The 121,896-nt window shown below is 40.5% G+C and overlaps 1 protein-coding gene across 1 annotated transcript; it reads right to left on the minus strand.

Annotated features, from left to right (window-relative positions):
• Positions 1-36,564: 36,564 nt before the first annotated feature.
• LOC143716012 (carboxypeptidase Q-like) lies at positions 36,565-110,572 on the minus strand. The gene is made up of 8 exons (XM_077208070.1): positions 110,513-110,572; positions 109,532-109,985; positions 109,244-109,451; positions 108,283-108,490; positions 63,785-63,896; positions 55,617-55,708; positions 45,575-45,776; positions 36,565-37,087 (listed from the first exon to the last, which is right to left on the minus strand). The coding sequence occupies exons 1-8, from the start codon at positions 110,516-110,518 to the stop codon at positions 36,927-36,929; spliced, it is 1,443 nt and encodes a 480-aa protein (XP_077064185.1). The 5' UTR covers positions 110,519-110,572; the 3' UTR covers positions 36,565-36,926.
• Positions 110,573-121,896: the final 11,324 nt, after the last annotated feature.

The following is a 121,896-nucleotide window of genomic DNA, read 5'->3' on the forward strand; positions in this document are numbered from 1 at the left end:
ACACATCTCCGGCAAACGGCTTCTTCCCGCAAAAGGAAAAAAAATGTCATGAAGCACAGTGAAATGCAGCGACCTATGTGGCGTTTCCTGATGGATCGAGGTTGTTCCTTAACTTCATTTTATACGTGCAATTCACACGAGCTCTAAGCGCGTGCGAGACTGCTGCAAGTATGCGCTTATAGCTAGTAATGTCGTGAAAAATACATAGAGGACACTGACAACGAGCTGACAGACAGGACCAAGAAGGTAACATTTAATAAAGTCTTAACTTTCAAATTTGGTCAGTCAAGAAAATTAAACCATAAACAGGCCTACTATTCTGTGGCTCTTTAATGTGTCGTGACAGGTTGCACTTTTTTCAGTAAGCTAGGCCTGTGTGTTTTCAAGGCTTCAAGGTTTTATTGAATGCTACCTCTGACTAAGAATGTATTACTTTGCACTTGTATAGTCTTTTATTTTGGAATTTTAAGAGCAATAAACATACACTCACCTAAAGGATTATTAGGAACAGCTGTTCAATTTATCATTAATGCAATTATCTAATCAACCAATCACATGGCAGTTGCTTCAATGCATTTAGGGGTGTGGTCCTGGTTAAGACAATCTCCTGAACTCCAAACTGAATGTCAGAATGGGAAAGAAATTAGATTTAAGCAATTTTGAGCGTGGCATGGTTGTTGGTGCCAGATGGGTCGGTCTGAGTATTTCACAATCTGCTCAGTTACTGGGATTTTCACGCACAACCATTTCTAGGGCTTACAAAGAGTGAAAAGGGAAAAACATCCAGTATGCGACAGTCCTGTGGGTGAAAATGCCTTGTTGATGCTAGAGGTCAGAGGAGAATGGGCAGACTGATTCAAGCTGATAGAAGAGCAACTTTGACTGAAATAACCACTCGTTACAACCGAGGTATGCAGCAAAGCCTTTGTGAAGCCACAATACGCACAACCTTGAGGCGGATGGGCTACAACAGCAGAAGACCCCACCGGATACCACTCATCTCCACTACAAATAGGAAAAAGAGGCTACAATTTGCAAGAGCTCACCAAAATTGGACAGTTGAAGACTGGAAAAATGTTGCCTGGTCTGATGAGTCTCGATTTCTGTTGAGACATTCAGATGGTAGAGTCAGAATTTGGCATAAACAGAATGAGAACATGGATCCATCATGCCTTGTTACCACTGTGCAAGCTGGTGGTGGTGGTGTAATGGTGTGGGGGATGTTTTCTTGGCACACTTTAGGCCCCTTAGTGCCAATTGGGCATTTTTTAAATGCCACGGCCTACCTGAGCATTGTTTCTGACCATGTCCATCCCTTTATGGCCACCGTGTACCCATCCTCTGATGGCTACTTCCAGCAGGATAATGCACCATGTCACAAAGCTTGAATCATTTCAAATTGGTTTCGAAAGGCGAAAGAGGCCCAAACACAGTATTAGTATGGGGTTCCTAATAATCCTTTAGGTGAGTGTATATTGCAATGTTAAGGAATTCATGTTTTTTTTTCATTCAGATTTGTAAATCAACATGTATTGTATAAATTGCTATTAGTCAATTAATGGGGAGATAATCGATTTGAAATCGAATCGGACTGAAAAAAAGGAATCGTTAGATTAATCGATGCATCGAAAAAAATAATTGCTAGATTAATCATTTAAAAAATAATCGTTTATCCCAGCCCTAGTGGGCAGGCGTGTAGTCTTTCTTGACCTCAACAAATTACTTGTCTGGCCTCAAAAATGTATAATACAGAATTATTTATCACTTCCGCGTAGCCATGTGAACTGAAATTATTTTGACAATGTTTTATCTGCACAGAGGTAAAGGGAAGGGAAGGAGGTCTTCACAGGGGAGAGACTAGTTGACACTTCAGGACTGCGTTGTCATTGTGTCCAGGCGCAGGTCCTTTATCAGATCTGGATACAGCCTGGATCCGGCAGACTGCGGTAAACCTCTGGAAAAACATAGAGACTAATATTAGCATAGATGGCATTCACTGCCATTTCTGTCAGGACCACTATTGTCAAATATGATTGATAATTAGTATACAGTTAGGATTGGTGGTATGGTTCTGTTCTGGGCAAGACCTCCCTGCACATTCATGCAGCCTAGCATGGATAAGAGCAGGGAGAGCAGCAATAATCCCCCTTAGGGCAAACAGAACAGAACCAACATTAATGTATTGCAGATATCATTAATTCAAGATTTTAATGTACAACATAATTTGAGAATTTTTTTCTGATTCAAGGGGAATCAGAATGCCATACTAACTGGACAAGAGGAGGAGCTGGGGATGGAGGAGGGTAATTAGCTCCTGAGAACGCGATAGCTGCTGATAATACTGAAGAAGCTTATATATGTATACAGTGATAGGCGTCGTATTCCTACAGGTAGACGACGTGTATCAGCTGAGAGTCAGCTGATGCGAGCTTGACTATTGTGACCTTCCAGAACTGACACTACGCTTAATTATTAAACTTGGAAGAGGCATGACATTTTTTAATATAACTCCGATTGTATTCGTCTGAAAGAAGAATTTCATATACACTTAGGATGGCTTGAGGGTGATTAAATCTGTGTGTTAAATTTAAGTGTGTGAGCCATAAATATAATAAAAACAAGGTTTCACAATCGAACCTAATTCCATTCCGGTGTGTTGGCGTGAGAGGAGCAGGAGGATATTGAGAAAGTGCGACAGGAGGATAGGATCCTTCACATATCATTTTCTTATATAAAGTGCAGGAGACTCACCCTTCTGAAAAAAGGGGCTACTGAGCTATTTTTCTGCTTTCTTTTCATTCAATCCCCTGAATTCTCAGGGTCAGATGGAGTTTTCTGGGTCAGCTGTCAAAGTAGCTTAATGCGGAGAGATTCGCTTTTTTTAACAATTTTTTTCTATACTTCATCCTGATGGTCACAGAGGACAGTCTGTGGTCTGCACTTCATCCTGTCGCAGAGGCTATTTTACAGGCCCTACATCTTCTATCTGTGCACTATTAACTTTCAGAACAATATGATCCAGTTTCCTGGAAAAAACAGAAAGTCTAAAAGACTAAAGAATTTTAATAGTCATTCTGTTTCGTAACATTACAGATGTTTCCTCATAAACTCAGCAAAAAAAGAAATGTCCCTTTTTCAGGACTGTGTATTTCAACAATAATGTTGTAAAAATCCAAATAACTTTACAGATCTTCATTGTAAAGGGTTTAAACAATGTTTTCCATGCATGTTCAAATAACCATAATCAATTAATTAACATGCACCTGTGGAATGGTCGTTAAGACCTTAACAGCTTACAGAGAGTAGGCATTTAAGGTCACAGTTCTAAAAACGCAGGACACTAAAGAGACTTGTCTACCGACTGTGAAAAACACCCAAAGAAAGATGCCCAGGGTCCCTGCTCATCTGTGTGAACGTGCATTAGGCATGCTGCAGGGAGGCATGAGGACTGCTGATGTGACTAGGGCAATAAATTGCCATGTCCGCACTGTGAGACGCCTAAGACAGGGCTACAGGGAGACAGGAAGGACAGCTGATCATCCTCGCTGTGGAAGACCACGTGTAACAACACCTGCACAGGATGGGTACATCCGAATATCACACCTGCGTGACAGGTACAGGATGGCCACAACAACTGCCCGAGTTACACCAGGAACACACAATCCCTCCATCAGTGCTCAGACTGTCCGCAATAGGCTGAGAGAGGCTGGACTGAGGGCTTGTAGGCCTGTTGTAAGGCTGGTCCTTACCAGACATCACCAGAAACAACACCGCCTATGGGCACAAACCCAGCAAAAAGTGCTCTTCACTGATGAGTCACGGTTTTGTCTCACCAGGGGTGATGGACGGATTCCTGTTTATCGTTGAAGGAATGAGCGTTACACCGAGGCCTGTACCCTGGAGCGGGATTGATTTGGATGTGGGGGGTCCGTCATGGTCTGGGGCGGTATATCACATCACCATCGGACTGAGCTTGTTGTCATTGCAGGCAATCTCAATGCCTTGCGATACAGGGAAGACATCCTTCTCCCTCATGTGGTACCCTTTATGAATGCTCATCCGGACATGATCCTCCAGCAGGACAATGCCACCAGCCATACTGCTCGTTCTGTGCGTGAGTTTCTGCATGACAGCAATGTCACTGTTCTGCCATGGCCAGCGAAGAGCCCGAATCTCAATCCCATTGAGCACGTGAGGGACCTGTTGGATCGCATTGTGAGGGCTAGGGCCATTCCTCCCAGAAATGTCCAGGAACTTGCAAGTCCCTTGGTGGAAGAGTGGGGTAACATCTCATGGACTGGACCAGATTTGTCAGTTCTTGCTGTGAGGAGGAGATGCACTGCAGTACTTCAAGCAGCTGGTGGCCACACCAGATACTGACTGGTAATTTTGATTTTGAGCCTCCCTTCATTCAGGGACACATTATTCTATTTCTGTTAGTCACATGTCTGTGAAACATTTTTAGTTTATGTCTTATTGTGTTGACTCTTTTAGTGTTCATACAAATATTTACACACATTAAGTTTACTGAAAGTAAAAACAGTTGAAAGTCAGAGGACATTTCTTTTTTTTGCTGAGTTTAGGAAATGTCCCTATACTTTTTTAGCATTAAGAAAGTATAGACTTGAGATTAAACTAAAATGACAGATGCCATAAAATCAAGAAGATAATCTCCAACGACATCTAACACAATAATAATGTAAATTTACAAAGTCTGAAAAGTAGACATCTACCTTAAGATTAGACATGACATGTAACTTGAATGACATTAAGTGTTTTTTTTTTTTTTTTGTAAGGCAAATGAATCAAGATTAAGCAATATTTGTCAGGGTTGAAGGTGAAGGGATGAGGCGAGGACTCAATATGCAAGAAGCAATGGGCTTTATTATTCATAAATTAAGAAAAAAAAGAATAATACAAAACTACCCAGAGGGGGGTAACATAACTGGACTGGACTTGATTTGAGGACGCATACAGCAATGATCTGGAACAATACTTCAAACACAAGGAGAATAATTAGGGCGCAAACAAGGCACGTAACGAAGGAGAGCAGGTGCGGCAACTGAACCAATAATCAGGTAACAAGATGTGGGGTTAGACAATGGACAGCAGAGCACATGGCGAGCAAACACAATCATAAGGCATGTGTTCACACAAAACATGACAACATGAAAGCACGCAGCAAGTGAAAAACCCAAGGAGACAAGACAAAACATACCATGAAAGAGCATGCGGACAGCATGCGGCTGATGTAACGTGAACCGAGTGCTATACAGAACACAACACAGGTGGACGGAAGAGCGTAAGGCTCGAGTGAACTCTTTGCAGACCGCTTCTTCGGACTTGTCTCTCAGCCGCCTGCTCTTAGAGATATTATAAGGCTTGTTTTGAGGAAAATAAGGTTGTAGCTTGTTGTCTACGTTACAATATTGTAAATAGGTGTCATTTGTGTTTTAACAATATTTAGCTCACAAGCAATTGATCCGTGAAGTTGGAATCTGTGAATTTAGGCTATTGCCAACTTTACTGAACTCCTTGAACTAAACACTGTTCGTATTTCATATAATTAAGTCCAAATTCAAAATAAAATTCTATGAACCAATCCATTCTTATCATACGGAGCTGTCTGAAACACTGGCAGCGGGACATTAAACAGGAAGTGTTTGTCCGAACTCACAAGAGAGAACGCAAAAGTTTGCGAGAGAAAGCAAAAGTTTGGCGAGAGAACGCAAAGTTTCTCAGGGGAACGCAAACGTTTTGAAAGAGAACGCAAAGGTTTGAAAAATATTTTTTCTTCCCATCCTATATTTTTCCCATAATGTCGCTTTAGGGGCTCCGTAGGTTTGCTGTGTTTTGATAGCGTTGGTATGTAGAACAATTTGTTTAGCATTTTGAAATGTAGAGTTTTATATTTATTAAACAAAATGTGGTTTTGGCCAGAAAATAACTATTTGGCCAATTGTCTGATGTAGGTGTGTTGCTGTGTTTAGAGTTTAGAGAAATTAATTTAAGTAAATGCTTGTTAGCCATTGTAATAAATAAATAAATAAAAATCTGTTACAGCTCCTGGCCCACTGTTAAGTCTCTCTAGAATTTCAGATTGTGAATCAATATCTCTATATTTAAACAAATATGCCGTATAAACGTTTAAAAAATATATTCCACTGAAACAGCAGGCAGAGAAACATCAGTAGCTACGCAGAGAAACATCATGCACGTGTTGATGTCAGCTGTCAAGCATGTAATCTACACTGCCCTCTACCGGAGAGATCCAGAAGAACACTACTGCTTTGCTCGCAAGTCATCATGATTAATAGCGAAATTCGTGAGCGTTTTAATTCGTACCCAAGTCAAGTCAAGTCTAATCTAGTCTTTACATTGTAGCTTATATACATTTCAAGGGGGAGGGATTACATTGTGATGAACAAAGCATGTAAATGAGCTGAGACATGAGAACAGGAAAGGCATAGACTTCTCGTACTGAGATGAGACAAATGGTCTCAGTAATAAAATAACAGGTGTTCAAACTTGCTCAGCATGACTCTTCACCCGGTAACAGGAAAAGCCTTCTCATACTGAGATGGGACAGTCAGGAATATCCTGCTGGGAACCCCTACCGTTTGCAGAGATTACCTGGTCTCATCATTTCTAAACTTTCTCAATATAAAATACTATTGTATTGGAAATCTAAATTAAACATTTAAATAAATTTGTAATCCTACATTTGCATTATTGTATAGGCTATTATCTTATGTTTTCTTGTTTTAGGCTACTGTACATCATTATACAGCCTTAAAATCTCAATCATTTTACAGTATCATGATTTTGTAACAATATAATAAAATAAAAAGTGAGTATTTGTAGAAATGTCAGCATTAAGTTCTGTTCAAAACAATTTGAAGAAGAAACTGTAAAACCAAAAAATATCTCAATGTATATTAAAATGTATTCATTTTTTAACACTTAAACATATACTATTATTAAAAATACAGATATTGACATTATCATCATTGTGTGAACTTTTCAAGTTATTTTTTCTGCATCATTTTACAATAGACCTATCTTATGTTTTCTTGCTTTATATTTGGAACAGTTTTGGTTTTCGTGTTTACTTGTCTGCCTTCCTTTCCATAGTTCCTAATTACGCACCTGTTTCTGTTGGTGCTGGTTCTGCTGGTTTCACCCAGATCCAAGTCTCCTGTGTCTCCACTGGTCCCGCCCATCTCCAAGTCACTTATGTCTCAACTGTTGGAAAGAAGATCCCCTGGCTCCGCCTTCAGTCCGTCACTCCACTTCGGCTTGTTGACCAGTCGGCTGCGCCTTGGCTCCTCCCTCCCTCGTCTCCACCTGGGACCATCATCCTAACTGCTCCATTGGGTTCCCTCGTCCCTCTGGCTCCGCTTTGATCAGTCGTTGCTCCGCATGTGCCACGGACTCCCAGGCCTTCAGCAGTGATTCATTCCTCCATCCCTTCAGCTCTGCCCGACTCCATCTTGGTCCTCAGTCTGACTGGCTCCACCTCAGTCCTCTGACACCATGGCTCGACCTGTCGATGCTTGTCTCTGCGGATTTACCTCAGTCTCCTGATCCATTGTTGTTGCCAGGTTTTGTCGGCCCTTCAGCTCCGTCTCTACAGTATCTTTTGTTCCCCTGGTTAAACATGCCAAATCTTCACCATGGCTTCTCAATCTTTCAACTCCACCATGGGCTTTAGTCCTGGCAGTGGTATGGGTCCCCGCTTAGCTCCTCCTGCTCTCCTCTCTTCCCTAGCTCCTCCCACCACCATCTCCTCTTGTCTCCTGCCCTTCGCCAGCCTCTCGTCCTCATCCAGAGCCCCTGCCCCCCCTCCCTCATCATTTTTGACTATCATCGATGCGAGCCGGCACCTTCTGGGACAGGGGAGTTACTGTAACCAGGGCCGTTTCAAGATATTTGGGGGCCCTAGGGAAAAGAGTGAAGTGAGGTCCCAAGTCCTCCCTCAGGAAAATTTTTTAAATTCAGATGGGATTTCTTGTATTCTGGTGCATTTTAAGAGTCATGAATTACTCTGTAGTACGCTACACAAAGTGACCACTAGAGTCTCTCTACACCACAGCAACCACCCAGAACACACTAGCAACCGCCTAGCAACACCCTAGCAACCACCCAGAATACCCTAGCAGCCACCTAGCAACCAGTCAGAACACCATAGCAACCGCATTTTAATGCCCTAGCAACCACCCAGAATACTCTAGCAACTGCCAAGAACACCCTAGCAACCACCTGAACAACATGAATAAGCCATATCTCAGCACCAGAACATCGTACAGACATGTTTGTTGGCTCGTATACAATCATGTACCACACCCTAGCAACCGAGTGGTGAGTTTTGCCACCTCAAGCAGCACTTCACATTTTCTTCTGGAAATGTACATTCTAGAACCAAATCAAAGGACCAGCTAATTTTGTATGGAATTGACAAGGTTTTTAGCGTGACCGCAGCCGCGGGCAGCCAGCTGTCAAGAGTAGCCTAAGTGACAACACTCTCTAGCTTTTGGCTTTATAACGTTACATGGCAAAAAATCTCATGCGATCGTAATCTGGGCTCGTGCATCAAGAGGATTTAGCTCAAAGGAAGTTTTCGAACGCTGTAGCTACTACAACAGTGAAGGGGCGAGAAGTTGTCTAGTGTGTATTTTATGTTTAAATTCTGCAATCAGAACAAAGTTCTGTATGACTATTAATTAGTTGAACTTTTTCACCCTCTAACAACGCTCACATCTACCGTTGTGTTTGGTCACTGATGTCCAGGTTTAACGTTATGTTCGCAGAGATGTGAAAACACGTCAGACAGTTGTATTTGGAGATAATAATGGTTTACTAACCGCTGTGTCTTTGGCGTTTTTCCGTCTCACTCACAAAGCAGTACTGAGTGATAGCCCTGTCTCACTGTGGTGGTTTGTTTACAGTGGTTGATACTGTTTGACGAGGGCAGATACACAACCTAAACGACCGTGCGGCCATCAGGGGCCCCCTTCAGCTGGGGGCCCTAGACAGCTGCCTACCTTGCCTACCCCATTGCGACGGCTATGACTAGGCTATAACCAGGGGCGTCAGTTTGTGTTGAAAAGTGGTGGGGACAAAAGATCAGACGAAAAAAACATTACAGCAGGACGGGAAAAATATTGAGTACGACGCATCATAAATGGAAATAGCGTAGGCCAGTCAACAACACGAAAATACTCACCATAAAACACAGTTCAACAGTTCAATAAACAGTTAAAATTAAGTCACTTACATCTTAGATGCAATATTGCCTGTTTTTGTTCTGTTTCAGCAGCGAAAATAGTTCCAAACAAAAATCACAGCAGAACCACGGCGCATCTCACAGGAACACTCAACCTGTTTTCATTACTGAATGATTCAGCATTTTGAACGAATCGGTTGAGTCAAAGATTCAATGACCCATTCATAATCATCTTGCTGCGTCCCAATTCGCATGCTGTCCGTCCTAAATAGTATTCGAAAATAGAATTAGTACGTCCCAAATGGTAGTATTTTGAAATGAGTGTTCCAAAGAGACCCGGATGGTCTACTATATCCGGTCAGAATCCGAAGTGCAGATCGATGCATACTCTAACGGCTGATATTGCCCATAACCCATCGCGCGTTGGACGAGGATTCGGTTAGAACTACAAACACGAGTGAAAAGTGTTAAAAAAACTACAGACATGGAGGACGCGCGAGTCCGGCGATTATGTAGAGGTTTAGTAAAGGGGTTTGAGTGATTAATTGTCAGTATCTGACGAAAATGTATTTATTCAATGTTGTCTACATTTTATTGCATCTGCAGCAGCATTGTGAACTTTTGTAAAGATACGTTTAGCCATTAACTTTTAAATGCATCATTACTATCAAATTGCAAACACATGAGGAGAGTGAGAGTCTCCGCATGAAAGACCCGCGACTGGCAGGTGAATCTGCAACAACATTTCTCTCCGAAACGGTAAGAAATTATATTAGATTGAATGGAGGATTATAACTGTGACAAGATGATTGACAGGGCAGTTTACGGTGACAGGATGCACATGATAGAGCTGTCCGTAAAGATGACGACGTAGTATGTCCCAAAGCTTGCCTACTATTTTGCTACACACTCAAAAGTATATACTTTTTCTTCACAAAAAGAGTACATACTTTTAGGGCGTAGTATAAGTAGGCGAATTGGGACGCAGCAACTGTCTCATTCTTGAATGAATCAGCCGTTTGAATGAATCAATGACTCACTCATTAAGACGGTCGCCTGCCACCACCTACTGGCGGTTTAGTGTTATGTTTAAAAGTAGTATCATTCTTTCCAACGTTTCTTATTTGTATATTTAAATCAATTTCATAACATTATTTTATGCAATTGTAATTTTTCAGTATAAATGATTTCATTTGATCAGCCCTACAGTGACAGCCCTATAGTGTCTTATTATTCTAAATAATTGAATTTATTGATCAAATTAAGGAATTTAAAATGAAAGATGAAGCATACATTTAATAAGATTGGGGGAGGAGATGCCCTTTAAAGGTGAAGATCAGTGGTGTAGTCTACGTGATACGCAGGTATACGCCGTATACCCACTAGAAAATGTCAAGGATTTCCGTATGCCCACTAAGATGTCAAAGATCTCCGTATACCCACTTTAAAAAGCGCGAGGATTCGTAAACGTAATAACATCGTTTTGTGAAAGAACTTTCATTCATAAATTCACCCCGCCGTGACTTCTGTGTTTGCGCAGCTACACGGATCGAATCGCGGAATCCAGCAACAAATGTAACTAAGCCTAAAGCGGAACGTCACGCAATTTGGCCATTTTTGAATGAATAAATCAAAAGTAATGATACAATGATCAAATCTCGATATGTACTAAGTGTCTATGAATATTATAGCTCAAAAAGACTGCTATTGAAATAAACTCTGAATGTGTTGCGTGTTTCTGTGAATGAGCGCTCAATGTGTGCTCTACTACCCACTGACGCGCGCGTGACACTAGTGGTGTTTTCAGCGTCTATGAGGAGGACATGCACACATTTAAACTTCATTGCAGAGCTTTTATGAGAGTCACTTCACAAGAATTTTACCATTTCATTTGATAAAACTATCATCATTCATTCGTATCATATACACACTCACAAACTTTAAAGTCTTCATGACAACCTGTCAAAATCAAAGTTTTGTATAACTTGAAGAAAATATAACAGAAATATATTACTACTGCACAGTAGAGTATACTTCAAGTAGGCATAATAATAATGATAATAGTTTATTAAAACACACAGAAGCTCAAATGTCTTTAATTTACAACCCACCAAAATAAAAGTTTGTAGAGATAAATAAAGTAACTCGAGGGAATTTAAAATAATAATAATCAAATCTATTAAAACAGAATTTTAAAGGAATATCACACAAGTTTTTAAAAAGTAAATTTTTATTTGTGCTTACAATGTTTAAGTCTTTTATTTGTCAGCTGATAAAACCTGTGCTTCAGGGGGGGCGAGGGGGATGGAGGGGGGGCGAGGGGGTACGGGGGGCTTGGGCTGGTATATCACAGTATACAAAAAACTAGACTACACCACTGGTGCAGATATTACAATATGCCGATTTAAATATCAAAGCTGATTGAACACTGATGAGAAAATTGCTTCAGAATAAATTAACCGGACAAGCAACTTTTTTACTTGGACAAGTGAATGACAGATTTACGATTCAGAAGGACAAGCACTTGAAAAGGCTTAATGTCTAATGTAGAAAACAGCAGCACGTTAAGTCAATGATTACAATGAAATTCATTACATATGTAAAAGTAAACACACCATAAGCATACAACGCAACAAATCTGCATCAAATAACACCAGATAAAATTAAAACAATGTGGGATTTGAAACCCACATAGAATGCAATGCCTGTTTGTCATGAGAGAGAATGGATAACTTGGACGAGAAGAAACTGTTTATTTTGTTTAAGTTACTTTTTTTGGACAATGTACATTATTTCTTTCTGTATCTAAACTGCATTGCATGTTTTATTTTGTGCAAATAAACCTTTAACATTTCTTGGTTCGCTTGATTTTTCAGAAGATTTTAACCAAATACTTTCAAAAAGTGGTGGGGACAAAATCAGCCATTTCAAAAAGTGGTGTGGACATGTCCCCAGCGTAAATGACACCTATGGCTATAACAGTTATGTTCTGTTTAATTATCATAGTGTTTTGCCTGTCAGTGTTCCCTATTGTTTCCATTGTTCCAAATTAATCTGTCCCTGTTCAGTTCATTACCACTCCTTGTGAATTTAAGTCCTTAGTTTGCTCAGTTCTTTGTTCTGTGTTGTCTTGTATAATGCGGTTATGTTATTCTGTTCTCCTGCGTGTTCTCTCTTAAAGAGTATTATAAAAAGACTGTTTATAATGTACTTGTCTTTGCACCTAACCTGATAATATCATTATAACAGTAGGCTACCATGTTTTTTTTTAACAATATAAAGTATATTAAGTGTGTGTTCGAACATCTAGTGGGTTTATAACCTTGAGCAAGAAATTGTAAAACGAATAAAATGTCTCCACATATATTATGTATTGATATATCACACTTAAGTGTTTTTAAACACATAATGTAATCCATTTACACTTAAACACATTATTTCTCTGAATGTTTATAATCTTACAAACATTGCTCTCTTTTTCATGTAAAAATGACCTGTTGTTTATTGACTCATTCACTAGATGTCGCCATACGCTGCATTAAAATCAAATGATGTTCTTATTTACTCCGTCACGGAAATCAGTTCCCTCAAAAGTCTATTGCAGCATATCTGAATAACCACAATGTTTCACACTTCCGCATAACGAGACGATCCTATACAGGGATCTTTAAACTGATGAACTAACAAATAAAACGTGTTTACAGAGAAAAAGGCAGATGATCCAGAGTAAATTTACATATAAAAAGCCTTCCGTGAAAGGTCTGAGAGATTATTTGCATGAAGCTGACAGGCGGTTGAAGGGAATGGAGGGTAAAACGAGAAGATGTATCCGAAAAACGAAAGTTACATGCTGACAGGACCATTATTCACCTGCCTCCAGCTTGATTTGGCTGTACAATTCAGCCGTGCTTTAAATAGCCCTTTTTACATTGAAGGAAACATTCAGGACAGATGCTACATTCAAGTCAATCAAACGCAAACCTCATCCAATGCATGAAATGTTCTGAAATGAAAAGAGAATCCAAATTCTCTGAGTGGTTTGAGAAGAGCCCAGTTGTGTGGATGTGACAGTGTATAAGCACAGATAAACAGCATGCACTGTAATAAAAACATCTCCAGTCTTTCCATGGGATGTTAAAGGCAGGGTAGGCAATTTGTTGCAGAATTTCTTTTTTTATTATTGGTTGAAAGTCTTATTTTATGTCTTATTTATATGTATATATACCTGACTGCCAACGCATTTTCATACCTTTGCACACTCTGCTTGCACAGACGTCATCAGCGTGTTTCATAGGCTACTATGCAGAGTTTGACAGACGTAAGTCAGACATCAAACATTGTCTCTCCTGACACTTCTTTTTGCTCCTTGCTGGATGCGTTCTTGTGCTTTGAAGAAGGCGTGGTTTGGAGACCTCTGAAGGGAGGGTGGGATCTCATGCTTTCATCTAGCTCACTATTGCTAGCATCTCAGAAAACGACGTAGCTACCCTGCCTTCAATAAATCTGTCATTGATGGATCACTAAACTTTAATATATTGAATCAATTTATAGGCCTATATATGCTGGTTTCGACCCTGACTGCACAGGGCAGCATATTTTTAATATCAATATCATCTATAATATTCAAATACTTTATTCTAAGGCTATTAACATTTCTACACCATTTCACACAATGACATTTCTCTCTTTAATTGTGGGGTCCCGAAGCGTGTCTACAGAGAAAGGAAATAACCCTGCGGGGAAATCAGTTACTGTTTGGCACACAAACCTTTTTAGTCATACAGAAGTGATGATGCGATACGAAACTATGATGAATATGTGATTTGCCATATTTGGATATTAAGGGATTTGCAAGAAACAAACCATAAATATTTATGCATTTTTGGTCAATGAAACACTGGAATATTGTTTCCTGTTCCAGAGACTGATAGGATCTGCAGTATCAACAACAGAAGCAGAAAATCCACAGCATGCCGCCCACTCATCAGCCCAGAAGGAGACTGCCTGAATGAAACAGACAGTCTGTGCAAGGCAGCTTCAGCTTTACATTCTACAGGGTGAAATACAGGTAACGTAGACGTTTCATACCATCAGAAACATCTGACTGTTCTCGTTTATCCCTTTTTACCCGTGCCGAGAGAAGGACATAATTGCACATGAAAGATGTTTGATTCAAATGACAGGGGCATGCACATTGAGAATGGTACAATGTGAATCCTTCACTCCTGGAAGTGTTTTGAAATAAATACTAAACATCTGCGTTCAGAAAAATACAGCTTGTCTCAGCAAAGCCAGGCTGGGAGGTAAACATAACATGAATTCATAAAAGCATAGCGTATATTTCAATATTCGCAAAAGTTTTTATATGTCTGAGGTGCCCAGGCCATGTTTCTGCATGCTGTGGAAATTATGCATTGCTGTAATGCAATCATCAAACCCCCAGAAACACTGAGCTATCCATCACTTACGGCCATTCCTAAAGTGTTCATTTGTATTCATAGTTTGGTGCAATTCTCTCTTTTGGCCTTTTCTTTCCCCCCATATTTCCTTTCATTTGTTGTTCACACAGAGAGCTGATCTCGCATGCAGCTTCTGGCATAGCTCGGTTGTAAAGGATCCATCAGACGTTTTTTTTATTTTTATGCCAGCATTACATAATGGACTGAAACACCAGGCCTCTTAACATATACGCCAAGTCTGATCATTAATCAAAATCCTCAAAACACTAGTGTTTACATCAAACAAACACATTTCCTTCAAACACACTGCATATTATACACGGATAATACTGTGCAGAGCTGATATACAGACAAAACTTGAGAGTAAAAAAAAAAGTAAAAGATGTGTTGACTGACATACTAAAGCAGAAAGTAAACTGCTTGATTATAAGTTTAACTCTAGTGTGCTATTTGATATTACAGTTAAAGTTAATATATTTTAAATGTACTAAATTGCAACATTGCAAATGTGTAATTGAAAATATACTTACATACGGCATACAATTTTATATAGAAATTACTTGTTTCATAGGCAATAGAAGTTATAAAATATAAAATTTCTCGTAATAATGACTTAGTATCTCTTAATAATGAGAAACTTTCACATAATGATGACTTAAGTATCTCAAAATAATGACAGCAAATCACAGCAAACATGGCACGCTCTGCAGTGAATAACATTAATGATAAATTATCAGTATATAAGACGGGCTTCCATACTAGATAGTCTTTAATACATTTGTAATATTCATTTGTATTTTGTGTATGAACAAGCAGCGACACAGAAGGGTTCAGCGTTCTAAAAACACGGCACTCAATTGAAAAGAAGTTCAGCTTTTAAAAACACGTCTCAAGACCTTGCGTTTTCCCCATTCCACTGCCCACAGCCCACTTATGTGTAAATGTCTCCAAAGTCATAAACATCTCAATTGATATCGTATTGATATCTTCCAGATGAACCTGCACATCAAATATCCTAGACGCATACGCAAAATACGTGATATATTAACACATATACCCATATATTTTATGAAGATGTTACACTTAAACTTAACGAATAAATGTAATATTCCAACTTTAATCTGATAGTTTTGTAAGTTCACGTAACACCATCGGTGCAAGCAGGCGTCCTTCGTTGCCATGGTAACGTCCTGCTTCTGCTTTCCACTTTCACACCTTTTCGTGGGCATGGAAAAGTATGGAAGATACTGATGATTTTTAATTGATGTTATTTAATGATAATATAGATTGCACTTAGTTCACACCGACTTTAAGGAAAACAACTGGTTTGCAGATCGTGCCATGTTTGCTGTGATGCATTTACACGGCTTTGGCCAGCGAATGTCTAGCGTGGCACTCCCTTCAGCTCCACTGCTTTGCGCATGCGTAGAATTGCGAGAAAATAAGTCATTATTACGAGAAGGTTTCTCATTGTTACGAGATGAAGTCATTATTACGAGAAAGTTTCTCATTATTATGAGATGTTAAGTCATTATTACGAGAAAGTTTCTCATTATTACGAGATGCTAAGTCATTATTACGAGAAAGTTTCTCATTATTATGAGATGTTAAAGGATTAGTTCACCTCAAAATGAAAATTTCCTAATAATTTACTCACCCCAATGCCATCCAAGATAGCCATGTCTTTCTTTCCTCAGTGGAAGAGAAATTAAGTGTTTTGAGGAAAACATTTCTGGATTTTTCTTTGAATAATGGACTTTAATGACAACCAGCGTTTTGAAGTCCAAATCAATGCAGTTTCAAAGGTCTTTGAAGTGCTTTAACGGACTGTGCACGATTGCAGCTGAGGAGGGGGGTCTTATCTCACGAAACGATAGGTCATTTTCAAAAAAAAAAATTTACTTTTTAACTACAATTGTTCGGATTGAGCTGATCTGCAAAACGCCAGGAACTACGTCATCACGTTGAAAGGTCAGGCTCGATATCGCCCGCGTCGGCGGAAGTACCGCCCCATTGTTTACAAAGCGACCAATACAATTTGAACTATCCTCCTTCGCACGGTCGAGTAGGGCGGTACTTCCGCCGATGCGGGCGATATCGAGCCTGACCTTTATTCGATGAAAAATCCAGAAATGTTTTCCTCAAAAAACTTTATTTCTCTTCCACTGAGGAAAGAAAGACATGGATATCTTGGATGGCATTGGGGTGAGTAAATTATTAGGAAATTTTCATTTTGAGGTGAACTAATCCTTTAAGTCATTAATATGAGAAAATTTCTCATTATTATGAGATACTTAAGTCATCATTATGTGGAAGTTTCTCATTATTAAGAGATACTAATTTATAACCACGAGAAACTTTCACATTATAATGAGATACTAAGTCATTATTATGAGAAAGTTCCTCAATATAATGAGATACTAAGTCATTATTATGAGAAAGTTTCTCAATATAATGAGATACTTAGTCATAATTATGAGAAAGTTTCTCATTCTTATGACTTATATAATCTTTTTTTTTTTTACTCAACTATGGGGGAAACGGGCTTCCATATGCATATAAAAAGTGTCCAAAAACATTACATTCAGTTTATTCTTAAGTATATCTTTTAATATATACTTACATCAATAAGAACTCTTTTTAAAGAATGCTAAAGTGTACTTTTTTTACGCATGAAGAGGCAGGTTTGGCATGAAAGATGACATTGGCTGTTGTGTATCCTGTAACCAGTCGAGTTTGAATATGTGGACTTGAGACTTGTAAATGTGTAAATGAGACTTGAGAGCTGTTGTTGTTTTTAATGGATAACAACTTACATTTCAGTCTCTTCTTGATACAAAGGTATTATATTGCTTTTTAGAACATGTTGAATATAGGACTCATTTGGAGAACTGTTTTTTTTTCTTCTCATTTTTGGAGCTTGACAGCTCATCAAGAAATTGTATGGAAAAAAAGCAGCTTCAGCATTCTAATAAACGTCATTTTCTGTTTCATGGAAGAAGAAAAATGAAGGGGTTCTGACCACAAAATTATTATTTTTTTTTTTGGTTGAACTTTCCTCTTCATGTTGTATTTTATATTATCTCTAAAGGTTTTTAAACATGAGCAGTTTGGGTCATGGATGAATACATGGAAACTCCATCACACACTCCATCATTCCAGCTGCATCACTTACCACAATCATTTACATGACGGTACTGTAATCATTTACACCACCGCAAATGGTCAATCAAGACAAGAAGTCTGTAAGCTAATGCTGGAATTAACCGTGAAGAGGAGGGAGACTGCAATTATAACCACATCCCCCTGCTTCCTTAACCACTGTTTAAATGGCACATATATGTACCACATAGTGATACGAGCAGCTAAGACACAGAACTTTTCTCCCCTCGGTTTTCAGAAGATATTTAGACCGCCTGTAGTAGAAGTAAAAACCCCAGAAATGCAAAAGAAATAGGGTTAATTTAAATTGGTGGAAATTAAAAAAAACACACTAGGAAAATTAGTTCAGAAAAGGTCATAACTGTGGGACTGCAGGGTGTGTGGGAGTGGGAAAAGAGAAGACGTTTGTGACAGCGGCATGTGATCTTGCTATTCTCATTACTAGTGACTCACTCAACGCACATGGTTATGTGTCTTATGTTAACTTTCACATTGACATACCACCTCTGACCTTTGACCATTTCACTATGACATATCCAGCTAACTATGTGGCAGACTGTGTGACAAGGTAGACCAGCATTTTTAATAAGCAGAATGTGAAGATTAGTTGATCGGGAGTTATTAGGCATCTGAAAGAGTTTTGTGCTCAACGTGATATATTTCCACATTTATCTGATACAAATTAAAGTAGTTTAAAAAACCTACTAATTAAAGAGAAACTGGGTAAATTAATGTCAATGTCATAGAGGCTATTGTTACAACCTGCTCCACAACTGACTTGAGTTGTAAGCAGGGCTTGACATTAACTTTTTTGCTCACCATGCCACTGTGCATTGTGGTTTTCCAAAGTTACTAGCAACTTATTCTCAGCCTCAGGCGTCACGCCCACGGACCATTGGCTGAACGTCTGATGCATTTGGCACACACACTTTTCTGGAGTCATCGCTTCGAAGTCACGATCTGATTGGCTGAATTCTGCAGGATGCACCCCCCAAAACATGACGCGGAACAAAACAAACTGTGATTGGTTGCATGTCAATCATATGGCCTCTGGCAGTCCTTGGCCAAGAAAAGCTGCGATAAGAGTCCAGACCTTCCGCCGTCAGTCTAATACCATGTACCAGTCTAATACCCCAATACCATGGGGAAAACTATAGATATTAGCTATATTAGCTACACTATAGCCATATAGATATTTATAATATTATCTTATAATTTGGCAGTATATTAGGCTGTTGTCACTTTAAGACCTGACGCACGGATCCATGATACTGTTACACGTGTTTTCTTTCTCAACTGTTAATGTTCTCTTAAAACATAACTGACTGTGTTTACATGAATAGTAAAAGTGCAAAATTGACAGCTTCTACTGTCATTAGTAGGGTGGTGATCATGTATCATAGTGATTTCCCCCCTATTGCTAATTTCTAACTGGTTAAAGTGAAGGTGGTACAACCAATCCCACGTTACAACACTCCCTGATCTCCCCTACAAGAGTTTGCCTATAACTGTTTTTCAACAAAGCAACTTAAGAACATTGTACACCTGTAATACAACCCCAAATCAGAAAAAGTTGGGACATTTTGTAAAATGCAATAAAATCAAGAATCTGTGATTTGTTCATTCTATTTAAACTTTAATTAACTGACAAAAGTACAAAGAAACGTTTTCCAATGTTTTCACTGACCAACATAATTGTATTTTGTAAATATGAACAAATTTTGATTTTGATAGCTGCAACACACCCCAAAAAAGTTGGGACAGAGACATGTTTACCACTGTGTCACTTCACCTTTCCTTTTAATTACACTTTTTAATCATTTGGGAGTTGAGGATACTTATTGTTGTAGTTTTGCTAGTGGAATATTTGCCCAATCTTGTCTGATACAAGACAGCCGCTCAACAGTCTGTGGTCATCGTTGCCTTATTCTCCTTTTCATTATGGGTCATACATTTTTCATAAGAGACATATCTGGACTGCAGTAAACAGGCAGCCACATCCCTTCTATGGTGCAGAGTGTCTAGAAACCACTCAGTTTTAGCATGTACAGAATGAGGCCTGGCATTGTCTTGCTTCCCAGGAAAGATGTCATCTTGATGGCAGTTTATGTCTCTGTACAATCCAAATATATGCCTCCATGTCAATGGTACCTTCACAATAATGCAAGTTACCCATACCGTTTGCAATGATGCACCTCAGTACAAGGACAGATGTTTGCTTTTGCACCTGTCACTGGTGAAAGTCTGGTTGATGTCCACGATGTCTCAATGTCCATTTTCTCCCAAAAACAAGCTGAAACATTGACTCATCTGACCACAGCACACATTTCCACTTTCTTCTAGACCATCTGAGATGAGCTCAGGCCCAGAGAACTCGCCGGCATCTCCACATAGAACTGATGTAAAGCTTTCTCTTTGCGTAACAGAGATTAAAGTGGCATTTCTTAATGCAGAGTCCCAACTTTTTTGGGGTGTGTTGCAGCCTTCGAAATCAAAATTTGTTCATATTTACAAAATACAATTATGTTAGTCAGTGAAAACATTTCAGAACTTTTCTTTGTACTTTTGTCAGTTAATAAAAGGTTAAATAGAATGAACAAATCACAGATTCTTGATTTTATTGCATTTTACAAAATGTCCCAACTTTTTCTGATTTGGGGTTGTAGATAAATCCTACAAAACAATTTATCTTGCATCCTTTTTATTGCTCAGTATGAAATAAACGTAAATATTTAGCAGCCCGACATTACTTTGTGTATGTTGCCAGCTGTGAGACGATGATGAAACTGCACAGAGCTGAGAGCTGTTAATGATAGTCAGATATAAACTTCCACAAAGATTGTATCGTTTGTGCAGAAGACACAAACAATAGTGTTTTCCGTGCATTGCTATAATGAAAAATAGACTCTACAGCTTTGTGCAATTTGGATGATTGACTACTATAAGTGAAATTGAGGAAAAAATACAGTGAAGAAAAAATCATTACAGACAATAGGCAGCAGAACAGGCTGTTTTACTATTGTACCACTCTATTGCAGTAAATTGCATCAGCTCAGACTCCGTTTCAATAGTCTAGTCGCTCCTTCCTAAATCTCAAGAATAACACGGTCTTGAAATTGATTTCAATAAGAAAAAAAGTGACATGTGCCTCATAAAATCAGCCATATAAATTTAAGTGGATGTGCACTTCAACCTGTCAGCGAAGTCAAAACCATGTCAGGACCAATGAACCTTCTGAAGACTGATGGAGCAGACCTGATCTCCAAGAGGGTAGAATCTAAAAACTGTGTCTGCTCATTTTCACAAATTCTGATATTATCCGTGGTCATGGTCAAAAACGTGTTACTTGATTTGGTGGGCTCAACCTGTTAGATATCTGATAGCCATCCATGAACGGTCATCAGGGCATAAGCTGCAACCTTGACGTTCAAGGCAAAATTTTATTTAAGGAGAGAATCAAGCTTCAAGTTTAATTTATTTCTCGAGCACATTTAAAAACAACAGTAGTTGACCAAAGTGCTGTACATAAAGGGTCATTAAACAAACAACAATTTGAGGATTTGAGCTTTCTTTATTTGTCTTTCTCAGGGACACATTTCGTTCTGAATAGGCTGCAAAACTGGCCACGTTCTTTTGCTTAAGCTTCATAGAATTCTAGGAATTCATGGATTATGATCTGTAGCATCTGTTGCACATTTTATTGAAAAGACTGGATTGCCGTGGCCTTATCTTCCATTGTACCGTGTGAAAATATAAGGCTGACGAAAACTCATCTAAAGAGCAGTTACACATAAAAGTTTCAGAGGTAGAAAAGAGAAAACTGTCCAATTAAGCCACTCAGTGGTTAGTCAAGCAATTCATTTTTTTCTTACTTCCTTAAGTAGCCTACTTATATTGTATTCAAAAAAGACAAAATGAAGATAAGGATTACTGTCTAGAAAAAAGAGAACTTTTTATCCAAAGCATATTTGTGATGAACTACAACATGCCAAATGTACTTTAAAATCAACACAATTTAAGTCATTTTTTAATTATTCCATCCTTTTTACAAGGTCTGAATCAATTTCTAAAGCAGATACTAACAATTTACACCAAATCGTGTAAAACTAAAGTCTGACAAGACCTAATGCAGTAAAAAAATTCTTAATGAAGGCAGAAAATTCTTGAGGACACCTATACAAAAGCAGGGAATTAGCATTAGCATTAGCATTAATAGGAACTGGTCCTCTCTTACAGCAAACACACCAGAATTAGCTCACTTGAACGTGTCAATCAAAATGCAGGGTTGAGCACACACCGAATGTTTGGAAACCAAATGAAAGCTGAAAAATGAGACAAGCTGAGTTTCACTGGCAGCCACAGCTGAACTTAACCTCTGGCTACAACAAATCTCAGGGAACAGAGACAATAAATCTGCTGATTTCAGCTGCACTGACAACACACAAACATTTGTTAAACCTTACATTTAGTGCCATCCTACTGAAATATGTTATCAAAATGGGATGAGCTAACTTGGAAAAGTAGTCATAGATTGCTCAAATTGGATACATAAGAGATGATGGATTTCATTTAATCCTGTCTGAGATATATTGCATGAAATATTCATTCAGTTGATTCAGTAAAATTGAATTGAATGCTGCATTTGGAATATCCTCTCTTTATTCCCCAGGGACATAGCTTGGCTGTTTTTGGTTGCAAATAAAACCTATTATCTAAGAAGATAAAACCTTCAATGGACTGTACATTGGAATTTGAAGCCACTTTTCACAATAACAAAATAGCATTTTCTTTCTTTCTACAACAAATGATGATGAAAGCAGGTGCTTAACCTTCAGAAAATGTTGATAGTCAACCTCAGGAGGTAAGCCGTTGACTTCTATTCTCATTGATTTTCTATGAATGTTCCATTTTTCCAACCCTGTTACCAAATTTTAGCATGTCTAAGTATTTTGAATCTTAATTTTTGTGTTTGTTTAATTTTCTAGCTATTAGTATTAAACATAACCAAATTAAATACATACAAAAAAATCAAACCATAAAAAGGCCACAACTAAATTAGAAGCAAGGTTGCAAACTCTCTAATGGATTGCTAACAGAGTTACTAACCAATTTGAAACAGCATGTATTATATTTTTTGACTTGCATTTCCCACGGTACCACAGTTTTTTGATAAATAGTTTTAAATAGTTTTTCACTACATGGATATAAATATCAAAATTAGCTGGATACTGTTGAAACGGTCAAGACCTCTAAGATGATACTCACCCTGCAGCCAATGTCATGTCAATCACATTACTGATATACTATATACTACACTACTATATAATGCTGAAAGAAATAGGAAGCCTTAATCCCAACCTTAACCCCAGTGTAGCATTAGTAACACATACTGATAGATAGCATTACTGTTTTTCACTATCAAATCCATCCATAACATTTCTGAAGAGTCTGAACTCTTCTTGACAGCTGACTGCGTGATTGAGTTGACCAATGAAATTCGTTTTTAAGGAAAGATTGGCGCTTAACTGATTTGGGAGTGGGGGTGGGGGGGCGGGGTTGTCTATGTCTATGCTATAAAAAAGGTTATTTAACATACACGAAAAAGAGATTCAAAGATAATATGACGAAATGTCTTAAATGATTGCATAATAGTTTTGGAAAGAAGATTGCAACATTTTTAGTGATAAAGTATATTTACGAGATGTGTAATTCATAAAATGTATTTAAAATTAAAAAATTAAATAAACTAAACTAATTAAAACTAAATCCATACAATTATACCATGATGGAAACTACTAAAAGGTTATATAAATTAAGTGCCCGACAGAACCCTTTACAGTTCTTTATAAAACCCTTTCTTCTTGTGTACCCTCTTTATTATAATTCTCACTTTAACATTTGTGCATCTAATGTTTAAAAAAAAAAACTAAAGAAACACCATAGTGTAAAATGTAAATATAGTGTGTGAAAGTGCCTCTAACAAAGTGTTTATAGTTGTTCATTTTAATTTACCACCTATATTTCTGTTCCCTCGACTTGATCACTAATATATTGTGCTGAGCCCCAGAACAAGGCTTTCCATAACGTGTTTCTTACACCAGCAATAATGTGTTCATATTCACATTGACAGGATGATCAAAAGCTGGCAGCTTCAGGAGAAGCTCTCCGATTTGAGCTAGCTGACTAGAGATCTACATTTGGCCATAAGGCATGTAGCCCCACAGAGATGCTTCGTTCCAAAAGCCGCTAGTCAACTATCTGTCAATTAATGACAGTAAAGCAATCTTGTGGTGACTTCATTTCCTGTAGGGAAACAAATCTGTAAAAACGTACTTACAGATTAACCATTTCTTAATCCTAAATGCAGCAGTGAACATCTGATAAATCTAATTAAATTATTTTTAGTCAGTTTATTTTTTATTTTTTTATTCCAAGAACAGTTGTTACACAGACGGTTTTAGTTAGCTTTTTTGTGAGAGAAATATTCTGGGTTCAATCTACAGCACTGAAGCCACAATGGTGATTGTCACAAAATAGTTTGACCTGTCCCTCATGTTTTGCTTTAAAGGACAACTATTATGCTTTTTTTAATTTTACCTTTCCTTTAGTGTGTAATATAGTTGTTTGTGCATGTAAACCAGGGTTTTTCAAACTAGGGTCCGGGGACCTCCAGGGGCCAGTAGTGAGTGCTAAGGGGTCAGTAGAAAAGTTTGGAGAAAAACAGTGTAAAAATTTAAAAATAAATGAATAATAAAATAAATAAAACAATTAATTCAAATAAATGAAATGGGAACAAAATAAATAATAAAAATTAGATTACTAAATTAGATAAGAAAACAATATAATTTAATTAAAATAAAAAAATATTTTAAAATTAGATTAAAATAAACAAGTAAACAATACAGCTGCTCATGAAGCCTCAGGAGCTGAAACCTGATGTTGGTATGCGGGCGTTATATTATGAAGATGAATTAGTAGCAAAACTCGAGAGCACGTAGATGTGAATTTGAGAACTTGTACAATAAATATTCGTATTTGTACGCGAACATTTACACTCACAGCTCCGATGTGAAAACCTGTAAAATAAAAATCTGAACTTGAACACTGAGATTTGCACTCGCAGACAATAGTCACAAACCTGTATTCTGAATTTGAAGCTGCAGACAAGCAGTCACAAATGTGTAAAATGCCATTCACAAAGATACAATGACAGACACAAACTTGCAGGGGTGGTAAAAGTACTCAAAAATTATACTCGAGTAAAAGTATATATACCTAAATAAAAAATGACTCCAGTAAAAGTAGAAAGTCCTCCATTCAAACATCACTTGAGTAAAAGTACAAAAGTATCCGATTTAAAACGTACTTAAGTACCGAAAGTAAAAAGTTATTATTCAAACTGTAAATATTAATAATTAAACAGATCAATTGTTTTGGGAGTGAAATGCAATGTTTTAATTGAACAAATTATTAGATACTGCAATTAAGAATTTGTTAGATTTGCAATCATAAGAGACAATGAAGCACGTGGCATCAATTCTAAACAATTTCATTAAGTTTAGTGACAGCATATTATGGTGCAATGACTGGTAGGCCATTCTTTGATACAAATTTTACAATTTCAATTCAATTATTGTGGTTTGATTCCGATCTTGATTCAATATTGATTCATTTTGATAAATATTTGGTACAGTAGATGCATGTTAATTTTTAAATTAAGAAAATCTCACCTAATTCTGTAAACATAGGCTACAGAGAGCCCTGTCAGCTGGTATTATTACATGCTAAAAATACATGTGATTTTTATTATAATAACAACTTTATAATATTTTAATGATATAAGTAAAAAATATAATAAATATATAGTGCACATATTTACCAAAATACTAATTTATACTAATATTAAATATATTATAAAATACTAATTTTTCTAGCAAACTAACATGCTATGGTCATGAATTTTTTTTTCTGAGGTAGCCTAAATGTAACGTTATCTGACATATTGTTCTCCAGCTGTTTTATTGACCTCTTTCTGCGGTTGAAAAACACTGATTTATTGATATTATGTATAAGGTATATACATTTCGAGAAAGTTGTACTGTATCTTTCAACATAGGCTACCTATTATTGTTCATTTGTGTTTATTTACAATTAACTAGAGTAGTAAAGAGATTAACGGCACCTCATATAGCAGGCGCTAGCTATCGGTCACGTCAAAAGCTCCAAAACAGTATTTATTGTTTCAATTTCAATTTCGTAATAAATGGACAGAATCTGAGAGCTGAGAATTTATTTCATATCAAAAGTAACCAACTCTGTCCTGTCTGTCGGTGTCAATGTCCTCTTTGCTTCGCTATTTTTCTCTGCGTGAGAAAATGGATGTGTGTTGTGAGAGCGTGTGGAAAGTGTCAATTGCGTGAGTCTCACACTGAATGAGTGAGAGTTGGCAGCTCTGCAATAGACATGTTCCATAACATTAGCTGCATCAAACAGAAGATGTGAAAGATACAGTGTAAGCGGGAATCTTTGGGTCATTGCTGGCCAGAGCTCCACCTTCACCTGTTTGTGCGGTCATCTTCCACAATGGCGAACTGACTGCTATGTGAGCGTATGCTGGCAAAGAGCTCGTGCGTTCTTTTTTTCAAAATAAAACCAAGTTTTTCATTGGTTTGGAAAGCCAGTGTAATAAATACTTGGAGCAGGCATGGGGAAATGTAACGGAGTAAAAAGTAAACTTTGTCTTTAATATTGTAGTGGAGTAAGAGTAAAAGTAGATGCAAATAAAACATACTCAAGTAAAGTACAGATCCCCGAAAAAAATACTTAAGTAAAGTAACGAAGTATTTTTACTTCGTTACTTACCACCACTGCAAACTTGTAATACAAATGGGCACTTCTTCTAACATTCAAATTCGCAGTACAGCCTCAAATTGGCACTTGCAACTTCTCAAATCTGTTACTGCAATCTCAAATTTCACGCCTTGACTTTTGCTACTCTTTTCGCGATATATTAGGTGCAAAACTGACTTGTGCACTTGCAACTCAGTGGTGGCGAGAGAGGAAGGGGGGCGGGAGCGGGGGTTTTCAACGGAGCCGTTTTATTGGTTGGAGCCTAGCCAATGAAATGGGACTTCTGTTATTCGTGAAGATGTCACGAAACCCGTTTGTGATGGACTGATATTAAAAGTAATCAATTATATTATCAAACTCAGTTAACAACACCATACTAATTAAGCATTAAGCAAATATGTGATTAGTGCAAATAAACCTGCTGCCTGCAGTTTTATTAATAATAACAAATTGTGTGTTTTTTATTTTTATAACTGTTGGTCCATTAAGCCTCATGAAGCGTTTTATTGGTTTTCTATGGGAGGGGCATTGTAAATAGATTTAATATACAACATATAAAAAAACAAGATATTCTTCAGACAAAGGAAATGGATATAGCAAATACATTAGCAGAATCTTTTGAAAAGAATTTGTCAATAGAAAACTGCCTCCCTGAATTCCAGTTAATACGAACACAGCAAGAAAGGAAAAAATTGAACTTCTGCTCTGATAACAAAGAAGTATATAATCAACCTTTCAAGATGGAAGAATTAATACACTCTTTAAAATGTTCACATGACACTGCTGTTGGTCCAGACAAAATTCACTATCAATTCTTTAAGCACTTACCCCAAAGCATATTATCTCTTCTTTTGGATAACTTCAACTTTGTCTGGTCTTCTGGACAAATACCAACCTCCTGGAAAGAAGCAACTGTAATCCCAATACCTAAACCAGGAAAAGACCAGACAGATCCAAACAACTATCGACCAATCGCTCTTACCAGTTGCCTCTGTAAAACAATGGAGAGAATGGTAAATAATCGACTTGTTTGGACACTAGAATGGAAGAAACAAATTAGTGACTAACAATGTGGCTTTAGACGTGGAAAGTGCACTTTGGACCAATTAATCCGACTGGAAACTTATATTAGAGATGGTTTCATTAGAAAAGAACATGTTGTCGCTGTCTTTTTTGATTTGGAAAAAGCATATGATACAACATGGAGATATGGAATCTTGAAAGATCTTTTCCACATGGGTTTTAGAGGACGATTACCCATCTTCATGTCAAATTTTTTGGCTAGCAGATATTTCAAAGTCCAAGTAGGAAACACCTTGTTGGATATTCACAAACAAGAAATTGGAGTACCTCAGGGAAGTATTCTCTCTGTTACTCTTTTCAGTATTAAAATAAACTGTATTGAGAAGATCATCGGATCTAATATATTCTGCACCCTATATGTGGATGATCTCTGCATCTGTTATAGAGGGAAGAACATGAGTACAATTGAAAGGCAACTGGAGTTATGTATTCACAAAATATATCAGTGGTCAGTTGAAAATGGATTCAAATTCTCTAAATCAAAAACAGTCTGTACCCACTTCTGTATCCAGCGATCTCTTCGTCATGATCCGGAACTCTTCATTAATGGAGAACCGATTAATGTTGTTAAGGAAATCAAGTACTTAGGTCTTCTATTTGACAACAAAATGACTTTCATTCCTCATTTGAAATCTCTAAAAAACTGGTGTCTTAAAGCTATGAATATAATGAAAGTATTGGCAAAAACAAAATCGGGAGCAGATTACATTGTTCTTTTGAGACTCTATAGAACACTAATTCGTTCCCGGCTGGATTATGGAAGCATAATATATGACTCTGCCAGAGAATCATATAAGCAGATGCTGGACCCAGTACATCATCAGGGCTTACGGCTTGCCTTGGGAGCATTTAGAACTTCACCAGTGCAAAGTTTGTACATTGAAGCCAATGAACCTTTACTTCAAAATAGACGATTGAAGCTCTCACTCCAATATGCTGTCAAAATAAAGGCAAATAAAACCAATCCAGCCTATTCTACTGTCTTCAACCCACAATTTACTCCTTTGTATGAGAGCAAACCTAAAAGCATCAGATCCTTTGCCATTCGTATTAAATCACATTTGGAGAACTTAAATATAAATTTGAACATTTTAAATCAAATACAATTCCATGGTATATCTCCCTGGAAATTAAAGAAGCCTAATATCAATTTGGATTTGGCTCATCAGAGGAAAGGAGTGACTCATCCAAATGTATATAGACATCAATATTTGGACATAAGAAACAAATTCCCTTTTCATGTACATATATTCACAGATGGTTCGAAGGTGGAAAATAGTGTAACGGCAGCAATGGTGACTGGACATCAACGCTATGGAATCCGTATCCCAAAACAGTGCTCAATTTTCTCTGCTGAAGCACATGCTTTACTTTTAGCTTTGGAGCATATTTGAAAATACACTACAAAAAAATTATATAATTTTTACAGACTCTAAATCTTGCCTTCAAGCAATGGACAATTTAAAAATTGATCATCCTTTAGTGAACTGCATTTTAACCAAAGTGGATTATGTACTAAATCAGTTCTTCAGTATTATCTTTTGCTGGGTTCCAGGCCATGTTGGATTGTCAGGGAATGAACGAGCTGATGCAGCTGCTAAGGAAGCTCTTAATCAGGAAGTTAATGAATGTCAAATTCCTCCCTCAGATATCAGACTGATTATTAACCGATATATTTTAAATAAGTGGCAAGAAGAGTGGGATATGTGCAAGAATAATAAGTTGTATGAAACTCATCCGGAAATAACAAACAGACTTTTTATCAATTTTAAAACTAGACTTGATCAAGTGGTCTACACCAGATGCCGTATGGGTCACACAAGTTTGACCCATGCTTTTCTGCTTAAAGGTTAAGACCCAACTTTATGTATGTTTTGTAAAATTCCCTTATCTGTCAAACATATTTTATTAGATTGTCCTGGACTTAACACAAGCAGAATGCTCTTTTATGAAGTTACTTCACTGAAGGAGATATTTAATGAGATTATGCCTGAAAAGGTTTTGGATTTTTTATCATATGTTAATTTAAAAAATATATATTGTATAATATGACTTGTTGTTTATATTTGTTTTGTTTTTTTGTATTTATATGATATTTTTATTTTTGTAATTGAATTTTTGCCATGAAAATAGCTTTGAATGCTGACATGGCATTAAATAAAATAATCTGAATCTGAATCTATGGGAGGGAAATGCTTAACGTACAATTAAACGCTAAGCTTCATATTATGCTGTTCATATTATGTGCAAATTACTTTTCTGTGCTTTATTAGTAGGCATGGTGTTTCCTGAGTTTGGCCTTTTCATACCACCGTCTTAAATGCGTTGTATTCATATTCTGTTTTGATCTGCTTTTCTGTACATAGTAGCCTATGCATTATTAGTATGGTGTTGTTTACTGAGTTTGATAATATCATTTATTTATTTTAATATCAGTCTAATACATTAAGCCATGTTAGCATTTCAGATCTTTATTTTTTTAATGCAACAATAAATATACAAAGATTTGTACATGCACCTCACAACAACACCTTTAACGTTTCAGATCAGATTCAGATCGTCCCCGAGAAGCGGGTTTCGTGACATCATCACATATAACAGAAGTCCCATTTCATTGGCTAGGCGCCAACCAATAAAACGGCTCCTTTGAACACCCCCTCCCGCCCCCCTTCCTCTCTCGCCACCACTGAGTTGCAAGTGCACAAGTCAGTTTTGCACCTAATATATCGCGAAAAGAGTAGCAAAAGTCAAGGCGCGAAATTTGAAATTGCAGTGACAGATTTGAGAAGTTGCAAGTGCCTACTTGAGGTTGTACTCCGAGTGTGAATGTAAGAATACGTGCAAATATATGTTACAAGTTTGTGTCTGTCATTGTATCTTTGTGAATGGCATTTTACACATTTGTGACTGCTTGTCTGCAGCTTCAAATTCAGAATACAGGTTTGTGACTATTGTCTGCGAGTTCAAATCTCAGTGTTCAAGTTCAGATTTTTATTTTACAAGTTTTCACATTGAAGCTGTGAGTAGTACATTTTAGCGTACAAGTACGAATATTTATTGTACAAGTTCTCAAAGTCACATCAACGTGTTCTCGAGTTTTGCTACCAATTTACCTTCATATTATATTTCAAACACACACTCTAAGCAGTTGACCAATAACAACAAACTGAACCGGTTAACCTTTTCCATGTTATATCCAATTATCAGTTATATACACCTTCACTTCCTAAAACAACCACAAAAATTACGGAAACAACTTTGCAGCTCAAACAATACACAGGTTTTAACGGAAGAATTAAAGGAGCAGTAAGCGATTTCTGAGAAACACTGTTGAAAGTGGATCGGGCCGAGCGCCAAAACACACTTGTAGCCAACCAGCAGTAAGGGGCGTATACATTGATTAGGGGGCAGGTGCCTGTGTTGCACAGCGTATTTGTGAATTTGGGGGCGGAGCTATAAAGAAAGTGGTGTGATCCTTTTGGGTAGTGTGAGTTTATTTTGGTGATTTCAAATATCAACAGCATTTTTCAGAAATTGCTTACTGCAACTTTAATGTAAATGTTTTTATAAAATTATAAGCTAAATATTTTAGCTTTTAAATCCTCCAAAAATTGGTTCCATTAATGTAACCTCCACATTTGCTTCTATTTTTTTTAAAGAAAGAAAAGCAGGGATGATTTGATATTATTTTAGTAGTAACAAAATGCTACAAACCTTGTTGATTCCTTTAAAAAAATAACTTTCTTCACCAACTGCTCCTCAACCACCTTTGGCTTTGTTTTAGGTCTCCTTTATAACTCTGACATACATATTTTGTGTGCTTGCATAAAGACGTCCCAACGCCCAGCCTGGTGAAAAGGGATGAGTTGATTCTATAAATAAAGCATGATGGATGGACATCACGCTCCGTAACCCAATGTAAAGAAGGTGACTCTGTGGAACTTTAAATTGATTTGTGTTGTGTTTAGTGGTGGGCTGTCTTCAGTGTAGGTAAATGGAGGAAATAGTAGCCTTTCCCACTCACAAAATTTTCCAACTCATTATACTCAACAATCTCTGCATAACCTCATTAAACTCAATGGCCCTATTTGGAAGTCTGTTAGTAAGCAGATGAAACTTTTAAGGCACATAAAATGGGTTTAGTATGATCAACAGTACCCACGTTACAATGAATGCTTTTACTTTCCGCGATCTGTGCTTCCACAACCTGTAATTAAATTACTGACCGCTTCCATATGCATCTATCCCAGGCATGCTTTAAGACCAAAGCCAAGTCTAGCATTCCAAACAACTCTTATACACACTTCTGTACCCAGGATTTCTGGGAAAGTTAACATATTGCGCCTCCTATGTCTAGATTGAGCTCTAAGTTTTGTTTTCATAGGCCGAGCGGTGCCCTCAAAAATCCTGACATCATTTGCAATAACATACACAAATGCGGCTAAAAGCTACCAGCTGTTTTCTACTCTAAGCAATTCTATTCTTTCCTCTCTTTGAGCTGGAAAATAACTGTGAAGGTGCGATGCTGCTAAACTTTTACCACCACACCCCAACGTCTGCACTTTGGAACTCAAAAACAAGAGCTCGAATGACTACATTAAAACAATAAAGTGAACATTCCACAGAAGAAAGGTTAAAGTGGTGTTACAGGTTCAGTACAAGTTAAAGGGATAGTTCAGCCGAAAATTAAAAATCTGTCTTAAACGTGAATTCTTTCCAAACCATAAGACAAAGGTAATTTGTAATAGTCTTTCATAGTTTTTGTCCATCCATTGAAAGTCTATGCAAACAACATCTTCATGCATCAAAAAGTAATCCATATAAATCAAATGGTTTAATCCAGGTCATCAGAGGAGACACGATCGCTTTATACGATGAACAGATTTAATGTAGATAAACACACATACTGTACAGGGAGCACATTCAATATGGTAAATGACATAAGATCAAAATGTGATTGGTTTATGATTAAGAACAATCCTCATTGGTTCTCTCACAACAAGCATTAAAGTTTGAGCTTCCATTAAAATGTTGATTGCATAGACTTTCAATGGAAGGAGAAAAAATGATGGGAGATTATTAAAAATATCTTCATTTGCGTTCCAAAGATGTTGAACAAAAGTGTTGGGTTTGGAACAACTAAGCTCGGTCAACAGGATTATAACAAAATAAATACACAAATAAATCATTTTTTTGCATACCGCAAAAAAAGCGAAACACTGATTTTAAAGAAAAGGTAATCGTGGGTAAAAAAGAAAAGGTAATTTTTTCGTGGTAATCAATATTATGCCATAAACACCTTATTGAGCATCGATTAAGCATAACTTGTACTGAATCTGGAATATTCCTTTAAGAAATGTTGTGGCTGGACCTTGTTAATATAGTACATCGAGGCCAAATAAATAGTTTTGGCAGCTTTTGATAAAGTTAAGTCTGAAAATCCCAGGAAAATGCTTTTATGATGTGGTCTCCAATCTGAGGCCCAAGGCAATATAAAAGCAGCCTTGGGTCAATGTCTGCAAACTTTTGTTACCCGATCAAAGCAGAGAGAAAAAACTCTTGTGGAGTAATTTTTCTTTAGGACAGATGAAAATTTTTTTATTTCTATGAGACAGTGAAAGTCAGGCACCACTTAAATACAACCAGGTCTTCATTTTGAGCAAACACTAACCTATTAGCCAGCTAACCAAACTTATCTGAGTAATTTTCTCTATAAAAAGTTAATGTCAGCATGTAATTGCTGCAAAAAAAAAAAAAAAAGCACAGATCCCATGAAACTGACACATAACCTCCCAAGTCTGTTGCATTTCTCTTTGTGAAACATGTGCATTCAAGATGCTTTTATGATTCAGATTTAGTCAGCGCGAGTAGAAACGTTGTGGGAAACCGATTTTCTTGCATAATGCTTATCTTAATCCAAGTTGTCATAGAAACAAGAACTTACTTGTTTGTTTGAAATTGAAAACCAGACATTAAGTGCAGGCACACATGAGCACACGCACGTACACATACAACAAAATGAGGATGCGAGACTACCAATACATTTTCTTTCGCCTGATAAACAACACTATATGCTTTTATTGTCAATCCAAAGTACACAAAACTTTCATCACAACAATGTAAGAAATTTTCACAAATCTGAAGTCATTTTTTAATGTTCAAATATTTAATTTCAGCATAAGATTATCTAATAAATAATGCTAATTCTAAATACCACCCCACAAAGAAAGGTTTAGGAAATGATATTTTTTCGTAAGTATTTTTTAAACCAGTTATTCAGAAAAAATTACCCTAAATGAGGATTTATCTCATTCTCAAGCAGATTTAATATGATGGAGCTCTACAACTTTACTACAATATCTGAAAAATTCTAGCCTGGTGCTTTCAATTCTGAGTGCTTAGTTCTAGGGTTAGTTCACCCAAAAATGTCACCATTTACTCATGAACCCTCAAGTTATTTCAAACAAGAAGCATCAAAGTTTTTGCTGGAATGTATGGAAGCTTGTTTCCGCCACTGAATACAAAATAAAAACGGTAATTGTGACTTCTTATCTCACAAATTTTTCCCCCAACTGCGAGTTTACATCTCGCAAGACTTTTTTTCCTCGCAATTCTTACTTTATAACATGCAATTGCGAGTCAGTCTTTTTTTCCTCAGAATTTGACTTTATAACTCGAGTTTGTATCTGGCCATTCTGAATTTATTTCTCACAATTGTGACTTTATATAACTCACAATTGCAAGTTTATATCTCACAATTACAATCTTTCTTTCTCAGAATTGTGAGATAAAAAGTCGCAATTATCTTTTAAATTGTTTCATTCCGTGGCGGAAACATGATTCCACAGGAATGAACTTTCAATGAAAGAACAGAAATCTCTCAGATTTAATTAAAAATATCTTCATTTGTCTTTTAGTGATAAATCAAAGTCATTTGAGTTCGGAAGACCTTTTAACACCTTCTCAAAAAAAAACAAAAAAAAAAGGTCACAGTCATGGTCAGAATTAATGTCACCCCTGGTAAATATGATCAAAACTGGCTGTAAAAAATAAATCTGCATCGTTTATCCTTTTGATCTTTCATTCAAAAAATTGCCAAAAATCTAACCTTTCATTGAAGTAAAAGAATTGAAAGTGGGGGGGGGGGGGGGGGGGGGGGAATCACATTATGAAATAAATGTTTTTCTCCAAAACACGTCGGCCACAATTATTGGTACCCCTAGAATTTTTTACGAGTAAAATATCTTTGAAGTATATTCTCATTAATGTTTACCTTTTTTTAGCACACCAGGGTGACTAGGAACATGAAACTGTCTAGCTATGACTTCTTGTTTCACATGAGTTTAAATATGAGGAAACACAAGGCCAAATTCCCTTATTCATCCATCACAATGAGTAAAACCAAAGAATATAGTTCTGATATGCATCAAAAGATTGTTGAGCATCACAAAATAGAAAGTGGCTGTAAGAAAATAGCTAAAGAATTGAAAATCCCAATTTTGACCATCAGGGCAATAATTAAGAAGTTCCAATCAACTAAAGATGTTATGAATCTGCCAGGAAGAGGACGTGTGTCTATATTGCCTTAATGCACAGTGAGGAGGAAAGTTTGAGTGGCCAGAGACTCTTCAAGGATCACAGATGGAGAATTGCAGAGATTACTTGAGTCTTGGGATCAGAAAGCCTATTTAAAAAAAAAAATCAAACAACCCCTACATCACCACATGTTGTTTGGGAGGGTTTCAAGAAAAATCCTCCTTCCTCGTCCAAAAACAAACTCCAGCATATTCAGTTGTCAGAATGACTTGAACTTTAAACGGCACAGGGTTCTGTGGTCAGATGAAACTAAAAAAAGAGCTTTTTGGCAACAAACACGCTAGATGGGTTTGGTGCACACAAGGATAAAAAGTACCCCATGTGTACAATTTAATGTACCGTTGGATTTTTAATGTTGTGGGCATATTTTTCTGCTGGAGGTCCTGGACTTCTTGTTCAGATACATGGCATCGTGGATTCTATCAAATATCAACAGAATAAAAATCAAAACCTGACGGCTTCTGCTAGAATCTTATAATGGGCCATGTTTGGATCTTCCATCTGGACAACGATCCAAAACAAATATCAAAATCAACACACAAATGTGTTACAGAGCACAAAATGAAGCTTCTGCCATGACCGTCCCAGTTCCCTGACCTGATGAGTAGAGTGAACTGAAGAGAAGAAGCACCAACATGGATCTGGGAATCTACAGGATCTGGAGAGATTCTGAATGGTCTCTGGTCTCCTGTCAGGGGTTCTCAAACTCATCAGACATTATAGGAGAAAACTCAGAGCTGCTATCTTAAAAAAGAAGATTGCAAAAAGTATTTAATAAAAGGCTTCCAATAATTGTGGCCGACGTGTTTTGGAGAAAAACATTTATTTCATAATGTGATTTCCCCTCCACTTTCAATTATTTTACTTCAATAAAAGGTTAGATTTTTGGGCATTTTTTTGAATGAAAGATCAAAAGGATAAACAATGCAGATTTATTTTTTACAGCCCGTTTTGATCATATTTACCAGGGGTGACATTAATTCTGACCATGACTGTATATATATATTTTTACATTAGAGGAAGGATGACTGGATAGCAGCATTTCCATTACCATGTTTGTTTTAGGAAAGCGGACCTGGGCTAAGTTTCCAAGGGGAAGTCATATGATCTGATGAATAAGACCTATTCAGTTTGTGGAATATGACATATCAATGTTTATACGAAATTCTGAAACCAAGACTCTTCAAATTTTAGTCACAGATGTTGGATCTTTATTTAGTTTTTTTATGTAGGCTACATTTTAAGATTATTAACTGCTTATGTGCAGAAATTTGTCAAATCAATTAATAAATTACAAATATAAATTACATAATTGGAACTCTTTTACATTATAAAAGGATAATAAGACGATTAAAAAAGAAAATTACACATTTATCAAAGTAGCAGTACTACATGAGAGTGGAGTGATCAGGAGTGTATCTGAGGTTATGATAAAGTCAAATCACAAAAAAAACATCAGGCTGATAGACAATTCTCAAGGTAACGGTTTGATCGACCGGCTGCTGTAAGCTGATGGACAGGGGATTGTTCAGGCGTTTATGAGAGACTCACTATCTGGGGAGCATTTCCTCCAGGTCAGCGACCACGTAGGCCACCACAGCCCAAACAGCGGAACACAGGTTCATCTCCTCTGGGTTTTGGACATTCATTGTATCACCGTCGCTGTGGTGGAACCAGAAGTACCGCTGGTCTGCAGTGTGCAGGCTGGCCCCTAGGGAAAAAAAGACAGAATGAACAGAGCTGAAATGGTGTGATTCTGTGTTTCACATGTGTGAAAATTCTCCTTCTGCGTTAGAATATAAAAGAGTCTGGATACGTCTGCTCTTTAAAATAGTTCACCCACTCGCCCACATATAACCAACCAAAAGACCATGAAAACAGAAACTAAGAACAAACAAAACTTAATATGTGTGACACTATACAGGGCAAATTAGCGCGAGAGCACAATCCCATAAAAGCACCAATGGTAGTGGAAAGTTCTGCGTGTGATCTACTGACGGGCAAATTACAGAACACAGACGCAGCCGAATCATTTGCATAATGACCAACGCAATCTACCAAGAGCAGCGCAAATTAGCATCTGGTTTAAGACATGCTTTTTTTAGGCGGCCAATAATGGCACAAATAGCAGTAAATTGACAAGCGCAAATCTTCATCTAAATATTCTCCTCCCATCTGAAAGGGAAACTCCTACATATGCATATGCAATATGTTCAGCTGCAAAAAGTAAATGTCCATGCTATTTCAGCGCAAATTTTTCACTTCGTGGCTTTAGTAAATCCTCACAGTATTTTTTTAAGCCAAAAGAGCTCTGGTGAAAACTGTTGGTAAATCTGGCCCTAAATGTGAGCAGGCATTTATTCATCTCACTTGTACAAAAACAGATTCAGTATTCCTCAGAATGAATAAAAACTGTGAAATGCAAACTCAAAATACTATGTAGACATACAATAATTAAATGTTAAATAACACAAAAAATCTATTGACCAATGTCTTTGCTGCTGACCTTCAATGATCCAATTCAACCATACTAATAAGCAAAATGACTTTAGATAAACATCACATTTGTGTTTAATTTCATTTGTAAGATTGGTCAACTTTCTTCTCCTGCATCCTATTAGCTGCGCATGTACAGGCATACATTTTCATTTCCTTTAGCCTTAGGCTTATTTTTTGTTTTAGTTTTTTGTTATTATGTCCAGCCCAAGTCAGAAAAAAAATGCAAAAGTAATGTAACATTTCTTTCCATAAAATGCAATTAGTTACTTTTTTAAGGGAGTAACACAATATTGTAACACATTACTTTTAAAAATACCTTTCCCCAACAATGGTAAGGTGCTAAATATTTTTAAGAAAGTACGCCATGTTATATTTCTGAACACTGTCATATTTTGTTCACATATTAGATGGATGTGGTTCTCAGTTCACTGATTCAGTGGTTGCTGCATCAAATTGGTGGAGAAGATTATCGGTTTTGTTCTGTTTCTCACACAAAGCTATAGTAAGCTTTTAGAGCATTGGGAATACAACACATGAGTCACATCAACCTATTTTATGATTGATTTATGGTGCTTTTGGGTCGTATTTGAAACTTGAAAGCTCCAGGCCCCATTCATAGTAAATGCATGAAAAAAAAGAAGTTTGCTTCTTGTGTTTCACTGGGGAAGAGAAGTCATATGAGTTTCAAATGACATGGTGAGTAAATTACCATTCATTTTTGTGCTATTACAGAATGACAGAATGCATTTTCTTTCTTTCTATTTACTCTTAAATCTGAATGGGTATTCATATTTTCTAGGCCTTGATTCAAGTGATGCTGATGAAAAGCTGACCAGCTAGTGACTCATTAACACAGCATCACCAATGCATAACCATTTTTAGATCAGTGTGCTTTAAAAACGTTTGCTATATCCCACTGCAGGCCTCATTTTCTTTGTTTGGAGGAGCAATAAAACATGGAGAAAAAGAATCCAGAATGCATGTGGTTGCAGTTAAAGACTGTGCCTGCCATCTATTTCTGTACTAATCCCATATGTGAACAGGCACCAGCCACAAGATTCTTTATTCCCCTGGAAATACAGGGACAGTTTTGTTTGACCTTAGAAGGGTGCTTGGTGAAGCATTGCTTATTCTCTGCCCTAGAATCAATAGTGTGAGGTGTACGGTGCGATGCACGCTACAGGGACAATTCTAAAGGGCAGTGAACAGAAAAAAACTGCACAGGGTTAAGGCTATGTTCCAACAAACCTCAAATGTAAACACAACTCAGTGATGTTTTTAAAATGTATTTGGTTAAATATTTAAAGGTACACAGTCATTTTTGTGTATGTTGTTTTGTCTAATATGGATCTAACTGTCTGCCTGTCTGTCTGTCTGTCTGTCTGTCTGTCTGTCTGTCTGTCTGTCTGTCTGTCTGTCTATCTATCTATCTATCTATCTATCTATCTATATAGCTATCGTTCAAGTTTGGGTTCAGTGCGATTTTTAAAAAGTGAATAACTCTATTTAGCAAGGATGCATTAATTTGATCAAAAGTGACAGATTTTTACGGTGTAAAAGAAAATTCTATTTTAAATAAATGCTGTTCTTCTGAATAAAATGTATCACCATTTCCACAAAAATATAAGCAGCACAACCGTTTTTAACTGTTTTATTAATAAGAAAGGTTTCTTGACTAACAGATCAGCATATTTTAATGGTTTCAAAAGGATCATGAGACAATTCTGAAAATGTATAACAGGAATAAATAAAATTTGAAAAATATATTAAAGTAGATTGAAATTGTAATAATATTACACAATTTTACTAATTTAGCTGTGTTTTTGATTAAATAAATGCGGCATTGCTGAGACTTATTTCAAAAACATAAAACAAATCTTACTGACCCTAACTTTTGAAAAGTATCAATCTTTCTGCATTGACACATTGATTTGTATCAATCTTTTATTATATTTTTTTTATCAGTACTCCAATCGAAATGAAGGAACCGGATTGGAATCTATGGAATTCTCAACTTAATTCTGAAAAGTGCACAAACACAGTTAGTTAACTGCCATGACTGTAACAGACACCATTTTAACTTAGCTGTTCTTGAAAATAGATGCCAATATTTCATGTTTGAATTTGCAGCTTTGTCAAGGGGAAGAACGTCTCGGTTACGTATGTAACCCTCATTCCCTGAAGGAGGGAACGGAGACGTAGTCGACATGTCGACTGATTGGGATCACGCCAGGGAGCCTGTCATCTTCGAGTACTGTTAAAATGAGCCAATGCACACTGGCATGCGTGAAATGCATCTACGGAAGTGGATGCACCCACCAGTTGTTTTTCGCTGAGGAGCCGAGCGTAACTTGGAGTCAGCGGTGGTCCAGCAATAGTGGCGACGGGATTACGTCTCTGTTCCCTCCTTCAGGGAACGAGGGTTACATACGTAACCGTATCCCAATTAAAACGCCATCTAGTGCTGCCACCTTAGACAAAAGCCTTCTGATCCCCCTGCATTCGGAGATTCGGAGACAGGGCTTAGGCCAGGAAAGTCACTGCTGTTCCACAAGACCACTGGGAAAGTGTTCTCTTTCGTTGGAAAGGAATACGCTGCGGAAGCCACATCCTGCCTGAAGGGAGGTAACATGTGGAAAATACACATATGGACTGGGCAGATGACCGGGCATTACAACATATGGAATCTCACTGGGGTGGCTCCAGCCTATGACAGGGGGAGACTCAACCGGACAGTGACGGCTGCCGAGGGAAGACACGGGCTCGCCGCAGGGAGCCGTACCGTCGGAATAATACATATATGGGATCGCCGTAGGGATCACTACATATGGACCCAGCCTAACACAGGTTTCACCGGTGCATACGAGTGATAGGCCTGGCTTTGGACGTTACGCCACGTCCGTTGCCGAAGGGTATGGAGGAACTCGACAGGGTTCGGCTAATAAGGGCAACTCACTGGAGCAAGAATTGCGCACGTATCCAGTCCAAGGAGGGGAATGGCGCAGCAAGCCGACACTTCGAACCGGGCTTACAGTGAAACTGGCTCCATGTGAAGGGAGCCCACGGGAAGCAGCGATTCGTCACATAGGGTAGTTTTTTGGGGGGTTCTTTGCGAACGTGATAGGTGTCGCCCAGCCCCCAACTCTATTTGTCATCTGTTCAGCAGGGCACTCTGTGTCAATGCCTAGGAGGGAGCAATACACTTACTTGGAAGGAGCTCACCACCCAGGTGGGCACATACACCTTGGAAAATCACCAAGATGAAGGCAACCACGAGAAACCAATCATCCAACCAAGACAGTTTGGGACACGTGAAGGGTTCCAGTTGAGCCCTACCGCCTATGCAGCCTTTTTGAGTAAAGCTGCCATCTCTGGATCTGGCTCGGGCAACGCTGGTCTTCCAGAGGGAGATATCTTCAGAGCCCAGCTCTCCTTCCGATGCTGCGATGGACACCCTGTCCTCTGGAGGGGCCCCGAATGAAACGCCTGATCAGTCCACCACTCCACCGGCTGTGGTGTGAAAGAGGAGTGAGGGATCCACGGGGGTTGCCGGGCGGATTACCCGTCACTGTAACCCAGAAGAAACCCCACAGCGGGGCCTGGGGATGGGGTCTCCACCCTCGCGAACAAAGGCGAGTTTCGACCTCAACACTGACACGGTCATATTCCCGCAAGGGAACATGACTCATCCACAAGAGCTGCCTCAGCGTGCTTTAAGCCCAGACACGTGATACAACTCTTGTGACCGTCAGAGAGGGACAGAGCCGCACCGCACACAGAAACACACGGATAGAATGGCATCTTGAAAAAGACGCAAATTTACCCATGTTGCCCTACAAGAAGTGGGACCCGTCATCAGTGCCAGAGCACACAGGGAATGACCGCGGCAACACTAAATCAGAGAACTGAAATACTGAAGCACTCATTTTTCCGCCATTAACTGGCCGTCAACACACAGAAACACAGAAATCTGCTTGTTGTAAAAACAGCAGTTGAGAGCTTCAAAGCTCGCGATCACCGCTGCACTGCACTGTAGAACCACCAGCACTGGTAGAGTCTTTCCAGAAGAACACCGACACACCAGCTCGTTGTATAACAACAGCTCTCTTCAGAGACATCAGAACGATCGGCTCCCAAGTGAAAGAAAACTAGTGCGAGCAATCCACTTCCGTATTTATACCCGCGCCGGGGGGCGGAGTGTGTGATGCATTTCAGGCACGCCAATGTGCATTGGCTTGTTTTAACAGTACTCGAAGATGACAGGCTCCCTGGCGTGATCCCAATCAGTCGACACATCGACTACGTCGAACGTGAGCAACTGAAAAGGAACTACAGAGCAACCAAATGCAGCACAAAATCTTCAGTTGTTGGGAAAAAAGAAAGCAGCTCAAGTCGCTCTGTGTTGCTTTGGCTGTTTAGACAGCTGTGCGGATGATTCATTTGTTTAACGTGTTGGCTTTAAACTCCAGTGGAATTTCACCATACATTTCTACATGCCTCCTGCTGCGTTAATTTTTCCTGCAGTGATGTCATAGTCAATTCATCTGATAACACTGTGTGCATTAGGGGAACAACCGATCCCTTTGTGTGCCACAGTTCATTGGTGGTTAAAGCAATCAGACTGGTGACTACAGACATTAATGAGATTTATCCATTCTTATGCACAAGTAATTTAATATGATGATGGGAGAAGGCAGTATAGCTGCCATGCTTGACTTCACAAGAGCTAACGTATGCTTATACAGTGAAGTCCCAGAGTCTGAGAGCATATTATAAAGCAAAAAACAAAGACATGTTATGACATAAAAATGAATATCAAATATTTATGTCATGACAACTCTCGGAGTGTTTGGCATGGTAATGGATATGACACTGTTAATATGTTTGGTTCTGGTTGAATAGATCTGCTCAATGGCTACCGTCAACTGTCTGGTTACCAACATTCTTCAAAATATCTTCTTTTGTGTTCAGCAGAAGAAAGAAACTCATCCAGGGTTGGAAAAACATGAGGGTGATTAAATAATAACAACATTTTCATTTTTTGGTGAACTATCTCTTTAAGGAAAAAGTAGCCTGCACCATCTGAGTATCATGTGAAAAATAATAAAAGGTCAGATGTTCTTGCTTCAGCTGAAGAACAGGATGCACTTTGGAACATGCTGGATGAGATGGATTGTCCAATCGTTAATTATTCATTTAAACTTTTTACTCAAGTTTTATGCTGAAGAAAAATGAAAATAAAATTTAAATGGAAAACAATTTATTAAAGGTGCAGTGTGTAATACTGACAGCTAGCGTTTGAAATAAACGTATGCCGAGGCTTTGACCCAGTTCCTTTGCTTACGTCCATGGCTGCAGTACACTGTTTTCCTTCAACTGGCAACCCAGAGTGTCAAAACAATATTAAATTGGCAGTGGGCGGGATCACACAGACCAAAACAAAAACAGGCATTCCAACCAAGCGTGCCGCACAAGCCCTGAAAAGTGAAGCCAAAACGTCTCGATCGCCCCCCGGTGACCGGTGCTAGTATAGCTCATAAACCCCGACTCCCCATGTTATTCAATGGGACGTGAGACCAACTAAACAATTAAATTACACTTCACATATCTTTTTTCCAAAGATAGTTTCTGTCATTTACTGTAGTTTTATAAAAAGTAGACATAACATGTGTTTGTTTTTAAAATAAGATTGTTTTTAGTTAGTTATTTGATGCTATAAAAACAGCGCTGTGGCGTACATGATTGACAGCTGTGATTGACAGGTTCTCTGAGCAAAGTAGTCACTGAAGCAACAACAGACTTTTTTTCGGGGTCTTTGGAGGACTGAGGAGATTGGAGCTTTAAATTTAATATCTAAATTTCTATAATTAATTATTTCACACCGACATAATGGTTTGTTCTTTAGCAGAGGCGCATGCTTACGATTGATTCAGCGAGAGTGAGGGCGGGACCAGAGTGGGACGTTGATTTCTCGGCTTTACTTCCTGCTCACTACTGCGCATGTCTGGTCCCGAAATCGCAACCGCGCAGAGTCAAGTCCCAAGATGTCAGCGTCATATCGGGACAATGGTGGCTTCACTTCTCGCCAATGGAAGAGAGCGAAGGGGCGTCGTCCATCTTTTTTTACAGTCTATGATTCCAACACGGAACAGACAGTTCAAAATAGAATAACTGTCTGTAGCATTGCTTTTCGGAGAAATGAGTATGTGAACTGAACATTCCTAAATTCCTAAAACATATTATGTTACCCCAGTAAGGTAGAAAAGACACATCTAATGCTACAAAGATATTTTTTCTTTGGAAATATCGAATAGTTTTGTATATTGTCACGGTTTGTTATTTTAATAGCAATAAAAAAAAAATCAATAGTCATAAAAAGCTAGTGCTGCATGTTTTCTGAGTATGAAAATATTAAATGATTCAGTACATTGCACCTCTCCAAATCTGCTCCTGAGGGTTAACTGTGAGAGCTCACTGGACTTCACTTCTGCCAAGAATTATAGGCTTTTCAGAGCCAATTTCACAGATCATTGGCTGAACTCAAACAATTAATGAACTTCTTTCAAGTCATTAGACTGCTGACGTCCCTTGTAGTTTGTATGAGGGAGGTAGAAAAGTTAAAGATTGTAAATGAAAATAAAAACATACAAATAACAATACAAACAATGTGTAAACCATTACTGGTTTAAGCCTTTTAAGTGAGTGGCTTCTTAACTTGAATACAAATTAAAAACTTGAATACAATTACAAAATGTGAACATTGTTCATAAATGATTATAATACAAGCAAATATAAAAAGGCACAAAATATTCATATATCCTATTTGCTAATCCACTGTTTCCACTCATATTTCAGATGAAGGGGAAAAAAAAGCTGTTCAAATTTTTGGTGTCAGTAAGATATTTTAAATGTCTTGAAAGAAGTCTCTTAATGCTCACCAGGACTGCATGTAATTGTTTCATTGTGAAATATCATTGAATTTAATATCTTCAATATCATTCAATCTAAAATAACTGGTTTATATTTATGTAATGTAATATTATGTAATTTTTAGCAGCCATTCATCCAGTCTTCAGTATGATACTTCAGAAATCATTCTAATATGTTGATTTGTTACTCAAGAAATATTTAAAAAGAAGGTATTTTGATGAATATTTCAACTGTTTTAGTCCATTCAATGAAAGTTTTGGAAGGGTCCAAAATTGAATTTTTCAAAATGTCTTATTTTGTGTTCACATAAGAAAGAAACACAAAAGAAATACAGGTTTGGAATGACATAAGAATTTTCAGTAACACATTTTTTTGATGGTCCCTATAGAAATTTTGTTGTGTTGACTATAAGTAATGTTGCACCTATGTACATGTCAACTAACTCACATTAGAGAATTAGTAGACTGTCTGCTTAATATCTGCAAACTCTTTATTTTGATTCTTCCCCAACAGACATTCTACTGACTATAGGTAACTTTGCAAGTACATACAGTAGCAACTTATTCTACTAACCCTAACCCTACCCTTAACAGTCTACTGATACTCCAGTGAGAGTTAGTTGACATGTTAGTCAACAGAATGTCTAAAGGGGATCATCAAAATTAAGAGTAACTTTTATATTTAGGTAACTGTCTTTCTAGTAATGCTTTTTTACTTTGCTAAATGTAACCAAGAAACAAGACTGAATTCTGCTCTAGATGAAACTGACCTGGAACCCCAGCCTTCATCCACATGTTGATATCCGTTCCCTCTCCGTGTTCTTCAAGCGACGTGACATTGATGGCAGCCAACAGTTTCATCACCTCCTTCATGATTGCCCGAGCTTTGTCGCTGCCAGTAAATTGCAGTCCCAGAGGGCTGAAGGTGCCTAGATCAGACTCCATAACCAGGTCAAAGTTTGAGATGTTTCCCTTAGGAAAAGTGACCACAAATCCAGAATGTAATATGCAATTTTAAGGAAAGCTAAAGCTGAAGAATATTTAAAAAATATTATTTACAATAATGTTATATTGTACAATATGTATTATACTATGTTTTTATAATCAACCCAATATAAAGTAGGACTAAATGATTTTTTGTTAATCTGGTTTATTGTATCTGACACAATTTTGTTTTTTTTATACTAAAAGAATGATGGTTTGTTTCATTCTCAGCCAGTCCACGTCATAGAAAGCTCTACCAAATATCTACATAATTGGATGTAATACAGTAAAAATTTGGGTCAGTAGCCAAAACGCAGCATTTGAATGCTGCTTGGCCTGAAACCACCGCTCTACGATCAGAATCCATCCTCATAAAGAAAAAACGAAATCCCATGGCAGTGCACAGATACAATAGAGTTTTATGTCCAACTGCTGGCTAAATTGTTCCATACCATAAGTATCACTTTACAGCATCAGACCTGACAAATACGGTTTATTGCACTGTTCGCACCAAATCAGAAGAGTCCAAGTAAAATATTATTGACAGAAATTTCTGCCAATTTGCTCCTCCAGCTAAAATTAGGATCAATTCTGAGAGTACTTTCAGCATTAAAACAGACACCACACAGACCTGTTAAAACCTTTTTGTCAGATGCCATAATCCAACACAGTAAAATAGGCTATTTAAATAATTATAAACAGAACTAATTGTGACAGTACTGTGTACTTTCAGGATAAGAGATCCTAATGGAGGATTTCAAAAGTGCTCTCAAGGACAAAAGATTCCTCACATAATTAACATAGAAAAATGTGCTACTGTTGTGAATCACCAGACTCAGAGAGATCCATTTGCAGCGTAAAGTTTAATAACAGATTAGTCAGACAGGCAGGGGTCAAAGACAGCAAACACAGCACTGGAGACAAGGCTTAATCGAGGTCGAATTACCAGGCAGAAGATCAGGGCAGGCAGAAAACAGGCAGAGTCCGTGAACCAGGCAGTGGTAACGTGGGCAGGCAGCAGGCAAGGAGAAATCCAAGACAAAAGGGGTCGATAAACAGTCAGGCAGTCACAGGGTAATAATGCTCGGTAGTCTTCACAAAAGCAAAACAAAACTTCGCACTGAGAGCTGTGCATGGTGCAGTTAAATAGCCCGGTAGATGGGCTGCAGCTGGGCATGGTGATCAGAGTCAGTGATGAGGCTTATGGGAAATGTAGTGCGAGTATGAGAGTCAATATTCGGGTGAGGGCTCCCTCTGCTGGCCAGGGAGGGAGGTTGCGGAGTCCGGGATTGTGACAGAGCCCCCTCCCTGCGAGCGACTCCTGGCGTGAGGCGCCTGACGACGTCGGGGTCTTCCACGTGGTCGTGGAGCCGGTTTGGTGGGATGGGCCTGGTGGAAGTCTGTAATCAGGCTGGGGTCCAGGATGTCTGTGGCGTCTACCCACGAACGTTCCTCAGGGCCATATCCTTCCCAATGAACCAGGTACTGCAGGGACCTGCCCCGACGTCTGGAATCCACGAGCTCCTGAACTTGATAGACCTCATCGCCCTCCACTTGGATGGGCTGGGGGCTCTGGTCTCGGGATCTCCCCTCCTCCCTCTCGTTGGGCCCATCAGCGGGTTTGAGTAGAGAGACATGGAAGGTAGGAGCGAGACGATAGTGATTAGGCAAGTCGAGACGGAAAGAGACTGGTGTGATCTGCTGTGTGATCTTAAATGGACCCACATAACTGGGACTGAGTTTTTTGCAGGGGAGTCGCAGGCGGAGATCTCGGGTCGACAGCCAGACCCACTGGCCCGGGTGGTATTCCGGCCCCGGCCGACGACGACGGTTAGCCTGTTCCCTCTGACGGCGAACCGCTCGTTGGAGATGGGTATGGGCTTGGTTCCAGGTCTCCTCGCTGCGCTGTAGCCAATCGTTCACGGCTGGAACATTTGAGGGTTCTCCTGACCACGGGAAGAGTGGTGGTTGAAAACCCAGGACACACTGAAAGGGTGTAAGGCCGGAGGAGTGCTTCCGGATAGAATTTTGGGCGTACTCTGCCCAGAACAGGTAACGACTCCAATCCTGTTGGTGCTGATGGCAATAGGAGCGCAGGAATCGGATTACCTCCTGGTTCATGCGTTCGGCCTGCCCGTTGGATTGAGGATGATACCCAGACGTTAGACTGATGTTGACCTGAAGGGTCGTGAAGAAGGCTGACCAAACTTGAGATGTGAACTGGGGTCCTCGATCGGAGACTATGTCTTCTGGCAGGCCGTAGAATCGGAACACTTGATTGCAGAGGTGTTCGGCGGTCTGCAGCGCTGTGGGGAGTTTTGCGAGGGGAATTAGGCGACAGGCCTTGGAGAACCGGTCGATAACGGTGAGGATGGTGGTGTGACCTTCGGAAACAGGGAGATCGGTAATGAAGTCGATGGCAATGTGCGACCATGGGCGCTGTGGAATGGGAAGCGGTTGTAACAGACCGGCAGGTAGTTGACGTGACGACTTCTGGGTATTACAGATCCTGCAGCGTTGGACGTGGGTTGTGGTATCGGAGGCTAAGGAGGGCCACCAATAACGGTTTTGGAGTAGCTGGACGGTGGCCGTGATTCCTGGATGCCCCGAGCTAGGTAGAGCATGAACGAGTTCCAGGACCTGGTTCCGGAGGGACTCGGGGACAAAGACTCGGTTGGGCGGACAGCCGGATGGGATATCAGCACGGGAGTTGATCTGTTCAATCTCGGTCTCAATGTCCCACTGGATGGGAGCGACAATGAGGTTGGGAGCCAGTACTGTCTTGGGGTCTTGTGGTGTGAATTCTAGGTCGTCTAGGCGTGACAAGGCATCTGCCTTGGTATTCTTGGAGCCTGGACGATAAGTGACAGTGAAGTGGAAACGGGTGAAGAAGAGCGACCAACGAGCTTGCCTGGGATTTAGCCTCTTAGCGGTACGTAGATACTCCAGGTTCTTATGGTCGGTGAGAACGATGAACGGATGGACAGCACCCTCGAGCCAATGCCGCCACTCTTCGAAGGCTGCCTTCATGGCCAGGAGTTCCCGATCACCCACATCATAATTTCTTTCGGCGGCATTCAACTTACGGGAGTAGTATGCACAGGGGTGCAACTTTGGTGGCGAACCTTGGCGTTGTGAAAGGATGGCCCCTAGAGCGGTGTTTGAGGCGTCCACCTCGACTATGAACGGTAGACCGGGGTCAGGATGGTGCAGGATGGGTGCTGTGGTAAAGTGTTGTTTGAGCTGGTTAAATGCCTGGGTGGCAGGCTCATTCCACGGAAGACGATGTGTTCCTTTCTTGACCAGAGAGGTGAGTGGATTTGCCACGGCACTGAAGTTCCTTATGAACCGTCGGTAGAAGTTGGCAAACCCTAGAAAGCGTTGCAGCTCTTTCATGGTTGCGGGTCGTGGCCAATCACGGACTGCCCTGACCTTGCCCTCGTCCATAGCAACTCCGTCCGGGCTGATGACATACCCCAAGAACGAAACGGAGGTCTGGTGGAACTCACACTTCTCCAGTTTGGCGTACAGATGGTGGTGAATGAGTCTCTGAAGGACGGCCCGAACGTGCTGCACATGGTTTGTGAAGGTGTCAGAGTAAATCAGTATGTCATCAATATACACTATTACTGTACGGTGGAGCATGTCTCTGAAGACGTTGTTGATGAATGACTGGAAGACGGACGGACTGTTCGCCAGGCCAAACGGCATGACCAAGTACTCGTAGTCCCCTGTGTTGGTTGAGAAGGCCGTCTTCCACTCGTCCCCCTCCCTGATGCGGATGAGATTGTACGCACAACGTAGATCGAGCTTGGTGTAGTACTTGGCCGTACGGAGTAATTCCAAGGCGGCTGGTACCAGCGGGAGCGGATAGCGAAACTTTACAGTGATGTCATTCAGGGCACGGTAGTCAATGCAGGGTCGGAGGCCTCCGTCCTTCTTCTGGACAAAGAAGAAACCGGCGGATGCCGGAGACGTGGAAGATCGAATGAAGCCCTTTGCAAGCTCCTCCTCAATGTATCTCCTCATAGCTTCGGACTCTGGTTGGGAGAGAGGAAAGATACAAACCCTTGGGAGGTACGGATCCGGGTAGCAGATCGATGGCACAGTCACTGTCACGATGAGGTGGGAGCTGTGAGGCTCCTGCTTTACTAAAGGCCTCTGCCAGATCGTGGTATTCGGAAGGGAGGTCGTTCAGGTTAGCCCTCTCCACGGGCACAGAGATGACTTGGATGGAAGAAGGAGCAACAGGAGCGAGGCACTTAGAGTGACAGTGTGCGCCCCAACGGACAATCTGGTTGGTTCTCCAATGGATCTGAGGATTGTGTTTACGGAGCCATGGCAGGCCTAGGATCACAGGGGTGCGTGGACCGTGGAAGACATAGAACTGAATAACCTCGAAGTGGAGCGCCCCTGTCTGCAGCTGGAGCTCTTGGGTGAGATGGGAAATGTGACCGGAGCCTAATGGCCTTCCGTCGATGGCTTCGACTGCAAGAGAAGAAGGGCAACGGACTAGTGGAACGTTGTGTTGTCGGGCAAAATCTGCAGAAATAAAGTTCCCGGCGGCACCAGAGTCTACCAGAGCTCTGGTGGGAACCCGCTTGCCGTTCGTCATGATCACAATGGGCACAAACACAGACGAGGTGGGGTGTAGTGCTTCGAGGTCTGGACTCACCGGTCGAGAAGCGGTGGAACGAGGTCTGGATGGACAGGAGATGCGGAGGTGACCAGCCTCGCCACAGTATAGACACAGGTGAAGCCGGACTCTTCGGTCTCTCTCCTCCGTGGGCAGATGGTAGGCGTTGATCTGCATAGGTTCGGGTTCATCAGCGCGAACGGGGGTCGCGGCCCGAGTGGCTTGAACAGTGCGATGAGCAGGGATGGCGCGGTGACTCGCTCTGCGAGATCGCATGAGATTGTCGATCTGGATCGTGAGATTTATGAACTGGTCGAGGTTCCTGCCCTCATCACGACAGGCTAATTCAGACTGCAGATCATGGTTCAGGCCTCTTCTGAAGATTACCTTGAGCGTGTCGTCATTCCAGGAAGTTTGTGCGGCCAGGGTGCGATGCGTGAGAGCATATTCGGCAGCGGTTAATTTTCCCTGCATGAGCTCCAGTAAGCGATCGCCCGCGCTCTTTCCCTCCCTGGAGTGCTCGAAGACCTCCCTGAGGCGTAGAAGAAACACTGGAAAGGACGGAAATGCTGAACCATCGACTCTCCATACGGCCGTCATCCATTCCAACGCCCTCCCCGTCAGTAACGAACACATGAAGGCAATCTTCCCTGCATCGTTCGAATACAGCGCTGGTTGTTGCTCGATGTACAGTGAGCATTGGAGAATAAAGCCCTTACATTTGTCGGGATCCCCGTCAAACTTTTCTGGGAGCGCTAGACGAGGAGTCGCGGTGGGCGGGGCCAGTGCGGGGCTGACAGCAGCGGCAACGGCTTGTGTGGGTGGTGGCACTGGTGACGAGGCTTGGAGACCTCGAACAGCTTTGACCAGCTCATCCATCAGTGAGGTGAGATGACTTAGCTGATGATGGTGGGCAGCGATTTGGTCAGCTTGGGCTGAATAGACGGCAGACAAGGTTGACATTGCTGCTGGATCTGGTTGTGGCGAAGTTTTCTGTTGTGAATCACCAGACTCAGAGAGATCCATTTGCAGCGTAAAGTTTAATAACAGATTAGTCAGACAGGCAGGGGTCAAAGACAGCAAACACAGCACTGGAGACAAGGCTTAATCGAGGTCGAATTACCAGGCAGAAGATCAGGGCAGGCAGAAAACAGGCAGAGTCCGTGAACCAGGCAGTGGTAACGTGGGCAGGCAGCAGGCAAGGAGAAATCCAAGACAAAAGGGGTCGATAAACAGTCAGGCAGTCACAGGGTAATAATGCTCGGTAGTGTTCACAAAAGCAAAACAAAACTTCGCACTGAGAGCTGTGCATGGTGCAGTTAAATAGCCCGGTAGATGGGCTGCAGCTGGGCATGGTGATCAGAGTCAGTGATGAGGCTTATGGGAAATGTAGTGCGAGTATGAGAGTCAATATTCGGGTGAGGGCTCCCTCTGCTGGCCAGGGAGGGAGGTTGCGGAGTCCGGGATTGTGACAGCTACATTAAATTTCTTAAAAGTTCTGTGCTTAACTGATACAGTTGTGGTCAGAATTATTTGCACCCTTGGTAAATATGATCAAAGAAGGCTGTGAAAATAAATATGCATTGTTTATCCTTTTGATGTATAATTTAAAAAAAATCACATAAAACCTAACCTTTCATTGAAGTAAAACTAATTAAAAATAAATGTTTTTCTTTAATACACGTTGGTCACAACTCCAAGAATCACAGCTGGAGAATTGCAGAAAATAGTCTTGGGGTCAGAAAGCTTCAAAAAATAACAGCACCTATCACCACAAGTTGTTCGGGAGGGTTTCAAGAAAAATCCTCTACTCTCATCTAAAAACAAACTTTAGCATTTCAGACACTACTTGAACTTCAAACAGGACTGGGTTCTATGGTCAGATAAAATAAAAAAAAAGAGCTTTTTGGCAGCAAACATTCAAGTTGGGTTTGGCGCACACAGGGATAAAAAAGTACCCCATGTATACGATTAAATATACTGCTGGATTTTTAATGTTGTGGGCCTATTTTTCTGCTGGAGGTCCTGAACTTCTCATTCAGATACGTGGCATCATGGTTCCCCTTCGTCAGCTTCACTATGACGTACGTAATTGCTGACGAATGGGATTGCTTGCGAGGCTATCTACTTCGAGTGAAACTAAACGAGCCAATGCACATGGGCATGAGATAATTGCACCAGATTGCATCACGGTCCAAACATATAGTGAGCAGCAGGTGCATTGCATCCTTGTCTTTTGCTTTGGAGCCAGACAGTGCATGCTGTTCCTGTTCTCTCAAGCATCTGTTAAGAGTGTTACTGTTCGAGTCTCTGCTGGAAGGAGCCTCTGCGAGCTGGTGTTGGCATGACGGTGCGTGCAGTGAGGGTTGTGATTCTCCGAGAGTGTGTGCCTTCAATAAGAAAACCCTCCACCGTGTCCCGAAACCTTCGCGGCTGGACGACTGGTATCTCGGGGAGACCCGTGCTGGTTCTCAACGCCCCAGCCCAGTGCCTTTCTTTCCGGAAGTGCATGAAGAGGTTACCAGAGCATGGACAGCACCTTTTTCTGCCCGAAACCATTCTGTTGCCTCTTCCTCCCTCACTCAGAGGAGGCAGACTCAGCCCTGACTTTTCTCAGTCCAGTCCGCTCCTTGCGGTTATACGTGGACATAACACAAAGTTTTAGGACCTCAGACCAGCTCTTTGTTTGTTACTGATGCAAGCAGAAGGGAAAGGCTGTCAGTGTCAAGCAGAGGTTAGCCCACTGGATCCTATAGTCTTGGCATACTAATCCCAAGACGTGCCTTGCCCGTTCGGGTTGTGAGCACACTCAAGCAGAAGAGTTGCTTCCTCCTGGGTGCTGGCTCAAGGTGCCTCGCTGACAGATAAATGTAGAGCTGCGGGCTGGGCGACACCCAACATGTTCGCTAGATTCTATAGCCTTTGTGTAGAGCATATATCTTCCCGTGTACTTGCCTCCAGTGACCAGTAGCGCGAAGGACCCTTCTTAGTGTTGGCTTGCAATGCCACTCCCGCCCGCTGGGCCGGATATGTGCGTCTATTTGCTCCAGTAGTGTTCCCCAGAAATGGCTAATCCTGTTGAGTTCCTCCGTCACCCCTGCGACAGTCAGACGTTGCAGATCGTCTGACGCCAGGCCTACACTTGTATGCATTGTGGAACATGTGTTAGGCTGGGTGTCCATATGTGTATTCGTCCACGGTCCAGCTCCTCTGCAGACGAGCCTGTGTCTTTCCCTCCACAGAGTCTGCTCTGTCATCTCTGCTGGTGTTCTTTCCCCCCTAGAACTAGGCTGGAACCACCCCAGAGACTGCGATATGTTGCACTACCCTGCTTGGCTAGTCTATATGTGTAACCGCCACCGTAAATCCCTCCGGGTAAGGTGTGGCTTCCGCAACGTCCCCTTCTCCAAGGCACGCTTTCCCAGCATTATCCAACAAGTCACACTGAGTGGGTCTTGCGGAACAGCAGTGACTGACCTTCTCTGCTTAGAGCTCCTACTTTCTGCCCAACACTGCGGTCAGGCCAGGAGACTCAAGCAGAGCGCTGGAAGGGCCAGCAGCAGTGGCGTGTTAGTAGATATCCCCATATCGTCAGATCACCTCTGAAGTACGCTGAGGTTGACTGACGAAGGGGAACGTCTCGGTTATGTATGGTAACCCTCGTTCCCCGGGGAGGGAAACGGAGGCGTATGTCCCGTTCCCACGGTGGCTGAGCCTCCGCTGTACGGCGAGTCACGAAGTCCGGCTCCTCAGCGGAAAAACAAAGATGCAACGCACCTTCTGCTCATTATATGCTCACGCTGCGAGGCAAAGCAGCTGTTGGAAATAATCTCATGCCAATGTGAATAGGCTCGTTTAGTTTACACTCGAAGTGGATTGGTCTCTCAAGCGAGATCCCCATATCGTCAGATCAACTCTGACGTACTTTCTGTTCCCTCCTCGGGGAACGAGGGTTACCATACGTAACCGAGACGTTTTACAGCTGTAAGTTGAGAAGGGATAGATTTGCAATCCATCTTCTTGTTCTATATAATGAATTGGAAATCATAGTTTTCTTAAAACCAGCGTACCTATTCTGGTATTTCTGTTACAGGCAATGTGACTAAGGGTCTGACCCATGTCAGGAATTCAGTAACAGTGTTTACACATTTTGCCTGACTTCCAGAGAACAAATATGTACTTGTTTTGTACTCACTTAATTTGCTTATACAACCAAATTAACCAAGTTTACATTTTACATTACATTTACATTTATTTATTTAGCTGACGCTTTTACCCAAAGCGACTTACAATTGCTATTTATGTCAGAGGTCGCACGCCTCTGGAGCAACTAGGGGTTGAGTGTCTTGCTCAGGGACACATTGGTGTCTCACAGTGGATTCAAACCCGGGTCTCTCACACCAAAGGCATGTGTCTTATCCACTGCGCCATCACCACCCCCAAAATATGACCAAGTCATATGTCGTATGAAATATGACCAAGTCATATTTTGTAGAAAGATAAAAGATAAAAGATAAAAGATTATTCACAACTGTGTCTTTAGCATGTTTAGTGACTTAGCATGTTTAATTCTTTATAGGATTTATAGCACCATTGGTCACTATATGTGCTCTGGGTGGATGTAGTTTTCATGTTGCTGTGAAGTCCTGACGAAACTCAGCATTGAAAGGAAAAGTTATTGCCTATGTTTAATCTAATTGTGCTTGCAGTGGTTGTTTATTATTTTTAGAGGCATGTAACCATCCCAAAGGAATAGTCTCCAGGAGTTTACCAGTGTCCCAGATGTGAAGAGTCCTTCCGGAATTTATGACTCACTTGCGACCCTTACGTGACCCTCACCTATGACCATTTCTTACGTACAAAAGTGTGTCCAAGATGATGTTAAGTAACCTCATTTGCGTAAAGAACAGGCTACCATGTTCCGATGCTGCTAAAATGATCTGTACTGTTAACCTATCAGAACCTGTAGAAATGACGTCAACTGATAATCCATATTACTATAAGTACTAGTGTTTCTGTATCCAAAGTTAGTTCGAGGCTAGATACAATTAATTAACTTAACATAATTATACTTTATCATTTTATATTATATATTTATATTTTCCCCCCTAAAATCATTCCAGTGCGGTTTAACACCCTTGTTTTAAATCACCCATAGAACACAATAGTTTTAGTGTGATAGGGAAGTGTACTTTGTGCTGTTGGAAGTACTGAGCAGCTCCCACCCCGCCTGGCTCCTCTGCGGACCACAGCACCGTCCTCAGTGTTCTTTTAGGACGCAGCCCTGGGGACCCAAGCAATAGACAGTATGAGCCAACCTAGTAAAATTTCAGAATACATTTTCATAATGCAGACACTGTTTTATTGCCTCACCGGCTGAGATCAAGGTTAGTGGCTTTCATCAATCTGCTCATAAGCAGAAAAGGACAGGAGAATTTCACATTTAATTTTAAAATAAAAGTGCATTTGTAAGGTCAGGTTCACACATCAGAGACTACATGCTGATTATTCTGGGAAGACAGTGCTTGATGATCCAGGCACTTGATAACTTGTCTGTACTTCCAGCAGAGTGGAATCTGTGAGAGATATTTTTGGGCTTAATTGTGTTGGGCTTTCTTAATGATCCAGATGGGAGAACTGTCCATCTCCTGAACTGCAAGGTATACATGAAAACTGGTCACTGTGTCCAAGTCAAATGGAACATCAGAGGATGCGTCCAAGAAAACATAATATACCAAAACATGCTAAAACGAGTAGATTTATGTATCCTGAGTAAATAGTTTACACTGTTGCAATAATAAAAGCTTACGTAGTAAAAATAGAGCGAAGGACTCAATAAACTGAATGCTGTTGATCATTTAAAATGTTGTAGAGAATGCTTACTCTACCAGCACTGAAATTAATCATGTTGTCTGTGGTTATTGTGCACCATTAAAGCTTTATTTTGCCAGTGTTTGTGGACGCCCCTTGCCAAGAGAAAGATCTTAAATACAAATGAGCACAACCCTCGGTATTACCTGTGCAATAAAGCAACAATAGAGAGGAGAGGGGCCAAGAGACTCACACTGCATTAGATACTGACACTCAGCAAGAATTTTAATAATCTCTATTATAATGGAATATTCTCTATACACTGCACTACTTCTACAGTTGCTGCAGATGCCTGCAAAATCAAAACATTAACAATTACTTTGTATAGTAATTAAAACAATAATAAAATAAAATATATAATTATGTTTTTTTAAATGCAAATTGAAACATATGCATCTAACACAAAGCATTTTTATTGATAATTCATGTCTAATTTTTTGCAAAAATATTACATGGTTTTATACAGTGGCATTATGCATAACATATATTTTTAGACCTGGATAAGTTTGTTCTTACCTGTTATTGACATGATCTCACAAGTATTCGTATGTATTTTACATAATGGGCCCTATTTTAATGATGTAAAACGCAAGTGTCAGGCGCAAAGCGCAAGTAACTTTGTGGGCGGATCTCGGCGCTGTTGCTATTTAACCTATCACATTGCTATTTATATCACATTCCCTTTAAGAGCATGATGAACGAGCTGCGCTTGTTCCATGGCGCAATACTATTATAACGGCGCATTTACCAGGCGCGCTTCAGAATCGGTTCTCAGCCGAGGAGATCAATGTTCTTGTCAGGGCCGTAAAAGAAAGAGAAGTGACATTGGGGATGGGACAAACCCACCCAAATTAGCTTCGGTTAAACATGCATATAATAATTTGGGTAAATGTGTAAGCTTTATGCCTATTTTTCCCATCGTCATGGACACAGCAATGATTTCCTCGTGTTTTAATATTTTTCCTTATAATGTATCATTTGCGAAAAAAGGAAAATGCATCTGTGTAGATGAGAGAATCATCTACAGTGTATGCGCGTTGTTCACACTCTGTATTATGGCCAAGCATGCGTGCTTAAAATAGCATCTGAATGTAGGTTTTTTCTAGTCAGTGGCGCAATTGTTTTCTGGAACTGCAAAATAGCACCAGGGATTGTTTGCGGCGGAACACGCCTCCTTTTTTGCGCTGAACCGCCCTGGGAGCGCAAGTTCATTCCCTAGTTTGCCGGCAGGTTTACATAGGTTTACATATACATACATTTACACAATTACATATACATAGATACTTACTACCCACTTCAACAAAATCCACCTCACAACCTGCCCACTGGACCCCATTCCATCTGCACTGGTCAAGCACTGCCTCCCCGGTCTCAGCCCAATCATCATGGCTATCATCAACTCCTCTCTCACCTCTGGAACAGTTCCTTTTTCCCTCAAAGTTGCAGCCATCACACCAATGCTTAAAAAAACGGGCCTGGATCCTTACAACCCCAACAACTTCCGGCCCATCTCTAACCTACCTTTCCTGTCTAAAATCTTGGAACGCTCGGTCGCCTCTCAACTAAAACATTACCCCCCCTCCAATCAGCTCTACGAAACCTTTCAGTCTGGATTCCGCACTCATCACTCTACTGAAACTACACTACTCAAAGTAACAAATGACCTTCTGCTCGCCTCTGATTCTGGTTCCCTCTCCATTCTCCTCCTACTTGACCTCTCTGCCGCCTTCGACACCATTGACCACTCTATCGTTTTACAACGCCTACAACATCTTGGCATCTTTGGCTCAGCTCTCTCCTGTTTCGCCTCCTTGTCATGATTCTGCCATCTAGTTCTTGTCTTTCTTTAAGTCTTGAGGCAGGATCATGACAGACCCATGTTTTATGTGCAAACACATGGCCTTGTTGGGCCATGTGCTTGTGTTGTCTCGTCATCTAGCCCGCCCTCCTTGTTATCCTTGTTTAGTCATTATTGCTTCCCCATTATCACCTGTCTCCCTCATTAGTTTGTCTCTATTTAATCCCCTCGTGTTTGCTGTCCAGTGTCGGTTCATTGTCAATCCGTGTCATGTTTGTGAGTAACCTGTCAAGAATAATCGTCCTGTTGAGCTATTTTTTGTATCAGTTGTTTGACTTCTAGTATTTCGTCAGTATCTTTGTCTAGTTAGTCACCTTAGTCCTGTCTTGTTTTGCCCCCCTCGTGGGCTTTGTTTTCCCTTTTTGTTCATAATAAACCGTGTGCTGTGACTACTGTCTGCGATTGGGTTTATTCCCTTCTTCACCCTTCCAACCTCATAACAGAATGAACCGACCAGAACCGAACCCAGCAGACAGTATGTCCTCGCCCATCAAGTGCCAATCGGACCCTCTAGAAGATTGGTGGCTCAAGACTATTTCCGATTCAAGGAGTTGCAAGCTTTCGATTCCCCCCCAGGGAGAGCTGTCTTTGAACGATTATGCCCGGGTCGTGGATAAGGGGATGTTTCTCTTACCTGAAAGCCTCTTAAATTGCTACCTCATTGCGGGCCTCAATGATCCTCCCCCTCTGGCTGAACGGAAGAAGCTGGTCCGTCGTCCGTTCCGGGATATGGTGGTCTGTTTGTCGCGGAAAGAACCGCCGAGTGCCACCGTGTCGCCATCACCTGGCTTGCTCCCGTGATCCCGGAGGATCGCGTTCTCGCCGTGGCTACATTGGGGGACCGGACTCTTTCCACCTCGACTCCCGAGGCGTCATCCGCAGTTACAACTCTTCGCGGAAAGTGGGGAAGACGGCTGTCATGGGAGTCGGCATCGGAGTCCTCTTCGACGGAGTCTACCCCTCCTGGGACCGTCTTCCCAGAGCCTGCTACGGTCCCCGCTGAGATCCTTCAACCGGTCACTAGTCCAACTACGGTCTCGGTACCAAGACCTAGGAGGAAGAAGAGGAGGAAAGGAGCCCCCCATCCTTCGTCTCTGCCTGGTTTAGAGCCCGCTGCAGCAGTGAACGCTGTCCCAGAGCCCGCTGCAACAGTGAACGCTGTTCCAGAGCCCGCTAGTGCAAGCGCTGTTCCAGAGCCCGCCACTGCAAGCGCTGTTCCAGAATCTGCCTCTGTGAGAGCTGCGGCCGATCAAGCTGCAGAAGCAGTCCTGCAAGCGGTGTCTGCTCGTAAGCGGATGCCTATCATTGTTGCTGCCGAGACTCTAGCAGACTACCTTGCCAAGCTTGTCAAGATCCTCGATGTGCCCATCATGTCTTGTCCCGAGCCCACTGTGTCTGTGAACTCTATTCCCAAGCCTACCACTGTGAGCGCCGCACCCGATCCAGGTCCTGTGAGCCCTGCACCCAAGCCTGTCACTGGGAGCGTTGCACCCAAGCCTGCCACGGAGAGCGCTGCACCCAGTTCTGCCCCTTCGCCTGCTATGTCCCCCGTCAGGAGTCCCGTTTCCTCATCCTCTGTGTCCTCTGTGTCTGAATCTGTTGCTGCTACCACTGAAGCAGTATCCCAGTCTGTTTTCCCGGTCGTCCCTGTCTCCACTAATTCCCGGACTGTTTCCCCGTTCGTCCCTGTCTCCACCAGCCCCCGGACTGTTTCCCCGTTTGTCCCTGTTTCCACTAGTCCCCGGACTGTTTCCCCGTCTGGAAGCCGCTCCTTAAGGTGGGGGTTCTGTCATGATTCTGCCATCTAGTTCTTGTCTTTCTTTAAGTCTTGAGGCAGGATCATGACAGACCCATGTTTTATGTGCAAACACATGGCCTTGTTGGGCCATGTACTTGTGTTGTCTCGTCATCTAGCCCCGCCCTCCTTGTTATCCTTGTTTAGTCATTATTGCTTCCCCATTATCACCTGTCTCCCTCATTAGTTTGTCTCTATTTGATCCCCTCGTGTTTGCTGTCCAGTGTCAGTTCATTGTCAATCTGTGTCAAGTTTGTGAGTAACATGTCAAGAATAATCGTCCTGTTGAGCTATTTTTTGTATCAGTTGTTTGTCTTCTAGTATTTTGTAAGGAACTTTGTCTAGTTAGTCACCTTAGTCCTGTCTTGTTTTGCCCCCTCGTGGGCTTTTCCCTTTTTGTTCATAATAAACCGTGTGCTGTGACTACTGTCTGCGATTGGGTTCATTCCCTTCTTCACCCTTCCAACCTCATAACACTCCTACCTTACCAACAGATCTAAATTCATATCCATCAACAACTGTACGTCTCACACCATACCTGTCAATCACGGAGTCCCTCAAGGCTCGGTGCTAGGTACCCTTCTGTTTATCCTGTACATGCTTCCCCTTGGACTTATCATTCATAATCATGGATTAAAATTCCATAGTTACGCAGACGACACACAACTATACCTCAGCACCAGATCCATCACTCCTGCCACAGTATTAACCATCACAACCTGCCTCTATGCAATAAAATCCTGGATGAATGCCAACTTCGTTAAACTCAATTGCAATAAATCGGAAATCATCGTCATTGGTCCCAAATCACTCCTCCCCTCCTCCGAAGATTTCACTCTCTCCATCGATGGCCATACAGTTACCACCTCTCCCCAGATCCGAAATCTTGGTTTCATTTTTGACCCCACACTCACATTTAAGCCCCATATCCGTCATATCACCAAAACTGCCTTTTTCCACTTACGAAATATTGCTCGTCTACGCCCTACCCTCTCCATATCTGCTGCAGAAGCTCTCATCCAAGCATTCATTACATCAAGACTCGACTACTGCAATAGTCTCCTTTATGGCCTCCCATCCTCTGATATAAAAAAAACTGCAATACGTTCAAAACTCCGCTGCCCGTCTCCTCACCAACGCCCGCTCCAGAGACCACATCACCCCCGTTCTTCAACGGCTTCATTGGCTCCCTGTACAACAGCGCATCCATTACAAAGTTTTGCTCATCACTTACAAAGCCCTCCATAAGGCACCTCCATATCTCACAGACCTCTTACAGCATCACCGCCCCTCCCAACACCTCCGCTCTGCCGACTTGGGCCTTCTCAAACCCATCACTAAATCAACGCACCGAACTTTGGGGGACCGAGCATTCGCCATTGCTGCCCCCACCCTTTGGAACTCACTCCCTATCCACATCGGAAACTCGGATTCACTGACCACCTACAAAAAACTGCTCAAAACCCACTTGTTTCAGCTTGCCTACAATCTATAATAGCACTCTCATCATTGTTTGTTTGTTTCATTTGTAAAGCGCCTTTGAGTTCCTTGGAAAATGCTATATAAGACTTATGTATGTATTGTTATTATTATTATTATTATTATTATTACTTAAATTTAATATACTGACGTATTAACAGCATTTAAACAAATTATTTATGTAGCAGAAACTTTAAAAAGTGTTTAAGAATCCTCATTTCATCTTATTTTAATACTGAATTTTTGAAATTAAAGGTGCATTGTGTAATATTTCTGAGGATCTATTGTCAGAAATGCAATATAAGATCCATAACTATGTTTTCAGTGGTGTAAAGACCTTGCATAATGAACCGTTATGTTTTTATTACCTTAGAATGAGACATTTATATCTCCATAACCGCGGGTTTCCTTACATTGAAATGTGCCGTTTCTACAGTAGCCCTAAACAGACAAATGCATTTCGTTACTATGTTGCTATGCAAGCTTAGTTCAGCGAATAAAACCCTGACTCAATGATGAACAAGTAACAATAATATTTGCAATAACATATAGTTTTACTGAATAATTAAGTAAACATAATTTCTTAATTTATCCTTGTAAAGAAACCTCATTGCTGAACTGGCTACTCTCTGCTGTCTCAGTCGATGACATATTTTCCTGTCGGCCACCGTAACTTTTGTTGGACCATCGCTTCAGGCCATCTGTCAGTACGCTGTAAACGTCAATATGTTGTGAAGCTTGACGCAAGTGTGTTGTGAAACTTGGTTGTGATAGGGAAGCCCAATGGAGCGATACGTCTCATGCGAGTTTCACAACGCACTTACGTCATGCTTCACAACATGCTGACATTCACAGCATTAAGATAGTAGGCCGGAAGCAATGATTTATAGTTTAAAAAGTTTAAAATTTTAGTATTTTTCTCATACACACATACTTGTTTACTTTAGAAGACATTGATTTATCAACTGGGGTCGTATGAATTACCATTATGAGCAAATAATGATAGAATTATTATTTTTTTGGGCGGAGTATCCCTTTAAATTGGGCTCTGAATCTCATTAAAATCTATTGTATTCTGCCAGAGAGAACTATGAATGCAACACATGATTTGGACTAGTTTGTTAGTTCTTTTTAACATTTTAAAAATAAACTGAATGAATTATTTTGATTACACTTACCTGTTTCTTAAGTTTTTCTTTATACTGTAGATATTTTTAAGAAATTATTTGGGATCAGATTTAAAAGTAAGAGTGGGATTAGCGGCTCAAAAATATATATTTACAGTAATGGTATATTGTAACTAAAATGGTCAATGTACCATTTTCTTCTCATTACATTTTATATATTCTTTTTATACTCTATAAAAGTTGTTATGAATAGGCAAGGGGTTAGGCGTTAAGGGATCTAAACTATATCAATAAAATATAAAACAACTATACCAATAAATTTGTCTAGATAGATAGATAGATAGATAGATAGATAGATAGATAGATAGATAGATAGATAGATAGATAGATAGATAGATAGATAGATAGATAGATAGATAGATAGATAGATAGATAGATAGATAGATAGATAGATAGATAGATAGAGAGACAGACAGAGAGACAGACAGACAGACAGATAGACAGATAGATAGATAGACAGATAGATAGATAGATAGATAGATAGATAGAGGGATAAGCTGTCATTCACATGACATCACAGCAATACCAAACACAACCATCCAATCAATTCCCGATGGACAAAATCAATTCCCGCCCTACATTTTTTTCTGTTTGAGAAGCCAGATATAAGTCACAATAGAGAAGAAAAGACTATCACAACTTCCTTTTCTTGCCGACTTTAAATACAACAAATTGAAAAACATTAATAATATTTTTTTTTAAAGATAATAAAAATGCTTAGAATGCTTCTCACGTGTATAACAGTCACTGGCATTAAGTCAGGTGCATACTGTGCGATTTTGGCCACGATTTGACCATCTGAGGCAAATTTTGCAAGCCCTAAAAGATTCATCTGATCCTTCGCTAAAATCTGAAGTCTTTGATCGTTAGTTTAACATGTTCACAGACAGCCGATTAATGACAACTGAGACATTAATGACATTAATGACAACTGAGATCTTACAGTGTGACATGTCTTACAGTTATTATCATTGTGGCGAGCGGGACGAGGTCGAGGGACGTGAGAGAACGGCCCTCGACCTCGTCCTGCACGTCACAATCATGTTCTTACAGTCTGACAAGCAACAATCGTAAAGGACTATTACAAATCACAATGTTAACCCGGCTTTAGTCATGTAATGAAGAGAGACAGATAAGTTCTCCAAATGTTACCGTCTTTACAGGTCTCACCTAAGTCTCTGATCAAAGAAAGCGCCTCCCATGAAATGGCGACTCCACCTCCATCATCCATAGCGCCCTGACCCACGTCCCAGCTGTCCAGGTGACCACTGAGCAACACCACCTGAAAGAGACCCAGAGCAAAAAGCATTCAAATGAACAGTAAAATAAATATTTAATAACATATTTTCGTGCATCGTTTTCTTTGTGTGTTTTTTTTATAGTTACACAATTGTTTATTCATGTATAAAAAGGGTTTACATAACAGACTGTAAAGTGAAAAAAGGCTTCCTGTCAAACTTTTCCAGATGTTGGCTGTCAGTCTAAATGGATCTTGTCAAACCCAGGCCACAGTGAAAGACTTTTGACTGATGCTCTAAACTAGATTTAAAGTCTAAACATCCTGCTCTCACCTCCCATAGTTCCGACACTCGCTAAAATATCCACCACTTCCACCAGTTTACATTCACTTTCAGCAGAGCTACATAATCTTTAGGAATATAGCTTACAAATAATTCTCCCATTGCGTTTCTCTACTGTCAATATGACATTCACACAATAGCCTCCATGGGCTGGTCAAGGAGCTTGGAAATATATGGCAATTAAAGCATAAATGCTTTTTAAAATCATTAACATTTGGGGAATAAAACTCAAAGTCTGTTTTTGAGACTCGCCTCAGTTAAGTGAGGGTTTTCCAGAGAATTTTGTCAAAATCCCATTCAGCCAATCAGCTACAAGCCTTCTCCTTCCAAATGTATTTTTGAATGCTATGACAGATTTTTTCTATAAATTACGTTATCATTTTGTTGTCAGTATCATAACAGGTTAACTCCCAATAGCTTGAGAAAAGGCAAACATTAATCAATGCCAACCATCTGTGAGTTTCAACGGCTGAACTCCAGAGCAACAGCCAACGTGTCAAAATTACAAAGACATTGCAAAATTACACAAAAAAAATTCTTTAGTGGACATTCTTATGTGTTCAATGGAGAATAAATGATCTCATCTACCGTGAGACTTTGCGCTCTTGTGATCAAGACACCAGAAGGACGCAGATGGAAGCATCTATGTGGAAGCAATTCCAACTGTTCCTTAGTGCTGCTGAATTATTAAAGAGCCGACAAATTGGGTCGTTATTTTGTCATCCTCGTGCCATCTCAAACCCGTGTGGTGTTGCTGTTTTTATTTTGAAGACATTTTGAATAATCTTTATGCAGCTATTTTACAGTATACAGAAAAAAGGTCATAATGGCAACTGTCAAGCACCAAAAAGGACAAAGAGCACCATTAAAGTAGACAATATGATTTCTGCACTATTTCACAAGTCTACAGTGGTCATACGATAGCCTTGTGTGAAGAAAAAAAGGGAGACATTTCAATTGTTATTTACTTATAATCTTCTGTTCCCCAAAGCTTTGAAATGTCCTTCACATTTTGTGTTTAAACGGCCTGTTATATATATATATATATATATATATATATATATATATATATATATATATATATATATTTTTTTTTATAAATAGTTTTATTCATCATGGATTTATCATCAAAAGTGACAGTAAAGACTTTCAAATAAATGCTGTTCTTTTCATCACGCAGTCATAAAAAACAGATGCATCACATTTTCCAAAATAATATTAGATAGCACAACTGTTTTCAACATTGATAATGATAATAAATGTTTCTTGAGCAGCAAATCAGTATATTAGAATGATTTCTGAAGGATCATATCATGTGACACTGAAGACTTGAGTAATGATGATGAAAATTCAGCTTAGCCATCACAGGAATAAATTAAATTTTAAATTACATTAAAATGATAAAACAGTAATTTTAAATTGTAATACTATTTCACAATATAATTTTTTTTACTGTATTTTTGATAAAATAATTGCAGCCCTTTTGAGACTTCTAATAAGAGGTCTTTCCAAAAACATAAAAAAATCTCAAACATTTGAATGTTAGTATAAATAATAACATGCATATAATAATGAATAAATTAGATACAATTACATAAATAAATACATTTTGAGTAAATAATGCATAGAATTCTTATTTACTCATACCAATACTTTTTTTATCCCTTGAAATGTATGCAAAACAACAGTCATTAGTAACCCGAACATGAAATGTGGAAGTGGAAAATGACATAATTTCCAGAATTATGCCACCATTTACTCAGAATCAAGAACATCTAAAAGTCTGAAAGCTTTACATCAATGCACAAATCAACATAAAACCTTGTGTAACTTCTGGTAATTTCTGTAATACTCTTCAAAGCCAATTCGCAAACAGAAGCTATTTTCCACTTCTTTCAAGTATAAAAAGCAAACAAACAAAAATTTTACCAGATTTCGCCAGAGACTGCAAACATTACTGGTTTGGAAGGAGGATCGGCCTAAATTGATGTGGTCCTAAAATATGGAAATGATATATTAACCTAAACATATTTTTGTCCATAAAGGAAAATAAAAATATTTTTCTAATTGCAGTTTTGCTTTTGAATATACTTTAACTAGCATTACTGACTTGCAATAACCATGCCGTCTGGCCAAACACAAAAAAATAAAAAACAAAGAGAGATTTAGTAGTGAGTACGGAGACAAAGGAGGATCTGTCTTCAAATTAAACTTAACTTCCTAATAACTATGTGACAGGGTGGAATGCAAGGGCTGACTGACCTCATAATTAAACACTATAATGTCACTGTTAATGAGCTCTGACAAGATGAGGCTATTAATTACGTGGCACTGAAATATGAATGAGGGAGTAAAATTAAGAGAGTGCACAGAGAGAGAATGAGTTGAACCTAATGAGCCCGCTATACAAAGGGAATCATATGAAACACGTAATCAATATTCTACAGTAAATCTGGACAAGACAGGGGCCAAAACCTGGGACTAGCTGAACAATCAAGAAGTGTAAATGAAAATGAACACACATGCTGTGCTGATAAAATTAATGTAACTTCAGTTTTATTTTTGGAAAAAAATCATCCAGTAATAAGTTAAAGAATTAAGTCTCACTTAAAATGTTACTGTATGAACAGCATTGAATTGCATACAAAATAACAAACCAAGAGGCAACAGAGGTGCAATGATACCAGAAAATTATTCTTAAAGAGATAATTTACCCAAAAATAAAAATTCTTTCATAATTTACTCACTGTCTCATGCTGTTCCAAACCTTTAGAGTTTGACTTACTTTCTTTGGTAGAACTCAAAAGAAGATCATTTTGACCATTTTAGAAACAGTTTTAGCTACCAATGACTTCCATTATGTGGACAAAAAACCCTTAGACATTTCTCAAAATATCTTCTTTTATGTTCCACAGAAGAAAAAAAATCATACCGGTTTGGAACGTCATGAGGGTGAGTAAATTATGACATGGTTTTCATTTTTAATGGCTTAATGTTATTATAAAAGTTATAATATATTATGTTGTATGTATGTATGAAACTGAGAAAGTTAGTGAAACACATGCAGTTCCATTTGCTTTTCTAAAACTTATAACTAAAGGTTGTGATGGAGGTTTTAGTGAATGAGGTCTTCTTTCTAAATACTTAGGAATGTGGCTGAAAGTGCTTCTCTCGTTTCATATTGTGACAAACATCAACCTACGGTTAAAACTGAAAGACTGCATTGACCAATAAAACACCCAGTAGAGATGTTTGACTGGTCCACTACAACAAAAATGCTTTCCATAAACAACAATGCTCATATTCCAACCAGACTGGCATCATCCAGACCCCTAAATTAGGATACCTACATTTGGACACACTCCCTGTTTTTCTGGTTGATGAAAAAACATACTTAATGTTTAAAAACATTTGTGTAACTACAGGAGATGTTCTTATATTCCCTAATTTATTGAACCTGTATGTTTACAGAAAGGGAATTGTGTAACACGGAAGTCATCATAAATATGCCTGTGGACAGACTGACAGAAAGACAGAGGTTACACAAACTGTCCCTCATTCACTCTCCCCGCCACTTCCTGGAACTCCATCATTGTGTGTGCAGCGTTTAGCGCAAAACCAGAGAGTGGTTTAAAGAATGTGTGGTGAGGGAATGAGCAAGCTTTAAAAGCGGATGAGGGGAAGAACTCGCTGTGAAATGAACAGACTATATGCTCAGTAAATAATTTGCAAATCAACCTTGTGCTGACTTTTTTGTTGGAATTCAAATCATCATGAAAATAGAAGAGGACAAAACAAAAGAAATAAACAGGCAGAGATGAAATGTCCTAGAAATGTCCAAAATGCTGTTGCCTCAGGAACTGATTTTCAAAGTGAGTTAATTATGTAAAAAATACAGTACATTGTTCTGTTTCAAAAGTTTGTAGGACAGTTAAAAAATATGGGTTCAAAACAAGGCAAGCGGTTCTATGGGTTGCCATAGACTCAAGAGCAGAGGAGGAGGAGGAGGAAGAATAATATATATATAAATATATATATATTTTTTTTTGATGACTTTGTTCTGAGTTTCTTCTAGTAGCAGCCAGGGCTGTGCTGGCTGCAGAATTAACAAAAATATGATTTGCATTTAGGTAGCAATTCAAACATGCCACAAATTGCTGTCAATAGAGCTTACTTTATCTTGAACCCAGAACATTCCTTTAACTCTGAAATGAAATTGTGCAGAAGGCCTCTTAGAGTTTGAATTAATTCCAGAGACTGATAGACAGATTTATTGGTCAGTTTGTTAACTTCTAAATAAAGAAATTTATTCAGCATTTGCATGGTATTAACTGCTCTGGAATAAATGTCAGCCAATTCCACTACCAGAAAACAACACACTCACACACACGCACAAACAAACACACACACACACACACACACACACACACACACACACACACACACACACACACACACACACACACACACACACACACACACACACACACACACACACACACACACACTCACACACACACAATTAATTTGACACAATGAAAAATTACCTGCTGATCAAAGTCTGATCTGACCAGATGAGCAATAGGCAGATAAAACTAGCAGCTGTATTTTAATTTTCTGCTCGTACCCAAAATTACAACGTCTGCCAAAAATAAAGTGACTTTTTCAGGTCATCCAGCCACTCTGTGAATTGAAGAAACGAAAAAAGACTGATCAAATACACAGATGTGCGTAATGAGGCAGAAAGCACACACTGAAGCTGTCAAATTCACTCTCAAATTCCCCAAAAACCATCAGCCATCAAACACTTGCAGACCTTGATCACTTGCATTCAGTTACAGTACTGGAAAGTTTTCATGTTTGAGTTTATGCCAAATGAATGCAAACACTACAAAGAGAACGCAGAGGGCTTCCTTTAAAGTTCAGATTGGAAATTTACTGAAGATGGTGGTTATTATGTATTTTATTTCACATTCCTACAAAATTGGGCACTTGGAGGGTTTTTGTCCTTTTAGGCCAAACCCCTAAAAAACAGATAAACTTTTTTTGAGTGGCAGGATATGAGGTCATCTGCAAACTGGTTTCATTTCCTTTGGCCATTGATGATTCTAGCAGTCATGATCATGACTCATGTGCATTATATTATGGTGCTGTTGGTGACTTAAACCAGTTTTAGCAAGTCATAAAATGAACATTTTTAGACAAAATAGTTTTAAAATAAATAATGAAAATAATTTCACGCCTCAAGTCTGGATGAATTTAAAAATTTTAAATATAGTCTTCTTGTGAACCTCCAGAAATGTCATATTATTTTTTTTGAGGGTCCTAGGCAAGATTTCAAACATCTTCATTGTTTAATTACTGAAGTAAATTAACTAATTCAAATAGAATATTTGATTTATCATTTAACATTAATGATTTTCAATGTTGTGCTATAACAACTAAATTAGAACATATTTCCAATTAGTTAACCTAATAATAATGGATGATACATCATCATGCACTAAACTCTTTTCTAAATATGTTACAATTTAGCAGTAAATGGTCAGTATTATTCCTCATCATACATTCTATTTTTAATAAACTCTCTTGTTTTAATAAACCAAGAATAACTGAACACTGATCATGACAGTGAGGGATCACCAGACATTTTCATTGTATGAAATAAATAATATCAGCTTTGACATATTGCTGTTCGAAAGTTTGGGGTCATTAAGATTTTTATTTTATTTTTGATATACTCTTATGCTCATCAAAGCTGCATTTATTTGAAAAAAAAAAAATGTTTCTGTTTCAAAATGTTATAACATAATTTATTTCTATGATTGCGAAGCTGAATTTTCAGCATTATTACTCCAGTCTTCAGTCCTTCAGAAATCATTCTAATATTCAGATTTTCTGCTCAAGAAACATTTATTATTATTATCAATGTTGAAAACAGTTGAACTGCTTTATATATTTGTGGAAACTACAAACTAGGGTACATTTTTAGGATTATTTGATGAATAGAAAGCTCAAAAGAACAGCATTTATTTAAAATACAAATTTGTAAATGTCTTTACTGTCCCTTTTGATCTATTTAATGCGTCCCTGCCACATAAAAGCATTAATTTCATTTCTCTTTTTACTCTTTTGAACTGTAGTAATGTAACTCCTCTTGCATACTTGTAACGTGGCTGCAGACAAGAGGTGTTGGATCCAAATGCTGTAAACATTTATTAAAACAGAACAACTGGAATAACTCTAGACAAGGAACAAGACAAATCGAGACACATGAACAAGAAGCTACAACAAACGCACACGATACAACCATATATTGGCAACGCTAGACCAGGAACAAGAGAAACACTGGGGTATATACAGGTATATACAAAGGAAAACAAGGTTAACAAGATAAGGGGGAGTGCTTAATTGTCATGGGAAAACACGAGTGTAACCAAGGGAACTTACAAGTCACATCTGGGGAGACTAATCAACATGAAAAACTACAAATCATGGCACTAAGACAGGAAATAACAAACGTCCTCACAAAAAGACAGCGGAACACAGGCTGGGATGATGACAATATAGTGTCAAATGATCAGTCAAATTAATCCACATGATGAGCTCGACTGGACTGACTAAATGTGAATTTCTACCACAGTATTTTTCACATGTACACTTTTTAGCTTACAATAATCGGGCAATTTAACTTTCAGAAAGAAATAAGAATAGTTTTAATCAAAAAAATGCAGCCTTGGTGAGCATAAGAGACTGATTTAAAATCATTAAAAATCTTACTGATCCCAAACTTTTGAACAGTAATATGTATATATATATATATAAATATTTGTTTTATTTTTGGAAGTTGCACTTTCAAATACACTTTACTTAAAGCTGCAGTAGGAAGTTTTGAGAAAATGTTGACTTAGCCTGAAAATTTGAAGAAGCACAATTTACAGGTCCAACCCCCTTGCTCTCTGCTACGCTACAGCCCTCCCTCCACAGCTCCTCCCCCACAGCGGAGCCTGCCGTGAACGCGCAGGCTAGTAAGCAGGACCACCGATGACGGCGGATTATAAACAGTTATGGAACATTCACTAATAGGGACGAAACTTCAACAATATGCTTTACATTGACTATGGCCTGCCCATACTTTGACTACAAACTTGGTCCTCAAATCATTATGTATTTTGCAATACATGTAACTTTATAAGGTTGCACTCTTTCTATAAGTTATAGCTGCTAAGATAACGTTAAAGGATTAGTTCACTTTTAAAAAAAACTTTTGCTGATAATTTACTCACCCCCATGTCATCCAAGATGTCCATGTCTTTCTTTCTTCAGTCGAAAAGAAATTAAGGTTTTTGATGAAAACATTCAAGGCTTTTTCTCCATATAATGGACTTCAATAGGATACAAACGTTTCAAGGACCAAATGACAGTTTCAGCGCAGCTTCAAAGGGTTTTAAACGATACCAGACGATGAATAAGGGTCTTATCTAGCGAAACGATCGGTCATTTCAAAAATAAATAAAAAACTTTAAGTTTTATAAGCACAAATGCTCGCCTTGCTCTGTTCTGTGATGCACGTTTGTGATCCTGTTCGAACTCGTTCATCCAAATGAACTAATCTTTTTTCGAGTCATTTCGTTCGTTGAATGAACGAAATGACTCCGAAAAAGACTCGTTCAAAATGAACAAATCTTTTTTCGAGTCATTTCGTTCGTTGAATGAACGAAATGACTCAAAAAAAGATTCGTTCATTTGGATGAACGAGTTCGAACAGGAGAGTCACGGACGACGGTACGCGCTCGCGCTGTGCAAGAGAGGGGTGATCAGCGCGTACACGAGCGTGATTGACACTGCTAAGACATTCCTCCTGGCTCTGATTGGTTGTTTCTGACCGGGAGCGGTGTATTTCTGCAAATGGCAGTAGGACCACAGGGAGGAGCCAGAGGATCTTGGTTTTTTTCACAGATTATCTGTCTCATATTCTACTTTCAGGACATAATGACAGTTTTAACAAATATTTGTTTACAAAAGCTACCTACTGGAGCTTTAATCTGAGGGGGCATGTGATATCAGTTTAAAAGGTCATAATGCTTCAGAGAACCTCAGAGAAAGTAAAATACTTTTTTCCTTCAAAACAATACATAACTGCATAAAGTATTTTCTCCCTGCATTTGTAGCAATTCATAAATTTACTCTACCTTTTGAGGTAGCCATTCACAATCTGAAAAGTGTCGCTAAAGCCCTTATTTCACAGATGACACAGGCCACATCTACAGAACATGTGACTCACTGACTGTCACAGGCACCCTCATTAGCAGTGATGAGTAATACGCTCCAAAGGTCTATACTGAGGGTTCCCGTTACCATCCCTCAGCGAGAACGATCAGTATTTTCAGGCATGTCTCTGGCTGTGACCGGAGTGTCATTGCTCGCTGTGAAGAAACACCAGGGCTCAAGGTTCTGTTTGTTCGCAGAATAAAGGCCCCCAGCTTGCACAAGCCTTAGTTCTAACTAGGGCAAAGGCTAGAGCAAAGTTTCACTCCCAATAACATTGAAATCAGTATTTTACAATGTAAATCAGTGCTTCACAGCACTATTATATTGAATATATATATATATATATATATATATATATATGTGTGTGTGTGTGTGTGTGTATATATATATATATATATATAGAATATACTAAAAATAAACTAAAATCCTTTGTGAGTGAATTAAAAAATGTGTTAGTAATGTGCAATTTTATGTTTCATCCACAGATGGTAACAGAGAGGTCAACTTTCATAGCACAGCTTTGAAATCAAATGCTGATATACACTCACCTAAAGGATTATTAGGAACACCATACTAATACTGTGTTTGACCCCCGTTCACCTTCAGAACTGCCTTAATTCTATGTGGCATTGATTCAACAAGGTGCTGAAAGCATTCTTTAGAAATGTTGGCCCATATTGATACAATAGCATCTTGCAGTTGATGGAGATTTGTGGGATGCACATCCAGGGCACGAAGCTCCCGTTCCACCACATCCCAAAGATGCTCAATTGGGTTGAGATCTGGTGACTGTTGTGGCCATTTTAGTACAGTGAACTCATTGTCATGTTCAAGAAACCAATTTGAAATGATTCGAGCTTTGTGACATGGTGCATTATCCTGCTGGAAGTAGCCATCAGAGGATGGGTACATGGTGGCCATAAAGGGATGGACATGGTCAGAAACAATGCTCAGGTAGGCCGTGGCATTTAAACAATGCCCAATTGGCAAAATTGGCACTTTTCTGGAAAACAGCCAGGGAAACCAGGACAGCATATTACAGCCTCCAATAACACCAGAGCAAAAATCACTCTCACCGGAAACATTATCACTCTCTCCAGCATCTCCACTTCTGTGCTTCTCAGAGAAAATGGAACAACTGGTGCATGCTGGAACTAGACTATCCCACTCTTTTGCTGCGAGCCCCCAGATACCAACCAAAAAACGCCAGGCCCCACAACCACCAAAGCCTACAGGCCCAGCTCGCCCTCCCCCTCCTCCTGTGAGAGCTCTTCGGCCTCTGCCACAGCGCCAGGGCCCACACCCTCCTCCAGCGGCTCGAGGTGAACCAAAAACAACTGATACCAGCTCTCAGTGATATGTGTCGGGTCCCCGCTATGATAACAATAACTTTCTCAAATGTTTACAGAACAAGCGGGAACCCAGTGTGCCTGTATCTTTTTCTATTGCTGTTCGATTACATGATAGAAAGTCTATGGCCTTCAAAAGCCGTACAGCAAACCCATCTAATCTGGTGCCTATTACACGACATACTAAGATTGCTGTGAGGACAAAAAGTAAGACTGTTAAGTTATCACTTTTAAACATCCGCTCACTTAAAAATAAATCACTTTTAGTCAACGACTTAATAACCACATACAACCTGGATTTTATGTTGCTAAATGAAACTTGGCTAGAAGAAAGTTGCAGTGCAACAGTCCTCAATGAAACAGCCCCTCCTAACTTTACTTTTATGAGTGTCTGCAGAGCTGTCAGAAGAGGCGGAGGTTTAGCTGCTCTTTATAAAGATGTCTATCAATGTAAGCAAATATCATTTGGGAATTACCCGTCTTTCGAATATCTGGGTATTGTGTTAAAAGGTGCTCCACGCATTTTACTTATCATTGTTTACAGGCCTCCAAAATACTCTCCAGCTTTTGCTGAGAACTTAACAGAACTGTTATCAACAATTTCCTCAGAGTTTGACTGCTTTGCCATTGCTGGATATTTTAACATTCACATAGATAATGCAGAAAACAATATGGCAAAAGAAATCAAAACTGTTTTAAAAACTTTTGATCTGACTCAGCATGTACATGGAGCCACACATAATCGTGGACACACTCTAGATTTACTTATCAGTAAGGGTCTAAACATTTCATCAATTGTTATTAAGGATGTAGCACTGTCTGATCATTTTTGTATTTTCTTTGATATATTGATCTCTCCTGTCATTGAAGCTAGATCTGTGTCTGTCAAGAAGAGATGCTTAAATGAGAACACTAGTGTACTATTTATGAAGGCTATATCTTTAACACCAAGCATATCTGCTGACTCTGTTGATTTTCTCCTTGATTCTTTTAACTCAAAAGTTAAGAGTGTAATTGATGATATTGCTCCTGTGAAAGTCAGGAAGAAGAGTGGCAGACAAAAAGCACCTTCGAGAAACTCAACAGCAGTGCAAAATATGAAAAGACAATGCAGAAAAGCAGAGCGCATGTGGCGGAAGACAAAACTTGTAGTCCATTATAACATCTACAAAGACAGCATCCATGCTTTCAATAAGGAACTAAGCAAAGCTAGACAGACTTTTTTCTCGAATATTATAAACAGCAATATAAACAACACGCGCACTCTTTTTGCTACTGTAGAGAGACTGACAAACCCCCCAAGCCAGATTCCCAGTGAAATGCTCTCAGTGAGAAAGTGCAGTGAGTTTGCTTCTTCTCTGAGAAAATCAATAATATCAGAAAGGTGATCAGCTCATCCTTGAGTTGCGCTGGTGTCAGGCAGATCAGACAACAGCACGAGAAAGTAGCCACTATGTCTGATTTCGAAGAAATTGATGGCAAAATTTTTGAAGAAACCGTACAGCAACTAAAAACATCAACCTGCGCCCTTGATGCACTTCCCACATCTTTTTTCAAAAATGTGTTACACAGCTTAGAAGCAGATCTCCTAGAAGTGGTAAATGCCTCACTTCTCTCTGGGAGTTTTCCGACCTCCCTGAAAACTGCTGTTGTCAAGCCCCTCCTGAAAAAGAGCAATCTGGATAAGACCATATTAAACAACTATAGACCGATCTCAAATCTTCCTTTCATAGGCAAGATCATTGAAAAAGTTGTCTTCAATCAGCTGAACAAATTCTTAAGCTCGAATGGATACTTTGACCATTTTCAATCTGGTTTCCGACCGCACCACAGTACAGAGACCGCGCTCATAAAGATAATAAATGATATTCGCTTAAATACTGATACAGGCAAATTATCAGTGCTGGTACTACTCGACCTCAGTGCTGCATTTGACACTATCGATCACAAAATACTTCTTGACAGGCTGGAAAACTGGGTCGGGCTTTCTGGGATAGTCCTAAAATGGTTCAGGTCATACTTAGGAGGCAGAGGTTATTATGTCAGTATAGGAGACCATAAGTCTGAGTGGACATCCATGACATGCGGAGTCCCTCAAGGCTCAATTCTTGCGCCACTCCTATTCAACCTGTACATGCTCCCAATGAGCCAAATAATGAGAAAGAACCAAATCGCTTACCATAGCTATGCAGACGACACACAGCTCTACTTAGCCCTATCGCCTAACGATTACAGCCCCATTGACTCCCTTTGCCAATGCATTGATGAAGTAAACAATTGGATGTGCCAAAACTTTCTTCAGTTAAACAAAGACAAAACTGAAGTCATTGCGTTTGGAAACAAAGATGAAGTTCTCAAGGTGAACGCATACCTTCAGTCTAGGGGTCAAACAACTAAAAATCAAGTCAGGAATCTGGGTGTGTCTCTGGAGTCAGACCTTAGTTTCAGTAGTCATGTCAAAGCAATAACTAAATCAGCATATTATCACCTGAAAAATATTGCAAGAATTAGATGCTTTGTTTCCAGTCAAGACTTAGAAAAACTTGTGCATGCTTTCATCACCAGTAGGGTGGATTATTGTAATGGACTCCTCACTGGCCTTCCCAAAAAGACCATAAGACAGTTGCAGCTCATACAGAACGCTGCTGCTAGGATTCTGAGCAGAACCAGAAAATATGAACACATCACACCAGTCCTCAGGTCTTTACACTGGCTGCCAGTTACATTTAGGATTGATTTTAAAGTATTATTACTGGTATATAAATCATTCAATGGCCTAGGACCTCAATACATTGCAGATATGCTCAGTGAATATAAACCCAACAGATCACTCAGATCATTAGGATCACATCGGCTAGAAATACCAAGGGTTCACTCTAAGCATGGCGAGTCTGCTTTTAGCTACTATGCCAGCCGCAGCTGGAACCAGCTTCCAGAAGAGATCAGATGTGCTCCTACAGTAGTCACATTCAAATCCAGACTCAAAACACATCTGTTTAGCTGTGCATTTACTGAATGAGCACTGTGCCACTGTTCGTCTGACTGTTTGCACTGTATTTTATTTTATGTTTTAATTATTCTGATTTCTGTATTTTATCTTTTATTCTAAACTGTTTTAATTATTCTGATTTCTTTTGGTTATTTTAATTTCTTCTATGTAAAGCACTTTGAATTACCATTGTGTATGAAATGTGCTATATAAATAAACATGCCTTGCCTTGCCTAAAGGGCCTAAAGTGTGCCAAGAAAACATCCCCCACACCATTACACCACCACCACCAGCCTGCACAGTGGTAACAAGGCATGATGGATCCATGTTCTCATTCTGTTTATGCCATATTCTGACTCTTACCATCTGAATGTTCAACAGAAATCGAGACTCATCAGACCAGGCAACATTTTCCCAGTCTTCAACTGTCCAATTTTGGTGAGCTCTTGCAAATTTTAGCCTCTTTTTCCTATTTGTAGTGGAGATGAGTGGTACCCGGTAGGGTCTTCTGTTGTTGTAGCCTATCCGCCTCAAGGTTGTGTGTGTTGTGGCTTCACAAATGCTTTGCTGCATACCTCGGTGTTAAACGAGTGGTTATTTCAGTCAAAGTTGCTCTTCTATCAGCTTGAATCAGTCGGCCCATTCTCCTCTGACCTCTAGCATCATCAAGGCATTTTCGCCTACAGGACTGCCGCATACTGGATGTTTTTCCCTTTTCACACCATTCTTTGTAAACGCTAGAAATGGTTGTGCGTGAAAATCCCAGTAACTGAGCAAATTGTGAAATACTCAGACCGGCCCGTCTGGCACCAACAACCATGCCACGCTCAAAATTGCTTAAATCACCTTTCTTTCCCATTCTGAGATTCAGTTTGGAGTTCAGGAGATTGTCTTGACCAGGACCACACTCCTAAATGCATTGAAGCAACTGCCATGTGATTGGTTGATTAGATAATTGCATTAATGAGAAATTGAACAGGTGTTCCTAATAATCCTTTAGGTGAGTGTATATTACTATTACTATAAACAACACAGACACAAAAATATGCTAAAAATAAAGTCAACACCTAAGTAGGTAAATTGCCTAAACTAAATTGCATTAACAAAAAAAGTTGTATTAGTATCAGTTATATTTTTAAATGACAAATGTGCACAAAATATTGATTTGATGTACAGCCTTCAACAACTAAGGATTTTGACTAACCTGAGGTAATGGTAAAAATGTACGGTGTAGGAACACATTGGGGGGAAAGTTGGAGGGGACACATAAGGTCAAAGTCTTTAGAAAGTTTAGGTTTTTCAAAAAGTGGTCAGTGATTGGGCCTCTGTAAAAATGATTTCTTAAGGATAGAAAATAGAAACACAGAAATGGGACTGATATTTTGGAATATTTATTACCACGATATCCATTCTAAAAAGGAAACCCCAAGTCAAACTTCATAAAACTTTAGTTCAACCGTGCAAGGCTGTAGTAAACGAATCAGAAATTACAGTGTTCCCTTCCATTAAACATGAGCCCAGTTTGAAAGCCAAAGTCGCCCTCTCTGAACCCCAAGAGTCATGAGTGCTGTGGCCTCCTGTCATCTTCATACTGATTGAGTGTGGAGAGCAGTATAAACTCTGGTTTCCCCTGTGGAATCCCCCGCATACATCACAGGCCAGAAACAACAAACAGCCAACCCTGAGGTGGTTAAATCTGCTCTGGTGTTATCAGAGGATATAAACATCTCAACCTCATTCTGAGACTAAAGGATCAGTTGATAGGCCCAAAATGGAAAGAGAGCAGAGGGATGATGGACAAGATGAATTAAGAGACAAAAACAACAAGCCAACCCCAAATAAAGAGGAGGAAACTACAATTGTTCTACTCATTGCTTCATATGAGAATGTTCTGGAAATGAGAAACTAACTGTTATTGGAGAGAAATGGACACATTTGAGGTTTGTGGAAATACAGCCTGGACACATGGTAGCATTTGCCTGAATGGACTCGGTCTATTACAGAGACGGGAAATGTTTTGGGAAATGACTATTTCTTTCTTCCTTTCGTTATTTCTAATTGACCAAACTTTTAACTGTACTGAGTCTGCGAACAGTAATCAGACCAAACAGATTACCCAGATACATTTGTGTTTTGTTTGTTTTTTTCCCCGGAAAAAAGGCTGTATCAATATCAAGGACTCAGCAGGGTTTTTTGTCCCTCTGACCCTGTAGTGTATACACTCACTGGCCACTTTATTAGGCACACCTGCTCAACTGCTTGTTAACACAAATATCTAATGACATGATCCAGACGATCTTCTGGCGCCAGGTGTTCAAAATGTTTAATCTAGAGCAGAATGATCTGAATTTGGAAATCCCATGTTTTGCTATCCAGGATCCATCTTACTTTTGTTTCCGGTTTTCAAAGCAAAATTGGATTGGATCACCCTGATCCAGATACAAACTTTTTCAGATTACCAAATCTGGATTGCTAGTGCTCATTGAAATATTTCAATGCTTTTGCGTTCTCTCAGAAAAGCTTTGTGTAGCGTTCACCTAAGAAACTTTGCGTTCGCTCACAAAGAACTTTTGACAGGTTAATCTCTGATGATTGTGCCATGTAGTTTACAAACAGTGATTAAAAAACACATTAAATTAAATATAATATTTTTGTTTGATATTTACAGCTCTTTGGGGATTATTTTATGGCCCCAAAATCTGTTTTTTACATTAAGTTTTGAAAGTTTTTGTTCCTGAAATCCACCCTTCTGCTGGGATCAGTATAATCCTGATTTATTGTATCAAAGGTATCCCAATCATACTGGTTGGAGCTAATCAGCTCAAGAGCAGGCATATATACAATATACACAGCCAACTCACCTAGTTACCTCGAAAGTTTTCTGCATCCCTCTGCCCAACCCCCGACTCCTCACTCTCGGCCCAGCTGGGGATATGGGGGAGTAGGCTTACTCTAGGTTTGAGATAAATTCCAAACTCGGAGCCCTTGATCCCCTCGGACTGCATGGCAAATAGGCTTATTTAAATCTTTTACATTAACTGATCATTTGTAAGTGTAAACTTGTGAAACAACTGCCACAGGCATTATTATATTTATTTATTAAATATTTATTTTTGGGCATTTTTGCCTTTTTATTATGATAGGACAGTGAGTAGACAGGAAGCAAAGTGGGAGAGAGAAAGGGGTAAAAAGGTCCATGAGCTGGAACTTGAACTGCCCACAAGGCTTTTGGTGCAGAGGATGGGAATTTATTTTCAACTTGCCTGCAATGTTTTATTCTCTATCATTCAATGCATATTGCCTATACATAAATGAACCTTTATGTTTTGTCATTACAGATTAAAATCAATAAATCAAAATATTTATTGCATCTATGAAGAAAAGGCTCAGCACCCAAGGCTCTATCGCTTATTGCCAAATGGTGTCCAGGATTGCTGAGGCGGATTGCCGGCAACAGCCAGTAGGATTGTTTGTGATTTACTCTTAGTGACTTAGGAGTCCTCTTGACTACTGCTAACTTTTCACAGATTTAGGAGCTGGTTTTAGTGCTAAAATGCTTTTTGGAAAAACTTTTAGAGCTAAAATTTATTAGTCATAAAATTAGGACTGGCACACACACACACCCATAAGAGTTTCTCCTAAACCGTCAAGTTAAGAGCTACTTTTACCCTTAAAATGTTTTGTGGTCCACAGGGATTTTCAAACAAAGCCATCTCTAGGGTTTATAGAGAATGTACCAAAAATGAGAAAATATCCAGTAAGTGGGAGTTATTTGGGCGAAAATGCCAGAGGTCAGAGGAGAATGGCCAGTTTGCCCCATTCAGCATGTTGAATCGGCGTCTGGGCCATCGGTGAAAGTGGGAATGCTGATTAGATGTTCAGTTTAACGAATGAGTCAGTGCACGAGAAAGTGATGAAAGAGAGCAAGTCAAGACGGCACAGACAAGGCTGACCTTATGTTGTTATCCTACCTGAGCATTCCAAAACAAATATTTTCATAACAACATGCGCCGAATAAAAAGAAGAAAGTTATTAACATAACTGATATTCAAAATGGTAAGCAAGCGCTGCTTTGTTCACCATTTTGAATATCTGCGTATATCTCGTATATTGTTTCGGTTTCTCCTTTTGAATGATGATTATAGACTATTGATACCTGCTGATACAGACAGTTAATTTCTTACACGCAGGTGCAGAACGCACATGCCAGTTTGCAGTCGGCTGCAGTCTGTACAGTGTGTTCAAGTGCAGCTTTTTGGTCCAGACGTAGCTGAGGTGAGGTGACAACACTGTTGGTTATCGTCGCTGCTAGTTCTTTAAAGTTGGCTTGGTTTGTCCCAGGCTTCAAAGGGAAACTCCTTCAAATGCATATGCAACAAGTTCAGCTGCAAACATAACCTTGTCTACGTTTTCAGTGTTAATTATTCACTGTGTCTTTAGTATGTTCTGAGTAAAACAGTAGTTTTTTGAAGCCAAAAGAGGGTTTGCACTAGCCTAGAAATCTAGACGCACCCTAGCAGCAGCAAAATTTATTCTGCAGCCAGTGTAGTCTAGCAACTCTCCGTTGGCTTTCGAGCTGGAAAAACCAAACTCTAGTCAGGCCAATAACATCGTGTATAGAGTTGGTGGGCGGGCTTAACATAATGACAGCAGAGATGTGACGGTTCTACGTGAATTCCCTGCTACTTGAAAACAAAGATGTTCTTTTGAATCGGCTTTGGCCACGACTCTGGAGGACTTGGCGTTAAGCTTTTCTTTGAGAAAAGAACAAAGAACGACACTTAAGTAATTCTTAAAGAAGGAAGATGTGTTCGGAGTTTTGACGACCGGATACGGCAAAAGTATATCAACTAGCTCTGCTGGTGGGAAAACGAATGGGACTCACTCAGCCACAACCGGTTGTTGCTCAGGTTGGTTGTAGTGCTATCCTATTGCGTTCAGAAGGAATTTGAAAGACAACCGTTTATCCCGTCCCTCGGATTGAGGCATGCCAATGGTGAGTTCCCAGACCTAACATCTTGATGTGGATCTGGCTTGCCAGGCTAGGTTTGCACTTGTGCAAGCTGTTATAGTAAATCTGAGCCAAGACCCTAATTGTCACATTTTGAGTTTTGAGCTCTGTTTTTCCTGTTCTGTTCATGTCTTTTTCTAGGTTAGCTCTCAAGTTTGTAAATTGGTTCAGTTGTCCTCTATTTCCTGCCTATTTGTTTATATGGTTACAGACTGATTTGAGTCCTCTGTTCAGGTGTTTCGTTAATTATCTCGTTAGCTCCTTTGTTTGCCTTTCAACTTAAGCCCTCACTCTCTTAGTTTCTGGTCTTGCATTGTTGTTTAGGGGTATCACAATATCCGTGATGACGGAGCATGAGGGTGAAATTAGCATAGAATATGCCACAGAAAAAAAAAAGAATGCCACCGCTACATTCACATTACATTACGATACCCACTGCGGCACCGCCTTCATTGTCGTTTTGCTGTTTTCATAAAAGTAAAAAACCATTGTAAACTATTAAACGTCAGCTCTGCTCATCCAGCACGAGTTGCAGTTGTGTTTGCACGCAGTGAAGCAGGAATCACGGTTCACTGATCGCGTGAAGATGGCAGATGATTAGTTGCGCAACAGAGCCTAAGCGTCTGATAAATGTCTTCTTGTAAAATGCGCACTCAGCACGCTGCTCCCTATAGACCTTATGAAGCCCTGCGCTACGTTCAAAGTCTTTTGTCTTCTGGTCTGCATTTTCACAGGCGATATTGCGTATTTATGAATGAACAACTCGTTTTAAAATCTTCCCAGTTACAAACCTTATGATAACTTTTGTTAACTTTACATTAAGTAAATCCACTTCACCAGCTAATTTCTCCCGGACAGCGATGCCATAGAAATATACAGAGCGACCTCAAAAACAGAAGTTCAAAGAAAATATTCTAAAGATGGCTGCGCGCTTGTTTCTCTGGCACATAAGGTCTATACACAGAGTACGTGTGATTGCGAATCCGAAAGTGAAACTTGAGCTCCCTGATGTGCGCATATTAGGCTACATACAATAGTCTGTCTCCCAATATCAAACCTGTCTCTGGACTGTATAGTTGTGGCTGTGGTCTCTGTTTTGGTCTCTATTTGCACTTTGAAAATTGAGAGAGTACTCTAACGTCTGAAAAAAGACAGACAAGGGAGGCTCTGTTTTTCTGAACTTTTAATCGGAACACAAGAACAACTGTACACAAACACACCAGCCTTTAGCCCAAATTATACTTCTGTGTAAAACTCATGCCATAGCTAGGTTGTAAGCTGTGTGTAGCGCGCGTACCCTTTGGCGTACCCCGTAGGGTACCCTTTGGCGTACCCCGTAGGGTACCCTTTGGCGTGCCCTACGCCCTTTGGCGTACCCTGACGTGCACCTCTCCAAAAATGGACACTAGCGGTGTGATTGGTCAGATAGAACCAGTCCCTCGGGTTTCACATGCTCCCTCTGCATGTGTAATTGCGCGTCAACGCGGACAACGATGCAGAAGTAAATGAAAACCAATGCATAGTCTATAGCGTAGAGACTCCGGCGTAGGTCCGACGCAGAAGTATAAATCAGCCTTAACTCACCCTTAATCTCACACGTTTCGCTCTAACCGGCCTTTTCCGAACTCACCGCATTAACCCTATAACTGCCGATGCAAAATAAAACAGCAATTTCACAACAATTATAAAGAGTCTGTGCGCTACAGTAGCATACTTTGATTATGGTTGCACTTTAACTTATTGTTTGCACTTAATAAGACTAAGAGAAAACTGCTATTTATTTTTGTTATTTATACTGTTTTATTGCTACATTCAATTTGTTGAAATTAATTTAATTAGGAGGTCACATAGCTTCAATCAGAAGTTCTGGAAGCTCATAAATGTACAGTAAGGTCTTAAGTGACTCGTGTTAAATCATACAGGAGAAAAGCCAGTCAGTTGAGTTTGTGGCAAAACCTTTTACAGTGCTTGTATATTGTTGTCTTTCAAAGCATTTGATAATTCATACTCATAAAGTAGAACTGAACTGAAATTCATTACAAGATTATTAGTTAAAACATTTCAAAATGCACCTGCAGACTATTTTTCCAGTACTGAATTTTGTCATTGAGGATTTCTATAAAATATTGTGCAAAAATCTCGTCTCATCTCATTCTCGTGAACCCAATCTCGTGTCTTGTCTTGTCTTGTGAGATAAGTGTCTCGTCACACCCCTATTGTTGTTTGATGTCAGCGTATTTGCGGTTGTATTTCCTCCAAGTTATTCTCCTGGTTATTATTTTGATTCTTGGGTTAAAGATTTATTTTGAGTATCTCCTTCGTTCCTCTCTTCATTACACCGCCCGTGACAGAATGCAAAAACACATACTTCAGATGGATTTAACAGCACTGCCAATGCAAATGGTCATTTTCTCCAAATCCAAGGGCTGCAGCATTGCCTATACAAATGGTTACAATGCTTTCGGTGAGGGAAATTCCAGCGTCCGTTCCTGAGTGTGAAATTCCCGAGTCCGTTCCAGTAAGAGAAATCCCGAGTCCATTCCAGTAAGAGAAGTTCCCAAATCCATTCCATGTGTGAGAAATTCCAAAGCCTGTTCCAGTGTGAGAAATTCCAGAGTCCATCCCAGTAAGAGAAAATCCAGAGTCCGTTCCAGTGAAACAAATATCAGAGTGTGTTCCAGTGAAACAAATTCCAGAGTCCGTTCCAGTAAGGGAAATTCCAGAGCCCAACCCAGAGAGCACTGCACTGTCCATGATGTCCTTTTACATTTATGTGTGTCTGGGCCATTCACAGATCTAAACCAGCCCCTGGGCACAGTCCATAGTCCGCTCCAGCCCCTGAGCACAGTCCAGAGTCCACTCCAGCCCCTGAGGACAGTCCAGAGTCTGTTCCAGCCCCTGAGTCCGCTCCAGTGTCGGCTCCAGCCCCAGAGATAAGCCCAATGAGTGCAATGCTGACCATGATGGCCACGTTTATCTTGTGTTTGTGGTTGGCACACACCCCCAAAGCTTCTCCTAAGAAAATTTTGAAAACGCGGCCATGGAGGGCAGCCCAGAGCCATCCGCTCTCCCAGACACGGCCACGGAGACCATCTCAGAGCCGCTTGTTCTCCCAGGAACGACTACGGAGGCCGTCCAAGAGCCACCTACTCTCCCAGACATGGGCACAGAGGCCGTCCCCGAGACGCTCGTTCCAGCACTGCCAGCACCACCCTGACTCCCAGTGAAGCTGGCCCCTTCCAGGCTCTCTGAACTGCCGCCACCTCCCTGGCATCCAATGAAGCTTGCCCCTCCCAGACTCCCTGCACTGCCGGCACCTCCGTGGATCCCTGAAATACCGGCACCTCCATGGCTTTCTGTATTGTCAGTACTGCCCAGGAGGCTTCCTGTCCTGCCTAAGCCACCTTGGCCAGTCCCTCGTCAGCCTCCTGGGTGCCCACCCTCCCCCCACTGTTGGACTTATTACGACGCGAGGATGCGCCATCTGGGAAGGGGGTGTACTCACGTTTTAAATTTGTTTTTGCTCTGTTTTTCCCTGTTCTGTTCATGTATTTGTCTAGGTTAGGTTTCTAGTTTGTAAATTGATTCAGTTCTCCTCCATTCCCTGCCTCTTTGTTCCTATGGCTACAGATTAATTTGAGTCCTCAGTTCAGTTGTGTTCCGTTAATTATCTCATTAGCTCCCTTGTTTGCCCTTCTACATAAGCCCTCACTTTCTGTTAGTTAAAGATTTATTTTGAGTCTATCCTTCGTTGTGCGCTTCATTTTCCTCACTTTCTGTTAGTTTCCGGTCTTGCATTTTTGTTGTTTGATGTCAGTGTATTTATGGTTGCGTTTCCTCTGAGTTTTCTCCAGGTTGCTATTTTTTTAATTCTTGGATTAAAGATTTATTTTGAGTATCACCTTCATTACAGCCACCGCTTATGACATTAATAAGAGACTTCTTTCAAAAACACACAAAAAAAAATCGTACGACCCCAAACTTTTGAAAGGTAGTGTATGCTATCAAGTAATGTAATATTTTGTGAAAACACCACATGGGCAAGTTCCATCAACTGGCCCAAAACTGTCTCATGCTGGCTCTGGACCAATGGGCCAATTTTTACTGTCATGCCCTCGATATCATAGTTTTTTAGTGATGAAGAAAAATGTAATACAGGCTCTTTCATTCATTAGAGAGTTATTTATCCATATAACTGTTTATGAGCTCACACTATTAAATTACAGAAAGCAATCAAGGTTAAGATGCCCATGAACGCAATGTACAGTAGATGTGGAGTGTTATTCCAGTTCCCCGTCCTTTACTTGTTGGTATGAAGAAGCTATTCTGGGTGCCACAAGGTTTTATCACAGCTCAGTGCATTATTTATAAGGCAGAAGCCTGGCCCCTGGAGCAGTAGAAATGAATGGTTATGACAGGGTAAACCCCACAAGATGCCAGCCACTGTGCATTGGAGGCATTAGTTGAGTCCAGCTTTTGATGGCCAACTCTCTGCTGTTTCTGGGAAACAATATGATACCACATCTAGGACATTTGATTGTTTTTTTATGACATTGCATTATTTATTTGTCAATAATAGATGTTACAAAACACACAAATATGCCTTCTGGTGGAATATCTGTATTCCAGAAACAATCCAATGATTCTGCAGAGCAGGAGGTTTATTCACAATTAAATTTTTCAATGAAACAATAAAGTTGTTTTGGACCATATTGACTTTCATTGTAAGGACAAAAACAGTTTAAACATTCTTCATAACATCCTCTTTTAGGTTCCACGGAAGAAAGAAAGTCATACACGAAATGAGGATTAGTAAATTATGAATTATGAATATAAACTATCACTTTAACAAGATGAGATTTCAGCATACTAACAAATCAGCATATCAGCATACTATCTGGCCAAAAGCACACTATTTAAAATGGCCTATATAAACTTTGAATTCTTAACCTACATTCTTCCCACACACAATTATATTCCCCACTGCTTCCATATTTATATTTGGCAGTTAATTTTTCTAAAACAGCTTTAACTGCATACTAAACCACAAATACAAGTCATGGAGTAATTTATCGTTTAATATAAAATGAATCTCCATAAAAATGCTGGCGATAGCTATGATGAACAGATGCTAAACATTCATTTGAGATAATAAATGTGATTCATAGTTTAAAAAAGGTTCTGCTACTATCGCTTTAAGCAATGACTTTTATTATTTTCACTACATCTAATCTCCATGCCAATGAAACTGTTTTGAAATGCAACTCCGGCCTTTTTTTTAAAACTAAGAATGAAATTAATTGGACTGATTTAAGTAATAGATTTCATCTTTTATAATGAACCTTGTCCTTAATTTAAAAGAATCACGTTTAAAGTTGTATTTCAAAGCTCTTTATGAAAATCAATGGGGTAGGCCTGCTTTTAAAAGTAGAGCTCAGACATTTATTCAGACTACTGTGTCTTTCTTCTCAGACTACAGATGATGTTGAGGCTGATGATCATGATGAGGATGATGAGGATACTTTCCAAGGTTATTTCTGGGGAAATATAAAAGCCATACAACAGACACCATCTGGTGTAGTACAAAGAGATCAAAAGCAGAGAGAGGAAGGAATCAAAAGAAAGAAAGAAAAAATAAAAACCGGAAAAAAAGAGACTCATATGGGCATTGCCAGGATTAATAGGAGACTGAAAGTAGAACAAACACAGTCTGTCTTATGATATCTTCACTGGTGGGCTCGTCTCCTTTGCTCCAGTGGGGTTGAATATGTTCTAATTTTGAATGCGACTGAATGCTACTGACATTCGCAAAGTGGGGAATTCAATTAGGCTTTCTGACACCATGGCTGTCACATCCAACTCCATGAGACCTGTCTCTTCATGACAATCCATATCTTCTGCCCTACTAGTTTTTTTTTTTTTAATTTAGCAACAGTAGTTATATAAGGTAGGTATACTCACAAGAGATAGTATAGTGAGATCGGAGATTCTCACCTAACCAGACCGTTGACTAATGGAATAAGGTCAGGTCCACATTTCAGCTTATTTAGTGTGCCAAGCTCCACCTACTTAGACAAGAAGAAATGTTTCACCAAAATATTTAACAACCAGACTGCATTTTTTGCAGTTTTATTTTTACATGCTTGTTTAAGGATGTTTAAGGTATGCATTATTTGTCTAATAATTCAGTGAATTATTCTGCTTAAAGTCAAGACTGTAGCTACAGTATGTTTCCATCCACCTATTTTTGTGGAAATTTTGTGCATAAAAAAATGCTGGATGGAAAAGCCAAGATGCGCATAAATTCTAAAAATGTGCATAAAAACCTATGTGTGTCCTAAAACCTAATGTAAGCTCTAAAGACCTTTGAAATCACTGAAATAATTTGGCGCAGTGAAATGGAACTGTAATGCGGTCAACTACTTTAGCTGTGTGTTTACTGTAAAATACTAACACACCTTCATAAACCAATCAGAATCAAACATTTAACAGCCCCGTACAGTATAGCAATAAAATAATTATCAGCTTATCGGTATCGACCAAATGTTTATTATCAGTGAATCCCTAGCTGATAAAATTTTACCAAAGACCCCCATTCTTGCTCGATCAAGATATAAAAGTATATGTTCTCCTGCCTCAGCCAGCCAAGCCATGGATACATTTAATGAACTGGCTCTTTTCTCAGGCCTGTTCCAACTTTGCCACTGTGGGGGAGGATGACACTGGATGTGCAATTACTGTAGACAGGACCAGCTACACCCAGTCCAGCACAACACAGCAGAGGACAACATTGTGACACTGTGCAGTGCAATACAGCAAAAAGGAATGCTGTGTAATGCTTCAACGCTAATTAAAACACAATGGGCCGTGACATGGCGTAACCTTAGGAAACATCCTACACAACCACACAACAACACAACTACAGGACTGCATAACTGTAGTGCTACCACTTTAGGGAATGGTACATGCACAGTGATTCATAACTATGTGACGGTCTGTTTTTGGCAAGACATTGCAAGTGTGTTGTCATTTACAATGTTCAACATAGTGACAGCAACGGTGGCTTAAGGCATCTTTACAGAGCCGAGTTAAGGCTGCCCTAAAGCGGCTCTGTGTCTGCTCAGAATTCTGTGTAAAGACGCAATGCCGCATAAAAGCAGACTTAGAATATGATGTGTCTGACCCACTTCAGCCCCTAGTATCAAAGGCGACTCTGATACTGTTTTGGTTCAGTGTGAATGAACGCAAACTTGTGCCGTTCTAAACAACGTTATTGTCATGACAACCAAAAGCACGCCTGTCAGCTCAAGTGGCGCGAGAATCATATCATATAGGCCTAGCTCCTTATTGTTTTAGTAAAATTAAAAAAATGTCTACCAGCAAAGGACAGTGAAGTAAAAGAGTCCTGTTTTCACATCGTGAAGCAGACCTTAAAAATAACAGCAGAGTTGCCGACTCGTCGTTTGTAATCTTCCTTTAAAGGGACAGATCAACGTGCTGCTACATTTCTCTCAGATACGGTAAATTCTCATTCCAATCGGCGGCGTCACTGTGATTGCATTTTTATATTATATTCAAAAATCATTCCCTTGAGGACTATATTTCACGATGGTCTGGTGACATCTGCTGTCCTGCCAGAAACGCTAACTCTAGCATCATTGTTCATTTCTCGTGCCTTCTGCAAAATCCAAAGGGACTTTATGGCTCTACCTTTCGACCTCTGTAAATCCTGGGGTGATCTACCCGGTGTAACAATTCAGTATTTCTTTATAGCATTTGTCCCAGCTGGAACAATTTTATTAAGAAATAGAAAAAACTATTTATTAACTAAAGTAATACAAAATTGTGTATTTTTATTTTGAGTTTAATTTAATTGTTTATTATTTCATTATTTATAATTCATTTTATAACACGTTGTTGAAACGGTAGTAATGTTAAAAGCATTGTTTCCCGAGTTTTTAATTCCTGTGTAAATGCATTTATTCAGCTTCATAGAAGCAATAAACATTCTGTGTAAATGCAAATCTTTGTGCTTTTATGCCGCTTCATATTTTTGGTTTCTGTGCCGCTTTTTCTGTGTAAAGATGTCTTTAGAGACAGTTAAACAGAATCACCAATTTTGTATTACCACAATTTACACCAAAAGAACTAGACATTTTGGTAAAAAAAAAAAAACTGCTGTAGGCAACTGTATGATCAACTATATTTTAGAATTTTAAAAAGATATGGGAGTAGTGTTTTCTCACACAAAACTCAACCCTGTGATGCTTGCTATGTCAGGGTATCGGTTTGTCAGGGCATTGCTACGGAGTGTCAAAAGAGCCCATTCCATCCAGATGTCAATGTCAAAGTCAGTGGGATTCTTTAAAAAAAAAAATTGCATATATTTTATCAACGAGAGTGTTAAGGGTATCATTCGTGTCTGTGGCACAAACTGCAGCAAGTTACAGAATGTGGGTCGATGACAAATAAGAGTTTTTCTAAAGAGAAGGTTAAATCATTTTAAAATGCATGTGCCAAGTTTTTAAAAATGTACACCTTTTTTGTGAAAAATGAAAATCATATTTTTTCTTACACCATGAATATGTGAATGAACATATCTAAACCATTATTTTTGAAATGTGTTTAAACATATTTTTAACCCCTTACCAGTCGCCCCCCTTTTTGGCAATCGAGTGCAAAATGACATACCCATAATAAAATGGTTGTTGCTAAGGAGTCCTTCTGACTATACACAAAACCAAGGTATCATTTAAAAGCTAACACTTGACAGTTTACTGTGAAAAACTCAGAATTGCTCTAGCAATTACTAATAGAGAGATAAAGCAGCTCAAAAACAATGCACAATTTTTTTGAATGTAAAATTCGGGATCACCAGGGATCCCTGCGGCTCAAGGGGTTTTAAGGAATAGCTTTCCAAATATTTTGAATTGATTTATTAAATAATTCATTAATTTATAATTCATAAATGTCATTACATTCTTGGGGAGTAGCAGCACATGACATTTTAGAACAAATTAACGTGCCTTGTCATAAAAAGGTCAAATTATCTGATATTTTAAGAAGTTTATGAACTTGCAAACTGAATCTGCAGGGGCCTGTGATATAATATCGTAAGTTTTTATACGTTTTCACATGACAACATTTTTTCAAAGATTAATAAGCATTTACATTTGTTAAAATATATTTAAGAAAAAAATATAAAAGTCAAACTACTAAATAAGAATTTCGTTCTTTTAATACATGTTTCTTCTTTATGATATCAGGATATCAGGATCACCCTGGCAACTGATTTGAAGAGTGATCTATTTCACAAAATCATTAAGTTAATTTAAAGTTTTCCTGTGGAGAAAATCAAGCTTTTATTGTTGTTTAAACAATAAAAAAGTCGTGTGGTGTTTTTAATATTCTTTAAGACAAACCATGTACAAACTCATAAGTCAACACCATTGCTGAGTATTTTTTCCTTAAAACTGCAGTGAACCAAAGACCGTCTCAAAAATGTGGTATGAAATTTCTGGTGTTTCTGACATCACAAACTACCTTGTAACCAATCACATCATTGTGTGATCATCAAAAAGTGGATCTCTGAGCTCATGTGAATGAGTGGAGATGGGGCTAATTTGCATATTCATAGAACCACGTATACTAAATGAGGCAAGGGTGTAGTTACATTTAAGGTATTTTAAGACATGGCAATTCTTTTAAGGAAAAAAAGTTTAAATATGCCATTTTGGTGATCAAAGATGAGTTTTGAGGGAAATCATGATTGACTACAGGGGGACTTTAAATAAACGAGGAGGACATGCCTTTTCAGTCCTAAGTGCCTAAAACCAATAACCGGGGAAGCTCTTCAGTAGGGAATTAATTAATTCTTCCTTGGTTGTTACCAAGTTACAATTACATCTTGTCCAATATGACTTACAGCATGCTTATCTCTAGATTAAGGTCTTGTTAAAGGGCACAATGTGATGCGTATAATCTCAAGCATTTCCCTTTCAACAAATCATTCATTAAAAGATAAATCAGTGAGTATAAGCTGCTCATAGTGTGGGCAGCAACACTATGTGTGTGGTAGAATTTTTTTAATACCAAGTAAAAATGTTTCCCCTGCAGTCAGGCATTAGGCAAACGTGGACACACAACCTGTCACACTATCGTTATGGCTGCCTTCAATCAGAGCAACCCACGCGCGCACCAAAAAAACGTCACTCGTAGCTCTCAGCCCTCTCTCTCCCTCTTTCTCTGTCAAACACACACATACACACACTCAGGGGGCCCCAATCAACGTCATCAGAGGTCTCCGTTTCTGCAAATAGTAGAAATCAAAACACAGCAGGCTAGTGACAGACACGAAGCTAAAAACTACAAACTAACATTCACCATAAACAGGGTATATGGCTATAAATAGGGTAAACCCAAAACAAACATTTCTGATTGAAAGACACAATATGTCATTTCCAGAATCTTGAGATTAGATTAAAGTAAACATCGACCCCATTTACTTTCACAATACACGTTCCCAGACTTATTGTGAATGATTCACTGGTGCATGTCATTCCAAAAGGGGAAAATGTTTGTCTTGGTAATCTTTCATCAAAATGCAAAAACTTGTGCTTCCTAACTTAATTTTCCTTGTGGGCTGTTTTCCTGAAACCCTCTTACTTTTCATCCCCTTTCCTACAACCACCCTTTTTTGTAATCCCCTCTTTTCACATTCCAAGAAATTCCCTATGGGTGAAATCCATCCCCAGTCCCGTCCAACTTTTTTTTCTCATTTAAATATCCTGTTTCACCCAGAAATACATCACATTACGAAAGTAAAATGATTGCATAAAGCATTTCATACTTTAAACTTCGTCCTTGTAAAAACAACTACACCACTGCTCAAACGTTTGAGGTCAGTAAGATTTTATTTAAAGGATGAATTAAAATGTTCAAAAGTGACATTACAGATTTTACGAAAGCTTAAAAATAAATTGTTCTTTTGAACTTTCTATTCAAACAATCCCAAAGAAAAAATATATCACGGATTCCCCAAAAATATTAAGCAGCACAACTGTTGTTAGGTTTCTGGTAGCAGCAACGAGGAAACATGATTTCTGTGCAGCAGACTTTATTAACAATAACCTTAAAATTTTCCACTGCATGGTACCGATACTAAAATGTGACGTGAAAACACTGCAGATCACTGATTGGTCAGACAGACAGAATCGTCACTACCAGTGTCATTGTATTTGCGAGATATCAAACCCGCTAGATTTAAATAGCCAGTAACAGCCACTGCTGTAGCACCTGTTTTAAAACTACTAGCTTGACTTGCTTGAAGAAAAAAAACTTCCAAAGAAGAAATGGCTGAATCGTGGTGAGTAGACGAGAAGTGTAGACGTTCCTCTCGTTGATTGCCGAGGAGCGGATAAACTGTAACGATCAGTCATAATCCCACCCACTTTGAAGCGGTACTAACTGCAGTGGAAAAGCAACCGAGCTAAAGCGAACCGAGCCGTACTGAGCCGTACCGAGCCGTACCATGCAGTGGAAAAGCGCCATAAGAACCAGGACAAAACAACCAGTTTTGACGTTTAACATTAACGTCGACAGACATTGAACAGGAAAATACACAGGGCTTAAATACATAGAGCTAATGAGAGAAACGAGACACAGCTGGGACAAATGACCTCAATGACAGAAACCATAGTAACAAACAGGTTTGGGATGAACTAATGAAGGAGGAGTGGCTAGAAACTGAACACAATGAACAGAGGAAATCCAAACACAAACAGAAACGTGACAACTGTTTTCAACATTGATAATAATAATAAATAATTCTTGAGCATCAAATCCGCATATTAGAATGATGTCTGAAGGATCATGTGACACCGAAGACTGCAGCAGTAATGCTGAAAATTCAGCTTTGCCATCACAGAAATAATTTACATTTAAAAAATATAAAAATGTTATTGTAAATCAAATTATTGAAAATAAATTGTATATTGTACATTAATAATTCTAGGGCCCAATAATTTTAGCGATGCAGAAAACACAGATGTAATTACAGAATTTAGTCATATTTTTTGATTATAAATAAAAAGCATGACTGTGAATACATGAACTTCATCTCCAGAGCCGCTCTGAGAGTCACTTCATGAGCATTTTACCATTTCATTTGAGAAAAACATCTTGGTTACAAATGTATCGTCTCGTCCATGCAAATTCCACAGACCCATGGTGTTGTTTTGCCATTGGCTCATTTTGTAGAACTCGAAGGTGATAGGCTTCTAAGCGAAACCCCCATTTCGTCAGTCACTGACCTAACTAGGAGTGACTGAACGAAAGGGAACCCTCGTTCCCTGAAGGAGGGAACAGGAGACGTTACGTCAACGTGACGAAGTAATTGGGATTACTTCAGGGAGCCCTATCATCTTCAAGTATCTACAGAACAGGCCAATGAACATTGGCGTGCATGAATCGCATCACGAGCCCCACCCCGCAGCGTGGGTATAAACAGGAAGCAGGCGCATGCACCTTTGTTTTTCGCTGAGGAGCCGAGATTGTGCTGGCCGTGCAGCGATGGTCAGCAGCCGTGGCAATGGGACGTAACGTCTCCCGTTCCTTACTTCGGGGAATGAGGGTTACATTTGTAACCGAGATGTTCCCTATCAGTCGCTCACGTTCAATGTGACGACGTAATTGGGATCACTATGGAAAATGCCAACGTTGCTGCCACATCCAGAACCCTACGCAAGACTCTCAGACCCCCAACATTCTGGGGTGGAAGGCCTGCATAGAGGGAGTTCGAACTGCTGTTCCGTCAGACCCCACACAGTGGAACTCTTGGATAACACTGGAAAAGCGTGCCTTTCCAGGGGAGAGGTACACTGCAGAACCCACATCCTGCCCGAAGGAAGGTAACATGTGGAGAATACAAGGCCGGTTAGGGGCAGTACGACATATAGAATGTCACTGGGGTGGCTCAAGCCTGAGAAGCGGGAGATTACACCGGACAGTGATGGCGGAGCAGACTCTGCCAAGGGAAAGACAAGAGCTCACCGCAACGGAGCTGATCGTGGAAGAATACACATATGGGATCGCCGCAGGGATCACAACATATGAAACCCATCCTAGCACAAGTTACACAAGCATACGAGCACTAGGCCTGGTGTTGGACGCTCCGCAACATCCGACTGCCGAAGGGACGCGGAGGAACTCTACAGGTTTCGCCAAGTGGGGAACTCAACTGGAGCAAAAAGCGCACATATCCGCTCCATGTGGAGGGGAGTGGCGCAGCAAGCTGACACTACAGCAGGAACTTCGTGTTACTGGCTGGTTGAAGCGAGCACACGGGAAGAAAGCGCACATATTCGCTCCATGTGGAGGGGAGTGGCGCAGCAAGCTGACACTACAGCAGGAACTTCGTGTTACTGGCTGGTTGAAGCGAGCACACGGGAAGAAACCGCTCTACATATATCTGTCAGCGAGGCACCTTGAGCCAGCGCCCAGGAGGAAGCAACACTTCTGCTTGAGTGTGCTCACAACCCGAACGGGCAAGGCACGTCTTGGGATTAGTACGCCAAGACGATAGTATCCAGTGGCCTAACCTCTGCTTGGAGGCGGCCTTTCCCTTCTGCTGGCCTCCGTAACAGACGAAGAGCTGGTATGAGGTCCTGAGGCTTTGCGTTCTATCCACAAATAGGCGCAGAGCGTGAACGGGACAGAAAAAAGCCAGGGCTGGGTTCGCCTCCTCCGGAGGCAGCGCTTGCAGGTTCACCACCTGGTTCCGGAAGGGAGTGGTAAGAACCTTGGGCACGTATCCGGGCCGGGGTCTCAGAATCATGTGAGAGTTAGTCGGGCCGAAATTTCAGGCACAATTCGTCAACCGAAAATGCATGCAGGTTACCTAACCTCTTGATGGAGGCCAATGCAACCAGAAGTTCTGTCTTACAGGACAGAATTTTTAACTTACTGCAAAGGCTCAAAGGGTGGTCTCTGAAGTGCCGAAAGGACCAGAGACAAATCCCAAGAGGGTATAGAGAGTGGGTGAGGCGGATTTAGTCTCCTCGCCCCCCTCAGGAACCTGACGATCAGGTCGTGCTCTCCCAGTGGCTTACCCTCAACTGCATCGTGATGTGCAGCGATAGAGGCAACATACACTTTAAGGGTGGAGGGAAACAGCCTTCGCTCCAACCCAGCTAGCAGGAAGGAAAGCACAACTCTGATCGAGCATGTTCGGGGGTCCTGGACGTAGTGCCAACTGTCGCGATGAGCCCTAGTTCCATGAACCAGGTCCGGTTGGGCCAATACGGCGCAACAAGCAAGACCTGCTCCTCGTCCTCCCTGACAGACCACCTTGGCGGTTGATGTACGCAATGGTCACAGCGCTGTCCGTACGGACCAGTACATGCTTGCCTAGTAGCGGCGGTTTGAAGCTTCCAGTGCAAGGTGTACTGCTAACAACTCGAGGCAGTTGATGTGCCAATGCAGTTGAGGCCCCGTCCCAGACCGGAAGCTGCTTGCCCGCTGTAGGTGGCCCCCCAGCCGGTGGCAGAGGCATCTGTGGTGACCACAGAATGTCTGAACACTTGTTCTAGGGGAACTGATGCCTGCAGGAATGAAGGGTCCGACCACAAGCTGAGAGTTTGGCGACAATGCGGGGTAATCTGAACCCGGCACGAGCCGATCTGCCACGCCCATCTTGGGACTCGATCGTGGAGCCAGTGTTGAAGTGGCCTCATATGAAGCAATCCAAGCGGCATTACCACGGCTGCAGATGCCATATGACCCAGGAGCCTCTGAAAAATTTTCAGTGAGTGAGTTTGCTCTTTTTCCCAGTTGACCCAAAGCTCTAGGTGGCTGAGGTGACTGAGCAACATGTCCCTGTGACCCTGGACCACCAAGGTGGACATCACCTGACCAACAGAACGTGCAGTTTCTTTCGTCACCTGGATGGCGAGGTCAGTTGCCGCACGGAGCTCCCGGAGGAGCTCTGGCTCAGAACCACCCTTGTGCATGTCTACTGGTGGGACATCCACATCAGCTGCTACGCCATCGAGGGTGGTGAGGAGGGAGGAGCCACTAGGACAGCTTCTGGCACTATACAGCGCCATCCACGTCCTAGTGAGCTCCTCATGCACCTTCGGGAAGAATGGCACTGGGGTGGCGCGCTGAGAACCAGCACGGCCCGCCCCAAGAAACCAATCGTCCAACCTAGAGGTTTCAGGATGTGGTGGAGGCCCGGGAAAGCATAGCTGCCCATTCTGGATCGGAAACCTGTCAACGAAATTGAAGCTCAATTTGACTGAAGCTCCCCCTCCGATGTTCAAACCGACATCTGGTCGTCAGGTGGAGCTCCAAAGGACATGACTGGTAGTCCATGCAAAGGACTAGCATGCTCGTTTGAATTGGGACCAACGGAGATTGCCTCACGGGGAAGCCCTCACGGTAATCCTCAGATCACCCTGGCTAAGTATCGAAGTAGGTCTATTCTGAGATCCAGACTAGGCACTAGATCGGGGAATGGGCGAGGAGACTGCACCTCCCTTGAGGTAAGCGAGTCTCGATCTTAACGCTGCCATAGTCATATTCCTGCAATGGGAACATGAACTATTAACAAAGGCTGCCTCAGTGTGCTGAATGCCCAAACATGAGAGGCAGCTATTGTGGCCGTCTGCTGGCGCCAGGGAACGACCGCATCTAGAAACGCACAGGCAGAATGACATCCTGAAAATGTCACAGAGACACACTGGCACAGTGTCACACCTGTGTTGCTCTTTCTGTGATGAAAAATGCTTTTTTATGACTTTCACAATAGTGCTGAGGCACCCAGGGAATGGCCGCTGTGTACAGTGTACACTGGGGGAACACCCACCGAACCAACACAATGCTCTTTTGCTGAGAGAGAGAGAGAGAGAGAGAGAGAGAGAGAGAGAGAGAGAGAGAGAGAGAGAGAGAGAGAGAGAGAGTGAGAGAGAGAGAGACGTGCGATCTCCAACATAGTCAGCAGTCAGCAGTTCAAAGACAAGACAGGAAGCTCGCCTCCAAAGCAAAAGACAAAGGTGCCTGCGCCCGCTTCCTGTTTATACCTGCGCTGTGGGGCGGGGGGCGTGTGACGCGATTCACACACGCCAACGTTCATTGGCTTGCTCTGTAGATACTCGAAGATGATAGGGCTCCCTGAAGTGATCATAACCACAGATATTCAAAGGTCTTCACGGAAACTCGCCGAAATATAGGTTTGCAGGGCACGCAAAATTTATAAATCGCTGGTAGCCCTTCGGGGCAGGCACTCTTCAGATTGTGGTAGCCCGAAATTAAATTTACTAGCCTAAATAAAAAGAAAATATTTAATGTAGAAAATTGGTTAGGAATCAAACATTAAACAAAACCTTTTTCAAAACACAAATATCAACAAGTGCACAGCTCCTTTGTTTTAAAGTCTGACAACGCTAAAAGTGTTAATTTTCTGATGGAATAATTCACATATTGAAGTGTAGAAATAAATAATAATAATAACAATACCAGACTTTTTTGAGGCAAGTAAATGGTGCTCTAATTATTTTATGCTGTTTATAGCAGAAAATATGATGGTCAAGTCACCTTTATTTATGTAGCGCTTTTTACAATATAAATTTGTTTGATTCAAAGCAGCTTTACAGTGATAGTGTTTTAGCAGTGTTAGCACATGGATTCAAACATTCTGACACGCAAAGTAAAGCATTCGTAATGTGAAAGTAGAGCTTTAATTTTTACTGTGCATCTATGCGTATAGGCATAATTTATGGGTGGAACATGTCCCCATCACATTTTCGATATTGTCCCCCTGCACTTTGTGAAACATTTTGAGGCACGGATGTACCTAATACAAATAAATAAAACATCTCCAGTTAAATAGCAGAGCATTTATTTAGTTTGTTATTAAATAAGAGACAATCTAGTGGTAAAATGTGTTGTTTTTGAAATCAAGCTGAGTGCTCGTTGCCGCGGTTATCAGTTGCATATATACAGTGTTCTCTGTGGCTCGCCCAGTCTTAACTCGGACACACGCTTCAATCTATCGCTGTTACGGAGACTCTCTATTCGTTCCGGTGAAATCACAAAACAAAATGCACACAAATGTGTCCCTGTGTGATACTGTAACCACTGATGAACATATTCAGTTTTGATGAGAAAGAAAATAATCTATACGTGTGCGGATTAGAACCCAGAACCTTTGACACACCTGGCAAAAGTTAACCACAAGACCATTAAGGTGCACAAAGAAAATCGCTGCACTATATACTACAATATTAGTAGATTTCATTAAAAGACTAATTAAACCCAATGTAAAGTTACTATTGAAATTGATTTCTAGACATCGTAATGTTATTTTTTTCTAAAATTGTAATTTTACATATATCTGATTTTGCATTGTATTAGCAACTGAATTGATGTTTTTATTAATTTAATTAATTATTTGATTGCCAGCATTTTCTTTTAAATAACACAGAATAAAAAAAAGTTGTTTACATGTTTTTATGAATTCAATTAATTAAACATGCTTTTAGATTATTAAGATTTAATTAAACCAGTGTGATAAAGTGATTAAAAATTTCATTCAAACAGAATCCAGAAAACTTAAAATAGAAAACAGAATTTGGTAAAAAATAAAACAGAATTTGAAAAAAAAAATATTTCATAGGGCCCTAAAAATTTCATTTTTGTTTAACTTTTAATAAATGATTAATTAATATCAATATACATGAATTATTATTCGTTATTAATAAATGAATACTAACATTTTATTTAACCATTAAATTGGAGTCCAAAAAACTAAAACAGAAAAAATGGAACCCAGATAGACTAAAACCAGATTTGGGAAAAAAAATAAAACGGAATTTGCGTAAAAAATTAAACAGATTTCATAGGGCCTTATATTTCACAATATTACAGAGATGTCTTTAAAAAAATTTTTACAAAATCTTACTGACACCAAAACTTTTGAGCAGTGTAGATTGTGAACTAATGTTTTTGAAAGTCATTTTTTGTTGTGGTCTTACAAGTAGTCCTCAAATATTCTGAATACAGATAGCACATTTAAAGACTTTTTTATAGACTTAACTGTCTATAATGAAGTCATACTTCTTCATTCTCCTGAATAAACAGTTTTAAAATCACTGCTGACAGGAACATTTTTACCAGTGGTATATTTACTCTGAATTTCCTGCCATTATATGTCAATTCTGCATAAATGGACTGGCATTATGCTGCTTCTGGTTTTAACAAAAGGAGGAAATTCTCAAGTAAGAGGCCAACAGTGAAAGGTTATTCGATGCATAGTGATTGTGCGTGTTGTGCGCGTCAAAAGACATCACATCATTCCTGCTGTTCACTTCTATGACCCAATGAGTTGATAGACAAGAATAAAACTCTCAATACCAACACCATTACCGCTAATGACAAATTATTACAACACCAATGTTAAATCCCAATTCAGAACTGAACTGAAAACACTGACTGACAATGACCATTTCACCCAGAGAAACCTCAGGCAACTATTGCAACATTAGGAAGGAAAAGATGACACCTACAAGGAACAAAAAAGGATGGTAATTGCTAAATATGAAGAGCAACTTAATCTGCTTCACAAATTCATCTTCTTTTACAGGTAAAGCATAAGTTTGCCTATTTTAAAGCATCATCCGGTGGACAGTTCCTGGGCTTTCGAGAAAACTACATTTCCGCATTTTTGTATCACCGTTCACAAACAGTTGGATCAAGCCCAGTGCGTTACCACCTTTTTGGAAAAAGGGAACACCACAACCCCTTATCTCAGTTTTCATGTAGCACAGATTTATTTTATTTTTTTAATTGGTTTTCTACTCCATAGACAGCCACGTTTTATTAAAAGTCCATCTTGTCACCGGTCAATCAGCACTTTAAATCAGTAAATATGGCCACGTATTAGGGTCGAGGAAGCTTGCGAGATTCACTTCACCACTTTCCTTAAGTTTCCTCTTAGTTGGTTAAAAATAATCGGAAATCCAAATGAAGCACTCAAATCCTGTTTAGTCAGCAATCCTGTAGCATTCTGTCCCACTGAGATCATGAAAGAGGAACAAATCCAGCTTTCTGCATATTTGTGCATGTGTATGAGAGTACAGAACATCTCATTCTCTTTTTTGATAGAATGAGTCACAGAAAAACATGTCACCCTTCAATGGTGATTCAAATTAGATTAACATTAACTTAATGTCTGCAGCATTTTATTAGCAAATATATATTTACTAACATTCAAAAGGCTTGGAGCACTACAGTAAACTGATTTATTTATTAAGCAAGGATACATTAAATTGATTAAAAATGACACTGAAAGACAGTTACAATGTGAAACCTGATTTGTATTTCAAAGAAATGCTGGTCTTTCTAAGTTTCTGTTGATCAAAGAATCCTGAAAAAGACACTTTATCACAGTTTGCACACTACATTAAGCAGCACAGCCATTTTCAACTGTGGTAATAACAAGAAAGGTTTCCTGGGAATCAAAACAGCAAATTAGAATGATTTATTAAGACAAGCAGCCATATCACCCTGTAGCCCAAGACTGGTTGCCAACTGTAGCAAAGCAGGGCTGAGCCTGGTTATTACCTGGAAGGGAGACTCCTGGGAAAACCAGGTTGCTGCTGGAAGAGGTTATAGTGAGGCCAGTAGTAGGCGCTCACCCTGTTGTCTGTGTGGGTCCTAACGCCCCAGTATAATGACAGGGACACTATAGAGTCAAAAGAGCACCGTCCTTCAGATGAGACGTAAAACCGAGGTCCTGACTCTCTTCGGTCATTAAAAATCCCATGGCACTTCTCGTAAAAGAGTAGGGGTGTAGCCCTGGTACCCTGGCCACATTCCACACATTGGCCGTTGCAAATCATGGACTCCAAATAATCCCCATCCCCTGAATTGGCTCTATCACTTTCTCTCCTCTCCACCTATAGCTGTTGTGTGGTGAGCGCACTGGCGCCTTTGTACTGTGGCTGCCGTCGCATCATCCAAGTGGATGCTGAACACTGGTGGCGGTTGAGGAGAGATTCCCTGATATGATTGTAAAGCACTTTGGGTGTACAGTAGTACATATGAAAGCGCTATATAAATGCCTCATTCATTCATTCATTCATAAAAATATGTTCACTATGAATTTATTAATTCATGTTTTTGTTTTTTATTATTTATTTATTATCATGACTTTTTTCCCATTGAAATAATGACAACATGTTAAGGATACTTGCAATACTGTCATAAAAAATAAATAAAAAACATTATTTCTTTAGATTTCGGGGTGAAATATGACCCACACATGTTCTTGGACAGTTTTGGGAGATTCACCCAATGACTGTCTATAAAACAATTTAACATTGGTTTCTGTGTGAGACTTCAGTTCCTCAAATTTCATTATTTCTCTCTCTCTCTCTCGCTCTTGTAGCTGTGGTCATGCATCCGAGTGTGAGGGATAACAGACCACTCAAGCTGAACGTTTCTATTAAAATTTAAGTCTGCAGAATGGTTTTTCCCTTTACACTTAATCACACAGAATCTTTCACCACCTCCCACAGAAGACTTTAACAGGGAAGAGTGCTGAAAATATAACGCATAACTGTGGAACTGACAAAAAGGGCAGCACACTAATAGAAGTAGAAAACTTTCCCTAACAAGTCTCTAATTAGATATAAGCTGGCAGTGGATGCTGGACAGATGTATGATGATCAGTCAAAGGGGTGTTAGCTGGGCAGCTGAAAAATCCTCGACTGTCTATAATTGGGGCTAATACCATATTCCTCCGACTCCTGACTGACATTCCTTTCCATAAACACAAGCATTAAGAAAAAACAGATCTCTATAACTGGTTCCCTGATATCCTGCTGAGCAGAAATGCAAACAAATGTCAGAATGACCTCTGCTTGGCCAATCATGGAGGTTAGGCATCGGAAGAGAATGCAACAGATAATGGTTCTGTTCCAAGAGCAACTTCATGGTCTACTGTCTACCTAGGCAGTTGCCTTCTAAATGAGGTGGAACCGCCCAACTGACTGTTTAGGCAGCGACTCCATGATGAGACACAAAAACACAAAAGACTTAACACAAATATTGGATAGTAGTCAGTTTTTAATTAGACTGAACTATTTTTACAGATCATACGGGTTCTTTACAGTACCTTGGTGATATGCTTCTAGGATTGCCTTCTCCACAAAATAAACATTCTTAGCTAGAATTTGGTCAAGACATGGTATCTTAGAAAGCTACATAATTGTTCCTACATTTAGGAACAGCTTTGGTGTCAGAAGTAGAGCTGCATGATTCTGGATAAAGTGAGAATCAAAAAATGTTTTGTTTAAAATAGAGATCATGATTCTAAACAAAAACATTATTTACTAGAGGTTCTGACAAAAATAGCTGCAGTCTATTTACAAAATATTTAATAATATGAATTGTTATTATTTTTAATTGGTTTGAATGAATGATTCAATGACTCACTCATAAAGACTTGTTTCATTACTGGATGAATCCACGTTTTTGAATTAATCTCTTGAGTGAATGATTCAATGACAAATACATTTTTCAACAGTCGCTTCTCGCCACTTGATACAATATTTTTTTCAGTCAGGTTACTTTTAAAAAGTCGATTTACTCTATTTCGATCGCTAACATACACATTAGTGTTTATATAAATATTATTTAGATATATATATATATTATATATTTAAAGTCCCCCTGTGGGTGAAAATCAAGCTATTAATGTTGTTTATATGTCTTTTTAATATTTGTAATATTTAATATTATTTCACACCGTTGGTGAGTATTTTCTCTTTAAACCAAAGACAGTCTGAAAAACGCAGATTGAAATCACTGATGTTTCTGACGTCACAAATAACCTTGTTACCAATCACTTGAACGAGTGATCATCAACAAGTGGATCTCTGAGCTGGTGGAGTGAGTGGAGGCTGGGCTAATTTGCATATTCATAGAACCATGTATACTAAATGAAGCAAGGAGGTAGAGTTACATTCAAGCTATTTTAAGGCATGAAGAAATTTTTCTCTAGGAAAAAACTTTTAAATATGTAATTTTGGAGATTTGGTGATTGGATACAATTCTTGACTACAGGGGGACTTTAAGTATATATTAAGAACTTCTGTGAGAATTTGAATTATTGTAACACAGAAATGGTGATACTAGTGTGGTTGAAAAGACTGTTTGTGAAAACTGTCTGTTTCATACCGACAGAACACGACAACTACTCTCTTGGTCAGCAGCCAATGCAGATTTGAATGTTCGCTGTGATCATACTTGTTAAAGGTTTAATAGACATAACTGAATTGTTATCATTTAGGAATAAGATCGCATGGGTTTTTGAATCGGGATCGCGATCTTTTAAATGATTAATCGTGCAGCTCTTGTAAGAAATTTATCTGTAATACGGGCAGATCACTAGATTTTTGACAAGATCACATGGAGTAGAACAAAGACAATCACATGCATTCATTCATTGGGCATGTTTCAGGTAGATTACTAAACTTTGGCATGAGGTTGATCATTTAGAATACTCTAAATTCATTAACATTTGAACAAGGTTAAGACCTAAGTCATGTGGCATGAAATTGGATTTTTTTTGTAAGAATTTTATCTGTGCGTATAAATAAGAATCATTTACACAATTATTACTGAATGAGACAATGTGTTTTCCTACAGCTCAAAAAAAAAAGAGAATGGCACTAATGTCATGGGTTTGATTCCCATGGAAAGGCAAAAACTGACAAACAATTTGTGACAACGTGTGACAAACCGTGTAAACAACGTCTCTTTAAGGTTTTGTGTATAAATGCATAAATGTGAGATCAAATGAACCCTGCCTTTTTACATATTTATTTCACAATTTACCTCATCCTAGTTCATCATTGCACATCATTCCAGAAAAAAAAAATCTTTCAACAAAATAACTTGGTCAACCTGTGAGACAACATTATTTTTCATCTGGCATCATCTAGGCCGTGCAAGGTTATTGGCTAATGTTAACAAGTAGTCAGGCAACATACTTTTATCACACACACATATATATATATATATATATATATATATATATATATATGTCATATGCGGTGGAGAACTGCTCCCAACAGTTCTCTGCCGCCAAGCGCAGACGGAGGCCATCCACCACATCCTGCCCCGGCGGCCCGCTGCTGCCTCCACCCCGCCGCCGGTGGTAATAAAAAATATAATATATATAAATATAAATATATAATATATATATATATATAAATATAAATATATATAATATATATATATATATATATATATATAAATAATATTTATATAAACACTAATGTGTATGTTAGCGATCGAAATAGAGTAAATCGACTTTTTAAAAGTAACCTGACTGAAAAAAATATTGTATCAAGTGGCGAGAAGCGACTGTTGAAAAATGTATTTGTCATTGAATCATTCACTCAAGAGATTAATTAAAAAACGTGGATTCATCCAGTAATGATCTTTATGAGGGAGTCATTGAATCATTCATTCAAACCAATTAAAAATAATAACAGTTCATATTATTAAATATTTTGTAAATAGACTGCAGCTATTTTTGTCAGAACCTCTAGTAAATAACGTTTTTGTTTAGAATCATGATCTCTATTTTAAACAAAACATTTTTTGATTCTCACTTTATCCAGAATCATGCAGCTCTACTTCTGACACCAAAGCTGTTCCCTCCAGGGTACGGCTGTTGCGGCTTGCGCGATCGGTCTGGTGATGTCCACCTTAGCGGCCCATGAGCGCCATCGTTGGCTCAGCCTGGTGGATATGAAGGATGCGGACAAGGTTCGGTTCCAGGACTCCCCAATTTCCCAGGTTGGGCTGTGTGGCGACGCGGTGGAGAACTGCTCCCAACAGTTCTCTGCCGCCAAGCGCAGACGGAGGCCATCCAGCACATCCTGCCTCGGCGGCCCGCTGCTGCCTCCACCCCGCCGCCGGTGGTAATTCCTCTGCCTGCTTGTCGTTGAGGGCGTCCTCCTGCTGCCACTCCTGCTCCCGCTGGACCTCCGCAGCAGCCACCACCCAGGCTTCAGTGTGGAGCCAGCCGCAGGACCCGATTACGCCTTCTCACGCACCCCCTGCTGACAGGTAAGTGTTGCCCCGCACACTGAGACCCCGCTTCAGGCCGCCCCTGGGCCTTCCGAGCCGGGTCCCTGTCCTTCACTTCGCTGCCCCACCCCGGGTACGTCTGTGGTGCTTCTGGTCCCCCTGGCCCGGTTCGTGGATACCTGGAGAGTGCTTCCCAAACGGTCCAGCTGGCTCTTCTGTACCATCAGACTCGGCTACGCGGTTCAGTTCGCCCGGCGTCTGCCCAAGTTCAGTGGCATTAGTTACACTTCAGTGTTGAGCGAACGTGCCCCTGTTATGCGCGCGGAGGTTGCAGTCCTACTGGAGAAGGATGCGAAAGAGCCGGTTCCTCCACCCGGTATGAAGACCGGCTTCTAAAGCCTGCACTTCATTGTACCCAAGAAAGACAGTGGGTTATGGCCAATCTTGGACCTGCGAGTCTTGAATCGGGCCCTTCACAAGCTTCCGTTCAAGATGCTAATGCAGAAACGCATTTTCGAATGCATCCGTCGCCATGATTGGTTCACAGCGATCCACCTGAAGGACGCATACTTTTATGTCTCCATCCTGCCGCGACACAGGCCATTCCTGCGCATCGTGTTCGAGGGTTGAGCGTATCAGTACAAAGTTTTATCCTTCAGACAAATAAAATACGAAGGGGGTAAAGTAAAATTGAAAATTGAGGATTCAGTGCATCGTCAATACATCGTGATATCGCATTGAACTGAATCGAAGACATAATTTTAATCGAACCGAACTGTGAAACCAGTGTAGGTTCACACCCCTAATATGTGGACATAACGCAAAGCCTAAGGACCTCAGACCAGCTCTTCGTCTGTTCTGGAGGCCAGCAGAAGGGAAAAGCCGTCTCCTGGATAGTGGATGCCATCATCTTGGCGTATGAATACCAAGATGCACCTTCCCCCCCCTGGATTGAGAGCCCACTCAACTCGGAGTATAGCTACTTCCTGGGCGTTGGCACAGCAGGCTGCCTTGCTGACAGATGTTTGTAGAGCTGCGGGCTGGGCGACACCTAACACGTTCGCTAGATTTTCTAGCCTATTTGTTGAGCCGGTTCCTTCCCGTGTGCTCTCTTCACATAGAAGCCAGTCTACTCAGTAAGCCCGGTTTGAAGTGTCGGCTTGCTGCGCCATTCCCCTCCTGTGGACCGGATACGTGTGCTATTCTTGCTCCAGTAGAGTTCCTCTTTAGCCAAACCCTATTCGAGTTCCTCCACACCCTTCGGCAATGGACGTGGCGGAGCATCCGATGCCAGGCCTAACACTCGTATGCACTGGTGGAACCTGTGTTAGGGTGGGTCCCATATGTTGTGATCCCTACGGCGATCCCATATGTGTATTCTTCCACAGTACGGCTCACTGTGGTGAGCCCGTGTCTTTCCCTTGACAGGGCCTGCTCTGCAGCCACTGTCCGGTGAGTCTCCCCCCAGTTATAGGCTGGAGCCACCTCAGTGATATTCCATATGTTGTACTGCCCGGTAACACCCAGTCCATATGTGTATCCTCCACATTTTACCTCCCTACGGGCAGGATGTGGCTTCTGCAACGTATTCCTTTCCAACGAAAGGGCACGCTTTCCCAGTGTTATCCAAGTCTGACTGAGTGGGTCTTGCGGAGCAGCAGTGACTTTCCTGGCCTAAGCCCTGTCCCATCTCCGCCTCAGTAATGCGGGGGGATCAGGAATCTTTTGTCTGGAACACTGGAAGGTGGCACTAGTGGCGTTTTAATAGGGATCCCAATGAGTCGACTAAATTGAACGTGAGCGACTGAAAGGGAACGTCTCCGTTGCGCATGTAACCCTCGTTCCCTGAAGGAGGGAACGGAGACGTAGTCCCGTCGCCACTATTGCTGGAACACCGCTGACTCTGTGCTCCGCTCGGCTCCTCAGCGAAAAACAAGTGGTGCGTGCATCCACTTTCATATTTATACCCGGAGCGTGGATGCAAAGCTCGGACGCCAATGTGTGCATTGGCTCGTTTTATCAATACTCGAAGATGACAGGCTCCCTAAGCGTGATCCCAAATCAGTCGAGATGTCGACTACGTCTCCGTACGTCGACGTTTCATGTTGACTTAGTTTTTGTGAAATCAGTCTTGACAGGAAACAATTACAAACTGTAAAATACTTAGGGTTTACAAGAGCACGTAAATCAACCTTTCAGTTGTAAACCATAATAATTGTAGGGTATTATCATTCAAATTCTTTAACGTCATGGTGTGCTTGTGAGATTCGCAGCAGTACATATTTATTTCACAGTACATATTTAAGTGTACTGTACTGTACAAGTGTAGTGTACAAGCAGTAAAGTTCATATTTAAAGTCTCATACCTGTTCAGGATGTTCACTGCCTGTGATTTCAGCCACAGTGTTGAACGAGTCAACATCTGGCAGTGTTTGGGCCGCCATTGTCAGACGCACCACAATCCTCTGCCCTCTGCGGGCCATCCTGGCCATCATCTGGGCATCCTCAATAGTGATGCAGGCGGTGGGGATCTGAACCACTCCAGGCTGGTACCACTGCCAGCCAGTGTGGGGACTGAAAACAACACCACATGTGGGTTAAAAACATAAAAATCTGCTTTTAAGTGTTTCATGAATTATTTTTTACAATATACACTACCGATCAAAGGTTTTTAATATATTTTAATTTAAGTCTCTAAAGCATTTATTTGATCAAAAATACAATAAAAACTAAGTAATATTACTATAAAGCATTTTTTTTTTTATTCCTGTGATGGCAAAGCTGAATGTTTTAGCAGACGGTACTTCAGATTTTAGTTTTTAGTTGGTTTTTTGTGGTAACTGTGATACTTTTTAATGATTCTTTGATGAAACTCCTGAATGGTAGTTAATCACAGTTTCCACAAAAATATTAAGCAGCACAACTGTTTTAAAAATTGATAACAATAAAAAAAAATTCTTGAGCACCAAATCAGAATATTTGAAGGATTTCTGAAAGATCATGTGACACTTAAATATTAAAAACATTGCATAAAATATAATATTTATTACTATAAATACTAAATATTTTTACTTTATTTCTCATCAAATAAATGTAGCCTTGGCTAGCATAAGAGAATTCTTTCAAAAACATTATTTATTCCAAACTTTCGACCTGTAGTGTATTTTATTTTAAGATACCATTTTATGAGAAACAAATAATCTCTGGAGCGTCGGTCGTAAAGGTTTTGTTTACACATTATTCAAATTTCTATTTGAAAAGCCAGTAGCCTTTAGTTTACAGTGGCAGTCCTTTTAATGATGACTTCAACAGTGCGATGATTCTGACCTGTTGATGGAGAATGGAGTTACTGAACGGATAAGAGAGGCAACGGCTCCAACTTTAGCAGCCTCTGAGGCCCCTGAGGCCCGATAGGCTACAGTCTCCCCATAGCTGACAAACGGCTGGTTATACACAACGATTTTCCCTTTAGCCTCACTTGCTCGCTTCTTCAACTCTTCAAAAGAGTCCACCACGATTACCTCAGCCTCTATACCTGCCAGGAAAACATAAGCTTAGATATTTGCACGTGCAGGTATTTATAAGGTCATGACTAGATGGACTGTGTCTACTAACCCCCTGAAGGAGTTCCTACACTACTACCAAGCCCAAGTATGGCTAAAGTGTTGTTTCTCGGTAGAAGCATCACCGCACTCTCCTCCCCCCGCACCCAGTGAGGGATCTTCACTGGCTCTAGATGCACATTCTCCAGTCCGTCCTGTCTAAGGGCATTAAACATGTACTTAATGGCCAAGTCTAGGTTCTTAGAGCCACTGACTCTGTTTCCAATGGTATCAGTGAACTCAGCTAGCCTCTCGTAGGAACGGTTCTGGGCTTTTCCATATACTGCAAGGTTTATGATTTGTTGAGCGAAGTCAGAGTACTTAGAAACCTCTCTGGATATTTCAGAAAGGAGTTTACTGTCATAACTGTGAGGCCTAGAGTGACACTGTAGAAGACAGCAGAGGGTAAGAAGAGTCTGCAGCGTCTGACTGGTGGAGTTATGACCCCTGCTTTTAGTGACAGTCATCTGAAAAAGCACATGAGAGAAAAATAAGTCAATAATATTTGCCATTTATACTGTAAAATTAAATGAGTTAAATGAGGCTTTAAATAATTTATATATATATATATATATATATATATATATATATATATATATATATATATATATAAAGTTATAAAGTACATTTTCTCTGATCTGTAGTAATGCAGTTCAACTGGTTATTAAATAAATGGTTTCCTGGAACTGGTTTCAACTTTTTTCCCCTAGTCGTTTCTGATATGAAAACATTTTATACATTTAAGCAAAAACATTTAAGCAACTCCCATTTTTTTCGATCACTCGCTTATGTTAGAATGGAACAGTAACAATAATAATCACATATACTTTTATAGGCTAACGTTACACACTAAAAATACAACAAACTGTTTGATATTATGCACAAAAAAATAGACCACGTAACGGCTTATTCTGGGTTTTAGGGCAAATGCATTAGAATAATTGTATGCATAATTTGAATAACTACGTATTAAAATTAAAATGTATAAATTTACCGGCATGGTTTCACATGGAAAGAAAACATAGGGCGCTCATGTGTCTACAGCAAGCGCCCTGGGACAATCACACAAAAGGCGTTTAGTAATAAACTGACGAGACGACCTTCAAAACAACATTCCCAAATGTAATTTTCTGTAGCAAATAGATGACAATTTACTATTTAAAAAAAGTTTCAGATTAAAAATTTACGGATGAGGTATGTAGAGCAAGTAAAAGTCTATTATGAAAACATTTAAAAAACATTAGAATTATTATTATAGAATTAATTATTATTATAGTATTAATATATTAACATATATTATTATTGTTGTTGTTGTCGTCATCTAACATTGCTCGTCTATGTCAAAATGATTGAGGTGGCCAATTAAACCAAAGATTTACGTTCACAGAAACCGCACACGTAATTACAGTAATTTCGAGATTTCAACTTGTGAAAAGCATTTACATTCCGCAATTTTCTGAGATCTCCTTGTACCATGTGACATAACCGCTGCGGATATTTTCAGAGCCTCTGAGGATGTGATTCTAATCATTCTGAACCCTCACATCCAGGCCATAATTAGGGCCCGAGCACCGATGGTGAGAGGACCCTATTGGAATTGCTCTGTTTATTATTATTATTATTCTCCAAAGTGAATCGCATTTTTGAGGTCTATATATGCTGGAAAACTCACGAAACTTTGTTCACACGTCAGAATTGGCGAAAATTCACATCTGATATGGGTTTCAGAATACACACTACCGGCACATCCGGGAACTTAACTGTCAATTTCGCAACCGCCCCTTTTTAGGGGAAAACAAACTAGACTTCGCATTGACTTCAATACAAAGTAACGGCACAAATCAACGTCCGTACACAGCCGGAAGGCGTGAATAACTTAAGAAATCACTAATATAAAACATGTCAAGTAATTATATGTCCACACTTCCTGCCATAGAGCTTGAAAGATACATCAACAAATTTAATTTGGTCAATTTAAAAACATGTCCTTTCATTCTCCCAGCATCATATTGGTGTAACAACCCCACCCAGTGGGGTTATGTACATTATAAGCAGTGTTGGGTAAGCTACTTTAAAAAAGTAATCCACTACAAATGACTCATTACTACTTTAAAATTGTAATTTGATTACATTACTGATTACTGCATGTAAAAAGTAATCAGATTACTAATTACTTTACTTTCAAGTTACTTTGAAAACCTATTAAAATGTACTCGGTTACCTAACGTAACCTCAGTTCTCTCTAAAAGAGGGAACGAGTATTGCGTAAGTATAGCTTACGCTACGGGAAAGACTCATCTTTTCGAGATATTGAAGCCAAAAAATTATCCTTAATTTTTGTATCCATTGTCAACGCAGTGTCGCAGCTAGCAGACCTTGAGCAGGCTGTCTACCGTGCTCATAGGCTGCCCTGCGGGAACTGCTGCAGCCTACCACTGAGCCCGACGTGACGTCACGTCCAATGAAGGGCGCTCACGACTTCACAGCGTCAAAGCCCGCCAGAATGGGCGTGGCTTAGCGTATATAAGCAGGCTCGAAGGCTGAATTCCCTGGTTTTCATCGACTGAAGCGAAAAACGCTCGTGGCGCAAGCACGGCAGGTTACGCAATACTCGTTCCCTCTTCTAGAGAGAACCGAGGTTACGTTAGGTAACCGAGTACGTTTTAATATGTTTTCAAAGTAACTTGAAAGTAAAGTAATTAGTAATCTGATTACTTTTTACATGCAGTAATCAGTAATGTAATCAAATTACAATTTTAAAGTAGTAATTAGTCATTTGTAGTGGATTACTTTTTTAAGTAGCTTACCCAACACTGCTTATAATATATACAGGTCCTTCTCAAAAAAATAGCATATTGTGATAAAGTTCATTATTTTCCATAATGTAATGATAAAAATTAAACTTTCATATATTTTAGATTCATTGCACACCAACTGAAATATTTCTGGTCTTTTATTGTTTTAATACTGATAATTTTGGCATACAGCTCATGAAAACCCCTAATTCCTATTTCAAAAAATTAGCATATTTCATCCGACCAATAAAATGTGTTTTTAATACAAAAAAAGTCAACCTTCAAATAATTATGTTCAGTTATGCACTCAATACTTGGTCGGGAATCCTTTTGCAGAAATGACTGCTTCAATGCGGCGTGGCATGGAGGCAATCAGCCTGTGGCACTGCTGAGGTGTTATGGAGGCCCAGGATGCTTCGATAGCGGCCTTAAGCTCATCCAGACTGTTGGGTCTTGCGTCTCTCAACTTTCTCTTCACAATATCCCACAGATTCTCTATGGGGTTCAGGTCAGGAGAGTTGGCAGGCTAATTGAGCACAGTAATACCATGGTCAGTAAACCATTTACCAGTGGTTTTGGCACTGTGAGCAGGTGCCAGGTCGTGCTGAAAAATGAAATCTTCATCTCCATAAAGCTCTTCAGCAGATGGAAGCATGAAGTAATCCAAAATCTCCTTATAGCTAGCTGCATTGACCCTGCCCTTGATAAAACACAGTGGACCAACACCAGCAGCTGACTGTGGGTACTTGACACTGGACTTCAGGCATTTTGGCATTTCCTTCTCCCCAGTCTTCCTCCAGACTCTGACACCTTGATTTCCGAATGACATGCAAAATTTGCTCTCATCCGAAAAAAGTACTTTGGACCATTGAGCAACAGTTCAGTGCTGCTTCTCTGTAGCCCAGGTCAGGCGCTTCTGCCGCTGTTTCTGATTCAATAGTGGCTTGACCTGGGGAATGCGGCACCTGTAGCCCATTTTCTGCACACGCCTGTGCACTGTGGCTCTGGATGTTTCTACTCCAGACTCAGTCCACTGCTTCCGCAGGTCCCCCAAGGTCTGGAATCGGTCCTTCTCCACAATCTTCCTCAGGGTCCGGTCACCTCTTCTCGTTGTGCAGCGTTTTTTGCCACACTTTTTCCTTCCCACAGACTTCCCACTGAGGTGCCTTGAGAAATTTCTTTCTGTGTCTTACCCTCTTGCTTGAGGGTGTCAATGATGGCCTCCTGGACAGCAGTCAGGTCGGCAGTCTTACCCATGATTGCGGTTTTGATTAATGAAACAGGCTGGGAGTTTTTAAAAGCCTCAGGAATCTTTTGCAGGTGTTTAGAGTTAATTAGTTGATTCAGATGATTAGGTTAACAGGTTGTTTAGAGATCCTTTTCATGATATGCTAATTTTTTGAGATAGGAATTTTGGGTTTTCATGAGCTATATGCCAAAATCATCAGTATTAAAACAATAAAAGACCTGAAATATTTCAGTTGGTGTGCAATGAATCTAAAATATATGAAATTTTACTTTTATCATTACATTATGGAAAATAATGAACTTTATCACAATATTATAATTTTTTGAGAAGGACCTGTATAACCCCACTGGGTGGGGTTGTTACACCAATTTGATGCTGAACCTCTTGAGAGAACCAATCGTATTGCGTACGCTACGGGAACCCCTTGTCAACGCCGTGCGCGCCAGCATCCACTTATGAGTCCCAGAAAGATACGGGGATCCCAGATCAGCGGGAATAGGCGCATGTAATATAAGCGCAGTAAAAACACTCACAGGGAATACAGAGCGGCGATGCCGGTCAATGTATAAGCATATAGCACATAACCTGATACAGTGCAGCTCAACCAGAAGAGCTAGTCACATGAGAGTAGTTTGCGCACGATAGTACCTGGGCAGAACTGACCTCTCACTTACGCCCAATTTATACTTCTGCGTCGAACTTACGCCGTAGCTACGTCGTAGGCTGTGCGTAGCGCGCGTACCCTTCGGCGTACCCTGACGTGCACCTCTCCAAAAATGTAACAACGCGTCAATTCTACGTGGACGCAAACGCTGTGATTGGTCTGCTCAAACCGCTCACTCGGATTTCACATGCTCCCTCTGTGTGCGTCAACCCGGACAACGACGCAGAAGTATAAATTAAAACCAAAGCGTAGTCTACGGCGTAGAGGCTCCGGCGTAGGTCCGACGCAGAGGTATAAATCAGCCTTTAGACTGATAGTAGTTTCGCCTGCAGGGCGGGAACTTCCAGATTGTAGAATCTGACAAAGGTGGACGGGGAGGCCCAGCCCACCGCCACACATATGTAATGGATAGAAATTCCACTGGACCATGCCAACGAAGAGGCTACGCCTCTGGTGGAATGAGCCCTGACGCCCAAGGGGGATTGCAGACCTTTTGCTGTATAAGCAGCTGCAATCGCATCTATTATCCATCTGGACAGACTGTGTTTCGAGGCGCCGAGACCTTTGATGCGCCCACCAAACGAAACGAAAAGCTGCTCGGCGCGCCTGAAAGGGGCGGAGCGCGTAATGTAAGCTATCAGTGCCCTGACTGGGCAGAGGAGATTAACATCACTCTCGCCATCGGATGCTGGCAGAGCCGATAGCGAAATGACCTGTGCTCTGAACGGTGTGCCAATCGCTTTAGGAACATAGCCATGTCTACGTTTGAGGATGACTTTTGAGTCATTCGGGCCAAACTCGAGACACGCGGTGCTAAGAGACAGCGCGTGTAAGTCCCCCACACGTTTGACTGACGACAGAGCGATCAGAAAAACGGTTTTAAGTGATAAGTATTTTAGATCTGCAGAGTCTAAAGGTTCAAAGGGGTATGCTTTCAGGGCCTCGAGGACCTCCCTTTTCCAAAAGCTCTTGAAGGAAACTGAGCAACCGCGGAACCCCACATTTCAGTGGGTCCAGCTTTTTGTCAGCGCACCATTTAGAGAACACAGACCATTTAGACGCGTAGACCCTTCTGGTAGAAGGAGCTCTAGACTGCGTGATAGTGTTCATTACTGCATCTGGCAGGGCAAAGGGTAACCGTTGGTCAACCATACGTGCAGACACCAGCGCTCTGGATGGGGATGCCAGATCGAGCAGCGAGCTTGAGAGAGGAGATCTGCTCTCACCGGGATTGGCCACGGGGCTGTCTGTGACAGCCGCGTCAGCTCCGGGAACCAAGTCTGGTTCTCCCAGCGCGGGGCTATGACGAAGCACTGATTGGCGCGTTTCCCTGATTCTCTTGATCACCTGTGGTAACAGAGATACTGGGGGGAAAGCATATAGTAGGCGGCTGGGCCAGGTCTGGGCCAGCGCGTCCTCGTTCTTTGAAAAGAATTTTGAGCAATGAGCGTTGTCCTGTGACGCAAATAAGTCGACTTCCGCTTTGCCAAAAAGGCGCCATAGCAACTGGACTGTTTGAGGGTGCAGGGACCATTCCCCCGGGGGAACATTGTTCCTGGACAGTCTGTCTGGGCCGTCATTCAGATGGCCTGGCACATACGCCGCTCTCAGCGAGCGCAGGTGGTGCTGAGACCAAACGAGGAGGCGTTCTGCCAGATTGCAGAGATTTCTGGATCTGACACCACCCTGGCGGTTCACGTAGGACACCACAGACATGTTGTACGAGCGGACTAGAACATGGTGGTCCTGTATAAACGGGAAGGAAACGCTTCAGCACATTCTCGACCGCTATCATTTCCAGGCGGTTTATATGGAGTTTTTCCCGGTCTGACCACAGGCCAAAGACTGGTCTGCCCTCGAAGAGCGCGCCCCAACACGTGTTGGACGCTTCTGTCGAGATGACTTTCCAGTATGAGACCGTCCCCGTAAACACTCCCCGCTGGTACCAGTCGGCCACTAACCAGGGCTGCAGAGCTGTGATACAGCTCTGAGTCACTCTGATCCGGGCACAGCCTGACTTCCAAGCTCGGTGAGGCACACGAGCGGCCAGCCAGCGTTGTAGCGGGCGCATACGTAGCAAACCCATCTGAAGTACCGCAGCGGCTGAAGCCATGTAACCCAGCATCTTCTGGAATGTTTTCAGAGGGGCGGTGCTGTCCTTCTGGAAAGACACGGCCAGTTGCTGAACACAGCGCGCGCGCTGAGTTAACAAGCGGGCCGTCATAGCCACGGAGTCCAGTTCTATTCCTAAAAAGGAAATTGACTGACTGGGCATTATTGAGCTCTTGGTCCAGTTGACCGTGAGACCCAGGCTTTCCAGGTGACTGAGGAGCACAGCTCTGTGAGAAAGTATTTCTAACTCTGATTGTGCTAGAACCAGCCAATCGTCCAGATAGTTCAGAATCCGCATGCCCTGATTTCTCAAGGGGGCGAGTGCCGCGTCCATGCACTTCGTGAATGTGCGGGGTGCTAAGGACAGACCGAACGGCAGGACGGTGTACTGATAAACCTGACCGTCGAAGGTGAATCTCAAGAATGGCCTGTGACGGGGTATTATCTGAATCTGAAAATAGGAATCTTTCAGATCGAGAGATATAAACTAGTCTCTCGGGCGAACGTGCGCGAGGAGTTGTCTGGTTGTAATCATTTTGAACTGTCTTATCATAAGAACTTTGTTCAAATGTCTCAGATCTAGTATGGGTCTGAGACCCCCGTCCTTCTTGGGCACGAGAAAATAATGGCTGTAAAAGCTTTACTCCCTCAGAGAAGGCGGCACCGGTTCTATGGCCCTTTTGCACAGCAGTTTTGCTATTTCTGAGCGAAGTAGATGTGTTATTTCCGCATTCACTGTCGTCGTAGTCCGTGCTAGAAAGCATGGCGGAAGGCGAGTGAACTACCAGCTTTATGAGAGTGGGCTCTGCAGGTGACACGGGGAGTGCTGTGTTTGTGTGTAGGGGTGAGCACTGGGGTGTGGGCACTTTTTCTACACTTAAAACACCGTCGGCGTGAGCCGGATAACCAGACATTATGCTCTTTCTGAGATTTCTCTGGTTCGCCGTAAAAACGGCGGTTGTGTGCAGGCGAGCGGGTTGTGTTACCGACTCGTTGGCTGCTAAATAACTCACTGTAGTAGCCTGTGTTAAGGGGACTGACAGGGCGAAAAGCTTTGAAGGTGGTCCGGCCGCGGCGAGACCCAACCGTCTTTTCTCTCTCACTGTTGCTAGGAGGACTTCGCTTGCTCAGGTTTCAGCGTGATCTTTGGCCGCGGCCCACGTGGGGGTGCGGTCTGCTGCGGTTAGCTGAGCGCAATCTGGGGCGGCCGCCCTGTCGCTGCAAAGATTGGCTGGACTGTCTCGGTTGAACTGGGCGCGGTGTAGTGGCTTTTGCAGGCGGCCGGTCACGTGGGCGACCTGCAGTGGAGCTAGCGCGACGGGGCAGGAACAAATTCATAGCCTGAGAGGTTTTCTGAACTTCAGAAAGCTCAGAGTGCAGCTCTGGTAGGAAGGGTGCAGGTCTGGCAGCGGGCGCTCGACGGCGGTGACTCTGGAGAAAGCAGCCATCGAGTCTGTTGTGCGCGGGCTCCTTGGGCGGCGACCACTCGAGCCCGAGGCGGTCAACGGCCTGTGAGAGGAGGCGCATCAACTCAGCGTCCACTCCGGCGCAGGCCCTGCCGGATTCCTGGGTCGAGAAGGTGGCGGAGTGCTGAGAACTCCCTCACTATCAGAAGCCAGGATAGAACAGCTGTCCATAGCGGCGGGTCCCTCATCGTCAGACAAGGGGGCAGAGCGGGCCGTAGCCGGCGGATGCGCGTCGGTGAAGGCGAGGCTCGAGGGAAGGACTCCGGTGAGCGTGTCGCAGCGGCCGCAGGCTCCAGAAGTCTTTGGGAACGGCACTTCTTCCTGCGCGGTCCCACAAAGGGCGGAGTGACAGCTTCAGTTTTGCAAGCTTCGAGTCGAGCCCGCAGGGTCGACATCGGAAGCTCTTCACAATGCTCACATCCTCCGGTAGAGAGGGCAAGAGCAGCGTGGTCCGGTCCAAGGCAGAGAGCGCAGATAACGTGGCGGTCTCCGACGCTGAGAGGCGCTCTGCACGAACCACAAGTGGAGCGAGGCATCTTGAAAAAGAAGTCTCACGCTCTTTTAGATAGAATAGAATAGAAAGGATATGTCGCAGGATAGCGTAGCTGGCACGGAAGGCTGAAGGTGGCGAAGATAGCCGGCTTCCTCAGGCACTGTCCTTAGCTGGCTTGTCGCAGTTTCGATGGCGGCGGCGGCTTCTCTAGATCCAGCGATGCGTAGAGCTCGTTGAAGAGATGAAAATCAGACCATTCTGGCGGGCTTCGACGCTGCGAAGGCGTGAGCGCCCTTCATTGGACGTGACGTCACGTCGGCCTCAGTGGTAGGCTGCAGCAGTTCCCGCAGGGCAGCCTATGGGCACACTAGACAGCCTGCTCAAGGTCTGCTAGCTGCGGCACTGCGTTGACAATGGATACAAAAATTAAGGATAATTTTTTGGCTTCAATATCTCGAAAAGATGAATCTTTCCCATAGCGTAAGCTATACTTACGCAATACGAGAGAACCTTTTGTAAGAGAACTTTCCCGTAGCGTAAGCTATACTTACGCAATACGAGAGAACCTCTCGTAAGAGAACTACAAGAATACTCTACAAAGTGAAACTCAGTTTTGTCCGTAATTTAATATTGCAGACATCCCAAGTCTCCCGGTAGTTCTGGGAGTCTCCCGCATATTGATAGCGGCTCCCTGATGCCCGCAAATTAGTTAAAATCTCCCGAAATCTAGAGCGAGCAAGCGAGCAAGAGCGCGCATGCGAGACAGAAGAGACTGTGCTCCAAACTGTATAGCGCGCACACGGCGAAGAGGTATATTATAAGACATAATATATATATTTAAAGATGTTTACTTTAAAAAATGAAGTAAAATGATTTACTGGCTTACCATGCTTACTCAATGAGGTACGACTATGAGTAAATGTCCGGGTATGTACACCTCTGGCCACTGGGTGGGGTTGTTACACCAATTTAACGCTGGGAGAATGAAGGGACATGTTTTTAAATTGACCAAATTAAGTTTGTTGATGCCTCTTTCAGGCTCTATTGCAGGCAGGGTGGACATATAATTACTTGACATGTTTAATCTTAGTGATTTCTTAAGTTATTCACGCCTGTCGGCTGTGTACGGACGTTGTTTTGTGACGCTATTTTGTATTGAAGTCTATGGGAAGTCTTTTTATTTTCCCCTAAAAGTGGGCGTGAATCTGTTCAGAGACATTCTATGACGTTGCGCCTGTTGGGCGTATTGGGTGGGGCAAAATGGCTCGTTAGCGCCACCTATAAAGGTTCAACGGAGTGCGCTTCCCACTATGTTTCGCATACATGTACAAAATTCGGTACATACATGTCATAGATACACTAGATGTCGCCTTGGGAAAGTAAGCATGCATCAAAACCGCCGCCATCTTGGAACAGGGGTCTTGTCATAGGAAGTAGCTAGGTAACGCTGCTATCTCCGCCTGTACTTCGAATTCATAGATGATGCCGGACTTTTGTGCTGCGTATGGATGTTCACATGAACGAAATCTAAAAACCAGACAGCAAGGGATTACATTTCACAAGAATGTGAAATTTTATACATTTTTTTTTATTTCTCTGGATTGATAAATACATGTCTGACCGTTGGAACGAACCAAAAAAAAAAATAGAAAATCGCATTCATGATGATTTATGGTGATTTTATTTCCGTTAGACCTTTTTCTACATTGACGCTGATGCATTAAAGAGGAGGGGTTCCCCTGTTCCATGATGGCGGCTCTATAGACGCATTCGTTCCAATGAACTTCCGTAGCCAAGGCGACATCTAGTGTTTATATCTATGCATACATGTAATGACCCAATACCTACAAAAAGTCTCTTGGAGCATAACCCTAAACACAACAGGTAGTCAGCCATTTTAACTCCCTCTCAGATTTTTGTCCAGTTTTTGTGATTTTCAGGCCTCGTACTTTAACGAACTCCTCCAAGAGTTTTAATCTGATCATCTTTAAATTTGGTGAGTGTACTCTTAAGGCCTTTGCGACATTAAATTGCGAAGATTTTCGTCGAAGGGCGTGTCCTCGGCGGCCTGACAAATTTCGATGTTTCGCCATGAAACAGGAAGTTGCTGTAACTCAGGCATTCAATGTCCAATTCTCTTTAAACGTTATTTAAATGCATTTAATTTTCAGTGTATTTCACCTATGCGTTTCTATGCTTTTTATTACTGCATTTATTTTGAGCAAGTGACATAAAGAGCATCTGTTTCATAAATCATTATCTGTCTGGTGTTTATAATACAGTATTTTACTGTGTGTAAAATATACACAAACTTAGCTATATTAAATTGTTTGTCTTAACTACAGTTAAACATTTAAATTAATCGCAATTAAGATTTTTTTTGCTGTTGTTTTTATCTATAAAAATAATTGATGCAAAGAAAGTATGTATGTAAAATATGTGATGATAATATTGATTGAGCAATTGATGTAAGTAAATGAAAATTTATGTGCAGAATTGAGAAAATGGTATTTATGGAGACAAATTGTAGCCTTTCACAGGGCAAACGTGTGAATGTTCACGCAGTATTTTATGCAAACAACTAAATTCAATTCAATTTTATTTATATAGCGCATTTATATATCACAATAAATATTATTTCAAAGCAGCTTTACAGAAAGTGCATTTCAGAAAAGTACATAGAAAAAAATACAGTTAGTTAATCATGTATTAAATTAGGGCATAACATACCACCGGCGTTGAGTCGTCTCTTCACAGGCGTTTAGTCATCTCATCGCAGGTGTTGGGAACTCTGAAGTCTCCGTGAGAGGCTGGATACAAACTGGAGCTGACGAACGCCATTTACCTCGGGACTAGTGTCCCGAGATAACAGCAGAAAAGCAAATGGGAAATAATTAGCATAGCTGCTGTACATAAAATGAATGCATTTGATCTGATTCAACAGTAGTATAAAAGGTATTATGTTATTAAGCATTAAATCGTAGTTGTAACTATATTTACAGTAGGCATAATTCTCATATGCAGCATGAGTCCAAGACAATCTTCTGTTCGTGAACAGTTGTATTTCATTTATTAATCTGACTATGCATCCATGCATTTAATTGCCATTTGCTCGTGTGATAGTAATATATATATATCTTATTAGTATTTTAAGTGATATAATTGATTCTAGAAACAACTATAAGAGATTTTCGGTTTTCTCCGGCTCCCTGCACCGGCGTAAAGCGAAACCGGAAGTGTCTATCCGCACACTCGCTGATCGGAAATCCAACATGGCGGCCACGTGCAATTAGCCTATCCCCCCCAAATTTCACACGTTTGATAGGAGTTCTGTCCTGAACACATGTCCATGATCATTTTCAGTTATAGTCATAGCACCACCTGCTGGCAACAGGAAGTGACATGTTTAACACTGTTGTGGACTCCTAATAACATTTGCCAGCAAGTGTTAAACATGCTAAAAACATACTAGAAACATGCTAAAACATGCTAGCAAACACTTCGCTAAGTGCTAAAGCATGCTATTAGAGCAATTAAATAGGAATTTGCTGTAACTCAGGCATGCAATGTCAATTCTACCCAACTTAATATGCAACATC

This window comes from Siphateles boraxobius, unplaced genomic scaffold (genome assembly GCF_051911475.1).
Source record: "Siphateles boraxobius isolate OS27281-9 unplaced genomic scaffold, OSU_SipBor_1 12, whole genome shotgun sequence".
Lineage (NCBI taxonomy): Eukaryota > Metazoa > Chordata > Actinopteri > Cypriniformes > Leuciscidae > Siphateles > Siphateles boraxobius.

Bases quoted from the DNA above. Each gene is read 5' to 3' on its own strand.
- LOC143716012 (XM_077208070.1), bottom strand. The intron at 63,897-108,282 runs GTATGAGACTTT...GGTCTCTTTCAG, and splicing joins GCAGTGAACATCCTGAACAG to GTGGTGTTGCTCAGTGGTCA. The intron at 37,088-45,574 runs GTCAGTTTCATC...TTTTTTCCCTAG, and splicing joins GATGAAGGCTGGGGTTCCAG to GGGCCAGCCTGCACACTGCA.